This window comes from Engystomops pustulosus, chromosome 2, assembly GCF_040894005.1.
Source record: "Engystomops pustulosus chromosome 2, aEngPut4.maternal, whole genome shotgun sequence".
Lineage (NCBI taxonomy): Eukaryota > Metazoa > Chordata > Amphibia > Anura > Leptodactylidae > Engystomops > Engystomops pustulosus.
In genome coordinates this window covers 2,961,490-3,105,668 of record NC_092412.1, presented here as the reverse complement: position 1 = coordinate 3,105,668, position 144,179 = coordinate 2,961,490, and the positions used below count along the sequence as shown (strand labels likewise).

At 50.6% G+C, this 144,179-nt stretch overlaps 1 protein-coding gene and 1 long non-coding RNA gene across 3 annotated transcripts in view; both read left to right on the top strand.

The window, feature by feature from the left end:
* Positions 1–6,105, top strand: part of CCKBR (cholecystokinin B receptor) — a 62,121-nt gene extending 56,016 nt beyond the window's left edge. For both annotated transcript variants that reach the window (XM_072133591.1, XM_072133592.1), the window contains exons 4-5: positions 3,386–3,513; positions 5,203–6,105. In XM_072133591.1, coding sequence (XP_071989692.1) covers positions 3,386–3,513; positions 5,203–5,735 — 661 coding nt within the window. In that variant the 3' untranslated portion in view covers positions 5,736–6,105. The remainder of the gene's footprint in view (positions 1–3,385; positions 3,514–5,202) is intronic.
* A 30,112-nt stretch (positions 6,106–36,217) lies between these two features.
* LOC140116379 (uncharacterized) lies at positions 36,218–119,310 on the top strand. The gene is made up of 4 exons (XR_011852744.1): positions 36,218–36,546; positions 59,241–59,364; positions 118,676–118,722; positions 119,113–119,310. It is a non-coding gene; the product is annotated as an uncharacterized lncRNA (long non-coding RNA).
* The last annotated feature ends 24,869 nt before the right edge of the window (positions 119,311–144,179 follow it).

The window sequence follows — 144,179 nt, the reverse complement described above, 5'->3', positions numbered from 1 at the left end:
CCTCCTCCTCCTCCAGATTCCTCTGTCCTCCTCCTCCTCCAGATTCCTCTGTCCTCCTCCTCCAGACTCCTCTGTCCTCCTCTTCCTCCAGACTCCTCTGTCCTCCTCTTCCTCCAGACTCCTCTGTCCTCCTCCAGACTCCTCTGTCCTCCTCCTCCAGACTCCTCTGTCCTCCTCCTCCAGACTCCTCTGTCCTCCTCCTCCAGACTCCTCTGTCCTCCTCCTCCAGAATCCTCTGTCCTCCTCCTCCTCCAGTCTCCTCTGTCCTCCTCCTCCAGACTCCTCTGTCCTCCTTCTCCAGATTCCTCTGTCCTCCTCCTCCTCCAGATTCCTCTGTCCTCCTCCTCGTCCAGATTCCTCTGTCCTCCTCCTCGTCCAGACTCCTCTGTCCTCCTCTCCAGACTCCTCTGTCCTCCTCCTCCTCCTCCAGACTCCTCTGTCCTCCTCCTCCTCCAGACTCCTCTGTCCTCCTCCTCCTCCAGACTCCTCTGTCCTCCTCCTCCTCCAGACTCCTCTGTCCTCCTCCTCCCTCCAGACCCCTCTGTCCTCCTCCTCCTCCAGACTCCTCTGTCCTCCTCCTCCTCCAGACTCCTCTGTCCTCCTCCTCCAGACTCCTCCTCCTCCAGATTTCTCTGTCCTCCTCCTCCAGATTCCTCTGCCCTCCTCCTCCTCCAGATTCCTCTGTCCTCCTCCTCCTCCAGATTCCTCTGTCCTCCTCCTCCTCCTCCAGATTCCTCTGTCCTCCTCCTCCAGACTCCTCTGTCCTCCTCCTCCAGACTCCTCTGTCCTCCTCCTCCAGACTCCTCTGTCCTCCTCCTCCAGACTCCTCTGTCCTCCTCCTCCTCCAGTCTTCTCTGTCCTCCTCCTCCTCCAGTCTCCTCTGTCCTCCTCCTCCAGATTCCTCTGTCCTCCTCCTCCTCCAGATTCCTCTGTCCTCCTCCTCCTCCAGATTCCTCTGTCCTCCTCCTCCAGACTCCTCTGTCCTCCTCCTCCTCCAGATTCCTCTGTCCTCCTCCTCCTCCATACCCCTCTGTCCTTCTCCTCCTCCAGACTCCTCTGTTCTCCTTCTCCAGACTCCTCTGTCCTCTTCTTCCTCCAGACTCCTCTGTCCTCTTCTTCCTCCAGACTCCTCTGTCCTCTTCTTCCTCCAGACTCCTCTGTCCTCTTCTTCCTCCAGACTCCTCTGTCCTCTTCTTCCTCCAGACTCCTCTGTCCTCTTCTTCCTCCAGACTCCTCTGTCCTCTTCTTCCTCCAGACTCCTCTGTCCTCTTCTTCCTCCAGACTCCTCTGTCCTCTTCTTCCTCCAGACTCCTCTGTCCTCTTCTTCCTCCAGTCTCCTCTGTCCTCTTCCTCCTCCTCCAGGCTCCTCTGTCCTCCTCCTTCTCCTCCAGGCTCCTCTGTCCTCCTCCTTCTCCTCCAGGCTCCTCTGTCCTCCTCCTTCTCCTCCAGACTCCTCTGTCCTCCTCCTCTTCCAGACTCCTCTGTCCTCCTCCTCTTCCAGACTCCTCTGTCCTCCTCCTCCTCCAGTCTACTCTGTCCTCCTCCAGATTCCTATGTCCTCCTCTTCCTCCAGACTCCCCTGTCCTCCTCCTCCTTCAGACTCCCCTGTCCTCCTCCTCCTTCAGACTCCTCTGTCCTCCTCCTCCTTCAGACTCCTCTGTCCTCCTCCTCCTCCAGACTCCTCTGTCCTCCTCCTCCTCCAGACTCCTCTGTCCTCCTCCTCCTCCAGACTCCTCTGTCCTCCTCCTCCTCCAGACTCCTCTGTCCTCCTCCTCCTCCAGACTCCTCTGTCCTCCTCCTCCTCCAGACTCCTCTGTCCTCCTCCTCCTCCAGACTCCTCTGTCCTCCTCCTCCTCCAGACTCCTCTGTCCTCCTCCTCCTCCAGACTCCTCTGTCCTCCTCCTCCTCCAGACTCCTCTGTCCTCCTCCTCCAGACTCCTCTGTCCTCCTCCTCCTCCAGACTCCTCTGTCCTCCTCCAGACTCCTCTGTCCTCCTCCAGACTCCTCTGTCCTCCTCCTCCAGACTCCTCTGTCCTCCTCCTCCAGACTCCTCTGTCCTCCTCCTCCTCCAGACTCCTCTGTCCTCCTATACAGTGTTGGCCTGTATCATATGAGAACAATCGAGCAGATCTCCTCTGTGTGGTCTCTTTGTTCATCTCTTCTTCTCTGTCAGAGTTGATGTTTCCATCCTATTCCCCTCCTCCGGATTATCTTGATGTGATCTGATGCTCTTATATTACACTCCTGGGGGGAAGTTACATGTATTCGGCCGTGCACCAGGCGTGGGAGATCTCTCGGGTCTTCTGGAGGAGGTGTGACCTTCACAGCTTCTTCCTGATAGAAATATTGTAATATCTCGGTTTCTATAAACTGATTTTCTTAACATGACTGTGAAGTAGGAGCAGCGACCTGGTGTGGCCGGAGATGGGACAACACTGTGCAGGAGCACCGGCCTGAGAAGGTCGTGGAGCTCCACAAGGGCGTTGTATCTGCTGTTTACTTCCAGATTACAGGCACTTAGTAAACACTCGGAGGAATGGCAGCAATGTTACTGGCAGCGTATGGGGGGGGGACTCTATGGGCATGGATCCTGGACGAGGTCTCCTTATCTCCAGAAACCATCTCAGGATAGAGTATGAAGGGAACCACACCTTTATAAGGAAACACAGAAAGTAGAGGTCATGACTGCAGAAGTCATCTCCATGTACGTCCTCCAGGAGTTGAGGGCCTCGTCTGTAGGGTGAGAAGAGCCATTGCTTCCACCATACATAGACCATGGTGCTCTCAGACTCCTCGGACCACTTTGGTGACTTCAGGCTTTTCCAGACCCCTCTGTCCCATCTTCCAGGCTTCTCTGTCCCACTCCAGACCCCCATGTCTTCTCTTGACACTTCTGTCCTCCTCCAGCCCCTCTTTAAGACTCCTCCATTCTCCAGACCCATCCAGATGCATTCTCTGTCCTCCTCTAGACTCCAATGTCAAGATTCATCTTTCTTTTCTCAGACTTCTCTGTCCTCATCCAGATCTCTGTGTCCTCCTACATCACCATCATTGACCTGATGAGCCTCGCTCTTCTTATCTCGTCTGAGATGTAAACGTGCCATAAGTCCTACAGTGATTGCGTTGTCCTCCACCGTGGGTTTAGTTCTTTTCCGGGAAGTTTTTAGCTATAGAAGATGTAGTCAGGTCTGATACCCAACGGGTCTATCAAAAAATTAAGTAATTAGGTCGGACAGAACCAACCGTGAGGTCGGTTTCAGGACAGCGAAGGATCCGTAGAGGAGCACTCCCGACACCTGACCACCAGTGTCTGAAGACCTAGAACAACCTGTGGTCCTATGTGAGGCCTGTAACTCTGCAGTGATGTTCTGTCTCTTGTGTCCAGGTACGTCATCCTGCTCACGGTGCTTTTCTTCATCCCCGGCGTGGTGATGATTGTGGCGTATGGGCTCATATCGCATGAGCTCTACAGAGGCATTCAGTTTGAAATGGACTTAAACAAAGAGGCTAAAGGTAAGAAGTATCTCACAATCCCAACCACATTCATGAATTTCCGAGATATTTCTACAGTAACATCTCCTTGGGTCTCATAGGGACAGCCTCTTCATACTTGATTGACAGATGATGACTAGCTGTTCCCAGGTGATCGAGATTTATACTGGGATATCTGGTAGTTTGAAGGATGACCCATTGTCTCATGACACTCCAATGAGGACACAACAGTATCACCAGTGTAGACTCACCAACTGCACCAGTGTGAACATACACGATCCATCAGTGTGAATACATCAGATCCCCTTATGAAGCTACAACAGATCCTCCACCAAATCCTCCAGTGTGAACACACCAGGTCCATCGGTGTGGCTGCATCACATCCAACCATGTATCTGTAGCAGATCCTACATAGTGAACATACCTGATTCACCAGTATAGATGCACTGGATCCACCAGTATGAAAAAAACAAGGTCCACCAGTGTAGATGTACTGGATCCACCAGAGCACCAGACCCAACAGTGTGAAGACACCTGGTCCAACAATATAGATACACTGCATCCACTAGTGTAGATGTACTAGTCCCACCAGAGCACTAGACCCAACAGTGTGAAGATGCCAGGTCCACCAGTGTAGATGTACTGGATCCACCAGAGCACCAGACCCAACAGTGTGAAGACACCTGGTCCAACAATATAGATACACTGCATCCACTAGTGTAGATGTACTAGTCCCACCAGAGCACTAGACCCAACAGTGTGAAGATGCCAGGTCCACCAGTGTAGATGTACTGGATCCACCAGTATAGATACACTGCATCCACCAGTGTAGATGTACTAGTCCCACCAGAGCACTAGACCCAACACTGTGAAGACACCAGGTCCACCAGTGTAGATGTACTAGTCCCACCAGAACACTAGACCCAACAGTGTGAAGACACCTGGTCCACCATTGTAGATGTACTGGATCCACCAGTATAGATGTACTTGACCCACCAGAGCACCAGACCCAACAGTGTGAAGACACCAGGTCCACCAGTGTAGATGTACTGGATCCACCAGTATAGATACACTGCATCCACCAGTGTAGATGTACTAGACCCACCAGAGCACTAGACCCAACAGTGTGAAGACACCTGGTCCACCAGTGTAGATGTACTGGATCCACCAGTATAGATGTACTTGACCCACCAGAGCACCAGACCCAACACTGTGAAGACACCAGTTCCACCAGTGTAGATGTACTGGATCCACCAGTATAGATACACTGCATCCACCAGTGTAGATGTACTAGTCCCACCAGAGCACTAGACCCAACAGTGTGAAGACACCTGGTCCACCAGTGTAGATGTACTGGATCCACCAGTGTAGATGTACTAGACCCAGCAGAGCACTAGACCCAACACTGTGAAGACACCAGGTCCACCAGTGTAGATGCCCTAGATCCCCCAGTGTGAATGTGTTAGTTCCAGCAGCATGGACACGAGAGCCTTCAAGCAAATCCCCCAGTGTGCAGGCAACCAAATCTCCATTGTGGGCCCCCATGATCCTGACACAGGTTGAAGGCACCACGAGGGCTCCTAAGCGACAGAGCAGCCATAGTCTTGTAGCGACTAGAAGAAGCCTTTTCCACTTCTTCTGCTTTGTGTCCATTACCTAACTATTTGTTACCACTAGTCAGCTCTAAATCCTTTGGTTTTTTTGTTTCAGCCAATAAGAATGGTGTTGGCGTGGCCATATCAGCATCTGCTGCCAACTGTGATGAGAATGATGGCTGCTACATTCAGGTCAACAAGCGACGTAACACCATGGAGATGTCCACTCTGACTCCAGGCGCCTGCTCCAAGATGGACCGCGCCCGGATTAACAACTCAGAAGCTAAGCTGATGGCCAAGAAGCGCGTCATCCGCATGCTGATCGTCATCGTAGCCATGTTCTTCATCTGCTGGATGCCCATCTATGTTGCCAACACCTGGAAAGCCTTTGATGAGAAATCTGCCTTCAAACTGCTCTCCGGAGCCCCCATATCCTTCATCCACCTGCTGTCCTACACGTCCGCTTGTGTCAACCCCATCATCTACTGTTTCATGAATAAGCGCTTTCGGAAGGCATTTCTATCTACATTTGCAGGGTGCATCAAGCCTTGTAGACGTTTTCGTGAACCAGAGGAGGACATAGGCAACACAGGAGCCTCTCTGTCAAAGTTCAGCTACACTACGGTCAGCAGCTTAGGACCCTCCTGAGTGCAACTTCTCTCATGGAAGGATTGTGCATCCCATCTCAGGACCAGCACTCTAGTATAGACCAAGGCCGTGCATCCACCCATCATGGCCTCACAACACAGATGTAACATTCTATGTATCTAATGTATGGCCCGTGGGCACAGAACGCCTTCAACAGCCACGCTGATGGACTCCACAGCTGGTTCCTTTTGTCCGTCTGGTGCCGTCTTGTTATGTTTTCACTGGAACCAGTATCACAGACACATGAACTCAGAACATCGGGAGGGTCTGAGGACCCACGAGACAATTGTAAATAGTGTACCTCTTTGTTGTAATATAGTGTAATTTATGAAGGGTGGGTCCAGCTGGACATGAAGCCACTTATTTTGGACGCTAATTGTCATGTACCATTTGGTTTATCAGTCCAATCAGAACTGAGTTTGTGAAATAGCTGGCCCTCGGGATCCTTGCTGGCTCTGGACATTACCCAACCGAAAGCCATGTCTATGTTCTCCCATGTTCTCTGGACTTTCCACCACACTATATACCGATAAGGTGATTGATCCCTGGAGTGGTGTAAAGAGGTTATATTGTGTAGTGCGAGGCTGGAGGTCAGTTCTGTGACCCTAGTGGCCATTGCCAGGGTGCAACAAGGATGGATGACATTGAAGGGGTGGAGAGTTCGGGGTGACAGATGGTCATTGTGGATGATGCAGCTGAAGTCCAGTCAGTGTTGATTCTGCAGTGCGGACGCTGGTCCGGGGAATGGTGTGGCTCTGTAGTGGTCTCTTGGGTGGGTGCTGTAGTCCAGCTGGATGTTGTGGGTCTGCAGTGGGTTTCAGTGGTCTGGGTGTATAGTGATGCTCTGTGGTGGGTTTGGATGGTCAGGGTGGATGATGCAGCTGAAGTCCTTCCAAATAGTTAGTGTTGATTCTTCAGTGTGGCCACTGGGCTGGATGGATGGTGCAGCTGTGCGGTGGGTTTGCTTGTAAGGGTGGATGGTGAGGCTGTGTGGTGGGCTCAGTGGTCAGGGTATGGTGAGTCTGTGCAGTGGGCTTGGTGCTCATGGTGGATGGTGTGGCTGTGCCATGTGCTTGGTGATCAGAGTGGATGGTGCGGGTTTGCGGTGGGCTCGGTGGTCAGGGTGGATGGTGAGGCTATGCACAGGGCTTGGCATTCAGAGTGGATGGTGAGGCTGTGTGGTAGTCAGGATGGATGGTGCGGCAGTCCGGTGGGCTCGGTGGTCCAGGGAATGGTGCGGCTCTGTGTGGAGCTTGGTGGCCCAGGGGATGGTGCAGCTCTGCAGTGGGCTCAGTGGTCTGGGTGCATGGTGCGGCTCTGGGGTGGGTCCGGTATTTCCAGCTGTATGGTGCGGCTCTGCGGTAGGTTTTAGTAGTCTGGGTGGATTGTGCGGCACTGTGGTGGGTTTTGTTGGTCTGGGTGGATGGTGCGGTTCTGCGTTTGGCTTGGTGGTCCAGGGAGGATGCTGAGGCTACGCAGTGTGTTCGGTGGTCAGGGTGGATGGAGCAGCTGTGTGGTGGGCTTGGTGGTCAGGGTGGATGGTGTGGCTGTGCGGTGGGCTCAGTGGTCCGGGAAATGGTGCGGCCCTGGGGTGGTCATGGTGGATGCTGAGGCTACACGGTGTACTCAGTGGTCAGGGTGGATGGTGAGGCTGTGTGGTGGACTCGGTGGTCAGGGTGGATGGTCAGGCCATGTGGTGGGCTCGGTGGTCATGGTGGATGGTGAGGCCGTGTGGTGGGCTCGGTGGTCAGGGTGGATGGTGAGGCTGTGTGGTGGGCTTGAGGTCAGGGTGGATGGTGCAGCTGTTTGGTGGGCTCGGTGGTCAGGGTGGATTGTGAGGCTATGCGGTGAACTTGGGGTCAAGGTGGATGGTGCGGATGTGTAGTGGGCTTGGTGGTCCAGGGAATGAAGCGGCTCTGTGTTGAGCTTGGTGGTCCGGGGGATGGTGCGGTTCTGCAGTGGGATAAGTGGTCCGTGGCGCCGCAGTATGCTATGGGGTGGGTCCAGTAGTCTGGCTGGATGGTGTAGCTCTGTGGTGGGTTTCAGTGGTTACGGCGGATGGTGTGGTTCTGGCGGGGTCACAGTGAATGGTGGGCACGGATGGTCTGGGTGGATGGTGAGGCTGTGCAGTGGGCTCGGTGGTCCAGGTGGATGGTGCGGCTGTGCAGTGGGCTTGGTGGTCTGGGTGGATGGTGGGGCTCTGTGGTGGGCGCGGATGGTCAGGGAGGATGGTGAGGCTGTGCAGTGGGCTTGGTGGTCCGGGTGGATGGTGAGGCTGTGCAGTGGGCTCGGTGGTCTGGATGGTGGGGCTCTGTGGTGGGCGCGGATGGTCAGGGAGGATGGCGAGGCTGTGCAGTGGGCTTGGTGGTCCGGGTGGATGGCGAGGCTGTGCAGTGGGCTCGGTGGTCTGGATGGATGGTGGGGCTCTATGGTGGGCGCGGATGGTCAGGGTGGATGGTGAGGCTGTGCAGTGGGCTTGGTGGTCCGGGTGGATGGTGAGGCTGTGCAGTGGGCTCGGTGGTCTAAATGGATGATGGGGCTCTGTGGTGGGTGCGGATGGTCAGGGAGGATGGTGAGGCTGTGCAGTGGGCTTGGTGGTCCAGGTGGATGGTGGGGCTCTGTGGTGGGCTCACAGCTGGGTTTCTGGGTTGCTCTTCACTTTGCAATGAATATTTCACCAGCGAGAATGAATAATGCAGGAGCATGGAGAGGAGATATCCCCCTGATATCCCAGCACCGGGCAGGAATCCGGGCGCATCACACGCATGGACGGGCGACTCAGGAAATACATTAATTCCTCATCTGATGCGGCAGCGCAGCGCGGGGTGAGCCGCCTGTGTGCCAGCACTGATGTAACCTGGAGGGACAGGCAGGACCACATACATGCAGATGAGGCAGAGCCGAGGGCGTCGCCCGTTTCCTATATGATAAGACTCCATCCTATTCATGGTTGCCTGTAGTGTCTGTATGAGTTCCTCCTTCAACTGACAAATAGTACTGAGACTCCACCCCTTAACTTAGGAAAGTCGTCACAAGGAAGGTAATTTATCCATTTTGGAGCTTTAGGTCCTAATCTTCTCTTCTATATATCGTAATGGATCCTCTGTTTAAGACGTTATTCCACCCCTTTAATATTTTAAAACCTTGGTCCGAATCCGAATTGTTCCTTAAATTATCACCTCAGTGCACCTTGGGTGTGGCTGTGGCGGTCTGGCACCCAATGGGCGTGGCCGCACAATCTGGCACACAATGGGCGTGGTCCCTAAATCTGGTGCACAATGGGAGTGGCCGCAAAATGTGGTGCACAATGGCTGTGGCTGTATACTCTGGGGTACAGTGGGCGTGGCCGCACAGTCTGGTGCACAATGGGCGTGGCCGCACAGTCTGGCACACAACGGGTGTGGCCGCTAAATTTGGCGCACAATGGGCGTGGCCGCTAAATCTGGCGCACAGTGGGTGCGGCCGCTAAATCTGGCGCACAGTGGGTGCGGCTGTATACTCTGGGGCACAGCGGGTGCGGCTGTATACTCTTGGGCACAGTGGGCGCGGCTGAATACTCTGGGGCACAGTGGGAGCAGCTGTATAGTCTGGGGCACAGTGGGCGCGGCTGAATACTCTGGGGCACAGTGGGCGCGGCTGTAAACTCTGGGGCACAGTGGGCGCGGCTGTAAACTCTGGGGCACAGTGGGCGCGGCTGAATACTTTGGGGCACAGTGGGAGCAGCTGTATAGTCTGGGGCACAGTGGGCGCGGCTGAATACTCTGGGGCACAGTGGGCGTGGCTGAATACTCTGGGGCACAGTGGGCGCGGCTGTAAACTCTGGGGCACAGTATGGGCCTATTCTGGGGTTATGGTATCTACCTGACTGTACGTTTGGTTTCTATGTCTCCCTGTAAGCCCCCTGTGCCGGGATGTCCTTGGCGCGTGGATTAAGTGCTCCGAGCGGCTGCCAAGTCCGAGGTCACTGATATCCCCAGCGCCGCCATGCAACACCCACGAAACGCTCAGGGACCCGCCTGCTGCGGCCTTGGAGGGAAAGGTCCTGTTACACACCCTTTACAGCAGCTCAGGCCGCACCAGGCACTCACTAGTTAATGAGAAGCTGCATTTCAGGCCTTGGGAGACATGGCAGCTGCTCAGGAGATCCCTACAGACCTCTGCCCACAGTGCATCAATCATCAGACCTCACATTGTCCTGATATAGATCCCTACTGTAACATCAGTCCTGACATAGATCCCTACTGTATCGTCAGTCCTCTCATAGATCCCTACTGTATCATGAGTCCTCACATAGATCCCTACTGTATCATCAGTCCTCACATAGATCCCTACTGTATCATGAGTGGGGATATTATGGGTTGAGTGTTAGTGTGTATCCTATGGTTGATATCACATGATGCCGGTGTGTGTCTCTCTGTGTATAGGGGCTCCATATATTGTATATAAGAGTTTGATGTCTGCAGGGGGCACCGAGCGCTGACTGGGTCGGACCCTTTTCCCCACACATCGTTATCCCATAATCGGTCACTTTAAGCAAATACTGGATGTTATACATAGAATATGGAATTATCCTTGTGTCTGCAGTAGCCAGGACATCGGAGGCACCACTGAAACATCTGTACAAATCAGGACTAGGCCTCAGGCGCCTTCAGGACCAGCATCTCCATGTTAGGACTAGGCCTCAGCCTCAGGCGCCTTCAGGACCAGCATCTCCATGTTAGGACTAGGCCTCAGCCTCAGGCGCCTTCAGGACCAGCATCTCCATGTTAGGACTAGGCCTCAGCCTCAGGCGCCTCCAGGACCAGCATCTCCATGTTAGGACTAGGCCTCAGCCTCAGGCGCCTTCAGGACCAGCATCTCCATGTTAGGACTAGGCCTCAGCCTCAGGCGCCTTCAGGACCAGCATCTCCATGTTAGGACTAGGCCTCAGCCTCAGGCGCCTTCAGGACCAGCATCTCCATGTTAGGACTAGGCCTCAGCCTCAGGCGCCTTCAGGACCAGCATCTCCATGTTAGGACTAGGCCTCAGCCTCAGGCGCCTTCAGGACCAGCATCTCCATGTTAGGACTAGGCCTCAGCCTCAGGCGCCTTCAGGACCAGCATCTCCATGTTAGGACTAGGCCTCAGCCTCAGGCGCCTTCAGGACCAGCATCTCCATGTTAGGACTAGGCCTCAGCCTCAGGCGCCTTCAGGACCAGCATCTCCATGTTAGGACTAGGCCTCAGCCTCAGGCGCCTTCAGGACCAGCATCTCCATGTTAGGACTAGGCCTCAGCCTCAGGCGCCTTCAGGACCAGCATCTCCATGTTAGGACTAGGCCTCAGCCTCAGGCGCCTTCAGGACCAGCATCTCCATGTTAGGACTAGGCCTCAGCCTCAGGCGCCTTCAGGACCAGCATCTCCATGTTAGGACTAGGCCTCAGCCTCAGGCGCCTTCAGGACCAGCATCTCCATGTTAGGAGTAGGCCTCAGCCTCAGGCGCCTTCAGGACCAGCATCTACAAATCAGGACAAGGCCTGAGCCTCAAGCGCCCTCTGGACCAACATCTACTTTTAGGATAAGACCTGAACCCATAGCTCCCAACCGTCCCGCTTTTGACGGGACAGTCACGGTTTTTCAGACCAGCCCCGCTGCCCCGGATAGAGAAGAAAATGTCCCGATAAGTTCTGCATTGTCCCGGACCAATTGGCTTGTGGTTCCGACACAATGCAGAGCGGAGAACACGAGGCAGGAGCTGCAGGGTGTACTACCTGGCAGAGCGGAGTCTTCTGCCTCCTCAGTGCAGGCTCCGCCCCCAGTGTCAGTCTCTGCCGGGGGATGACAGAGACACAATCTCCCGGGTCACAGCAGCAGGAGATGAGCTGATATGGGGCACAGTGTGAGACGTCTCCTCTGCAGCTCCGTTCAGTTGTCGGGTCACAGAGAGGACAGAGGGAGAGATGCCTGACACCAAGGCTGCAGGTGGGAGCAGCCTCACAAGTAAGAAGTAATCTGCTCCGTGCTGTGTCCTCTCTTCCCCCACATTTAACCCTTTGCTGACTGAGGGCTCCACAGGAGACACCAATAAATAACTGAATAGGTGACTGCCACTTATGTCATAGTGTAACATGTCAGTGTATGGTGGAGTACATGTGTCTATGTGTGACTAGAGTGTATTTATATGTGTAGGTATGTGTAACCTGAAGGGGTTGTTTTGTAGATCAGCTATTAACCCATTGCCACTGACTGGAGTAACAGTACGTCAGCAGGAGGCAAGGGGGGTATGGAGAGGGGTCACAGACAGAGCGTTCTCCATACCGCAGGGGTAAGTATTGCAGCTAACACCCCAAATTGGTGCGGCCAAGGAGGAGTAAATGTGTAAAGGACTATAGGAGGAGGTGGGAGGACAGGAGGAGGCAAGAGGTTAGGAGGATGAGGCTGGGGGACAATAGGAGGAGGCTGGGGGACAATAGGATGAGGCTGGAGGATGCTGGGGGACAATAGGATGAGGCTGGAGGATGCTGGGGGACAATAGGTTGAGGCTGGAGGATGCTGGGGGACAATAGGATGAGGCTGGAGGATGCTGGGGGACAATAGGATGAGGCTGGAGGATGCTGGGGGACAATAGGATGAGGCTGGAGGATGCTGGGGGACAATAGGATGAGGCTGGAGGATGCTGGGGGACAATAGGATGAGGCTGGAGGATGCTGGGGGACAATAGGATGAGGCTGGAGGATGCTGGGGGACAATAGGATGAGGCTGGAGGATGCTGGGGGACAATAGGATGAGGCTGGAGGATGCTGGGGGACAATAGGATGAGGCTGGAGGATGCTGGGGGACAATAGGATGAGGCTGGAGGACAGGAGGAGGAGGGATGGAGGATAGGAGGATGCTGGGTGACAGGAGGATGAGGTTGTGTGACAGGAGGATGAGGCTTCGGACAGGAGCAGGCTGGATGACAGGATGAGGATAGACGACGGAGGGGCTGGAGGACAGGAGCAGGATGCTGGAGGACGGGAGAAGGAGGCTGGAGGACAGGATGCTGGGGGGCAGGAGAAGGATAGATGACAGAGGGGCTGGGGACGGGAGCAGGAGGCTGGAGGACAGGAGGCCACAGGATGAGGAGGCTGGAGGACAGGAGGAGGCAGGAGGGCACAGGGTGAGAAGGCTGGGGGACAGGAGGGCACAGGGTGAGGAGGCTGGGGGACAGGAGGCCACAGGGTGAAGAGGCTGGAGGACAGGGGGCCACAAGCTGAGGAGGCTGGAGGACAAGGGGCTACAGGATGAAGAGGCTGGAGGACAGGGGGCTACAGGAGGAGGCTGTGGGACAGGAGAAGGATAGAGGACAGGGGGGCTGGTGGAAAGAAGGGAGCACAGGAGGAGGATGCTGGAGGTGGAGGCTGGGGAACAGGATGAGGTCGCTGAAGGAGGAGGAGGATAGAGGACAGTGTGGGCTGGAGGATAAGAGGAAGCTCAGGGACAGCAGGAGGAGACTGGAGAACAGGAGGAGAATAAAGTGCAGAGGGGCTGGAGAACAGGAGGAGGCTGGAGGATGGGAGGAGGTGGCTGGGGGAAGGGAGAAGGAGGCTGGAGGACAGGAGGCCACAGGATAAGGAGGCTGGAGGACAGGAGGCCACAGGATAAGGAGGCTGGAGGACAGGAGGTCACAGGATAAGGAGGCTGGAGGACAGGAGGAGGCTGGAGGACAGGAGGCCACAGGATAAGGAGGCTGGTGGGCAGGGTGCTACAGGAGGGTCTGGAGGATAGGAGACCACAGGAGGAGGCTGGATGACAGGAGACTACAGGAGGAAGCTGGAGATCAGGGGGCTACAGCAGGAGCTGGAGGACAGGAGACCACAGGAGGAGGCTGGGGGGGGGGGGTTGCCAAAGTTAGGGGCATCGTACTATGGACTATGCTTGTGGCTGGGGCAATGGGTGTGGTTTAGAAAAAGGGGGAGGGGCTTTTGTCCCTCTTTCTCTCGCCCAAAAGTTGGGAGGTATGCTGAACCTCAGGCGCCTTCAGGACCAGCATCTATATGTTAGGACTAGGCCTCAGCCTCAGGCGCCTTCAGGACCAGCATCTACATGTTAGGACTAGGCCTGAACCTCAGATATCTTCAGGTCCCCTTGTACATGTCAGGATTTTAGGCCTAGCTTGAGGAAGCTTCATATATCAGGACTAGGCCCGAGCCTCAGGTAGCTTCAGGACCTACTGTACATAACAGAACAGCCTGAGGCAACTATATATATCAGGACTAGAACCAAGCCTGAGGCAACATCATGGTGACTGTATATATCAGGACTAAGCATGAGGTGCCTTCAAGCCCTGCTGTACACATCAGAATCCTGGGCCAAGTCTAAGGCACCATCGAGGTGGCTATACATATCAGATCTAGGCCTGTAATCTGTGCCACCATTGAGGCAGCTGTACATATGAGAATTAGTCCTGAGGCATGATGGGTATGGCTGCACGTACCCAAACGAGGTCTGAGGGCCCATCAAAGGATCTTTACACACAATGTTTTAGGCCTGAGCCTTAGGCATCTGTACATGTCAGAACTAGGCCAGAATCTGTGGAACCAACGAGGCAGCCGGTCAGAACCGGTTTGAAGCCTGAGGCACCATTACCTGTCCATATCACTAGGCCGGAGGCGCCATTACCTGTACATATCACCAGGCCTGAGGTACCATTACCTGTACATATCACCAGGCCTGAGGTACCATTACCTGTACATATCACTAGGCCGGAGGCGCCATTACCTGTACATATCACCAGGCCTGAGGTACCATTACCTGTACATATCACTAGGCCTGAGGTGCCATTACCTGTACATATCACTAGGCCGGAGGCGCCATTACCTGTACATATCACTAGGCCGGAGGCGCCATTACCTGTACATATCACTAGGCCGGAGGCGCCATTACCTGTACATATCACTAGGCCGGAGGCGCCATTACCTGTACATATCACCAGGCCTGAGGTACCATTACCTGTACATATCACCAGGCCTGAGGTACCATTACCTGTACATATCACTAGGCCGGAGGCGCCATTACCTGTCCATATCACCAGGCCTGAGGTACCATTACCTGTACATATCACTAGGCCGGAGGCGCCATTACCTGTACATATCACCAGGCCTGAGGTACCATTACCTGTACATATCACTAGGCCGGAGGCGCCATTACCTGTACATATCACTAGGCCGGAGGCGCCATTACCTGTACATATCACTAGGCCGGAGGCGCCATTACCTGTACATATCACTAGGCCGGAGGCGCCATTACCTGTACATATCACCAGGCCTGAGGTACCAGGGAGGCAGCTGTACATTTCGGGTCTGAGTTCTGAGGTACCAGGGAGGCAGCTGTACATTTCGGGTCTGAGTTCTGAGGCGCCAGGGAGGCAGCTGTACATTTCGGGTCTGGGTTCTGAGGCGCCAGGGAGGCAGCTGTACATTTCGGGTCTGGGTTCTGAGGCACCAGGGAGGCAGCTGTACATTTCGGGTCTGAGCTCTGAGGTACCAGGGAGGCAGCTGTACATTTCGGGTCTGGGTTCTGAGGCGCCAGGGAGGCAGCTGTACATTTCGGGTCTGGGTTCTGAGGCACCAGGGAGGCAGCTGTACATTTCGGGTCTGAGCTCTGAGGTACCAGGGAGGCAGCTGTACATTTCGGGTCTGAGTTCTGAGGTACCAGGGAGGCAGCTGTACATTTCGGGTCTGAGTTCTGAGGCGCCAGGGAGGCAGCTGTACATTTCGGGTCTGGGTTCTGAGGCGCCAGGGAGGCAGCTGTACATTTCGGGTCTGGGTTCTGAGGCGCCAGGGAGGCAGCTATACATTTCGGGTCTGGGTTCTGAGGTACCAGGGAGGCAGCTGTACATTTCGGGTCTGGGTTCTGAGGCCTCCACAATTTGCTATAATTGTAAGAGGATGAAGCTGTAGATGATGTGATCTCTGTCTGTGATCGTTCTTGTGCCAGAATAAAATAATTCTCTACAGAGTTTGTGCTGAATCCATGAGATGATCAGACTCCTCTCTGGTCCTGTCCATGGGGGGACCACCAATAGGCCCAATCACTCATGACCTGCCCTGGTGTTAGATCGGTTCCTGTGATGAGGGGGATGAGGACGAGGCTGAGGAGAAAAGCCTCATCCCACTTGGACTTCCCTCAGATTCTGCAGGTCTCGTGTCGTGTAGGACACTTTCCAGGAGATGATCTGATGCCTTCAAGCCTTGTTGACATTGAGGTCTTCATGTTCCGTCTCCTCTCTCTGCGGAGCCTGGGGCTGGAGTTACATTGATGTTCTGTGATGGTTGAGGAGAAGGCGATGATTTCATGTGACAGTCTCTGTGACGCCTTGTCTCGGTGTCTGTTATAGGGACTTGGTGTAGGTCCCCGGGGCCCTCTGTACAGGTGTTAGGACTTCATGGAACTGGAAAGGGATACAAGATGTGATGTCCCAACCACGAGATGGAAACAGAGGTTGTACGATGCGTCCTCCATCCATCACACATACCTCAGCCCTGGGCACCGAGCCACCACCAGCTCCGAGGATCGTTAACATATAAGGGCACGGAATGAGAAGAGGCTCCTGTCTGACCCAACGCTAGATCCAGACTCCTGATGGGGCGGTCACCCTGCCGTCTATTAGTCTCATGTAGTAAGTCCACAAGGACAGTATCGGTGACCTGCAGTAGGTTCTGGTGGGCCTCATCTTCCATCAGCCGGATCCTGGGCTAAATCTCCGGATTTTCCATGGTTTGTTCCTAAGGATTTTCAATAAATGGTTCTGTATTTACTGACGGAAGTGCTTGGAGCTGAGCACACACCGCGGCGAGTCCCTGTAAACACCATCAGATGTTATCAGCCGAGCAAACAGCGGCCATCAGCCTAATACAGTGCACATCCGCTGGCTATGAAGAGCCCCGGTCCTCTCACACATCGTATAGTCCCGCACCTAGGACGGTCCCTCTGACCTCGCACGGTCCCTCTGCCCTCAAACCTCGGACGGTCCCTCACACCTCGTATAATCCCACACACCCTCGGCCCTCGCACCCTGGACGCACCCTCGTCCCTTACATCTCGTATTGTCCATGAAGAGATGTGTAATCAGACCTCACACTGCTGAGCTCTGTGCTCTCTGCAGCCAGTGTTATGTACTGTCCCTGGAGAGATGTGTAATCAGACCTCACACTGCTGTGCTCTGTGCTCTCTGCAGCCAGTGTTATGTATTGTCCCTGGAGAGATGTGTAATCAGACCTCACACTGCTGTGCTCTGTGCTCTCTGCAGCCAGTGTTATGTATTGTCCCTGGAGAGATGTGTAATCAGACATCACACTGCTGTGCTCTGTGCTCTCTGCAGCCAGTGTTATGTACTGTCCCTGGAGAGATGTGTAATCAGACCTCACACTGCTGTGCTCTGTGCTCTCTGCAGCCAGTGTTATGTATTGTCCCTGGAGAGATGTGTAATCAGACCTCACACTGCTGTGCTCTGTGCTCTCTGCAGCCAGTGTTATGTATTGTCCCTGGAGAGATGTGTAATCAGACCTCACACTGCTGTGCTCTGTGCTCTCTGCAGCCAGTGTTATGTATTGTCCCTGGAGAGATGTGTAATCAGACCTCACACTGCTGTGCTCTATGCTCTCTGCAGCCAGTGTTATGTATTGTCCCTGGAGAGATGTGTAATCAGACCTCACACTGCTGTGCTCTGTGCTCTCTGCAGCCAGTGTTATGTACTGTCCCTGGAGAGATGTGTAATCAGACCTCACACTGCTGTGCTCTGTGCTCTCTGCAGCCAGTGTTATATATGTCCCTGGTGAGATGTGTAATCAGACCTCACACTGCTGTGCTCTGTGCTCTCTGCAGCCAGTGTTATGTACTGTCCCTGGAGAGATGTGTAATCAGACCTCACACTGCTGTGCTCTGTGCTCTCTGCAGCCAGTGTTATGTATTGTCTCTGGAGAGATGTGTAATCAGACCTCACACTGCTGTGCTCTGTGCTCTCTGCAGCCAGTGTTATGTATTGTCCATGAAGAGATGTGTAATCAGACCTCACACTGCTGTGCTCTCTGCAGCCAGTGTTATGTATTGTCCCTGGAGAGATGTGTAATCAGACCTCACACTGCTGTGCTCTGTGCTCTCTGCAGCCAGTGTTATGTATTGTCCCTGGAGAGATGTGTAATCAGACCTCACACTGCTGTGCTCTGTGCTCTCTGCAGCCAGTGTTATGTATTGTCCCTGGAGAGATGTGTAATCAGACCTCACACTGCTGTGCTCTGTGCTCTCTGCAGCCAGTGTTAGGACAGATGTGTAATCAGACCTCACGCTGCTGTGCTCTGTGCTCTCTGCAGCCAGTGTTAGGACAGATGTGTAATCAGACCTCACACTGCTGTGCTCTCATAGTGGTTCCTTGTCTTCCTGCTGACAGGTCCCCTTTCTTGTAGGCTTGTGTTTTACTTGTGGATAGAACCTTCCCTGTAGTGAATGTTTTTTTGCCTGCACTAGTACATTGTACCGCAATCTCAGCTGTGCACAGTCTCAGGTAATTGGAGCCTTCATGGGGTTTCTCTGGGTGATCTGGGATTTTGCCCCCCCCTCCCTCTACTGGAGAATTTGCTGCCGCTCCTGAGTCTATCAATTTCAAGGGTAATCGCAGATAAAGTGGCGGCTAATTCCTTATCACGAATCAATAAGCGGCGCAGTCCTGCGGGTGACATCATGGGGGGGGGGGCACGGGTGCTGAGCTGCAGCGGGAGATAAGAGCTGCTCCCCCTCCCCCCTCCCGCAGCGCAGCAGCAGCTGCCAATCTCTCCATTAAGCAGTAATGTGTTTGCTGAGCCGAGGACTCCACGCCTGAGCGCCCCCTATGGAGGCCCCTAAAACTCACTATCACTCCCATCAGACACACAGCGACATCACTGCTGGGAAGCTCCAGCTCATGTGACCACATCACGTCCCGACCTGCCTGGATCGTCATTATGTCCCACCTTAAGGAGAAGGTAGAATAGACTTGACTTGGCCTCACCATGTCCCACCAACAGGAGGAGACGGAGAAGACCTGACCTTCCTCATTATGCCCCACCATAAGGAGAAGGAAGAGTAGACCTGACTTGGCCTCACCATGTCCCAACATTAGGAGGAGTCGGAGAAGACCTGAACTTCCTCACCATGTCCCACCATCAGGAAGCGGTGGGGAAGACCTGACCTTCCTCATTATGCCCCACCGTAAGGAGAAGGAAGAGTAGACCTAGCTTGGCCTCACCATGTCCCACCATCAGGAGGCGGCGGAGAAGACCTGAACTTCCTCATTATGCCCCACCGTAAGGAGAAGGAAGAGTAGACCTGGCTTGACCTCACCATGTCCCACCATCAGGAGGCGGCGGAGAAGACCTGACCTTCCTCATTATGCCCCACCATAAGGAGAAGGAAGAGTAGACCTGACTTGGCCTCACCATGTCCCACCATCAGGAGGAGGCAGAGAGGACCTGAACTTCCTCATTATGCCCCACCATAAGGTGAAGGGAGAGTAGACCTGACTTGGCCTCACCATGTCCCACCATCAGGAGGCGGTGGGGAAGATCTGAACTTCCTTATTATGCCCTAATGTAAGGAGAAGGAAGAGTAGACCTGACTTGGCCTCACCATGTCCCACCATCAGGAGGCGGTGGGGAAACCTGACCTACCTCATTATGCCCCACCATAAGTAGAAGGAAGAGTAGACCTGACTTGGCCTCACCACGTCCCACCATCAGGCGGAGGTGGATAAGACCTGAAATTCCTCATTATGTCCCACCCTAAGGAGAAGGAAAAGTAGACCTGACATGGCCTCACCACGTCCCACTGTCAGAAGGAGGTGGAGAAGACCTGACCTTCCTCATTATGTTACACTGTAAGGAGAAGGAAGAGTAGACCTGACCTGGCCTCACCATGTCCCAACATTAGGAGGAGTCGGAGAAGACCTGAACTTCCTCACCATGTCCCACCATCAGGAAGCGGTGGGGAAGACCTGACATTCCTCATTATGCCCCACCGTAAGGAGAAGGAAGAGTAGACCTAGCTTGGCCTCACCATGTCCCACCATCAGGAGGCGGCGGAGAAGACCTGAACTTCCTCATTATGCCCCACCGTAAGGAGAAGGAAGAGTAGACCTGGCTTGACCTCACCATGTCCCACCATCAGGAGGCGGCGGAGAAGACCTGACCTTCCTCATTATGCCCCACCATAAGGAGAAGGAAGAGTAGACCTGACTTGGCCTCACCATGTCCCACCATCAGGAGGAGGCAGAGAGGACCTGAACTTCCTCATTATGCCCCACCATAAGGTGAAGGGAGAGTAGACCTGACTTGGCCTCACCATGTCCCACCATCAGGAGGCGGTGGGGAAGATCTGAACTTCCTTATTATGCCCTAATGTAAGGAGAAGGAAGAGTAGACCTGACTTGGCCTCACCATGTCCCACCATCAGGAGGCGGTGGGGAAACCTGACCTACCTCATTATGCCCCACCATAAGTAGAAGGAAGAGTAGACCTGACTTGGCCTCACCACGTCCCACCATCAGGCGGAGGTGGATAAGACCTGAAATTCCTCATTATGTCCCACCCTAAGGAGAAGGAAAAGTAGACCTGACATGGCCTCACCACGTCCCACTGTCAGAAGGAGGTGGAGAAGACCTGACCTTCCTCATTATGTTACACTGTAAGGAGAAGGAAGAGTAGACCTGACCTGGCCTCACCATGTCCCAACATTAGGAGGAGTCGGAGAAGACCTGAACTTCCTCACCATGTCCCACCATCAGGAAGCGGTGGGGAAGACCTGACATTCCTCATTATGCCCCACCGTAAGGAGAAGGAAGAGTAGACCTAGCTTGGCCTCACCATGTCCCACCATCAGGAGGCGGCGGAGAAGACCTGAACTTCCTCATTATGCCCCACCGTAAGGAGAAGGAAGAGTAGACCTGGCTTGACCTCACCATGTCCCACCATCAGGAGGCGGCGGAGAAGACCTGACCTTCCTCATTATGCCCCACCATAAGGAGAAGGAAGAGTAGACCTGACTTGGCCTCACCATGTCCCACCATCAGGAGGAGGCAGAGAGGACCTGAACTTCCTCATTATGCCCCACCATAAGGTGAAGGGAGAGTAGACCTGACTTGGCCTCACCATGTCCCACCATCAGGAGGCGGTGGGGAAAATCTGAACTTCCTCCTTGTGCCCTAATGTAAGGAGAAGGAAGAGTAGACCTGACTTGGCCTCACCACGTCCCACCATCAGGAAGCGGTGCGGAAGACCTGAACTTCCTCATTATGCCCCAATGTAAGGAGAAGGAAGAGTAGACCTGACTTGGCCTTACCATGTCCCACCATCAGGAGGCGGCAGAGAAGACCTGAACTTCCTCATTATGCCCCAATGTAAGGAGAAGGAAAAATAGACCTGACTTGGCCTCACCACGTCCCACCATCTGGAAGCGGTGGGGAAGACCTGACCTTCCCCATTATGCCCCACCATAAGGAGAAGGAAGAATAGACCCGACTTGGTCTCACCACGTCCCACCATCAGGCGGAGGTAGAGAAGACCTGAAAATGCTCATTATGCCCACCGTAAGGAGAAGGAAGAGAAGACCTGTCTTGGCCTCACCATGTCCCACCATCAGGAGGAGGCGGAGAAGACCTGACCTTCCTCATTATGTCACACCGTAAGGAGAAGGAAGAGTAGACCTGACTTGGCCTCACCATGTCCCACCATCAGGAGGCGGCGGAGAAGACCTGAACTTCCTCATTATACCCCACAGTAAGTAGAAGGAAGAGTAGACCTGACTTGGCCTCACCATGTCCCACCATCAGGAGGCGGCAGAGAAGACCTGAACTTCCTCATTATGCCCCAATGTAAGGAGAAGGAAGAGTAGACCTGACTTGGCCTCACCACATCCCACCATCAGGAAGCGGTGGGGAAGACCTGACCTTCATCATTCTGCCCCAATGTAAGGAAAAGGAAGAGTAGACCTGACTTGGCCTCACCATGTCCCACCATCAGGAGGAGGCAGAGAGGACCTGAACTTCCTCATTATGCCCCACCATAAGGTGAAGGGAGAGTAGACCTGACTTGGCCTCACCATGTCCCACCATCAGGAGGCGGTGGGGAAAATCTGAACTTCCTCCTTGTGCCCTAATGTAAGGAGAAGGAAGAGTAGACCTGACTTGGCCTCACCACGTCCCACCATCAGGAAGCGGTGCGGAAGACCTGAACTTCCTCATTATGCCCCAATGTAAGGAGAAGGAAGAGTAGACCTGACTTGGCCTTACCATGTCCCACCATCAGGAGGCGGCAGAGAAGACCTGAACTTCCTCATTATGCCCCAATGTAAGGAGAAGGAAAAATAGACCTGACTTGGCCTCACCACGTCCCACCATCTGGAAGCGGTGGGGAAGACCTGACCTTCCCCATTATGCCCCACCATAAGGAGAAGGAAGAATAGACCCGACTTGGTCTCACCACGTCCCACCATCAGGCGGAGGTAGAGAAGACCTGAAAATGCTCATTATGCCCACCGTAAGGAGAAGGAAGAGAAGACCTGTCTTGGCCTCACCATGTCCCACCATCAGGAGGAGGCGGAGAAGACCTGACCTTCCTCATTATGTCACACCGTAAGGAGAAGGAAGAGTAGACCTGACTTGGCCTCACCATGTCCCACCATCAGGAGGCGGCGGAGAAGACCTGAACTTCCTCATTATACCCCACAGTAAGTAGAAGGAAGAGTAGACCTGACTTGGCCTCACCATGTCCCACCATCAGGAGGCGGCAGAGAAGACCTGAACTTCCTCATTATGCCCCAATGTAAGGAGAAGGAAGAGTAGACCTCACCACATCCCACCATCAGGAAGCGGTGGGGAAGACCTGACCTTCATCATTCTGCCCCAATGTAAGGAAAAGGAAGAGTAGACCTGACTTGGACTCACCACGTCCCACCATCAGGAAGCGGTGGGGAAGACCTGACCTTCCTCATTATGCCCCACCGTAAGGAGGAGGAAGAGTAGACCTGACTTGGCCTCACCATGTCCCACCATCAGGAGGCGGCGGAGAAGACCTGAACTTCCTCATTATGTCCCACCGTAAGGAGAAGGAAGAGTAGACCTGACTTGGCCTCACCATGACCCACCATCAGGAGGCGGCAGAGAAGACCTGAACTTCCTCATTATGCCCCAATGTAAGTAGAAGGAAGAGAAGACCTGACTTGGCCTCACCACATCCCACCATCAGGAAGCGGTGGGGAAGACCTGACCTTCCTCATTATGCCCCACCGTAAGGAGAAGGAAGAGTAGACCCGACTTGGCCTCACCACGTCCCACCATCAGGCGGAGGTAGAGAAGACCTGAAATTGCTCATTATGCCCACAGTAAGGAGAAGGAAGAGTAGACCTGACATGGCCTCACCATGTCCCACCATCAGGAGGCGGCGGAGAAGACCTGAACTTCCTCACCATGTCCCACCATCAGGAAGCGGTGGGGAAGACCTGACCTTCCTCATTATGCCCAACCGTAAGGAGAAGGAAGAGTAGACCTAGCTTGGCCTCACCATGTCCCACCATCAGGAGGCGGCGGAGAAGACCTGAACTTCGTCATTATGCCCCACCGTAAAGAGAAGGAAGAGTAGACCTGGCTTGACCTCACCATGTCCCACCATCAGGAGGAGGCGGAGAGGACCTGAACTTTCTCATTATGCCCTACCATAAGGAGAAGGGAGAGTAGACCTGACTTGGCCTCACCATGTCCCACCATCAGGAGGCGGTGGGGAAGATCTGAACTTCCTCATTATGCCCTAATGTAAGGAGAAGGAAGAGTAGACCTGACTTGGCCTCACTATGTCCCACCATCAGGAGGCGGCGGAGAAGACCTGAACTTCCTCATTATGCCCCAATGTAAGGAGAAGGAAGAGTAGACCTGACTTGGCCTCACCACGTCCCACCATCAGGAAGCGGTGGGGAAGACCTGACCTTCCTCATTATGCCCCACCGTAAGGAGAAGGAAGAGTAGACCTGGCTTGGCCTCACCATGTCCCACCATCAGGAGGCGGCGGAGAAGACCTGAACTTCCTCATTATGCCCCAATGTAAGGAGAAGGAAGAGTAGACCTGACTTGGCCTCACCATGCCCCACCATTAGGAGGCGGCGAAGAAGACCTGAACTTCCTCACCATGTCCCACCATCAGGAAGCGGTGGGGAAGACCTGACCTTCCTCATTATGCCCCACTGTAAGGAGAAGGAAGAGTAGACCTGGCTTGGCCTCACCATGTCCCACCATCAGGAGGCGGCGGTGAAGACCTGAACTTCCTCATTATGCCCCACCATAAGGAGAAGGAAGAGTAGACCTGACTTGGCCTCACCATGTCCCACCATCAGGAGGAGGCAGAGAGGACCTGAACTTCCTCATTATGCCCCACCATAAGGTGAAGGGAGAGTAGACCTGACTTGGCCTCACCATGTCCCACCATCAGGAGGCGGTGGGGAAGATCTGAACTTCCTTATTATGCCCTAATGTAAGGAGAAGGAAGAGTAGACCTGACTTGGCCTCACCATGTCCCACCATCAGGAGGCGGTGGGGAAAATCTGAACTTCCTCCTTGTGCCCTAATGTAAGGAGAAGGAAGAGTAGACCTGACTTGGCCTCACCACGTCCCACCATCAGGAAGCGGTGGGGAAGACCTGAACTTCCTCATTATGCCCCAATGTAAGGAGAAGGAAGAGTAGACCTGACTTGGCCTTACCATGTCCCACCATCAGTCGGAGGTAGAGAAGACCTGAAATTGCTCATTATGCCCCAATGTAAGGAGAAGGAAAAATAGACCTGACTTGGCCTCACCACGTCCCACCATCAGGAAGCGGTGGGGAAGACCTGACCTTCCCCATTATGCCCCACCATAAGGAGAAGGAAGAGTAGACCCGACTTGGCCTCACCACGTCCCACCATCAGTCGGAGGTAGAGAAGACCTGAAATTGCTCATTATGCCCACCGTAAGGAGAAGGAAGAGAAGACCTGACTTGGCCTCACCATGTCCCACCATCAGGAGGAGGCGGAGAAGACCTGACCTTCCTCATTATGCCCCACCGTAAGGAGAAGGGAGAGTAGAACTGACTTGGCCTCACCATGTCCCACCATCAGGAGAAGGCGGAGAATAACTGAACTTCCTCATTATGTCCCACTGTATGGAGAAGTTAGAGTAGACTTCACTTGGCCTCACCATGTTCCACCATCAGGAGGCGGTGGGGAAACCTGACCTACCTCATTATGCCCCACCATAAGTAGAAGGAAGAGTAGACCTGACTTGGCCTCACCACGTCCCACCATCAGGCGGAGGTGGATAAGACCTGAAATTCCTCATTATGTCCCACCCTAAGGAGAATGAAAAGTAGACCTGACATGGCCTAACCACGTCCCACTGTCAGAAGGAGGTGGAGAAGACCTGACCTTCCTCATTATGTTACACTGTAAGGAGAAGGAAGAGTAGACCTGACCTGGCCTCACCATGTCCCAACATTAGGAGGAGTCGAAGAAGACCTGAACTTCCTCATTATGTCCCACCGTAAGGAGAAGGAAGACTAGACCAAGGAGAAGGAAGTGTAGACCTGACTTGGCCTCACCATGTCCCACCATCAGGAGAAGGCGGAGAAGACCTGACCTTCCTCATTATGCCCCACCATAAGGAGAAGGAAGAGTAGACCTGACTTGGCCTCACCATGTCCCAACATTAGGAGGAGTCGGAGAAGACCTGATCTTCCTCACCATGTCCCACCATCAGGAATCATTATGCCCCAATGTAAGGAGAAGGTAGAGTAGAACTGACTTGGCCTCAGCACATCCCACCATCAGGCGGAGTTAGAGAAGACCTGACCTTCCTCATTATGTCCCACCATAAGGAGAAGGTAGAGTGGACCTGACTTGGCCTCACCACATCCCACCATCAGGAGGCGGTAGAGAAGACCTGACCTTCCTCATTATGCCCTAATGTAAGGAGAAGGTAGAGTAGACCTGACTTGGCCTCACCATGTCCCACCATCAGGAGGAGGTAGAGAAGACCTGACCTTCCTCATTATGTCCCACCATAAGGAGAAGGTAGAGTGGACCTGACTTGGCCTCACCACATCCCACCATCAGGCGGAGGTAGAGAAGACCTGACCTTCCTCATTATGCCCTAATATAAGGAGAAGGTAGAGTAGACCTGACTTGGCCTCACCATGTCCCACCATCAGGAGGTGGCGGAGAAGACCTGACCTTCCTCATTATGTCCCACCATAAGGAAAAGGTAGAGTAGACCTGACTTAGCCTAACCATGTCCCCATGTCCCACCATCAGAAGGAGGTGAAGAAGACCTGACCTTCCTCATTATGTCGCACCGTAAGGAGAAGGTAGAGTAAAGCTGACTTAGCCTAACCATGTCCCCATGTCCTACCATCAGAAGGAGGTGAAGAAGACCTGACCTTCCTCATTATGTCGCACCGTAAGGAGAAGGTAGAGTAAAGCTGACTTAGCCTAACCATGTCCCCATGTCCTACCATCAGAAGGAGGTGGAGAAGACCTGACCTTCCTCATTATGTCGCACCGTAAGGACAAGGAAGAGTAGACCTGACTTGGCCTCACCACGTCCCACCATCAGGCAGAGGTAGAGAAGACCTGAACTTCCTCATTATGTCCCACCATAAGGAGAAGGTAGAGTAGACCTGACTTAGCTTCACCATGTCCCACCATCTACTAGCTCTAAGTAAATCAAGGTCCTCGTCAAACTTGTTTAGACCAGGTTTGATTATATTGAGATTGTAGCTGTAGGAACTATAGTAAATACGATGACCTGCAGTAATCACACCACGCACCCCACTCCCCAACATGCGCCAGAAAGCAGGTTGATAAATTTCCCCTAGTATGTCCCACCATAAGGAGCAGGTGTAGTAGACCTAGTTTTAGTAAATCCCCACAGAAGGAGTTGGAGAAGATTTTGCTTCAGTACAGTATGTCCAGGCCATCGGTAGTTGGTGCAGTAGATCTGTCCTGCTCAGAATGTCCCACCACCAGGAGGAGGTACAGTGGATCTGTCCTTAGTATGTCCCACCACCAGGAGGAGGTACAGTGGATCTCTCCGTAGTATGTCCCACCACCAGGAGGAGGTACTGTGGATCTGTCCTTAGTATGTCCCACCACCAGGAGGAGGTACAGTGGGTCTGTCCTTAGTATGTCCCACCACCAGGAGGAGGTACTGTGGGTCTGTCCTTAGTATGCCCCACCACCAGGAGGAGGTACTGTGGATCTGTCCTTAGTATGTTCCACCACCAGGAGGAGGTACAGTGGATCTCTCCGTAGTATGTCCCACCACCGGGAGGAGGTACAGTGGATCTGTCCTTAGTATGTCCCACCACCGGGAGGAGGTACAGTGGATCTGTCCTTAGTATGTCCCACCACCAGGAGGAGGTACAGTGGATCTCTCCTTAGTATGTCCCACCACCAGGAGGAGGTACAGTGGGTCTGTCCTTAGTATGTCCCACCACCAGGAGGAGGTACTGTGGGTCTGTCCTTAGTATGCCCCACCACCAGGAGGAGGTACAGTGGATCTGTCCTTAGTATGTCCCACCACCAGGAGGAGGTACAGTGGATCTCTCCGTAGTATGTCCCACCACCAGGAGGAGGTACTGTGGATCTGTCCTTAGTATGTTCCACCACCAGGAGGAGGTACAGTGGATCTCTCCTTAGTATGTCCCACCACCAGGAGGAGGTTCTGTGGATCTGTCCTTAGTATGTCCCACCACCAGGAGGATGTACAGTGGATCTCTCCATAGTATGTTCCACCACCAGGAGGAGGTACAGTGGATCTATCCTTAGTATGTCCCACCACCAGGAGGAGGTACAGTGGATCTGTCCTTAGTATGTGCCACCACCAGGAGGAGGTACAGTGGATCTGTCCTTAGTATGTCCCACCACCAGGAGGAGGTACAGTGGATCTGTCCTTAGTATGTTCCACCACCAGGAGGAGGTACAGTGGATCTCTCCATAGTATGTTCCACCACCAGGAGGAGGTACAGTGGATCTATCCTTAGTATGTCCCACCACCAGGAGGAGGTACAGTGGATCTGTCCTTAGTATGTGCCACCACCAGGAGGAGGTACAGTGGATCTGTCCTTAGTATGTCCCACCACCAGGAGGAGGTACAGTGGATCTGTCCTTAGTATGTCCCACCACCAGGAGGAGGTACAGTGGATCTGTCCTTAGTATGTTCCACCACCAGGAGGAGATACAGTGGATCTGTCCTTATTATGTTCCACCACCAGGAGGAGGTACAGTGGATCTGTCCTTAGTATGTCCCACCACCAGGAGGAGGTACAGTGGATCTGTCCTTATTATGTCCCACCACCAGGAGGAGGTACAGTGGATCTGTCCTTAGTATGTCCCACCACCAGGAGGAGGTACAGTGGATCTCTCCTTAGTATGTCCCACCACCAGGAGGAGGTACAGTGGATCTCTCCTTAGTATGTCCCACCACCAGGAGGAGGTACAGTGGATCTGTCCTAAGTACGTCCCACCACCAGTAGGAGGTACAGTGGATTTGTCCTTAGTATGTCCCACCACCAGGAGGAGGTACAGTGGATCTGTCCTTAGTATGTCCCACCACCAGGAGGAGGTACAGTGGATCTGTCCTTAGTATGTCCCACCACCAGGAGGAGGTACAAAGGATCTGTCCTTAGTATGTCCCACCACCAAGAGGAGGTACAGTGGATTTGTCCTTAGTATGTCCCACCACCAGGAGGAGGTACAGTGGGTCTGTCCTTAGTATGTCCCACCACCAGGAGGAGGTACAGTGGATCTCTCCTTAGTATGTCCCACCACCAGGAGGAGGTACAGTGGATCTGTCCTTAGTATGTTCCACCACCAGGAGGAGGTACAGTGGATCTGTCCTTAGTATGTCCCACCACCAGGAGGAGGTACAGTGGATCTGTCCTTAGTATGTCCCACCACCAGGAGGAGGTACAGTGGATCTGTCCTTAGTATGTCCCACCACCAGGAGGAGGTACAGTGGATCTGTCCTAAGTATGTCCCACCACCAGGAGGAGGTACAGTGGATCTGTCCTTAGTATGTCCCACCACCAGGAGGAGGTACAGTGGATCTGTCCTTAGTATGTCCCACCACCAGGAGGAGGTACAGTGGATCTGTCCTTTGTATGTCCCACCACCAGGAGGAGGTACAGTGGATCTGTCCTTAGTATGTCCCACCACCAGGAGGAGGTACAGTGGATCTGTCCTAAGTATGTCCCACCACCAGGAGGAGGTACAGTGGATCTCTCCTTAGTATGTCCCACCACCAGGAGGAGGTCCAGTGGGTCTGTCCTTAGTATGTCCCACCACCAGGAGGAGGTACAGTGGATCTGTCCTTAGTATGTCCCACCACCAGGAGGAGTTACAGTGGATCTGTCCTTAGTATGTTCCACCACCAGGAGGAGGTACAATGGGTCTGTCCTTAGTATGTCCCACCACCAGGAGGAGGTACAACAGATCTTTCCTCCACATTACCGGTATATGACACGTCCCCTCAGACATTACCGGTATATGACACATCCCCTCAGACATTACCGGTATATGACACCTCCCCCCTCAGACATTACCGGTATATGACACGCCCCCTCAGACATTACCGGTATATGACATGTCCCCTCAGACATTACCGGTATATGACACGTCCCCTCAGACATTACCGGTATATGACACGTCCCCTCAGACATTACCGGTATATGACACGCCCCCTCAGACATTACCGGTATATGACACGTCCCCTCAGACATTACCGGTATATGACACCTCCCCCCTCAGACATTACCGGTATATGACACGTCCCCCTCAGACATTACCGGTATGTGACACGTCCCCTCAGACATTACCGGTATGTGACACGTCCCCTCAGGCATTACCGGTATGTGACACGTCTCCTCAGACATTACCGGTATATGACACGTCCCCTCAGACATTACCGGTATATGACACGCCCCCTCAGACATTACCGGTATATGACACCTCCCCCCTCAGACATTACCGGTATATGACACGTCCCCTCAGACATTACCGGTATATGACACGTCCCCCCTCTGACATTACCGGTATATGACACGTCCCCCCTCTGACATTACCGGTATATGACACGTCCCCCCTCTGACATTACCGGTATATGACACGTCCCCCCTCTGACATTACCGGTATATGACACGTCCCCCTCAGACATTACCGGTATGTGACACGTCCCCTCAGACATTACCGGTATGTGACACGTCCCCTCAGGCATTACCGGTATGTGACACGTCTCCTCAGACATTACCGGTATATGACACGTCCCCTCAGACATTACCGGTATATGACACGCCCCCTCAGACATTACCGGTATATGACACCTCCCCCCTCAGACATTACCGGTATATGACACGTCCCCTCAGACATTACCGGTATATGACACGTCCCCCCTCTGACATTACCGGTATATGACACGTCCCCCCTCTGACATTACCGGTATATGACACGTCCCACAGACATTACCGGTATATGACACCTCCCCCCTCAGACATTACCGGTATATGACACGTCCCTCAGACATTACCGGTATATGACACCTCCCCCCTCAGACATTACCGGTATATGACACATCCCCCCTCAGACATTACCGGTATATGACACGTCCCCTCAGACATTACCGGTATATGACACGCCCCCTCAGACATTACCGGTATATGACACGCCCCCTCAGACATTACCGGTATATGACACCTCCCCCCTCAGACATTATCGGTATATGACACGCCCCCTCAGACATTATCGGTATATGACACGCCCCCTCAGACATTACCGGTATATGACACCTCCCCTCAGACATTACCGGTATATGACACCTCCCCTCAGACATTACCGGTATATGACACGTCTCCTCAGACATTACCGGTATATGACACGTCCCCCATCAGACATTACCGGTATATGACACGTCTCCCCTCAGACATTACCGGTATATGACACGCCCCCTCAGACATTACCGGTATATGACACCTCCCCCCTCAGACATTACCGGTATATGACACGTCCCCCCTCAGACATTACCGGTATATGACACGTCCCCTCAGACATTACCGGTATATGACACGTCCCCTCAGACATTACCGGTATATGACACGCCCCCTCAGACATTACCGGTATATGACACATCCCCTCAGACATTACCGGTATATGACACGTCCCCCCTCAGACATTACCGGTATATGACACGTCCCCTCAGACATTACCGGTATATGACACGTCCCCCCTCAGACATTACCGGTATATGACACATCCCCCCTCAGACATTACCGGTATATGACACGTCCCCTCAGACATTACCGGTATATGACACCTCCCCCCTCAGACATTACCGGTATATGACACGTCCCCTCAGACATTACCGGTATATGACACGTCCCCTCAGACATTACCGGTATATGACACCTCCCCCCTCAGACATTACCGGTATATGACACGCCCCCTCAGACATTACCGGTATATGACACGTCCCCTCAGACATTACCGGTATATGACACCTCCCCCCTCAGACATTACCGGTATATGACACGTCCCCTCAGACATTACCGGTATATGACACGCCCCCTCAGACATTACCGGTATATGACACCTCCCCCCTCAGACATTACCGGTATATGACACGCCCCCTCAGACATTACCGGTATATGACACGTCCCCTCAGACATTACCGGTATATGACACGTCCCCCCTCAGACATTACCGGTATATGACACCTCCCCCCTCAGACATTACCGGTATATGACACATCCCCCCTCAGACATTACCGGTATATGACACGTCCCCTCAGACATTACCGGTATATGACACGCCCCCTCAGACATTACCGGTATATGACACGCCCCCTCAGACATTACCGGTATATGACACCTCCCCCCTCAGACATTATCGGTATATGACACGCCCCCTCAGACATTACCGGTATATGACACCTCCCCTCAGACATTACCGGTATATGACACGTCCCCTCAGACATTACCGGTATATGACACGCCCCCTCAGACATTACCGGTATATGACACATCCCCCCTCAGACATTACCGGTATATGACACGTCCCCTCAGACATTACCGGTATATGACACCTCCCCCCTCAGACATTACCGGTATATGACACGTCCCCTCAGACATTACCGGTATATGACACGTCCCCTCAGACATTACCGGTATATGACACCTCCCCCCTCAGACATTACCGGTATATGACACGCCCCCTCAGACATTACCGGTATATGACACGTCCCCTCAGACATTACCGGTATATGACACCTCCCCCCTCAGACATTACCGGTATATGACACGTCCCCTCAGACATTACCGGTATATGACACGCCCCCTCAGACATTACCGGTATATGACACCTCCCCCCTCAGACATTACCGGTATATGACACGCCCCCTCAGACATTACCGGTATATGACACGTCCCCTCAGACATTACCGGTATATGACACGTCCCCCCTCAGACATTACCGGTATATGACACCTCCCCCCTCAGACATTACCGGTATATGACACATCCCCCCTCAGACATTACCGGTATATGACACGTCCCCTCAGACATTACCGGTATATGACACGCCCCCTCAGACATTACCGGTATATGACACGCCCCCTCAGACATTACCGGTATATGACACCTCCCCCCTCAGACATTATCGGTATATGACACGCCCCCTCAGACATTACCGGTATATGACACCTCCCCTCAGACATTACCGGTATATGACACGTCCCCCCTCAGACATTACCGGTATATGACACGTCCCCTCAGACATTACCGGTATATGACACCTCCCCTCAGACATTACCGGTATATGACACGTCTCCTCAGACATTACCGGTATATGACACGTCCCCCATCAGACATTACCGGTATATGACACGTCCCCCCTCAGACATTACCGGTATATGACACGCCCCCTCAGACATTACCGGTATATGACACGCCCCCTCAGACATTACCGGTATATGACACCTCCCCCCTCAGACATTATCGGTATATGACACGCCCCCTCAGACATTACCGGTATATGACACCTCCCCTCAGACATTACCGGTATATGACACGTCCCCCCTCAGACATTACCGGTATATGACACGTCCCCTCAGACATTACCGGTATATGACACCTCCCCTCAGACATTACCGGTATATGACACGTCTCCTCAGACATTACCGGTATATGACACGTCCCCCATCAGACATTACCGGTATATGACACGTCCCCCCTCAGACATTACCGGTATATGACACGTCCCCCCTCAGACATTACCGGTATATGACACGTCCCCCCTCAGACATTACCGGTATATGACACGTCCCCTCAGACATTACCGGTATATGACACCTCCCCTCAGACATTACCGGTATATGACACGTCCCCCCTCAGACATTACCGGTATATGACACGTCCCCCCTCAGACATTACCGGTATATGACACATCCCCTCAGACATTACCGGTATATATGACACCTCCCCCCTCAGACATTACCGGTATGACACCTCCCCCCTCAGACATTACCGGTATATGACACCTCCCCCCTCAGACATTACCGGTATATGACACCTCCCCCCTCAGACATTACCGTTATAAGACACGTCCCCCCTCAGACATTATCGGTATATGACACGCCCCCTCAGACATTACCGGTATATGACACGTCCCCCCTCAGACATTACCGGTATATGACACGTCCCCCCTCAGACATTACCGGTATATGACACGTCCCCTCAGACATTACCGGTATATGACACGTCCCCCCTCAGACATTACCGGTATATGACACGCCCCCTCAGACATTACCGGTATATGACACGCCCCCTCAGACATTACCGGTATATGACACGCCCCCTCAGACATTACCGGTATATGACACGTCCCCTCAGACATTACCGGTATATGACACGCCCCCTCAGACATTACCGGTATATGACACGCCCCCTCAGACATTACCGGTATATGACACGCCCCCTCAGACATTACCGGTATATGACACGCCCCCTCAGACATTACCGGTATATGACACGTCCCCTCAGACATTACCGGTATATGACACGCCCCCTCAGACATTACCGGTATATGACACGTCCCCTCAGACATTACTGGTATATGACACCTCCCCCCTCAGACATTACCGGTATATGACACCTCCCCTCAGACATTACCGGTATATGACACGTCCCCCCAGACATTACCGGTATATGACACCTCCCCCCTCAGACATTACCGGTATATGACACCTCCCCCCTCAGACATTACCGGTATATGACACCTCCCCCCTCAGACATTACCGGTATATGACACGCCCCCTCAGACATTACCGGTATATGACACGTCTCCTCAGACATTACCGGTATATGACACGTCCCCCCTCAGACATTACCGGTATATGACACGTCCCCTCAGACATTACCGGTATATGACACGTCTCCTCAGACATTACCGGTATATGACACGTCCCCCCTCAGACATTACCGGTATATGACACGCCCCCTCAGACATTACCGGTATATGACACGTCCCCTCAGACATTACCGGTATATGACACGTCCCCCCTCAGACATTACCGGTATATGACACGCCCCCTCAGACATTACCGGTATATGACACGTCCCCTCAGACATTACCGGTATATGACACCTCCCCTCAGACATTACCGGTATATGACACGCCCCCTCAGACATTATCGGTATATGACACCTCCCCTCAGACATTACCGGTATATGACACCTCCCCCCTCAGACATTACCGGTATATGACACGCCCCCTCAGACATTACCGGTATATGACACGTCCCCTCAGACATTACCGGTATATGACACGCCCCCTCAGACATTACCGGTATATGACACGTCCCCTCAGACATTACCGGTATATGACACCTCCCCCCTCAGACATTACCGGTATATGACACCTCCCCTCAGACATTACCGGTATATGACACGCCCCCTCAGACATTACCGGTATATGACACCTCCCCCCTCAGACATTACCGGTATATGACACCTCCCCTCAGACATTACCGGTATATGACACGCCCCCTCAGACATTACCGGTATATGACACGTCCCCCCTCAGACATTACCGGTATATGACACCTCCCCTCAGACATTACCGGTATATGACACGTCCCCCCAGACATTACCGGTATATGACACCTCCCCCCTCAGACATTACCGGTATATGACACCTCCCCCCTCAGACATTACCGGTATATGACACCTCCCCCCTCAGACATTACCGGTATATGACACGCCCCCTCAGACATTACCGGTATATGACACCTCCCCCCTCAGACATTACCGGTATATGACACCTCCCCCCTCAGACATTACCGGTATATGACACGTCCCCTCAGACATTACCGGTATATGACACGTCCCCTCAGACATTACCGGTATGTGACACGTCCCCCCTCAGACATTACCGGTATATGACACCTCCCCCCTCAGACATTACCGGTATATGACACGTCCCCTCAGACATTACCGGTATATGACACGTCTCCTCAGACATTACCGGTATATGACACGTCCCCCCTCAGACATTACCGGTATATGACACGCCCCCTCAGACATTACCGGTATATGACACGTCCCCTCAGACATTACCGGTATATGACACGTCCCCCCTCAGACATTACCGGTATATGACACGCCCCCTCAGACATTACCGGTATATGACACGTCCCCTCAGACATTACCGGTATATGACACCTCCCCTCAGACATTACCGGTATATGACACGCCCCCTCAGACATTATCGGTATATGACACGCCCCCTCAGACATTACCGGTATATGACACCTCCCCCCTCAGACATTACCGGTATATGACACCTCCCCCCTCAGACATTACCGGTATATGACACGCCCCCTCAGACATTACCGGTATATGACACGTCCCCTCAGACATTACCGGTATATGACACGCCCCCTCAGACATTACCGGTATATGACACGTCCCCTCAGACATTACCGGTATATGACACCTCCCCCCTCAGACATTACCGGTATATGACACCTCCCCTCAGACATTACCGGTATATGACACCTCCCCCCTCAGACATTACCGGTATATGACACCTCCCCCCTCAGACATTACCGGTATATGACACCTCCCCTCAGACATTACCGGTATATGACACCTCCCCCCTCAGACATTACCGGTATATGACACCTCCCCCCACAGACATTACCGGTATATGACACCTCCCTCCTCAGACATTACCGGTATATGACACCTCCCCTCAGACATTACCGGTATATGACACGCCCCCTCAGACATTACCGGTATATGACACCTCCCCCCTCAGACATTACCGGTATGTGACTTGTCACACTTTGCTGTAGCTGTATGATACCAATCAGGTGATTTGTTCAGTCTGGATCCACCCCATTTCTGTCACATGACATAGATCACATGATTTGGGTCACATGATTCGGGTCACATGATTCGGGTCACATGATGGTTTCGGCTTGTGATTGGGCGTTTTTCAGGAAATGATGTCACTAGATTTTGGCCACTTCAGGTGTTTTATATAAATATGTGAAGCAGAGGGCAGGGAGGCCACGTCCCCGGCCACGTTAGGAGGTTTCACATGTTTTATGCTACATCTGGCTTAGACTGAATGGAGGATCCAGGATTTTATCTTTGTGTCCTGAGGAGCGCGTCCCTTCCCTTGGACCATGTTCACACCAGCGCACCGTGCAGTCTCCTCTCTCCCGGACGCCTCCGCTGCTCCAGCGCATCATAAGGTGAGAGCAAAGTATTCCCATGTAAATACATAACTGTAACTGCACAGAGCACAGAGCACAGCAGTGTGAGGTGTAACTACATGTCTCTCCAGAGAGCACAGAGCACAGCAGTGTGAGGTATGACTACATGTCTCTCCAGAGAGCACAGAGCACAGAGCACAGCAGTGTGAGGTGCGGCTACATGTCTCTCCAGAGAGCACAGAGCACAGCAGTGTGAGGTGTGACTACATGTCTCTCCAGAGAGCACAGAGCACAGCAGTGTGAGGTGTGACTACATGTCTCTCCAGAGAGCACAGAGCACAGCAGTGTGAGGTGTGACTACATGTCTCTCCAGAGAGCGCAGAGCACAGCAGTGTGAGGTGTGACTACATGTCTCTCCAGAGAGCACAGAGCACAGCAGTGTGAGGTGTGACTACATGTCTCTCCAGAGAGCGCAGAGCACAGCAGTGTGAGGTGTGACTACATGTCTCTCCAGAGAGCACAGAGCACAGCAGTGTGAGGTGTGACTACATGTCTCTCCAGAGAGCACAGAGCACAGCAGTGTGAGGTGTGACTACATGTCTCTCCAGAGAGCACAGAGCACAGCAGTGTGAGGTGTGACTACATGTCTCTCCAGAGAGCACAGAGCACAGCAGTGTGAGGTGTGACTACATGTCTCTCCAGAGAGCGCAGAGCACAGCAGTGTGAGGTGTGACTACATGTCTCTCCAGAGAGCACAGCAGTGTGAGGTGTGACTACATGTCTCTCCAGAGAGCACAGAGCACAGCAGTGTGAGGTGTGACTACATGTCTCTCCAGAGAGCACAGAGCACAGCAGTGTGAGGTATGGCTACATGTCTCTCCAGAGAGCGCAGAGCACAGCAGTGTGAGGTGTGGCTAAATGTCTCTCCAGAGAGCGCAGAGCACAGCAGTGTGAGGTGTGACTACATGTCTCTCCAGAGAGTGCAGAGCACAGAAGTGTGAGGTGTGACTACATGTCTCTCCAGAGAGCGCAGAGCACAGCAGTGTGAGGTGTGACTACATGTCTCTCCAGAGAGCGCAGGAGTGTGAGGTGTGACTACATGTCTCTCCAGAGAGCGCAGAGCACAGCAGTGTGAGGTGTGACTACATGTCTCTCCAGAGAGCGCAGAGCACAGCAGTGTGAGGTGTGACTACATGTCTCTCCAGAGAGCGCAGGAGTGTGAGGTGTGACTACATGTCTCTCCAGAGAGCGCAGAGCACAGCAGTGTGAGGTGTGACTACATGTCTCTCCAGAGAGCGCAGAGCACAGCAGTGTGAGGTGTGACTACATGTCTCTCCAGAGAGCGCAGGAGTGTGAGGTGTGACTACATGTCTCTCCAGAGAGCGCAGAGCACAGCAGTGTGAGGTGTGACTACATGTCTCTCCAGAGAGCGCAGAGCACAGCAGTGTGAGGTGTGACTACATGTCTCTCCAGAGAGCGCAGAGCACAGCAGTGTGAGGTGTGACTACATGTCTCTCCAGAGAGCGCAGAGCACAGCAGTGTGAGGTGTGACTACATGTCTCTCCAGAGAGCGCAGAGCACAGCAGTGTGAGGTGTGACTACATGTCTCTCCAGAGAGCGCAGAGCACAGCAGTGTGAGGTGTGACTACATGTCTCTCCAGAGAGCGCAGAGCACAGCAGTGTGAGGTGTGACTACATGTCTCTCCAGAGAGCACAGAGCACAGCAGTGTGAGGTATGACTACATGTCTCTCCAGAGAGCGCAGGAGTGTGAGGTGTGACTACATGTCTCTCCAGAGAGCGCAGAGCACAGCAGTGTGAGGTATGACTACATGTCTCTCCAGAGAGCACAGAGCACAGCAGTGTGAGGTGTGACTACATGTCTCTCCAAAGAGCACAGAGCACAGCAGTGTGAGGTATGACTACATGTCTCTCCAGAGAGCGCAGAGCACAGCAGTGTGAGGTGTGACTACATGTCTCTCCAGAGAGCGCAGAGCACAGCAGTGTGAGGTGTGACTACATGTCTCTCCAGAGGGCGCAGAGCACAGCAGTGTGAGGTGTGACTACATGTCTCTCCAGAGAGCACAGCAGTGTGAGGTGTGACTACATGTCTCTCCAGAGAGCGCAGAGCACAGCAGTGTGAGGTGTGACTACATGTCTCTCCAGAGAGCGCAGAGCACAGCAGTGTGAGGTGTGACTACATGTCTCTCCAGAGAGCGCAGAGCACAGCAGTGTGAGGTGTGACTACATGTTTCTCCAGAGAGCACAGAGCACAGCAGTGTGAGGTGTGACTACATGTCTCTCCAGAGAGCACAGAGCACAGCAGTGTGAGGTGTGACTACATGTCTCTCCAGAGAGCACAGAGCACAGCAGTGTGAGGTGTGACTACATGTCTCTCCAGAGAGCACAGAGCACAGCAGTGTGAGGTATGACTACATGTCTCTCCAGAGAGCACAGAGCACAGCAGTGGGAGGTGTGACTACATGTCTCTCCAGAGAGCGCAGAGCACAGCAGTGTGAGGTGTGGCTACATGTCTCTCCAGAGAGCGCAGAGCACAGCAGTGTGAGGTATGACTACATGTCTCTCCAGAGAGCGCAGAGCACAGCAGTGTGAGGTGTGACTACATGTCCCTCCAGAGAGCGCAGAGCACAGCAGTGTGAGGTGTGACTACATGTCTCTCCAGAGAGCGCAGAGCACAGCAGTGTGAGGTGTGACTACATGTCTCTCCAGAGAGCACAGAGCACAGCAGTGTGAGGTGTGACTACATGTCTCTCCAGAGACCGCAGAGCACAGCAGTGTGAGGTGTGACTACATGTCTCTCCAGAGAGCACAGAGCACAGCAGTGTGAGGTGTGACTACATGTCTCTCCAGAGAGCGCAGAGCACAGCAGTGTGAGGTGTGACTACATGTCTCTCCAGAGAGCACAGAGCACAGCAGTGTGAGGTATGGCTACATGTCTCTCCAGAGAGCACAGAGCACAGCAGTGTGAGGTGTGACTACATGTCTCTCCAGAGCGGCGCTGCTCTCAGGATAAGGGGGATCAGCCCTTTGGGGGGGCCCCTGTCTCCGATATGTAAAATGAGATCCAGTCCCTGCGCTGTGCTCCGGGGGTGCGGATGATGTGTAATGGAGCGGAGATTATAACCAGATAATATATAACGACTCGGAGGAATAAATCCTGTAATTTCTAGAACGGATGAAATTATCTAGATAAACATTTATACTCCAGTCACATCCAGAGCTGCAATCACCCACAATGCACTGATAATGCATTGTATACGGGGCTTTCCCTGCAGCCTCCTGGCACTGGGTGGATTATTAGATCGCCCCTCCTCCCCCCCTCGTGTTGCGCTGATTGTTATCGGCTGATATATTCATATTATTATATACTTGACCTTAAAATATAATAAGGTCATTCCACCGTCCAATAATCTCTGGGATATAATCTACATCTGATTCCATAGTCTGGTAATAATGTTACTATATAGAAGAGAGCACAACACTGCCCCCTATGCCCCCCACCAGTAATTACCATGTAACACTGCCCCCTATGCCCCCCACCAGTAATTACCATGTAATACTGCCCCCTATGCCCATCACCAGTAATTACCATGTAATACTGCCCCCTATGCCCCCCACCAGTAATTACCATGTAATACTGCCCCCTATGCCCCTCACCAGTAATTACCATGTAATACTGCCCCCTATGCCCCCCACCAGTAATTACCATGTAATACTGCCCCCTATGCCCCTCACCAGTAATTACCATGTAATACTGCCCCCTATGCCCCCCACCAGTAATTACCATGTAATACTGCCCCCTATGCTCCCCACCAGTAATTACCATGTAATACTGCCCCCTATGCTCCCCACCAGTAATTACCATGTAATACTGCCCCCTATGCCCCCCACCAGTAATTACCATGTAATACTGCCCCCAATGCCCCCCACCAGTAATTACCATGTAATACTGCCCCCTATGCCCCCCACCAGTAATTACCATGTAATACTGCCCCCAATGCCCCCCACCAGTAATTACCATGTAATACTGCCCCCTATGCCCATCACCAGTAATTACCATGTAATACCGCCCCCTATGCCCCCCACCAGTAATTACCATGTAATACTGCCCCCTATGCCCCTCACCAGTAATTACCATGTAATACTGCCCCCTATGCCCATCACCAGTAATTACCATGTAATACTGCCCCCTATGCTCCCCACCAGTAATTACCATGTAACACTGCCCCCTATGCCCCTCACCAGTAATTACCATGTAACACTGCCCCCTATGCCCCCCACCAGTAATTACCATGTAATACCGCCCCCTATGCCCCCCACCAGTAATTACCATGTAATACTGCCCCCTATGCCCCCCACCAGTAATTACCATGTAACACTGCCCCCTATGCCCCCCACCAGTAATTACCATGTAATACTGCCCCCTATGCCCCCCACCAGTAATTACCATGTAATACTGCCCCCTATGCCCCCCACCAGTAATTACCATGTAACACTGCCCCCTATGCCCCCCACCAGTAATTACCATGTAATACTGCCCCCTATGCTCCTCACCAGTAATTACCATGTAATACTGCCCCCTACGCCCCCCACCAGTAATTACCATGTAATACTGCCCCCTATGCCCATCACCAGTAATTACCATGTAATACTGCCCCCTATGCCCCCCACCAGTAATTACCATGTAATACTGCCCCCTATGCCCCCCACCAGTAATTACCATGTAATACTGCCCCCTATGCCCCCCACCAGTAATTACCATGTAATACTGCCCCCTATGCCCCCCACCAGTAATTACCATGTAATACTGCCCCCTATGCTCCTCACCAGTAATTACCATGTAACACTGCCCCCTATGCCCCCCACCAGTAATTACCATGTAATACTGCCCCCTATGCCCCCCACCAGTAATTACCATGTAATACTGCCCCCTATGCCCCTCACCAGTAATTACCATGTAACACTGCCCCCTATGCCCCCCACCAGTAATTACCATGTAATACTGCCCCCTATGCCCCCCACCAGTAATTACCATGTAACACTGCCCCCTATGCCCCCCACCAGTAATTACCATGTAATACTGCCCCCTATGCCCCCCACCAGTAATTACCATGTAACACTGCCCCCTATGCCCCCCACCAGTAATTACCATGTAATACTGCCCCCTATGCTCCCCACCAGTAATTACCATGTAATACTGCCCCCTATGCCCCCCACCAGTAATTACCATGTAATACTGCCCCCTATGCCCCCCACCAGTAATTACCATGTAATACTGCCCCCTATGCCCCCCACCAGTAATTACCATGTAATACTGCCCCCTATGCCCCTCACCAGTAATTACCATGTAATACTGCCCCCTATGCCTCCCACCAGTAATTACCATGTAACACTGCCCCCTATGCCCCCCACCAGTAATTACCATGTAATACCGCCCCCTATGCCCCCCACCAGTAATTACCATGTAATACCGCCCCCTATGCCCCCCACCAGTAATTACCATGTAATACTGCCCCCTATGCCCCCCACCAGTAATTACCATGTAATACTGCCCCCTATGCCCCTCACCAGTAATTACCATGTAATACTGCCCCCTATGCCCCCCACCAGTAATTACCATGTAATACTGCCCCCTATGCCCCCCACCAGTAATTACCATGTAATACTGCCCCCTATGCCCCCCACCAGTAATTACCATGTAACACTGCCCCCTATGCCCCCCACCAGTAATTACCATGTAATACTGCCCCCTATGCCCCCCACCAGTAATTACCATGTAATACTGCCCCCTATGCCCCCCACCAGTAATTACCATGTAATACTGCCCCCTATGCCCCCCACCAGTAATTACCATGTAATACTGCCCCCTATGCTCCCCACCAGTAATTACCATGTAACACTGCCCCCTATGCCCCTCACCAGTAATTACCATGTAACACTGCCCCCTATGCCCCCCACCAGTAATTACCATGTAATACTGCCCCCTATGCCCATCACCAGTAATTACCATGTAATACTGCCCCCTATGCCCCCCACCAGTAATTACCATGTAATACTGCCCCCTATGCCCCCCACCAGTAATTACCATGTAATACTGCCCCCTATGCTCCCCACCAGTAATTACCATGTAACACTGCCCCCTATGCCCCCCACCAGTAATTACCATGTAATACTGCCCCCTATGCTCCCCACCAGTAATTACCATGTAATACTGCCCCCTATGCCCCCCACCAGTAATTACCATGTAATACTGCCCCCTATGCCCCCCACCAGTAATTACCATGTAACACTGCCCCCTATGCCTCCCACCAGTAATTATCATGTAATACTGCCCCCTATGCCCCCCACCAGTAATTACCATGTAATACTGCCCCCTATGCCCCCCACCAGTAATTACCATGTAATACTGCCCCCTATGCCCCCCACCAGTAATTACCATGTAATACTGCCCCCTATGCTCCTCACCAGTAATTACCATGTAACACTGCCCCCTATGCTCCTCACCAGTAATTACCATGTAATACTGCCCCCTATGCCTCCCACCAGTAATTACCATGTAATACTGCCCCCTATGCCCCCCACCAGTAATTACCATGTAATACTGCCCCCTATGCCCCTCACCAGTAATTACCATGTAATACTGCCCCCTATGCCCCCCACCAGTAATTACCATGTAATACTGCCCCCTATGCCCCCCACCAGTAATTACCATGTAATACCGCCCCCTATGCCCCCCCACCAGTAATTACCATGTAATACTGCCCCCTATGCCCCCCACCAGTAATTACCATGTAATACTGCCCCCTATGCCCCTCACCAGTAATTACCATGTAATACTGCCCCCTATGCCCCCCACCAGTAATTACCATGTAATACTGCCCCCTATGCCCCCCACCAGTAATTACCATGTAATACTGCCCCCTATGCCCCCCACCCGTAATTACCATGTAATACTGCCCCCTATGCCCCCCACCAGTAATTACCATGTAATACTGCCCCCTATGCCCCCCACCAGTAATTACCATGTAACACTGCCCCCTATGCCCCCCACCAGTAATTACCATGTAACACTGCCCCCTATGCCCCCCACCAGTAATTACCATGTAATACTGCCCCCTATGCCCCCCACCAGTAATTACCATGTAACACTGCCCCCTATGCCCCCCACCAGTAATTATCATGTAACACTGCCCCCTATGCCCCCCACCAGTAATTACCATGTAATACTGCCCCCTATGCCCCCCACCAGTAATTACCATGTAACACTGCCCCCTATGCCCCCCACCAGTAATTACCATGTAATACTGCCCCCTATGCCCCCCACCAGTAATTACCATGTAACACTGCCCCCTATGCCCCCCACCAGTAATTACCATGTAATACTGCCCCCTATGCTCCCCACCAGTAATTACCATGTAATACTGCCCCCTATGCCCCCCACCAGTAATTACCATGTAATACTGCCCCCTATGCCCCTCACCAGTAATTACCATGTAATACTGCCCCCTATGCCCCCCACCAGTAATTACCATGTAACACTGCCCCCTATGCTCCCCACCAGTAATTACCATGTAATACTGCCCCCTATGCCCCTCACCAGTAATTACCATGTAATACTGCCCCCTATGCCCCCCACCAGTAATTACCATGTAATACTGCCCCCTATGCCCCCCACCAGTAATTACCATGTAATACTGCCCCCTATGCCCCCCACCAGTAATTACCATGTAATACTGCCCCCTATGCCCCCCACCAGTAATTACCATGTAATACTGCCCCCTATGCCCCCCACCAGTAATTACCATGTAACACTGCCCCCTACGCCCCTCACCAGTAATTACCATGTAATACTGCCCCCTATGCCCCCCACCAGTAATTACCATGTAACACTGCCCCCTATGGCCCCCACCAGTAATTACCATGTAATACTGCCCCCTATGGCCCCCACCAGTAATTACCATGTAATACTGCCCCCTATGCTCCTCACCAGTAATTACCATGTAATACTGCCCCCTATGCCCCCCACCAGTAATTACCATGTAATACTGCCCCCTATGCCCCCCACCAGTAATTACCATGTAATACTGCCCCCTATGCCCCCCACCAGTAATTACCATGTAATACTGCCCCCTATGCCCCCCACCAGTAATTACCATGTAATACTGCCCCCTATGCCCCCCACCAGTAATTACCATGTAACACTGCCCCCTATGCCCCCCACCAGTAATTACCATGTAATACTGCCCCCTATGCTCCCCACCAGTAATTACCATGTAATACTGCCCCCTATGCCCCTCACCAGTAATTACCATGTAATACTGCCCCCTATGCCCCTCACCAGTAATTACCATGTAATACTGCCCCCTATGCCCCCCACCAGTAATTACCATGTAACACCGCCCCCTATGCCCCCCACCAGTAATTACCATGTAATACCGCCCCCTATGCCCCCCACCAGTAATTACCATGTAATACCGCCCCCTATGCTCCCCACCAGTAATTACCATGTAATACTGCCCCCTATGCCCCCCACCAGTAATTACCATGTAATACTGCCCCCTATGCCCCCCACCAGTAATTACCATGTAATACTGCCCCCTATGCCCCCCACCAGTAATTACCATGTAACACTGCCCCCTATGCTCCCCACCAGTAATTACCATGTAATACTGCCCCCTATGCCCCCCACCAGTAATTACCATGTAATACTGCCCCCTATGCCCCCCACCAGTAATTACCATGTAATACTGCCCCCTATGCCCCCCACCAGTAATTACCATGTAACACTGCCCCCTATGCCCCCCACCAGTAATTACCATGTAATACTGCCCCCTATGCCCCCCACCAGTAATTACCATGTAATACTGCCCCCTATGCCCCCCACCAGTAATTACCATGTAACACTGCCCCCTATGCTCCCCACCAGTAATTACCATGTAACACTGCCCCCTATGCCCCTCACCAGTAATTACCATGTAACACTGCCCCCTATGCCCCCCACCAGTAATTACCATGTAATACCGCCCCCTATGCCCCCACCAGTAATTACCATGTAATACCGCCCCCTATGCCCCCACCAGTAATTACCATGTAATACTGCCCCCTATGCCCCCCACCAGTAATTACCATGTAATACTGCCCCCTATGCCCCCCACCAGTAATTACCATGTAATACTGCCCCCTATGCCCCCCACCAGTAATTACCATGTAATACTGCCCCCTATGCCCCCCCACCAGTAATTACCATGTAATACTGCCCCCTATGCCCCCCACCAGTAATTACCATGTAATACTGCCCCCTATGCCCCCCACCAGTAATTACCATGTAATACCGCCCCCTATGCCCCCCACCAGTAATTACCATGTAACACTGCCCCCTATGCCCCCCCACCAGTAATTACCATGTAATACTGCCCCCTATGCCCCCCACCAGTAATTACCATGTAATACTGCCCCCTATGCCCCCCACCAGTAATTACCATGTAATACTGCCCCCTATGCCCCCCACCAGTAATTACCATGTAATACTGCCCCCTATGCCCCTCACCAGTAATTACCATGTAATACTGCCCCCTATGCCCCCCACCAGTAATTACCATGTAATACTGCCCCCTATGCCCCCCACCAGTAATTACCATGTAATACTGCCCCCTATGCCCCCCACCCGTAATTACCATGTAATACTGCCCCCTATGCCCCCCACCAGTAATTACCATGTAATACTGCCCCCTATGCCCCCCACCAGTAATTACCATGTAACACTGCCCCCTATGCCCCCCACCAGTAATTACCATGTAACACTGCCCCCTATGCCCCCCACCAGTAATTACCATGTAATACTGCCCCCTATGCCCCCCACCAGTAATTACCATGTAACACTGCCCCCTATGCCCCCCCCCACCAGTAATTACCATGTAATACTGCCCCCTATGCCCCCCACCAGTAATTACCATGTAACACTGCCCCCTATGCCCCCCACCAGTAATTACCATGTAATACTGCCCCCTATGCCCCTCACCAGTAATTACCATGTAATACTGCCCCCTATGCCCCTCACCAGTAATTACCATGTAATACTGCCCCCTATGCCCCCCACCAGTAATTACCATGTAATACTGCCCCCTATGCCCCCCACCAGTAATTACCATGTAATACTGCCCCCTATGCCCCCCACCAGTAATTACCATGTAATACTGCCCCCTATGCCCCCCACCAGTAATTACCATGTAATACTGCCCCCTATGCCCCCCACCAGTAATTACCATGTAATACTGCCCCCTATGCCCCCCACCAGTAATTACCATGTAATACTGCCCCCTATGCCCCCCACCAGTAATTACCATGTAATACTGCCCCCTATGCCCCCCACCAGTAATTACCATGTAATACTGCCCCCTATGCCCCCCACCAGTAATTACCATGTAACACTGCCCCCTATGCCCCCCACCAGTAATTACCATGTAACACTGCCCCCTATGCCCCCCACCAGTAATTACCATGTAATACTGCCCCCTATGCCCCCCACCAGTAATTACCATGTAATACTGCCCCCTATGCCCCCCACCAGTAATTACCATGTAACACTGCCCCCTATGCCCCCCACCAGTAATTACCATGTAATACTGCCCCCTATGCCCCCCACCAGTAATTACCATGTAATACTGCCCCCTATGCCCCCCACCAGTAATTACCATGTAATACTGCCCCCTATGCCCCCCACCAGTAATTACCATGTAACACTGCCCCCTATGCCCCCCACCAGTAATTACCATGTAATACTGCCCCCTATGCCCCCCACCAGTAATTACCATGTAATACTGCCCCCTATGCCCCCCACCCGTAATTACCATGTAACACTGCCCCCTATGCCCCCCACCAGTAATTACCATGTAATACCGCCCCCTATGCCCCCCACCAGTAATTACCATGTAATACTGCCCCCTATGCCCCCCACCAGTAATTACCATGTAATACTGCCCCCTATGCCCCCACCAGTAACTACCATGTAATACTGCCCCCTATGCTCCTCACCAGTAATTACCATGTAATACTGCCACCTATGCCCCCCACCAGTAATTACCATGTAATACTGCCCCCTATGCCCCCCACCAGTAATTACCATGTAATACTGCCCCCTATGCCCCCACCAGTAATTACCATGTAATACTGCCCCCTATGCCCCCCACCAGTAATTACCATGTAATACTGCCCCCTATGCCCCCCACCAGTAATTACCATGTAATACTGCCCCCTATGCCCCCCACCAGTAATTACCATGTAACACTGCCCCCTATGCCCCTCACCAGTAATTACCATGTAATACTGCCCCCTATGCCCCCCACCAGTAATTACCATGTAATACTGCCCCCTATGCCCCCCACCAGTAATTACCATGTAATACTGCTCCCTATGCCCCCCACCAGTAATTACCATGTAATACTGCCCCCTATGCCCCCCACCAGTAATTACCATGTAATACTGCCCCCTATGCCCCCACCAGTAATTACCATGTAATACTGCCCCCTATGCCCCCCACCAGTAATTACCATGTAATACTGCCCCCTATGCCCCCCACCAGTAATTACCATGTAATACTGCCCCCTATGCCCCCCACCAGTAATTACCATGTAATACTGCCCCCTATGCCCCCCACCAGTAATTACCATGTAATACTGCCCCCTATGCCCATCACCAGTAATTACCATGTAATACTGCCCCCTATGCCCCCCACCAGTAATTACCATGTAATACTGCCCCCTATGCCCCCCACCAGTAATTACCATGTAATACTGCCCCCTATGCCCCCCACCAGTAATTACCATGTAATACTGCCCCCTATGCCCCCCACCAGTAATTACCATGTAATACTGCCCCCTATGCCCCCCACCAGTAATTACCATGTAATACTGCCCCCTATGCCCATCACCAGTAATTACCATGTAACACTGCCCCCTATGCCCCCCACCAGTAATTACCATGTAATACTGCCCCCTATGCCCCCCACCAGTAATTACCATGTAATACTGCCCCCTATGCCCCCCACCAGTAATTACCATGTAATACTGCCCCCTATGCTCCCCACCAGTAATTACCATGTAATACTGCCCCCTATGCCCCCCACCAGTAATTACCATGTAATACTGCCCCCTATGCCCCCCACCAGTAATTACCATGTAATACTGCCCCCTATGCCCCCCACCAGTAATTACCATGTAATACTGCCCCCTATGCCCCCCACCAGTAATTACCATGTAATACTGCCCCCTATGCCCCCCACCAGTAATTACCATGTAATACTGCCCCCTATGCCCCCCACCAGTAATTACCATGTAATACTGCCCCCTATGCTCCTCACCAGTAATTACCATGTAACACTGCCCCCTATGCCCCCCACCAGTAATTACCATGTAACACTGCCCCCTATGCCCCCCACCAGTAATTACCATGTAATACTGCCCCCTATGCCCCCCACCAGTAATTACCATGTAATACTGCCCCCTATGCCCCCCCACCAGTAATTACCATGTAATACTGCCCCCTATGCTCCTCACCAGTAATTACCATGTAATACCGCCCCCTATGCCCCCCACCAGTAATTACCATGTAATACCGCCCCCTATGCCCCCCACCAGTAATTACCATGTAATACTGCCCCCTATGCCCCTCACCAGTAATTACCATGTAATACTGCCCCCTATGCCCCCCACCAGTAATTACCATGTAATACTGCCCCCTATGCCCCCCACCAGTAATTACCATGTAACACTGCCCCCTATGCCCCTCACCAGTAATTACCATGTAATACTGCCCCCTATGCCCCCCACCAGTAATTATCATGTAATACTGCCCCCTATGCTCCCCCCCACCAGTAATTACCATGTAATACTGCCCCCTATGCCCCCCACCAGTAATTACCATGTAATACTGCCCCCTATGGCCCCCACCAGTAATTACCATGTAATACTGCCCCCTATGCCCCCCACCAGTAATTACCATGTAATACTGCCCCCTATGCCCCCCACCAGTAATTACCATGTAATACTGCCCCCTATGCCCCCCACCAGTAATTACCATGTAATACTGCCACCTATGCCCCCCACCAGTAATTACCATGTAATACTGCCCCCTATGCCCCCCACCAGTAATTACCATGTAATACTGCCCCCTATGCCCCCCACCAGTAATTATCATGTAACACTGCCCCCTATGCCCCCCACCAGTAATTACCATGTAATACCGCCCCCTATGCTCCTCACCAGTAATTACCATGTAATACTGCCCCCTATGCCCCCCACCAGTAACCGCGGTCTCCATGGCAGTCTGGCGTCTCGTAATAGTCTCGTCTCCAGGGATCAGCGCTGACCCCCCACATACTATGACAGCAGGACAGTGAGTGCAGCTCTGGGTGTGACTGGAGTATAATACATACTATGGCATCAGTCCCTGCTCAGTGCAGCTCTGGGTGTGACTGGAGTATAATACATACTATGGCATCAGTCCCTGCTCAGTGCAGCTCTGGGTGTGACTGGAGTATAATACATACTATGACAGCGGGACTGTGAGTGCAGCTCTGGGTGTGACTGGAGTATAACACATACTATAGCATCAGTCCCTGCTCAGTGCAGCTCTGGGTGTGACTGGAGTATAATATATACTATAGCATCAGTCCCTGCTCAGTGCAGCTCTGGGTGTGACTGGAGTATAATACATACTATGACAGCGGGACTGTGAGTGCAGCTCTGGGTGTGACTGGAGTATAACACATACTATAGCATCAGTCCCTGCTCAGTGCAGCTCTGGGTGTGACTGGAGTATAATATATACTATAGCATCAGTCCCTGCTCAGTGCAGCTCTGGGTGTGACTGGAGTATAATACATACTATAGCATCAGTCCCTGCTGAGTGCAGCTTTGGGTGTGACTGGAGTATAACACATACTATAGCATCAGTCCCTGCTCAGTGCAGCTCTGGGTGTGACTGGAGTATAATACATACTATAGCATCAGTCCCTGCTCAGTGCAGCTCTGGGTGTGACTGGAGTATAATATATACTATAGCATCAGTCCCTGCTCAGTGCAGCTCTGGGTGTGACTGGAGTATAATACATACTATGACAGCGGGACTGTGAGTGCAGCTCTGGGTGTGACTGGAGTATAACACATACTATAGCATCAGTCCCTGCTCAGTGCAGCTCTGGGTGTGACTGGAGTATAATATATACTATAGCATCAGTCCCTGCTCAGTGCAGCTCTGGGTGTGACTGGAGTATAATACATACTATAGCATCAGTCCCTGCTCAGTGCAGCTCTGGGTGTGACTGGAGTATAATATATACTATAGCATCAGTCCCTGCTCAGTGCAGCTCTGGGTGTGACTGGAGTATAATACATACTATGACAGCGGGACTGTGAGTGCAGCTCTGGGTGTGACTGGAGTATAACACATACTATAGCATCAGTCCCTGCTCAGTGCAGCTCTGGGTGTGACTGGAGTATAATATATACTATAGCATCAGTCCCTGCTCAGTGCAGCTCTGGGTGTGACTGGAGTATAATACATACTATGACAGCGGGACTGTGAGTGCAGCTCTGGGTGTGACTGGAGTATAACACATACTATAGCATCAGTCCCTGCTCAGTGCAGCTCTGGGTGTGACTGGAGTATAATATATACTATAGCATCAGTCCCTGCTCAGTGCAGCTCTGGGTGTGACTGGAGTATAATACATACTATAGCATCAGTCCCTGCTCAGTGCAGCTCTGGGTGTGACTGGAGTATAATATATACTATAGCATCAGTCCCTGCTCAGTGCAGCTCTGGGTGTGACTGGAGTATAATACATACTATGACAGCGGGACTGTGAGTGCAGCTCTGGGTGTGACTGGAGTATAACACATACTATAGCATCAGTCCCTGCTCAGTGCAGCTCTGGGTGTGACTGGAGTATAATACATACTATAGCATCAGTCCCTGCTCAGTGCAGCTCTGGGTGTGACTGGAGTATAATACATACTATAGCATCAGTCCCTGCTCAGTGCAGCTCTGGGTGTGACTGGAGTATAACACATACTATAGCATCAGTCCCTGCTCAGTGCAGCTCTGGGTGTGACTGGAGTATAACACATACTATGGCATCAGTCCCTGCTCAGTGCAGCTCTGGGTGTGACTGGAGTATAATACATACTATGACAGCAGGACTGTGAGTGCAGCTCTGGGTGTGACTGGAGTATAACACATACTATAGCATCAGTCCCTGCTCAGTGCAGCTCTGGGTGTGACTGGAGTATAATACATACTATAGCATCAGTCCCTGCTCAGTGCAGCTCTGGGTGTGACTGGAGTATAATACATACTATAGCATCAGTCCCTGCTCAGTGCAGCTCTGGGTGTGACTGGAGTATAATACATACTATGACAGCGGGACTGTGAGTGCAGCTCTGGGTGTGACTGGAGTATAACACATACTATAGCATCAGTCCCTGCTCAGTGCAGCTCTGGGTGTGACTGGAGTATAATATATACTATAGCATCAGTCCCTGCTCAGTGCAGCTCTGGGTGTGACTGGAGTATAATACATACTATAGCATCAGTCCCTGCTCAGTGCAGCTCTGGGTGTGACTGGAGTATAATATATACTATAGCATCAGTCCCTGCTCAGTGCAGCTCTGGGTGTGACTGGAGTATAATACATACTATAGCATCAGTCCCTGCTCAGTGCAGCTCTGGGTGTGACTGGAGTATAACACATACTATGGCATCAGTCCCTGCTCAGTGCAGCTCTGGGTGTGACTGGAGTATAATACATACTATGGCATCAGTCCCTGCTCAGTGCAGCTCTGGGTGTGACTGGAGTATAACACATACTATGGCATCAGTCCCTGCTCAGTGCAGCTCTGGGTGTGACTGGAGTATAATATATACTATAGCATCAGTCCCTGCTCAGTGCAGCTCTGGGTGTGACTGGAGTATAATACATACTATAGCATCAGTCCCTGCTCAGTGCAGCTCTGGGTGTGACTGGAGTATAATACATACTATAGCATAAGTCCCTGCACAGTGCAGCTCTGGGTGTGACTGGAGTATAACACATACTATAGCATCAGTCCCTGCTCAGTGCAGCTCTGGGTGTGACTGGAGTATAACACATACTATGGCATCAGTCCCTGCTCAGTGCAGCTCTGGGTGTGACTGGAGTATAATATATACTATAGCATCAGTCCCTGCTCAGTGCAGCTCTGGGTGTGACTGGAGTATAATACATACTATAGCATCAGTCCCTGCTCAGTGCAGCTCTGGGTGTGACTGGAGTATAATACATACTATGACAGCGGGACTGTGAGTGCAACTCTGGGTGTGACTGGAGTATAACACATACTATAGCATCAGTCCCTGCTCAGTGCAGCTCTGGGTGTGACTGGAGTATAATATATACTATAGCATCAGTCCTTGCTCAGTGCAGCTCTGGGTGTGACTGGAGTATAATACATACTATAGCATCAGTCCCTGCTCAGTGCAGCTCTGGGTGTGACTGGAGTATAACACATACTATGGCATCAGTCCCTGCTCAGTGCAGCTCTGGGTGTGACTGGAGTATAATACATACTATGGCATCAGTCCCTGCTCAGTGCAGCTCTGGGTGTGACTGGAGTATAACACATACTATGGCATCAGTCCCTGCTCAGTGCAGCTCTGGGTGTGACTGGAGTATAACACATACTATAGCATCAGTCCCTGCTCAGTGCAGCTCTGGGTGTGACTGGAGTATAATACATACTATAGCATCAGTCCCTGCTCAGTGCAGCTCTGGGTGTGACTGGATTATAACACATACTATGGCATCAGTCCCTGCTGAGTGCAGCTTTGGGTGTGACTGGAGTATAACACATACTATGGCATCAGTCCCTGCTCAGTGCAGCTCTGGGTGTGACTGGAGTATAATACATACTATAGCATCAGTCCCTGCTCAGTGCAGCTCTGGGTGTGACTGGAGTATAACACATACTATGGCATCAGTCCCTGCTGAGTGCAGCTCTGGGTGTGACTGTAGTATAACACATACTATAGCATCAGTCCCTGCTCAGTGCAGCTCTGGGTGTGACTGGAGTATAATACATACTATAGCATCAGTCCCTGCTGAGTGCAGCTCTGGGTGTGACTGGAGTATAACACATACTATAGCATCAGTCCCTGCTCAGTGCAGCTCTGGGTGTGACTGGAGTATAATACATACTATAGCATCAGTCCCTGCTGAGTGCAGCTTTGGGTGTGACTGGAGTATAACACATACTATGGCATCAGTCCCTGCTCAGTGCAGCTCTGGGTGTGACTGGAGTATAATACATACTATAGCATCAGTCCCTGCTCAGTGCAGCTCTGGGTGTGACTGGAGTATAACACATACTATAGCATCAGTCCCTGCTCAGTGCAGCTCTGGGTGTGACTGGAGTATAATACATACTATAGCATCAGTCCCTGCTCAGTGCAGCTCTGGGTGTGACTGGAGTATAACACATACTATAGCATAAGTCCCTGCACAGTGCAGCTCTGGGTGTGACTGGAGTATAACACATACTATGACAGTGGGACTGTGAGTGCAGCTCTGGGTGTGACTGGAGTATAACACATACTATAACAGCAGGATTGTGAGTGCAGCTCTGGGTGTGACTGGAGTATAACACATACTATGACAGTGGGACTGTCAGTGCAGCTCTGGGTATGACTGGAGTATAACACATACTATAGCATCAGTCCCTGCTCAGTGCAGCTCTGGGTGTGACTGGAGTATAATACATACTATGACAGTGGGACTGTCAGTGCAGCTCTGGGTGTGACTGGAGTATAATACATACTATGACAGTGGGACTGTCAGTGCAGCTCTGGGTGTGACTGGAGTATAATACATACTATAACAGTGGGACTGTCAGTGCAGCTCTGGGTGTGACTGGAGTATAATACATACTATGACAGTGGGACTGTCAGTGCAGCTCTGGGTGTGACTGGAGTATAATACATACTATGACAGTGGGACTGTCAGTGCAGCTCTGGGTGTGACTGGAGTATAATACATACTATGACAGTGGGACTGTCAGTGCAGCTCTGGGTGTGACTGGAGTATAACACATACTATGACAGTGGGACTGTCAGTGCAGCTCTGGGTGTGACTGGAGTATAACACATACTATGACATCAGTCCCTGCTCAGTGCAGCTCTGGGTGTGACTGGAGTATAACACATACTATAGCATCAGTCCCTGCTCAGTGCAGCTTTGGGTGTGACTGGAGTATAACACATACTATAGCATCAGTCCCTGCTCAGTGCAGCTTGGGGTGTGACTGGAGTATAACACATACTATAGCATCAGTCCCTGCTCAGTGCAGCTCTGGGTGTGACTGGAGTATAACACATACTACGGCATCAGTCCCTGCTGATTGCAGCTCTGGGTGTGACTGGAGTATAACACATACTATAGCATCAGTCCCTGCTCAGTGCAGCTCTGGGTGTGACTGGAGTATAACACATACTATGTCATTAGTCCCTGCTCAGTGCAGCTCTGGGTGTGACTGGAGTATAACACATACTATAGCATCAGTCCCTGCTCAGTGCAGCTCTGGGTGTGACTGGAGTATAACACATACTATGTCATTAGTCCCTGCTCAGTGCAGCTCTGGGTGTGACTGGAGTATAACACATACTATAGCATCAGTCCCTGCTCAGTGCAGCTCTGGGTGTGACTGGAGTATAATACATACTATAGCATCAGTCCCTGCTCAGTGCAGCTCTGGGTGTGACTGGAGTATAACACATACTATGGCATCAGTCCCTGCTCAGTGCAGCTCTGGGTGTGACTGGAGTATAACACATACTATGTCATTAGTCCCTGCTCAGTGCAGCTCTGGGTGTGACTGGAGTATAACACATACTATAGCATCAGTCCCTGCTCAGTGCAGCTCTGGGTGTGACTGGAGTATAACACATACTATAGCATCAGTCCCTGCTGATTGCAGCTTTGGGTGTGACTGGAGTATGGATTATTGTTTGGAATGTTATAAAAGAATATGTTTTAATGATTGGTCTCGTTAGGGTCCTAATTATCTGAGACCTCGTTATGTGGAGACGTGTTCCAGTCCTGCAGGGGCCGCACCTCGGGACCCTGATAAATGAGCGGCTCCTGGCCCGCGGTCATGTGACCTAATTACATCTCCGCTCTGTAGGAGGAGGATCCGGGGCCCCGGGGGCAGTGCGGGGGCCTCGCATCACCATCACATGGAGGCAGTAAGACAACATGGGGGCGCTCTGCCCGGTGTACAGCACTCCACTATATGTGGGTGATATACAGGGACCTGGATGGCCCCAAACCGGGCAATAACCACTAATACCGACCCCACACCAGGGAATAACCACTAATACCGACCCCACACCAGGGAATAACCACTAATACTGACCCCACACTGGCCAATAACCTCTAATACTGACCCCACACCGGCCAATAACCACTAATACCGACCCCACACCGGCCAATAACCACTAATACTGACCCCACACCGGGGAATAACCACTAATACTGAACCCCACACCGGCCAATAACCTCTAATACTGACCCCACACCGGCCAATAACCACTAATACCGACCCCACACCGGGGAATAACCACTAATACTGACCCCCACACCGGGGAATAACCACTAATACTGACCCCACACCGGCCAATAACCACTAATACTGACCCCCACACCGGCCAATAACCACCAATACTGACCCCACACCGGCCAATAACCACTAATACCGACCCCACACCGGCCAATAACCACTAATACTGACCCCCACACCGGGGAATAACCACTAATACTGACCCCCACACCGGGGAATAACCACTAATACTGACCCCACACCGGCCAATAACCACTAATACTGACCCCCACACCGGCCAATAACCACCAATACTGACCCCACACCGGCCAATAACCACTAATACCGACCCCACACCGGGGAATAACCACTAATACCGACCCCACACCGGCCAATAACCACTAATACCGACCCCACACCGGGGAATAACCACTAATACTGACCCCCACACCGGGGAATAACCACTAATACTGACCCCACACCGGCCAATAACCACTAATACTGACCCCCACACCGGCCAATAACCACCAATACTGACCCCACACCGGCCAATAACCACTAATACCGACCCCACACCGGCCAATAACCACTAATACCGACCCCACACCGGCCAATAACCACTAATACTGACCCCACACCGGCCAATAACCACTAATACTGACCCCACACCGGCCAATAACCACTAATACTGACCCCCACACCGGCCAATAACCACTAATACCGACCCCACACCGGCCAATAACCACTAATACTGACCCCACACCGGCCAATAACCACTAATACCGACCCCACACCGGCCAATAACCACTAATACTGACCCCACACCGGCCAATAACCACTAATACTGACCCCACACCGGCCAATAACCACTAATACCGACCCCACACCGGCCAATAACCTCTAATACTGACCCCACACCGGCCAATAACCACCAATACTGACCCCACACCGGCCAATAACCACTAATACTGACTCCCACACCGGCCAATAACCACTAATACTGACCCCCACACCGGGGAATAACCACTAATACCGACCCCACACCGGCCAATAACCACTAATACTGACCCCACACCGGCCAATAACCACTAATACTGACCCCCACACCGGCCAATAACCACTAATACTGACCCCACACCGGCCAATAACCACTAATACCGACCCCACACTGGCCAATAACCACTAATACTGACCCCCACACCGGCCAATAACCACTAATACTGACCCCCACACCGGCCAATAACCACTAATACTGACCCCACACCGGCCAATAACCACTAATACTGACCCCCACACCGGCCAATAACCACTAATACCGACCCCACACCGGCCAATAACCACTAATACCGACCCCACACCGGCCAATAACCACTTATACTGACCCCCACACCGGCCAATAACCACTAATACTGACCCCCACACCGGCCAATAACCACTAATACCGACCCCACACCGGCCAATAACCACTAATACTGACCCCACACCGGCCAATAACCACTAATACTGACCCCACACCGGCCAATAACCACTAATACTGACCCCCACACCGGCCAATAACCACTAATACTGACCCCACACCGGCCAATAACCACTAATACTGACCCCCACACCGGCCAATAACCACTAATACTGACCCCCACACCGGCCAATAACCACTAATACTGACCCCCACACCGGCCAATAACCACTAATACTGACCCCCACACCGGCCAATAACCACTAATACTGACCCCCACACCGGCCAATAACCACTAATACTGACCCCCACACCGGCCAATAACCACTAATACTGACCCCACACCGGCCAATAACCACTAATACTGACCCCACACCGGCCAATAACCACTAATACTGACCCCACACCGGCCAATAACCTTAGACTTGTCAGTCTATGAGGATGAGGGGTGACACAAGAGCTTACAGTCTATGAGGATGAGGGGGTGACACAAGAGCTTACAGTCTATGAGGATGAGGGGGACACAAGAGCTTACAGTCTATGAGGATGAGGGGAGGACACAAGAGCTTACAATCTATGAGGATGAGGGGAGGACACAAGAGCTTACAATCTATGAGGATGAGGGGGTGACACAAGAGCTTACAGTCTATGAGGATGAGGGGGACACAAGAGCTTACAGTCTATGAGGATGAGGGGTGACACAAGAGCTTACAGTCTATGAGGATGAGGGGGTGACACAAGAGCTTACAGTCTATGAGGATGAGGGGCTGACACAAGAGCTTACAGTCTATGAGGATGAAGGGGTGACACAAGAGCTTACAGTCTATGAGGATGAGGGGGTGACACAAGAGCTTACAGTCTATGAGGATGAGGGGGTGACACAAGAGCTTACAGTCTTTGAGGATGAGGGGGTGACACAAGAGCTTACAGTCTATGAGGATGAAGGGGTGACACAAGAGCTTACAGTCTATGATGATGAGGGGAGACACAAGAGCTTACAGTCTATGAGGATGAGGGGGTGACACAAGAGCTTACAGTCTATGAGGATGAGGGGGTGATACAAGAGCTTACAGTCTATAAGGATGAGGGGGGACACAAGAGCTTACAGTCTATGAGGATGAGGGGGGACACAAGAGCTTACAGTCTATGAGGATGAGGGAGGACACAAGAGCTTACAGTCTATGAGAATGAGGGGGTGACACAAGAGCTTACAGTCTATGAGGATGAGGGGGTGACACAAGAGCTTACAGTCTATGAGGATGAGGGGGTGACACAAGAGCTTACAGTCTATGAGGATGAGGGGGGACACAAGAGCTTACAGTCTATGAGGATGAGGGGGTGACACAAGAGCTTACAGTCTATGAGGATGAGGGGGTGACACAAGAGCTTACAGTCTATGAGGATGAGGGGGTGACACAAGAGCTTACAGTCTATGAGGATGAGGGGGGACACAAGAGCTTACAGTCTATGAGGATGAGGGGGTGACACAAGAGCTTACAGTCTATGAGGATGAGGGGTGATACAAGATGTTGTATAATGGTCCAGCCATTCTTTATAAGGGAACATTATTAAATCATTTAATAAATAAAGATGTTGCAGCTTGCACCAGCCATCACCCGCATCTTATTTACAGGATCTAAGGTGAAAGTGACTGCGGAGAAGCCGGGAGCTTGTATAGATCTGCTGTTTGCCGGATAACAGACGGGAGATAGGACACAGGATGGATCAGTAAAGGGAGAGGTGACATCATGCAGTTAGTGAGTTATACATCTGCCTAAGAGATGGGATATAAGAGCAGGTCTGAAACATTGGAGGGTGAGGATTAGTCTGAGAATCCGGGGAAGGGCATTCCAGAGAATTGGTGCAGCTCGGGAGAAGTCCTGGAGACGTGCATAAGAGGTTAGAATTATGGTAGAGATGAATCTAATGTCACTGGCAGATGGAAGAGCACGGGAAGGGAGATAGAAGAGAGATAGGGAGGAGCAGCACTGTGCAGAGCTGTGTGGATGAGGGTGATTATTTTATAGGAGACGGGCAGCCAGTGCAGTGACCGGCACAGACTGGAGGCATCTGTGTAGTGTTTGGTGTGATAGACGAGCCCGGCTGCTGCATTACGTATACATTGTAGAGGAGAGGGATTGGTAACTAGAAGATGACCAGTAGGGAGTTACTGGGAGTTGTGGGCGGCTCTTTCAATCACCAAGGGGGTATGCAACACCCCTGCCAATGCATAAGCAGCTGGGATGTTGCTCATAGCGCCCTCTCTTGGTCAGGGGCTGTTAGGGAGACCGTAGACATCATGTAATTGCAGCTGTAAATTCTGTCTGGAAAGGCAACAGTTAACTGGTGTGTAATTAGCCAATAATCTGTCTGCTATGTTAGCTGGAGTGTGATTGGAGAGGGGTGACCACCTGACCAGGGGCAGTATAAATACCCCTGCTGGGGGAAAGCACATGGTCAGATCTCCTGGTGTGTCAGTCAGAGACGCACGCCAGCGCTGCCGCACATACTAATCCCAGGGACTACTAGAGCCGCAGGCCTACCGTCCCCCCCCCAGGCCAGAGTCTGTGACACACGAGACCCCCCCCCCCCAGGCCAGAGTCTGTGATACACGAGATCCCCCCCCCCCCCCCAGGCCAGAGTCTGTGATACACGAGACCCCCCCCAGGCCAGAGTCTGTGATACACGAGACCCCCCCCAGGCCAGAGTCTGTGATACACGAGACCCCCCCCAGGCCAGAGTCTGTGATACACGAGACCCCCCCCAGGCCAGAGTCTGTGATACACGAGACCCCCCCCAGGCCAGAGTCTGTGATACACGAGACCCCCCCCAGGCCAGAGTCTGTGATACACGAGACCCCCCCCAGGCCAGAGTCTGTGATACACGAGACCCCCCCCAGGCCAGAGTCTGTGATACACGAGACCCCCCCCCCCCGCCAGAGCAGAGTCTGTGATACACGAGACCCCCCCCCCCGCCAGAGCAGAGTCTGTGATACACGAGACCCCCCCCCCCGCCAGAGCAGAGTCTGTGCTCTGGCGGGGGGGGGGGGGTCTCCTGTATCACAGACTCTGCTCTGGCGGGGGGGGGGTCTCGTGTATCACAGACTCTGCTCTGGCGGGGGGGGGGTCTCGTGTATCAGAGTCTGTGATACACGAGACCCCCCCCCCCCCCCCCCAAGGCCAGAGTCTGTGATACACGAGACCCCCCCCCCCCCCCAGGCCAGAGTCTGTGATACAGGAGACCCCCCCCCCAGGCCAGAGTCTGTGATACACGAAACCACTTCAATCAGCGCGTAGTAATCCCGGATAACACTGACATTGAGGCTCATGTTGTGGAAAACCGGTCAAATAATTTATTAACAATTATTCTTTAACAATGTCCAACATTAGTGAAAACATTAGGCACTTTCAGTGCAGGAAATCTCCATCCAACAGTAACGGCTCGGGACTGCACTATGGACTCCCAGATGGCAAGTCGGCCAGACGAGCAAAGTGCACATCACACATCTCCACGTTCCGCCTGCTGGGACTTCAGAACTAAAGAAAAACACAAAATATACAAAACAGTAAAACAGAACAACCAATAAATTAGGGAGGGAGGGGGGGAGGGGCTGCTGCTATCAAGAGAGGAAGGGGGAGGAGACTCGCTCCCCTTATATACAGAAAACAAGAGGGGAGGAGGGAAGTGCTCTGCAGCAAACCTCCTCCCCCTAAAGTGCACTTATAATTATTAACCCCTTACACCTCCACAACATCCTCCACCAGTCCAGGTGTACCCTCCGTAACCCGCCGGGCGTACACCGCAGGAGGAGGAGGCTGTAATATGTATCTCCCGTTCTCCCTTGGATACACTGGATTCAATCTCCTTTCGTTGACCCTGTAAACACCCCGGAGATACGAGCGGCGCCTCTGTGGAGCCTCCGGTGCTGATAGCTCCGGGACGTGTTTGTTCAGCAGGTGCTGGTCCCACTCTCTGCTCCCGGCTCCAGAAATATTCTACAGGACCGGAAACCTGACAATTACCCAGAAACGAGCCGGGGACATCAGTGACACATGGAGACATGGCCACCACTGGCCCAGAGGAAGACGCTCCTCATCCCCGCTAAACCGAGCAGAACTCTCCTGGACCTCATCATACCTCTCCAACCAAACGTGTCCATCGCTCTCACACCTCCTCACCTCCCCCTCTGTCCTGGGACCCCTGATCTCCCCCTATACACCTCTGTCCTGGGACCCCTGATCCTCACCCCCTCTGTCCTGGGACCCCTGATCTCCCTGCTCTACACCTCTGTCCCGGGACCCCTGCTCTTCTCCCTCTACACCTCTGTCCTGGGACCCCTGATCTCCCTGCTCTACACCTCTGTCCCGGGACCCCTGCTCTTCTCCCTCTACACCTCTGTCCTGGGACCCCTGCTCTTCTCCCTCTACACCTCTGTCCTGGGACCCCTGCTCTTCTCCCTCTACACCTCTGTCCTGGGACCCCTGCTCTTCACCATCTACACCTCTGTCCTGGGACCCCTGCTCTTCTCCCTCTACACCTCTGTCCTGGGACCCCTGCTCTTCTCCATCTACACCTCTGTCCTGGGACCCCTGCTCTTCTCCATCTACACCTCTGTCCTGGGACCCCTGCTCTTCTCCCTCTACACCTCTGTCCTGGGACCCCTGCTCTTCTCCCTCTACACCTCTGTCCTGGGACCCCTGCTCTTCTCCCTCTACACCTCTGTCCTGGGACCCCTGCTCTTCTCCCTCTACACCTCTGGCCTGGGACCCCTGCTCTTCCCCATCTACACCTCTGTCCTGGGACCCCTGCTCTCCTCCCTCTACACCTCTGTCCTGGGACCCCTGCTCCTCCCCCTCTACACCTCTGTCCTGGGACCCCTGCTCTTCACCCTCTACACCTCTGTCCTGGGACCCCTGCTCTTCTCCCTCTACACCTCTGTCCTGGGAGCCCTGCTCTTCTCCCTCTACACCTCTGTCCTGGGACCCCTGCTCTTCTCCCTCTACACCTCTGTCCTGGGACCCCTGCTCCTCACCCTCTACACCTCTGTCCTGGGACCCCTGCTCTTCTCCCCCTACACCTCTGTCCTGGGACCCCCGCTCTTCTCCCTCTACACCTCTGTCCTGGGACCCCTGCTCTTCTCCATCTACACCTCTGTCCTGGGACCCCTGCTCTTCTCCCTCTACACCTCTGTCCTGGGACCCCTGCTCTTCTCCCTCTACACCTCTGTCCTGGGACCCCTGCTCTTCTCCCTCTACACCTCTGTCCTGGGACCCCTGCTCTTCTCCCTCTACACCTCTGTCCTGGGACCCCTGCTCTTCTCCCTCTACACCTCTGTCCTGGGACCCCTGCTCTTCTCCATCTACACCTCTGTCCTGGGAGCCCTGCTCTTCTCCATCTACACCTCTGTCCTGGGACCCCTGCTCTTCTCCATCTACACTCCTGGCCTAGGACCCCTGCTCTTCTCCCTCTACACCTCTGTCCTGGGACCCCTGCTCTTCTCCCTCTACACCTCTGTCCTGGGACCCCTGCTCTTCTCCCTCTACACCTCTGTCCTGGGACCCCTGCTCTTCTCCATCTACACCTCTGTCCTGGGACCCCTGCTCCTCCCCCTCTACACCTCTGTCCTGGGACCCCTGCTCTTCTCCCTCTACACCTCTGGCCTGGGACCTCTGCTCTTCTCCCTCTACACCTCTGTCCTGGGACCCCTGCTCTTCTCCATCTACACCTCTGTCCTGGGACCCCTGCTCTTCTCCCTCTACACCTCTGTCCTGGGACCCCTGCTCTTCTCCCTCTACACCTCTGTCCTGGGACCCCTGCTCTTCTCCCTCTACACCTCTGTCCTGGGACCCCTGCTCTTCTCCCTCTACACCTCTGTCCTGGGACCCCTGCTCTTCTCCCTCTACACCTCTGTCCTGGGACCCCTGCTCCTCTCCATCTACACCTCTGTCCTGGGACCCCTGCTCTTCTCCCTCTACACCTCTGTCCTGGGACCCCTGCTCTTCACCCTCTACACCTCTGTCCTGGGACCCCTGCTCTTCTCCATCTACACCTCTGGCCTGGGACCCCTACTCTTCACCCTCTACACCTCTGTCCTGGGACCCCTGCTCCTCCCCCTCTACACCTCTGTCCTGGGACCCCTGCTCTTCTCCATCTACACCTCTGTCCTGGGACCCCTGCTCTTCTCCATCTACACCTCTGTCCTGGGACCCCTGCTCTTCTCCCTCTACACCTCTGTCCTGGGACCCCTGCTCTTCTCCATCTACACCTCTGTCCTGGGACCCCTGCTCTTCACCCTCTACACCTCTGTCCTAGGACCCCTGCTCTTCTCCATCTACACCTCTGTCCTGGGACCCCTGCTCTTCCCCCTCTACACCTCTGTCCTGGGACCCCTGCTCTTCTCCATCTACACCTCTGTCCTGGGACCCCTGCTCCTCACCCTCTACACCTCTGTCCTGGGACCCCTGCTCTTCTCCATCTACACCTCTGTCCTGGGACCCCTGCTCTTCTCCATCTACACCTCTGTCCTGGGACCCCTGCTCTTCTCCATCTACACCTCTGTCCTGGGACCCCTGCTCTTCTCCCTCTACACCTCTGTCCTGGGACCCCTGCTCTTCACCATCTACACCTCTGTCCTGGGACCCCTGCTCTTCTCCATCTACACCTCTGTCCTGGGACCCCTGCTCTTCTCCATCTACACCTCTGTCCTGGGACCCCTGCTCTTCTCCATCTACACCTCTGTCCTGGGACCCCTGCTCTTCTCCATCTACACCTCTGTCCTGGGACCCCTGCTCTCCCCCTCTACACCTCTGTCCTGGGACCCCTGCTCTTCTCCCTCTACACCTCTGTCCTGGGACCCCTGCTCTTCTCCCTCTACACCTCTGTCCTGGGACCCCTGCTCCTCTCCATCTACACCTCTGTCCTGGGACCCCTGCTCTTCTCCATCTACACCTCTGTCCTGGGACCCCTGCTCTTCTCCATCTACACCTCTGTCCTGGGACCCCTGCTCTTCTCCATCTACACTCCTGGCCTAGGACCCCTGCTCTTCTCCCTCTACACCTCTGTCCTGGGACCCCTGCTCTTCTCCCTCTACACCTCTGTCCTGGGACCCCCGCTCTTCTCCATCTACACCTCTGTCCTGGGACCCCTGCTCCTCCCCCTCTACACCTCTGTCCTGGGACCCCTGCTCTTCTCCCTCTACACCTCTGTCCTGGGACTCCTGCTCTTCTCCCTCTACACCTCTGTCCTGGGACCCCTGCTCTTCACCCTCTACACCTCTGTCCTGGGACCCCTGCTCTTCTCCCTCTACACCTCTGTCCTGGGACCCCTGCTCTTCTCCATCTACACCTCTGTCCTGGGACCCCTGCTCTTCACCCTCTACACCTCTGTCCTGGGACCCCTGCTCTTCTCCATCTACACCTCTGTCCTGGGACCCCTGCTCTTCTCCATCTACACCTCTGTCCTGGGACCCCTGCTCTTCTCCCTCTACACCTCTGTCCTGGGACCCCTGCTCTTCTCCCTCTACACCTCTGTCCTGGGACCCTTGCTCTTCTCCATCTACACCTCTGTCCTGGGACCCCTGCTCTTCTCCATCTACACCTCTGTCCTGGGACCCCTGCTCTTCTCCATCTACACCTCTGTCCTGGGACCCCTGCTCTTCTCCATCTACACCTCTGTCCTGGGACCCCTGCTCTTCTCCCTCTACACCTCTGTCCTGGGACCCCTGCTCTTCATCCTCTACACCTCTGTCCTGGGACCCCTGCTCCTCACCCTCTACACCTCTGTCCTGGGACCCCTGCTCTTCTCCCTCTACACCTCTGTCCTGGGACCCCTGCTCTTCTTTCTCTACACCTCTGTCCTGGGACCCCTGCTCTTCTCCATCTACACCTCTGTCCTGGGACCCCTGCTCTTCTCCCTCTACACCTCTGTCCTGGGACCCCTGCTCTTCTCCCTCTACACCTCTGTCCTGGGACCCCTGCTCTTCTCCATCTACACCTCTGTCCTGGGACCCCTGCTCTTCACCCTCTACACCTCTGTCCTGGGACCCCTGCTCTTCTCCATCTACACCTCTGTCCTGGGACCCCTGCTCTTCTCCCTCTACACCTCTGTCCTGGGACCCCTGCTCTTCACCATCTACACCTCTGTCCTGGGACCCCTGCTCTTCTCCCTCTACACCTCTGTCCTGGGACCCCTGCTCTTCTCCATCTACACCTCTGTCCTGGGACCCCCGCTCTTCTCCATCTACACCTCTGTCCTGGGACCCCTGCTCCTCCCCCTCTACACCTCTGTCCTGGGACCCCTGCTCTTCTCCCTCTACACCTCTGTCCTGGGACCCCTGCTCTTCACCATCTACACCTCTGTCCTGGGACCCCTGCTCTTCTCCCTCTACACCTCTGTCCTGGGACCCCTGCTCCTCTCCCTCTACACCTCTGTCCTGGGACCCCTGCTCTTCTCCCTCTACACCTCTGTCCTGGGACCCCTGCTCCTCCCCCTCTACACCTCTGTCCTGGGACCCCTGCTCTTCTCCATCTACACCTCTGTCTGGGACCCCTGCTCTTCTCCCTCTACACCTCTGTCCTGGGACCCCTGCTCCTCACCCTCTACACCTCTGTCCTGGGACCCCTGCTCTTCCCCCTCTACACCTCTGTCCTGGGACCCCTACTCTTCACCCTCTACACCTCTGTCCTGGGACCCCTGCTCCTCTCCCTCTACACCTCTGTCCTGGGACCCCTGCTCTTCTCCCTCTACACCTCTGTCCTGGGACCCCTGCTCCTCCCCCTCTACACCTCTGTCCTGGGACCCCTGCTCTTCTCCCTCTACACCCCTGTCCTGGGACCCCTGCTCCTCACCCTCTACACCTCTGTCCTGGGACCCCTGCTCCTCACCCTCTACACCTCTGTCCTGGGACCCCTGCTCTACCCCCTCTACACCTCTGTCCCGGGACCCCTGCTCTTCACCCTCTACACCTCTGTCCTGGGACCCCTGCTCTACCCCCTCTACACGTCAGTCCTGGGACCCCTGCTCTTCTCCATCTACACCTTTACTATTCCTTGCCCTCATCATCACCTTGACCTACAAAGCTATCCACACCCTGTCCCCTCCATATATCCCTGACCTCATACCTCCCCACACGTATCTCCATTCCTCCCCTGGATATGGGGAGCAGGCAGGTCCTATGGCCCAGTGATTGTACAGACTTTCTCTCCTTCTCACACATCACTAAAGTCTCCAAATCCTTCAGTATATTCTGCTCCTCAGAGGTCCTCGCGGTGGAGATCGCTCCCTATACTTCTTCCATATGAAGGGTTCAGTCCTGGCTTTCCGGAACTCAAGAGTGAACACCTAGAAATGAGGCTTCGCGTAACTGAGGACCTCACAGGTTTCCCTCCCCCAAGAGTGCGATTTAAATATCTCTTGTGGCCTGATGAAGGTTAATGAACGAGCTAATTACCTGACGCAGAACATTCACTCCTGCAGATATAATGAGGCTTATCCTAACGATGCAACCCTGCAGGGACCAAAGAATCACAGCTTCACCCTCCAGAAACATGATTGACATGGTCATCCAGAACCAGACAGAACCAGCACAGCAGTGAGCTCTGAGAAACCCATAACCACCAAGAGACCCATAACCATCTAGGTTCTGAAAAAGTGACACAACCAGAACCAACAACAAGCCCAACACCATCACAGATTTACTATCACCAGCACCATCAAATCTCCGTGTCAATGACAGAGCCACAAGCACCAACCACTTTAGCCCATAACCAATAACTAACCCACGGTCACCACCAAGAGACCCATAACCATCTCCGCTCTGAAGAACAGAAGCAGCACCACCAACCGGCCCAGAGCCATTGAATTCCAACATCTTTAGGAGATTTATCGTCAACAGCAGGACCCACATCATCAAAACTCTGTGCCAACGAAAATACCACAACAAGCATTGATAACCGTCCACCAAAAACCCACCAAGGGTCATCTCCAGGCATCACCATTAATAGATTCATATTCACTATAATTCGTAGGGACCCCTGCATGGCGACCCAGTGTAACTGACAGATCCAATGTCACCCTAATGACTGCCATCATCAATGTCACCATCAGTACCTCCACCATCAGAGCCCTGCACCAATGATAGACCCGGGGTCACCATCACTACCTCCACCATCAGAGCCCTGCACCAATGATAGACCCGGGGTCACCATCACTACCTCCACCATCAGAGCCCTGCACCAATGATAGACCCGGGGTCACCATCACTACCTCCACCATCAGAGCCCTGCACCAATGATAGACCCGGGGTCACCATCACTACCTCCACCATCATAGCCCTGCACCAATGATACACCCGGGGTCACCATCACTACCTCCACCATCAGAGCCCCGCACCAATGATAGACCCGGGGTCACCATCGCTACCTCCACCATCAGAGCCCTGCACCAATGATAGACCCGGGGTCACCATCACTACCTCCACCATCAGAGCCCCGCACCAATGATAGACCCGGGGTCACCATCACTACCTCCACCATCAGAGCCCCGCACCAATGATACACCCGGGGTCACCATCACTACCTCCACCATCAGAGCCCCGCACCAATGATAGACCCGGGGTCACCATCACTACCTCCACCATCAGAGCCCCGCACCAATGATACACCCGGGGTCACCATCACTACCTCCACCATCAGAGCCCTGCACCAATGATAGACCCGGGGTCACCATCACTACCTCCACCATCAGAGCCCTGCACCAATGATAGACCCGGGGTCACCATCACTACCTCCACCATCAGAGCCCTGCACCAATGATACACCCGGGGTCACCATCACTACCTCCACCATCAGAGCCCCGCACCAATGATAGACCCGGGGTCACTATCACTACCTCCACCATCAGAGCCCTGCACCAATGATAGACCCGGGGTCACCATCACTACCTCCACCATCAGAGCCCTGCACCAATGATACACCCGGGGTCACCATCGCTACCTCCACCATCAGAGCCCTGCACCAATGATACACCCGGGGTCACCATCACTACCTCCACCATCACAGCCCCGCACCAATGATAGACCCGGGGTCACCATCACTACCTCCACCATCAGAGCCCTGCACCAATGATACACCCGGGGTCACCATCACTACCTCCACCATCAGAGCCCTGCACCAATGATAGACCCGGGGTCACCATCACTACCTCCACCATCAGAGCCCTGCACCAATGATAGACCCGGGGTCACCATCACTACCTCCACCATCAGAGCCCTGCACCAATGATAGACCCGGGGTCACCATCACTACCTCCACCATCAGAGCCCTGCACCAATGATAGACCCGGGGTCACCATCACTACCTCCACCATCAGAGCCCTGCACCAATGATAGACCCGGGGTCACCATCACTACCTCCACCATCAGAGCCCCGCACCAATGATACACCCGGGGTCACCATCACTACCTCCACCATCAGAGCCCTGCACCAATGATAGACCCGGGGTCACCATCACTACCTCCACCATCAGAGCCCTGCACCAATGATAGACCCGGGGTCACCATCACTACCTCCACCATCAGAGCCCTGCACCAATGATACACCCGGGGTCACCATCACTACCTCCACCATCAGAGCCCTGCACCAATGATAGACCCGGGGTCACCATCACTACCTCCACCATCAGAGCCCTGCACCAATGATAGACCCGGGGTCACCATCACTACCTCCACCATCAGAGCCCTGCACCAATGATAGACCCGGGGTCACCATCACTACCTCCACCATCAGAGCCCTGCACCAATGATAGACCCGGGGTCACCATCACTACCTCCACCATCAGAGCCCTGCACCAATGATAGACCCGGGGTCACCATCACTACCTCCACCATCAGAGCCCCGCACCAATGATACACCCGGGGTCACCATCACTACCTCCACCATCAGAGCCCTGCACCAATGATAGACCCGGGGTCACCATCACTACCTCCACCATCAGAGCCCTGCACCAATGATAGACCCGGGGTCACCATCACTACCTCCACCATCAGAGCCCTGCACCAATGATAGACCCGGGGTCACCATCACTACCTCCACCATCAGAGCCCTGCACCAATGATAGACCCGGGGTCACCATCACTACCTCCACCATCAGAGCCCTGCACCAATGATAGACCCGGGGTCACCATCACTACCTCCACCATCAGAGCCCTGCACCAATGATAGACCCGGGGTCACCATCACTACCTCCACCATCAGAGCCCCGCACCAATGATACACCCGGGGTCACCATCACTACCTCCACCATCAGAGCCCTGCACCAATGATAGACCCGGGGTCACCATCACTACCTCCACCATCAGAGCCCTGCACCAATGATAGACCCGGGGTCACCATCACTACCTCCACCATCAGAGCCCTGCACCAATGATACACCCGGGGTCACCATCACTACCTCCACCATCAGAGCCCTGCACCAATGATAGACCCGGGGTCACCATCACTACCTCCACCATCAGAGCCCTGCACCAATGATAGACCCGGGGTCACCATCATTACCTCCACCATCAGAGCCCAGCACCAATGATAGACCCGGGGTCACCATCACTACCTCCACCATCAGAGCCCTGCACCAATGATAGACCCGGGGTCACCATCACTACCTCCACCATCAGAGCCCTGCACCAATGATACACCCGGGGTCACCATCACTACCTCCACCATCAGAGCCCTGCACCAATGATAGACCCGGGGTCACCATCACTACCTCCACCATCATAGCCCTGCACCAATGATAGACCCGGGGTCACCATCACTACCTCCACCATCAGAGCCCTGCACCAATGATACACCCGGGGTCACCATCACTACCTCCACCATCCTCCATTATCAGCCTATGCATCTATATTGGGGGTGGCAGTGATTGTTGGGGCTGTGGGTGAGGGTCTCTCATGGATAAAGCGGGGGCAGTGAGGAGGGGGCACAGCGATGGGCACGGCGCTCGCCCCAGGACCCAGGGAGCAGTTACAGACTCGTTATCACATCCGGGGCTCCGGCCCCTGGGACATAATTAACCCTTCTGGATACTCGGAGGCGGCGGGGGAATGGGAACTGCTCTCCCTAATCAGCGGGAGCCCAGATCTGACAGAGAGCCATTAATTAGGGAGTGACATGTGACCCGGGAGGGTTCACATACTTTCCTCATTAGCTTTCACTTATTGATGCTTATTAATAGATTGTTATAATGACTCCGGTCATGTGACTTATTATAATACTGAGAAGGAATCGGGAGGAGATGTGACCCAGCACAAAGCTGTGACTGTAATACATGAGCGCTGTATGACGGTATTACATGAGCGCTGTATGACGGTATTACATGAGCGCTGTATGACGGTATTACATGAGCACTGTATGACGGTATTACATGAGCACTGTATGACGGTATTACATGAGCACTGTATGACGGTATTACATGAGCGCTGTATGACGGTATTACATGAGCACTGTATGACGGTATTACATGAGCACTGTATGACGGTATTACATGAGCGCTGTTTGACGGTATTACATGAGCGCCGTATGGCGGTATTACATGAGCGCTGTATGACTGTAATACATGAGCGCTGTATGACGGTATTACATGAGCGCTGTATGACGGTATTACATGAGCACTGTATGACGGTATTACATGAGCACTGTATGACGGTATTACATGAGCGCTGTATGACGGTATTACATGAGCGCTGTATGACGGTATTACATGAGCGCTGTATGACGGTATTACATGAGCGCCGTATGACGGTATTACATGAGCACTGTATGGCGGCATTACATGAGCGCCGTATGACGGTATTACATGAGCGCCGTATGGCGGTATTACATGAGCGCCGTATGACGGTATTACATGAGCGCTGTATGACTGTATTACATGAGCGCCGTATGACTGTATTACATGAGCGCCGTATGACGGTATTACATGAGCGCCGTATGACGGTATTACATGAGCGCCGTATGACGGTATTACATGAGCGCCGTATGACGGTATTACATGAGCGCTGTATGACGGTATTACATGAGCGCTGTATGGCGGTATTACATGAGCGCTGTATGGCGGTATTACATGAGCGCTGTATGGCGGTATTACATGAGCGCTGTATGACGGTATTACATGAGCGCTGTATGACGGTATTACATGAGCGCTGTATGACGGTATTACATGAGCGCTGTATGACGGTATTACATGAGCGCTGTATGACTGTAATACATGAGCGCTATATGACTGTATTACATGAGCGCTGTATGACTGTATTACATGAGCACTGAATGGCGGTATTACATGAGCACTGAATGGCGGTATTACATGAGCACTGAATGGCGGTATTACATGAGCACTGTATGGCGGTATTACATGAGCACTGTATGGCGGTATTACATGAGAGCTGTATGACGGTATTACATGAGCGCTGAATGGCGGTATTACATGAGCGCTGAATGGCGGTATTACATGAGCGCTGAATGGCGGTATTACATGAGAGCTGTATGACGGTATTACATGAGAGCTGTATGACGGTATTACATGAGCGCTGTATGACGGTATTACATGAGCGCTGTATGGCGGTATTACATGAGCGCTGTATGACGGTATTACATGAGCGCTGTATGACGGTATTACATGAGCGCTGTATGACGGTATTACATGAGCGCTGTATGACGGTATTACATGAGTGCAGTTTGGCGGTATTACATGAGTGCAGTTTGGCGGTATTACATGAGCGCCGTATGACTGTAATACATGAGCGCCGTATGACGGTATTACATGAGTGCAGTTTGGCGGTATTACATGAGTGCAGTTTGGCGGTATTACATGAGCGCTGTATGACGGTATTACATGAGCGCTGTATGATGGTATTACATGAGCGCTGTATGACGGTATTACATGAGCGCTGTATGACGGTATTACTTGAGCGCTGTATGACGGTATTACATGAGCGCCGTATGACGGTATTACATGAGCGCCGTATGATGGTATTACATGAGCACTGTATGACGGTATTACATGAGCACTGAATGGCGGTATTACATGAGCACTGTATGGCGGCATTACATGAGCGCCGTATGACGGATTACATGAGCGCCGTATGACGGTATTACATGAGCGCCGTATGACGGTATTACATGAGCGCCGTATGACGGCATTACATGAGCGCCGTATGACGGATTACATGAGCGCCATATGACGGATTACATGAGCGCCGTATGACGGTATTACATGAGCGCTGTATGGCGGTATTACATGAGCGCTGTAATACATGAGCCCTGTATGGCGGTATTACATGAGCGCCGTATGGCGGTATTACATGAGCGCTGTATGGCGGTATTACATGAGCGCTGTAATACATGAGCGCCGTATGGCGGTATTACATGAGCGCCGTATGGCGGTATTACATGAGCGCCGTATGGCGGTATTACATGAGCGCCGTATGGCGGTATTACATGAGCGCCGTATGGCGGTATTACATGAGCGCCGTATGGCGGTATTACATGAGCGCTGTATGACCCGGACGCTGTGGGGACCTCTGACCCCTCAGGACGTTCTTTGGCCTTTCCCCGGTGTAATGTAATGAATCTCTTGCAGTTTCCTATTTCCCTGTAATGTGATTGGCTCGTGGTATAATCTGCCCGTCTCCATGGTAACGGGTTATTATATAAAACATAACAATAACAAGTAACATAAACACAAGATATTAGATACAATTGGATACATCTCCCGGGATGTAACGTTATATGCGGCGGCTCCTGTTATTATTCCCGGCACAATCTCAGCGCAGTCACGGATCGGGATGATGGCGGCGCTGAGCCCGGACAATGCAGGAGGATGCTGGGAAATAGGGGACTATAATAACACCCGGGAGAGCGACCAGCACAACTCCCATCATCCACTGAGCAACGAGAATGGAAATTACGGATGTGGAGACCACGGAGAGGGATCAGTGCTGGTCCTGTATACTGGGAGAGGGATCAGTGCTGGTCCTGTATACTGGGAGAGGGATCAGTGCTGGTCCTGTATACTGGGAGAGGGATCAGTGCTGGTCCTGTATACTGGGAGAGGGATCAGTGCTGGTCCTGTATACTGGGAGAGGGATCAGTGCTGGTCCTGTATACTGGGAGAGGGATCAGTGCTGGTCCTGTATACTGGGAGAGGGATCAGTGCTGGTCCTGTATACTGGGGGAGGGATCAGTGCTGGTCCTGTATACTGGGAGGGGGATCAGTGCTGGTCCTGTATACTGGGAGGGGGATCAGTGCTGGTCCTGTATACTGGGAGAGGGATCAGTGCTGGTCCTGTATACTGGGAGAGGGATCAGTGCTGGTCCTGTATACTGGGAGAGGGATCAGTGCTGGTCCTGTATACTGGGAGAGGGATCAGTGCTGGTCCTGTATACTGGGAGAGGGATCAGTGCTGGTCCTGTATACTGGGAGAGGGATCAGTGCTGGTCCTGTATACTGGGAGAGGGATCAGTGCTGGTCCTGTATACTGGGAGAGGGATCAGTGCTGGTCCTGTATACTGGGAGAGGGATCAGTGCTGGTCCTGTATACTGGGAGAGGGATCAGTGCTGGTTCTGTATACTGGGAGAGGGATCAGTGCTGGTCCTGTATACTGGGAGAGGGATCAGTGCTGGTCCTGTATACTGGGAGGGGGATCAGTGCTGGTCCTGTATACTGGGAGGGGGATCAGTGCTGGTCCTGTATACTGGGAGGGGGATCAGTGCTGGTCCTGTATACTGGGAGGGGGATCAGTGCTGGTCCTGTATACTGGGAGGGGGATCAGTGCTGGTCCTGTATACTGGGAGGGGGATCAGTGCTGGTCCTGTATACTGGGAGGGGGATCAGTGCTGGTCCTGTATACTGGGAGAGGGATCAGTGCGGGTCATGTATACTGTGAGTACACAAGTACAGCAGAGTAATCCCCGGGCCCAGGGGACAGTACAGACACAAGTACAGCAGAGTAATCCCCGGGCCCAGGGGACAGTACAGACACAAGTACAGCAGAGTAATCCCCGGGCCCAGGGGACAGTACAGACACAAGTACAGCAGACTAATCCCCGGGCACAGGGGACAGTACAGACACAAGTACAGCAGAGTAATCCCCGGGCCCAGGGGACAGTACAGACACAAGTACAGCAGAGTAATCCCCGGGCACAGGGGACAGTACAGACACAAGTACAGCAGAGTAATCCCCGGGCCCAGGGGACAGTACAGACACAAGTACAGCAGAGTAATCCCCGGGCCCAGGGGACAGTACAGACACAAGTACAGCAGACTAATCCCCGGGCCCAGGGGACAGTACAGACACAAGTACAGCAGACTAATCCCCGGGCACAGGGGACAGTACAGACACAAGTACAGCAGAGTAATCCCCGGGCACAGGGGACAGTACAGACACAAGTACAGCAGAGTGATCCCCGGGCCCAGGGGACAGTACAGACACAAGTACAGCAGAGTGATCCCCGGGCCCAGGAGACAGGACAGACAAAAGTACAGCAGAGTAATCCCCGGGCCCAGGGGACAGTACAGACACAAGTACAGCAGAGTAATCCCCGGGGACAGGGGACAGTACAGACACAAGTACAGCAGAGTAATCCCCGGGCACAGGGGACAGTACAGACACAAGTACAGCAGAGTAATCCCCGGGCCCAGGGGACAGTACAGACACAAGTACAGCAGAGTAATCCCCGGGGACAGGGGACAGTACAGACACAAGTACAGCAGAGTGATCCCCGGGCCCAGGGGACAGTACAGACACAAGTACAGCAGAGTGATCCCCGGGGACAGGGGACAGTACAGACACAAGTACAGCAGAGTAATCCCCGGGCCCTGGGGACAGTACAGACACAAGTACAGCAGAGTAATCCCCGGGGACAGGGGACAGTACAGACACAAGTACAGCAGAGTAATCCCCGGGCCCGGGGGACAGTACAGACACAAGTACAGCAGAGTAATCCCCGGGCCCAGGGGACAGTACAGACACAAGTACAGCAGAGTAATCCCCGGGCCCAGGGGACAGTACAGACACAAGTACAGCAGAGTAATCCCCGGGGACAGTACAGACACAAGTACAGCAGAGTAATCTCCGGGCCCAGGGGACAGTACAGACACAAGTACAGCAGAGTAATCCCTGGGCCCAGGGGACAGTACAGACACAAGTACAGCAGAGTAATCCCCGGGCACAGGGGACAGTACAGACACAAGTACAGCAGAGTAATCCCCGGGCCCAGGGGACAGTACAGACACAAGTACAGCAGAGTAATCCCCGGGACCAGGGGACAGTACAGACACAAGTACAGCAGAGTAATCCCCGGGCACAGGGGACAGTACAGACACAAGTACAGCAGAGTAATCCCCGGGCCCAGGGGACAGTACAGACACAAGTACAGCAGAGTAATCCCCGGGACCAGGGGACAGTACAGACACAAGTACAGCAGAGTAATCCCCGGGCCCAGGGGACAGTACAGACACAAGTACAGCAGAGTAATCCCCGGGCCCAGGGGGCAGTACAGACACAAGTACAGCAGAGTAATCCCCGGGGACAGTACAGACACAAGTACAGCAGATTAATCCCTGGGCCTGAGCTGGAGAGGTGGAGCAGTAGCTCCGGCAGATAAATCCCACCTATTCTCTGCACTCCATTAATTCTTCTCTAATCCCAGTCTCATGAGAGGCGTCCACCCCCAGAAATCCTGCCAGATGAGGATTCCCCTGCCCTGGGCGGCATCCTGACTGCCAAATGTCACCTAATCCAAAGAACGCCTGACAGCTGGAGCCGTGACTTACCCAACTGCCCCCTGCTGATACCTCCACACACTACCACCAACAACCAGCACCGCTCAAATCCTCTGTGCTGCCTGAGAGATATATTCTGCTATGTAACTCTGAGATCTCCCACGAGATCTGCCAATTCCTCTCCATAATCCTTCTGCTGTGTCGCCTCATTCTGTGACTCCCATATACAAATGACCACAAATCCACCAATTTCAGTGGAACAAGGAGCTTCTTCAAGAGACCAAGACACTTCGAAATACACTGCACACTTATTGGGAATACCTGGAACTTCCTGTGTACGAGTCCGGAATGTCTAAGATGAGGATAACCCCCGCTTATAGCACAGAAACAACAGGCGTAAACCCTAAGTCACCTCTGAAGAAGACATCTTATCATCAAGAAGATGCCCCAGTAACAAACAAATCTGAGAATCTGGAAAACTTGGCCTCCTTGATCCTCTTATGATCCTCAAGTGTCAAACTTCTAACCAAAGCGTCATTAGAAGAAGGTGAAGCCTGACGCTCTCCGATCTCTGACTAGTTATAGCGTCTCACTTTCCATCTTCTGTTTCTTAAAGGATTGAGGGGATTTGTGCTGCTCTCAGATATCCTGCTCCCTGCTGGGATCTTTGTCTTGGACTGTTTGAGGCTTTGACCGTTGGGGACTTGTTCTTTACATGACATCAAAGGAGTTAAGAAGCTTAAGGCTCCATCTTCTAAGGAGTCGTCATGCTGGACCTGTGTGATGGACATGTGAACCTCATCTACTCTACAGGCATCTACCACCAGAAGACATTATTGACAGAAACTCTAAGCATCATGAGGACCCTCACCAAGTACATCAGTGTGAAAATACTGCCCTATGTACAGCCTCCTCCATGGACCAAGCTCCATGACCATGTCCGTGGGGAATACAATGGTGGCCACTTACGAAACTGGTGACCTGTGTAGAAGACCAATGTTTCCGAAAAATGATCAGACTCCCTAAGATACCATTTCCTGAAATAATTGTAAAAAAAAAGATGGAAAAATAAAAGACTGGAAAGGATGGGAGTCTATAAGTGACACTGGTGGCGCTCGAAGGGACTTCTCTCAAATTCCCCGTCCACTAATATCACTGAAGAGCAGATGTGATTGTAGGAGACAGGCGGATGGAGCCGAGCTGTAAAGAGCCTTCGCAAAATGTTTAATTTATCAAGTCCTAATAAATTTCTGTTTAAAAGCTTCAGTAAATAATTTAGGATTACAATCCCTTAAAAAAAATCTCAGAATATTTCCCAGAAATGAAAAAAAAAACATCCTGAAAAGGAAAGACCTTCAGGACTCATAACTCATTACAAGTTTATCTCATGGATTGAGTAAAAAATCCTGAGAGGAACAGAGGAGAGGGAGGAGGGAGCAGAGCTCAGGTACATAAGAGAGGGAGGAGGGATCAGAGCTCAGGTACAGAGGAGAGGGAGGAGGGAGCAGAGCTCAGGTACAGAGGAGAGGGAGGAGGGAGCAGAGGTACAGAGGAGAGGGAGGAGGGAGCAGAGCTCAGGTACAGAAGAGAGGGAGGAGAAAGCAGAGCTCAGGTACAGAGGAAAGGGAGGAGGGAGCAGAGCTCAGGTACAGAGGAGAGGGAGGAGGGAGCAGAGTTCAGGTACAGAGGAGAGGGAGAAGGAAGCAGAGCTCAGGTACAGAGGAGAGGGAGGAGGGAGCAGAGCTCAGGTACAGAGGAGTGGGAGGAGGGAGCAGAGGTACAGAGAAGAGGGAGGAGGGGGCAGAGCTCAGGTTCAAAGGAGAGGGAGCAGAGAGCAGGTACAGAGGAGAGGGAGGAGGGAGCAGAGCTCAATTACAGAGGAGAGGGAGGAGGGAGCAGAGGTACAGAAGAGAGGGAGGAGGGAGCAGAGGTACAGAGGAGAGGGAGGAGGGAGCAGAGGTACAGAGGAGAGGGAGGAGGGAGCAGAGCTCAGGTACAGAGGAGAAGGAGGAGGGACCGTAGCAGAGCTCAGGTACAGAGAAGAGGGAGGAGGTAGCAGAGCTCAGGTACAGAGGAGAGGGAGGAGGGAGCAGAGCTCAGGTGCAAAGGAGAGGGAGGAGGAAGCAGAGCTAACGTGCAAAGGAGTGGGAGGAGGGAACAGAGGTACAGAGGAAAGGGAGGTGGGAGCAGAGGTACAGAGGAGAGGGAGGAGGGAGCAGAGTGCTGGTACAGATGAGAGGGAGGAGGCAGCAAAGCTCAAGTACAGAAGAGAGGGAGGAGGAAGCAGAGCTCAGGTACAGAAGAGAGGGAGGAGGAAGCAGAGCTCAGGTACAGAAGAGAGGGAGGAGGAAGCAGAGCTCAGGTACAGAAGAGAGGGAGGAAGGAACGGAGCAGAGCTTAGGTACAGAGGAGAGGGAGGAGGAAGCAGAGCTCAGGTGCAAAGGAGTGGAAGGAGGGAACATAGGTACAGAGGAGAGGGAGGAGGAAGTAGAGGTACAGTGGAGAGGGAGGAGGGAGCCGAGTGCAGGTACAGATGAGAGGGAGGAGGCAGCAAAACTCAAGTACAGAGGAGAGGGAGGAGGGAGCAGAGTGCAGATACAGAGGAGAGGGAGGAGGAAGCAGAGCTCAGGTACAGAAGAGAGGGAGGAGGAAGCAGAGGTCAGGTACAGAGGAGAGGGAGGAGGGAGCAGAGTGCAGGTACAGAGGAGATGTAGGAGGAAGCAGAGCTCATGTACAGAGGAGAGGGAGAAGGGAGCAGTGGTACAGAGGAGAGAGAGGAGGGAGCAGAGTGCAGGTACACAGGAGAGGGAGGAGGTAGCAGAGTGTCAGTACAGAGGAGAGGGAGGAGGGAGCAGAGGTACAGAGTAGAGGGAGGAGGGAGCAGAGTGCAGGTACAGAGGAGAGGGAGGGGGAGCAGAGCTCAATTACAGAGGAGAGGGAGGAGGGAGCAGAGTGCAGGTACAGAGGAGAGGGAGGAGGGAGCAGAGTGTAGGTACAGAGGAGAGAGAGGAGGGAGCAGAGGTACAGAGGAGAGGGAGGAGGTAGCAGAGTGCAGGTACAGAGGAGATGAGAGCAGAGTGCAGGTACAGAGGAGAGGGAGGAGGGAGCAGAGCTGAGGTACAGAGGAGAGGTAGGAGGAAGCAGAGCTCATGTACAGAGGAGAGGGAGGAGGGAGCAGAGGTACAGAGGAGAGGGAGGAGGGAGCAGAGCTCAATTACAGATAATAGGGAGGAGGGAGCAGAGTGCAGGTACACTGGAGAGGGAGGAGGGAGCAGAGTGCAGGTACAGAGGAGAGGGAGGGGGAGCAGAGCTCAATTACAGAGAGGGAGGAGGGAGCAGAGTGCAGGTACAGAGGAGAGGGAGGAGGTAGCAGAGTGTAGGTACAGAGGAGAGGGAGGAGGGAACAGAGGTACAGAGGAGAGGGAGGAGGTAGAGCGCAGGTACAGAGGAGATGGAGATGAGAGCAGAGTGCAGGTACAGAGGAGAGGGAGCAGAGCTCAATTACAAAGGAGTGGGAGGAGGGAGCAGAGGTCAAGTATAGAGGAGAGGGAGATGGGCGCAAAGTGCAGGTACAGAGGAGATGGAGATGGGAGCAGAGTGCAGGTATAGAGGAGCAGGAGAAGGAGGGAGCAGAGTGCAGGTACAGAGGAGATGGGAGCAGAGTGCAGGCATAGAGGAGAGGGAGCAGAGTGCAGGTACAGAGGAGCAGGAGGAGGAGGGAGCAGAGTGCAGATACAGAGGAGCAGGAGAAGGAGGGAGCAGAGTGCAGGTATAGAGGAGAGGGAGCAGAGTGCAGGTACAGAGGAGCAGGAGAAGGAGGGAGCAGAGTGCAGGTACAGAGGAGATGGGAGCAGAGTGCAGGTAAAGAGGAGAGGGAGCAGAGTGCAGGTAAAGAGGAGAGGGAGCAGAGTGCAGGTACAGAGGAGCAGGAGAAGGAGGGAGCAGAGTGCAGGTACAGAGGAGATGGGAGCAGAGTGCAGGTATAGAGGAGAGGGAGCAGAGTGCTGGTACAGAGGAGCAGGAGAAGGAGGGAGCAGAGTGCAGGTACAGAGGAGATGGGAGCAGAGTGCAGGTATAGAGGAGAGGGAGCAGAGTGCAGGTACAGAGGAGCAGGAGAAGGAGGGAGCAGAGTGCAGGTATAGAGGAGAGGGAGCAGAGTGCAGGTACAGAGGAGCAGGAGAGGGAGGGAGCAAAGTGCAGGTACAGAGGAGAGGGAGGAGGGAGCAGAGGGCAGGTAAAAAGGAGAGGGAAGAGGGAGCAGAGTGCAGGTATAGAGGAAAGGGAGGAGGAAGGAGCAGATTTACAGCGGAGGAGGGAGCAGAGGTACAGAAGAGAGGGAGGAGGGATCAAAGGTACAGAGGAGAGGGAGGAGGAAGCAGAGCTCAAGTACAGAGGAGAGGGAGGAGGGAGCAGAGTGCAGGTACAGAGGAGAGGGAGGAGGGAGCAGAGCTCAATTACAGAGGAGGGAGCCGAGGTAAAGTATAGAGGAGAGGGAGATGGGAGCAGAGTGCAGGTATAGAGGAGAGAGAGCAGAGTGCAGGTACAGAGGAGCAGGAGAAGGAGGTATCAGAGTTCAGTTACAGAGGAGAGGGAGGAGGGAGCAGAGGGCAGGTAAAGAGGAGAGGGAGCAGAGTGCAAGAATAGAGGAGAGGGAGGAGGAAGGAGCAGATGTACAGAGGAGCAGGAGGAGGAGGGAGCAGAGTGCAGGTACAGAGAAGCAGGAAGAGGAGGGAGCAGAGTGCAAGTACAGAGGAGCAGGAGAAGGAGGGAGCAGAGTGCAGGTACAGAGGAGATTGAGGACGAAGCATAGCTCTGGTATTGAGGAGAAGAAGGAGGGAGCAGAGTTCTGGTACAGAGGAGAGGGAGGAGGGAGCAGAGGTACAGAGGAGTGGGAGGAGGTAGCAGAGTGCAGGTACAGAGGAGAGGGAGGAGGGAGCAGAGCTCAGGTACAGAAGAGAGGGAGGAGGGAGCAGAGCTCAGGTACAGAAGAGAGGGAGGAGGGAGCAGAGCTCAGGTACAGAAGAGAGGGAGGAGGGAGCAGAGCTCAGGTACAGAAGAGAGGGAGGAGGGAGCAGAGCTCAGGTACAGGGGAGAGGGAGGAGGGAGCAGAGCTCTGGTACAGAGGAGAGGGAGGAGGGAGCAGAGGTACAGAGGAGAGGGAGGAGGTAGCAGAGCTCAGGTACAGAGGAGAGGGAGGAGCGAGCAGAGCTCAGGTACAGAGGAGAGTGAGCAGAGGTACAGAGGAGAGGGAGGAGGGAGCAGAGTGCAGGTACAGAGGAGAGGGAGGAGGGAGCAGAGGTACAGAGGAGAGGGAGGAGGGAGCAGAGCTCAGGTACAGAGGAGAGGGAGGAGGGAGCAGAGGTACAGAGGAGAGGGAGGAGGTAGCAGAGTGCAGGTACAGAGGAGAGGGAGGAGGTAGCAGAGTGCTGGTACAGAGGAGAGGGAGGAGGGAGCAGAGGTACAGAGGAGAGGGAGGAGTTAGCAGAGCTCAGGTACAGAGGAGTGGGAGGAGGGAGCAGAGGTACAGAGGAGAGGGAGGAGGGAGCAGAGCTCAGGTGCAGAGGAGAGGGAGGAGGGAGCAGAGGTACAGAGGAGAGGGAGGAGGTAGCAGAGTGCAGGTACAGAGGAGAGGGAGGAGGTAGCAGAGGTACAGAGAGGAGGGAGGAGGTAGCAGAGTGCAGGTACAGAGGAGAGGGAGGAGGTAGCAGAGTGCTGGTACAGAGGAGAGGGAGGAGGGAGCAGAGCTCTGGAATGGAGGAGAGGGAGTAGGGAGTAGCGCTCTGGTCCAGAGGAGAGGGAGGAGGGAGCAGAGTGCAGGTACAGAGGAGAGGGAGGAGGGAGCAGAGGTACAGAGGGGAGGGAGGAGGTAGCAGAGTGCAGGTACAGAGGAGAGGGAGGAGGTAGCAGAGTGCTGGTACAGAGGAGAGGGAGGAGGGAGCAGAGCTCTGGAATGGAGGAGAGGGAGTAGGGAGTAGCGCTCTGGTCCAGAGGAGAGGGAGGAGGGAGCAGAGCTCGGGTACAGAGGAGAGGGAGGAGGGAGCAGAGGTACAGAGGAGAGGGAGGAGGGAGCAGAGCTCAGGTACAGAGGAGAGAGAGGAGGGAGCAGAGCTCAGGTACAGAGGAGAGGGAGGAGGGAGCAGAGCTCAGGTACAGAGAAGAGGGAGACATGGAAAGATAAAAACTAGACACAAAAACTCGAAAGTTCTGTGTCTGGGCCACAATATGAGGAGAAGATGAGAGGTTACAAATGAGGAGGAGATGAGAGGGGCAACAACATGAGGGGGAGATGAGAGGTCACAATATGAGGAGAAGATGAGAGGCCACAATATGAGGAGGAGGTGAGAGGTCACAATATGAGGAGGAGATGAGAGACCACAATATGAGGAGGAGATGAGAGGTCACAATATGAGGAGAAGATGAGAGGCCACAAATGAGGAGGAGATGAGAGGGGCCACAATATGAGGAGGAGATGAGAGGGGCAACAACATGAGGGGGAGATGAGAGGTCACAATATGAGGAGCAGATGAGAGGCCACAATATGAGGAGGAGATGAGAGGCCACAATATGAGGAGAAGATGAGAGGGGCCACAATATGAGGAGGAGATGAGAGGCCACAATATGAGGAGGAGATGAGAGGGGACACAATATGAAGGGGAGATGAGAGGCCACAATATGAGGAGGAGATGAGAGGGGACACAATATGAAGGGGAGATGAGAGGTCACAATATGAGGAGGAGATGAGAGGTCACAATATGAGGAGGAGATGAGAGGGGACACAATATGAGGGGGAGATGAGAGGTCACAATATGAGGAGGAGATGAGAGGTCACAATATGAGGAGGAGATGAGAGGGGACACAATATGAAGGGGAGATGAGAGGTCACAATATGAGGAGGAGATGAGAGGTCACAATATGAGGAGGAGATGAGAGGGGACACAATATGAGGGGGAGATGAGAGGTCACAATATGAGGAGGAGATGAGAGGGGACACAATATGAGGAGGAGATGAGAGGGGCCACAATATGAGGAGGAGATGAGAGGGGCAACAACATGAGGGGGAGATGAGAGGCCACAATATGAGGAGAAGATGAGAGGCCACAATATGAGGAGGAGATGAGAGGCCACAATATGAGGAGAAGATGAGAGGGGATACAATATGAGGAGGAGATGAGAGAGGCCACAATATGAGGGGGAGATGAGAGGCCACAATATGAGGAGGAGATGAGAGGACACAATATGAGGAGGAGATGAGAGGGAATACAATATGAGGAGGAGATGAGAGAGGCCACAATATGAGGGGGAGATGAGAGGTCACAATATGAGGGGGAGATGAGAGGCCACAATATGAGGAGAAGATGAGAGGCCACAATATGAAGAGGAGATGAGAGGCCACAATATGAGGAGGAGATGAGAGGCCACAATATGAGGAGGAGATGAGAGGCCACAATATGAGGGGGAGATGAGAGGCCACAATATGAGGAGGAGATGAGAGGGGATACAATATGAGGAGGAGATGAGAGGCCACAATATGAGGAGGAGATGAGAGGCCACAATATGAGGGGGAGATGAGAGACCACAATATGAGGGGGAGATGAGGGGCCACAATATGAGGAGGAGATGAGAGGTCACAATATGAGGAAGAGATGAGAGGTCACAATATGAGGAGGAGATGAGAGGTCACAATATGAGGAGGAGATGAGAGGTCACAATATGAGGAGGAGATGAGGGTCCACAATATGAGGAGGAGATGAGAGGCCACAATATGAGGAGGAGATGAGAGGTCACAATATGAGGAGGAGATGAGAGGTCACAATATGAGGAGGAGAAGAGGGTCCACAATATGAGGAGGAGATGAGAGGCCACAATATGAGGGGGAGATGAGGGGGCACAATATGAGGAGGAGATGAGAGGCCACAATATGAGGGGGAGATGAGAGGGGCCACAATATGAGGGGGAGATGAGAGGTCACAATATCAAGGGGAGATGAGGGGTCACAATGTGAGGAGGAATGAGAGAGGCCACAATATGAGGAGGAGATGAGAGGCCACAATATGAGAAGGAGATGAGAGGTCACAATATGAGGAGGAGATGAGAGGTCACAATATGAGGAGGAGATGAGAGGACACAATATGAGGGGGAGATGAGAGGTCACAATATGAGGAGGAGATGAGAGGACACAATATGAGGGGGAGATGAGAAGCCACAATATGAGGAGGAGATGAGAGGCCACAATATTAGGGGGAGATGAGAGGTCACAATATGAGGAGGAGATGAGAGGCCACAATATGAGGAGGAGATGAGAGGCCACAATATGAGGGGGAGATGAGAGGTCACAATATGAGGAGGAGATGAGAGGCCACAATATGAGGGGGAGATAAGAGGCCACAATATGAGGGGGAGATGAGAGGCCACAATACGAGGGGGAGATAAGAGGCCACAATATGAGGAGGAGATGAGAGGTCACAATATGAGGAGGAGATGAGAGGTCACAATATGAGGGGGAGATAAAAGGTCACAATATGAGGGGGAGATGAGAAGTCACAATATGAGGAGGAGATGATAGGACACAATATGAGGAGGAGATGAGAGGCCACAATATGAGGGGGAGATGAGAGGTCACAATATGAGGAGGAGATGAGAGGGGCCACAATATGAGGAGGAGATGAGAGGACACAATATGCGGAGGAGATGAGAGGACACAATATGAGGGGGAGATGAGAGGCCACAATATGAGGGGGAGATGAGAGGCCACAATATGAGGAGGAGATGAGAGGTCACAATATGAGGGGGAGATGAGAGGCCACAATATGAGGGGGAGATGGGGGGCCACAATATGAGGGGGAGATGAGAGGACACAATATGAGGGGGAGATGAGAGGCCACAATATGAGGAGGAAATGAGAGGTCACAATATGAGGGGGAGATGAGGAGTCACAATATGAGGGGGAGATGGGGGGCCACAATATGAGGGGGAGATGAGAGGCCACAATATGAGGAGGAGATGAGAGGTCACAATATGAGGGGGAGATGAGAGGCCACAATATAAGGGGGAGATGGGGGGCCACAATATGAGGGGGAGATGAGAGGACACAATATGAGGGGGAGATGAGAGGCCACAATATGAGGAGGAGATGAGAGGTCACAATATGAGGGGGAGATGAGGGGTCACAATATGAGGAAGAGATGAGAGGACACAATATGAGGGGGAGATGAGAGGTCACAATATGAGGAAGAGATGAGAGGACACAATATGAGGAGGAGATGAGAGGACACAATATGAGGGGGAGATGAGAGGCCACAATATGAGGAGGAGATGAGAGGCCACAATATGAGGAGGAGATGAGAGGTCACAATATGAGGAGGAGATGAGAGGCCACAATATGAGGAGGAGATAAGAGGCCACAATATGAGGGGGAGATGAGGGGCCACAATATGAGGAGGAGATGAGAGGTCACAATATGAGGAGGAGATGAGAGGTCACAATATGAGGGGGAGATGAGAGGTCACAATATGAGGAAGAGATGAGAGGACACAATATGAGGAGGAGATGAGAGGACACAATATGAGGGGGAGATGAGAGGCCACAATATGAGGGGGAGATAAGAGGCCACAATATGAGGAGGAGATGAGAGGTCACAATATGAGGAGGAGATGAGAGGTCACAATATGAGGGGGAGATGAGAGGCCACAATATGAGGGGGAGATGGGGGGCCACAATATGAGGAGGAGATGAGAGGTCACAATATGAGGAGGAGATGAGAGGGGCCACAATATGAGGAGGAGATGAGAGGTCACAATATGAGGAGGAGATGAGAGACCACAATATGAGGAGGAGATGAGAGGTCACAATATGAGGAGGAGATGAGAGGTCACAATATGAGGGGGAGATGAGAGGTCACAATATGAGGGGGAGATGAGAGGCCACAATATGAGGAGGAGATGAGAGGTCACAATATGAGGGGGTAGATGAGATGTCACAATATGAGGAAGAGATGAGAGGTCACAATATGAGGAGGAGATGAGAGGCCACAATATGAGGAGGAGATGAGAGGTCACAATATGAGGGGGAGATGAGAGGCCACAATATGAGGGGGAGATGAGAGGTCACAATATGAGGAGGAGATGAGAGGTCACAATATGAGGGGGAGATGAGAGGCCACAATATGAGGGGGAGATGGGGGGCCACAATATGAGGAGGAGATGAGAGGCCACAATATGAGGGGGAGATGAAAGGACACAATATGAGGGGGAGATGAGAGGCCACAATATGAGGGGGAGATGAGAGGTCACAATATGAGGAAGAGATGAGAGGACACAATATGAGGAGGAGATGAGGGACCACAATATGAGGGGGAGAGGAGAGGCCACAATGTGAGGAGGAGATGAGAGGCCACAATATGAGGAGGAGATGAGAGGCCACAATATGAGGAGGAGATGAGAGGGGACACAATATGAGGAGGAGGTGAGAGGTCACAATATGAGGGGGAGATGAGAGGTCACAATATGAGGAAGAGATGAGAGGACACAATATGAGGAGGAGATGAGGGACCACAATATGAGGGGGAGAGGAGAGGCCACAATGTGAGGAGGAGATGAGAGGCCACAATATGAGGAGGAGATGAGAGGCCACAATATGAGGAGGAGATGAGAGGGGACACAATATGAGGAGGAGGTGAGAGGTCACAATATGAGGGGGAGATGAGAGGTCACAATATGAGGAAGAGATGAGAGGACACAATATGAGGAGATGAGAGGCCACAATATGAGGAGGAGATGAGAGGCCACAATATGAGGAGGAGATGAGAGAGGCCACAATATGAGGAGGAGATGAGAGGCCACAATATGAGGGGGAGATGAGAGGTCACAATATGAGGAAGAGATGAGAGGCCACAATATGAGGAGGAGATGGGAGGTCACAATATGAGGAGGAGATGAGAGGTCACAATATGAGGGGGAGATGAGAGGGGACACAATATGAGGAGATGAGAGGTCACAATATGAGGGGGAGATGAGAGGCCACAATATGAGGAGGAGATGAGAGGTCACAATATGAGGAGGAGATGAGAGGTCACAATATGAGGAGGAGATGAGAGGACACAATATGAGGAGGAGATGAGAGGGGCCACAATATGAGGAGGAGATGAGGGACCACAATATGAGGGGGAGATGAGAGGTCACAATATGAGGGGGAGATGAGAGGAGGCCACAATATGAGGGGGAGATGAGAGGGGCCACAATATGAGGGGGAGATGAGAGGCCACAATATGAGGAGATGAGAGGTCACAATATGAGGAGGAGATGAGAGGTCACAATATGAGGAGGAGATGAGAGGCCACAATATGAGGAGGAGATGAGAGGACACAATATGAGGGGGAGATGAGAGGAGGCCACAATATGACGGGGAGATGAGAGGTCACAATATGAGGAGAAGATGAGAGGCCACAATATGAGGAGGAGATGAGAGGCCACAATATGAGGAGGAGATGAGAGGTCACAATATGAGGGGAAGATGAGAGGTCACAATATGAGGAGAAGATGAGAGGCCACAATATGAGGAGGAGATGAGAGGCCACAATATGAGGGGAAGATGAGAGGTCACAATATGAGGGGAAGATGAGAGGTCACAATATGAGGAGGAGATGTGGGGCCACAATATGAGGAGGAGATTAGAGGCCACAATATGAGGGGGTAGATGAGAGGCCACAATATGTGGAGGAGATGAGAGGCCACAATATGACGGGGAGATGAGAGGTCACAATATGAGGAGATGAGAGGACACAATATGAGGAGGAGATGAGAGGACACAATATGAGGAGATGAGAGGACACAATATGAGGGGGAGAGGAGAGGTCACAATATGAGGAGGAGATGAGAGGTCACAATATGAGGAGGAGATGAGAGGGGACACAATATGAGGAGGAGATGAGAGGTCACAATATGAGGAGGAGATGAGAGGCCACAATATGAGGAGGAGGTGAGAGGGGATACAATATGAGGAGGAGATAAGAGTCTGCAATATGAGGAGGAGATGTGAGGCCACAATATGAGGAGTAGATGAGAGGCCACAATATGAGGGGGAGATGAGAGGTCACAATATGAGGGGGAGATGAGAGGACACAATATGAGGAGGAGATGAGAGGTCACAATATGAGGGGGAGATGAGAGGCCACAATATGAGGAGGAGATGAGAGGAGCCACAATATGAGGGGGAGATGAGAGGTCACAATATGAGGGGGAGATGAGAGGACACAATATGAGGAGGAGATGAGAGGTCACAATATGAGGAGGAGATGAGAGGGGCCACAATATGAGGGGGAGATGAGAGGCCACAATATGAGGAGGAGATGAGAGGTCACAATATGAGGGGGAGATGAGAGGCCACAATATGAGGAGGAGATGAGAGGTCACAATATGAGGAGGAGATGAGAGGACACAATATGAGGAAGAGATGAGAGGTCACAATATGAGGGGGAGATGAGAGGCCACAATATGAGGAAGAGATGAGAGGTCACAATATGAGGGGGAGATGAGAGGCCACAATATGAGGAGGAGATGAGAGGTCACAATATGAGGAGGAGATGAGAGGACACAATATGAGGAGGAGGTGAGAGGCCACAATATGAGGGGGAGATGAGAGGCCACAATATGAGGGGGAGATGAGAGGCCACAATATGAGGGGGAGATGAGAGGTCACAATATGAGGGGGAGATGAGAGGACACAATATGAGGAGGAGATGAGAGGTCACAATATGAGGAGGAGATGAGAGGACACAATATGAGGAGGAGATGAGAGGACACAATATGAGGAGGAGATGAGAGGTCACAATATGAGGAGGAGATGAGAGGGGCCACAATATGAGGGGGAGATGAGAGGTCACAATATGAGGAGGAGATGAGAGGTCACAATATGAGGAGGAGATGAGAGGCCACAATATGAGGGGGAGATGAGAGGACACAATATGAGGGGGAGATGAGAGGACACAATATGAGGAGGAGATGAGAGGCCACAATATGAGGGGGAGATGAGAGGCCACAATATGACGGGGAGATGAGAGGTCACAATATGAGGAGGAGATGAGAGGTCACAATATGAGGAGGAGATGAGAGGAGCCACAATATGAGGAGGAGATGAGAGAGGCCACAATATGAGGAGGAGATGAGAGACCACAATATTAGGAGGAGATGAGAGAGGTCACAATATGAGGAGGAGATGAGAGGTCACAATATGAGGAGGAGATGAGAGGACACAATATGAGGAGGAGATGAGAGGTCACAATATGAGGAGGAGATGAGAGGTCACAATATGAGGAGGAGATGAGAGGTCACAATATGAGGAGGAGATGAGAGGACACAATATGAGGGGGAGATGAGGGGCCACAATATGAGGAGGAGATGAGAGGTCACAATATGAGGAGGAGATGAGAGGTCACAATATGAGGAGGAGATGAGAGGTCACAATATGAGGAGGAGATGAGAGGTCACAAGATGAGGGGGAGATGAGAGGGGCCACAATATGAGGAGGAGATGAGAGGACACAAGATGAGGGGCCACAATATGTGTCCTCTCTGGTAGGATCTTGTATACGGGGCATTCTCTGGTAGTGTTGTTCATATAAGGGCACTCTCCGGTAGGGTCTTGTACATAGGGGTATGCTTTGGTCGGGTCTTTTACTGTATATGGGGCCACTATCAAGTAGGGTCTTGTATTGGGGGGCGCTCTCTGGTAGAGTTTTGTGAATGGGGTTAATCTTTGGTAGGGTCTTGTATATAGGGGCATACTTCGGTAATATCTTACATATAAAGGCACACTTTGTTCAGGTCTAGTATATGGGGCCACTCTCTGGTTGGGTCGTGTATATGGGGCCACTCTTTGAAAGGGTCCAGTATATGGGGGCACTCTCTGTTAAGGTCTAGTATATGGGGGCACTCTCTGGTAGGGTCTAGTATATGGGTGCACTCTCTGGTAGGGTCTAGTATATGGGGGCACTCACTGTTAGGGTCTAGTATATGGGGGCACTCTCTGGTTGGGTCTGGTATATGGGGGCACTCTCTGTTTGAGTCTAATATATGGGGGCACTCTCTGTTAGGGTCTAGTATATGGGGGCACTCTCTTGTCAGGTCTAGTATATGGGGCCACTCTCTGGTAGGGTCTAGTATATGGGGGCACTCTCTGTTAGGGTCTAGTATATGGGGGCACTCTCTGGTTGGGTCTGTTATATGGGGGCACTCTCTGTTAGAGTCTAATATATGGGGGCACTCTCTGTTAGGGTCTAGTATATGGGGGCACTCTCTTGTCGGGTCTAGTATATGGGGCACTCTCTGGTAGAGTCTAGTATATGGGGGCACTCTCTGGTAGGGTCTAGTATATGGGGGCACTCTCTGGTTGGGTCTTGTATATGGGGCCACTCTCTGGTAGGGTCTAGTATATGAGGGCACTCTCTGTTAGGGTCTAGTATATGGGGGCACTCTCTGGTTGGGTCTGGTATATGGGGGCACTCTCTATTAGAGTCTAATATATGGGGGCACTCTCTGTTAGGGTCTAGTATATGGGGGCACTCTCTTGTCGGGTCTAGTATATGGGGCACTCTCTGGTAGAGTCTAGTATATGGGGGCACTCTCTGGTAGGGTCTAGTATATGGGGGTACTCTCTGGTAGAGTCTAGTAGATGGGGGCACTCTCTGGTAGGGTCTAGTATATGGAGGCACTCTCTGGTTGGGTCTAGTATATGGGGGCTCTCTCTGGTTGGGTCTAGTATATGGGGCCACTCTCTGGTCGGGTCTCGTATATAGGGGCACTCTCTGTTAGGGTCTAGTATATGAGGGCACTCCCTGGTAGGGTCTAGTATATAGGGCCACTCTCTGTTAGGGTCTAGTATGTAGAGCCACTCTCTGGTCGGGTCTACTATATAGGGGCACTCTCTGGTTGGGTCTGGTATATGGGGGCACTCTCTGGTAGAGTCTAGTATATGGGGGCACTCTATGGTAGGGTCTAGTATATGGGGCCACTGTCTGGTAAAGTCTAGTATATAGGGCCTCTCTCTGTTAGGGTCCAGTATGTAGGGCCACTCTCTGGTAGGGTCTAGTATATGGGGGCACTCTCCGGACGAGTCTAGTATATGGGGGCACTCTCTGGTAGGGTCTAGTATATGGGGGCACTCTCCGGACGAGTCTAGTATATGGGGGCACTCTCTGGTAGGGTCTAGTATATGGGGCCACTCTCTGGTAGGGTCTAGTATATGGGGGCACTCTCTGGTAGGGTCTAGTATATGGGGGCACTCTCTATTAGGGTCTAGTATATTAGGGCACTCTCTGGTCATGTCTAGTATATGGGGGCACTCCCTGGTAGGGTCTAGTATATAGGGCCACTCTCTGTTAGGGTCTAGTATGTAGGGCCACTCTCTGGTCTGGTCTACTATATGGGAGCACTCTCTGGTAGAGTCTAATTTATGGGGGCACTCTCTGGTAGAGTCTAGTATATGAGGGCACTCTTTGGTAGGGTCTAGTATATGGGGCCACTCTCTGGTAAAGTCTAGTATATAGGGCCACTCTCTGGTATGGTCTAGTATATGGGGGCGCTCTCCGGACGAGTCTAGTATATGGGGGCACTCTCCGGATGAGTCTAGTATATGGGGCACTCTTTGGTAGGGTCTAGTATATAGGGCCACTCTCTGGTAGGGTCTAGTATATGGGGGCACTCTCCGGACGAGTCTAGTATATGGGAGCACTCTCTGGTAGAGTCTAATATATGGGGGCACTCTCTGGTAGGGTCTAGTATATGGGGGCACTCTCCGGATGAGTCTAGTATATGGGGGCACTCTCTGGTAGGGTCTAGTATATGGGACACTCTCTGGTAGAGTCTAGTATATAGGGGCACTCTCTGGTAGAGGCTAGTATATAGGGGCACTCTCTAGTAGAGTCGTAGAGTCTAGTATTTAGGGGCACTCTCTGGTAGAGTCTAGTATATGGGTGCACTCTCTTGTAGAGTCTAATATATGGGGCCACTCTCTGATAGGGTCTAGTATATAGGGGCACTCTCTGGTAGAGTCTAGTATATATGGGCACTCTCTGGTAGAGTCGTAGAGTCTAGTATATGGGGGCACTCTCTGGTAGGGTCTAGTATATGGGTGCACTCTCTTGTAGAGTCTAATATATGGGGCCACTCTCTGATAGGGTCTAGTATATAGGGGCACTCTCTGGTAGAGTCGTAGAGTCTAGAATATGGGGGCACTCTCTGTTAGAGTGTAGTATATGAGGGCACTCTCTGGTAGAGTCTAGTATATGGGGGCACTCTCTGGTAGAGTCTAGTATATGGGGCACCTTCTGGTAGAGTCTAGTATATGAGGGCACTCTCTGGTAGAGTCTAGTATATGAGGGCACTCTCTGGTAGAGTCTAGTATATGGGGCACCTTCAGGTAGAGTCTAGTATATGAGGGCACTCTCTGGTAGAGTCTAATGTATGAGGGCACTCTCTGGTAGAGTCTAGTATATGAGGGCACTCTCTGGTAGAGTCTAGTATATGGGGGCACTCTCTGGTCAGGTCTAGTATATGGAGCACCTTCTGGTAGAGTCTAGTATATGGGGCACCTTCTGGTAGAGTCTAGTATATGAGGTCACTCTCTGGTAGAGTCTAGTATATGAGGGCACTCTCTGGTAGAGTCTAGTATATGGGGCACCTTCTGGTAGAGTCTAGTATATGAGGGCACTCTCTGGTAGAGTCTAGTATATGAGGGCACTCTCTGGTAGAGTCTAGTATATGGGGCACCTACAGGTAGAGTCTAGTATATGAGGGCACTCTCTGGTAGAGTCTAATGTATGAGGGCACTCTCTGGTAGAGTCTAGTATTCGAGGGCACTCTCTGGTAGAGTCTAGTATATGGGGGCACTCTCTGGTCAGGTCTAGTATATGGAGCACTCTCTGGTAGAGTCTAGTATATGGGGCACCTTCTGGTAGAGTCTAGTATATGGGGGCACTCCGTGGTCGGATCTAGTATATGGGGGTACTATCTGGTAGAGTCTGGTATATGGGGGCACTCTCTGGTCAGGTCTAGTATATGGGGCACTCTCTGGTAGAGTCTAGTATATGGGGCACCTTCTGGTAGAGTCTAGTATATGAGGGCACTCTCTGGTAGAGTCTAGTATATGAGGGCACTCTCTGGTAGAGTCTGGTATATGAGGGCACTCTCTGGTCAGGTCTAGTATATGGGGCACTCTCTTGAAGAGTCTAGTATATGGGGCACCTTCTGGTAGAGTCTAGTATATGGGGGCACTCTGTGGTCGCATCTAGTATATGGGGGTACTATCTGGTAGAGTCTAGTACATGAGGGCACTCTCTGGTAGAGTCTGGTATATGAGGGCACTCTCTGGTCAGGTCTAGTATATGGGGCACTCTCTGGAAGAGTCTAGTATATGGGGCACCTTCTGGTAGAGTCTAGTATATGGGGGCACTCTGTGGTCGCATCTAGTATATGGGGGTACTATCTGGTAGAGTCTGGTATATGGGGGCACTCTGGTAGAGTCTAGTATATGAGGGCACTCTCTGGTAGAGTCTAGTATATGGGGGCACTCTCTGGTCAGGTCTAGTATATGGGGCACTCTCTGGTAGAGTCTAGTATATGGGGCACCTTCTGGTAGAGTCTAGTATATGAGGGCACTCTCTGGTAGAGTCTAGTATATGAGGGCACTCTCTGGTAGAGTCTAGTATATGGGGGCACTCTCTGGTCAGGTCTAGTATATGGAGCACTTTCTGGTAGAGTCTAGTATATGGGGCACCTTCTGGTAGAGTCTAGTATATGGGGGCACTCTCTGGTAGAGTCGTAGAGTCTAGTATTTAGGGGCGCTCTCTGGTAGAGTCTAGTATATGGGGGCACTCTCTGATAGGGTCTAGTATATGGGGGCACTCTCTTGTAGAGTCTAGTATATGGGGCCACTCTCTGACCGGGTCTAGAAAATGAGGGCACTCTCTGGTAGGGTCTAGTATATAGGGGCAATCTCTGGTAGAGTCGTAGAGTCTAGTATATGAGGGCACTCTGGTAGAGTCTAGTATATGAGGGCACTCTCTGGTAGAGTCTAGTATATGAGGGCACTCTCTGGTCAGGTCTAGTATACGGGGCACTCTCTGGTAGAGTCTAGTATATGAGGGCACTCTCTGGTCAGGTCTAGTATGTGGGGCACTCTCTGGTAGAGTCTAGTATATGGGGCACTCTCTGGTAGAGTCTAGTATATGGGGCACCTTCTGGTAGAGTCTAGTATATGGGGCCACTCTCTGGTCAGGTCTAGTATACAGGGCACTCTCTGGTAGAGTCTAGTATATGGGGCACCTTCTGGTAGAGTCTAGTATATGAGGGCACTCTCTGGTAGAGTCTAGTATATGAGGGCACTCTCTGGTAGAGTCTAGTATATGGGGCACCTTCTGGTAGAGTCTAGTATATGAGGGCACTCTCTGGTAGAGTCTAGTATATGAGGGCACTCTCTGGTAGAGTCTAGTATATGGGGCACCTTCAGGTAGAGTCTAGTATATGAGGGCACTCTCTGGTAGAGTCTAATGTATGAGGGCACTCTCTGGTAGAGTCTAGTATATGAGGGCACTCTCTGGTAGAGTCTAGTATATGGGGGCACTCTCTGGTCAGGTCTAGTATATGGAGCACTCTCTGGTAGAGTCTAGTATATGGGGCACCTTCTGGTAGAGTCTAGTATATGGGGGCACTCCGTGGTCGGATCTAGTATATGGGGGTACTATCTGGTAGAGTCTGGTATATGGGGGCACTCTCTGGTCAGTTCTAGTATATGGGGCACTCTCTGGTAGAGTCTAGTATATGGGGCACCTTCTGGTAGAGTCTAGTATATGAGGGCACTCTCTGGTAGAGTCTAGTATATGAGGGCACTCTCTGGTAGAGTCTGGTATATGAGGGCACTCTCTGGTCAGGTCTAGTATATGGGGCACTCTCTTGAAGAGTCTAGTATATGGGGCACCTTCTGGTAGAGTCTAGTATATGGGGGCACTCTGTGGTCGCATCTAGTATATGGGGGTACTATCTGGTAGAGTCTAGTACATGAGGGCACTCTCTGGTAGAGTCTGGTATATGAGGGCACTCTCTGGTCAGGTCTAGTATATGGGGCACTCTCTGGAAGAGTCTAGTATATGGGGCACCTTCTGGTAGAGTCTAGTATATGGGGGCACTCTGTGGTCGCATCTAGTATATGGGGGTACTATCTGGTAGAGTCTGGTATATGGGGGCACTCTGGTAGAGTCTAGTATATGAGGGCACTCTCTGGTAGAGTCTAGTATATGGGGGCACTCTCTGGTCAGGTCTAGTATATGGGGCACTCTCTGGTAGAGTGTAGTATATGGGGCACCTTCTGGTAGAGTCTATTATATGAGGGCACTCTCTGGTAGAGTCTAGTATATGAGGGCACTCTCTGGTAGAGTCTAGTATATGGGGGCACTCTCTGGTCAGGTCTAGTATATGGAGCACTCTCTGGTAGAGTCTAGTATATGGGGCACCTTCTGGTAGAGTCTAGTATATGGGGGCACTCCGTGGTCGGATCTAGTATATGGGGGTACTATCTGGTAGAGTCTGGTATATGGGGGCACTCTCTGGTCAGTTCTAGTATATGGGGCACTCTCTGGTAGAGTCTAGTATATGGGGCACCTTCTGGTAGAGTCTAGTATATGAGGGCACTCTCTGGTAGAGTCTAGTATATGAGGGCACTCTCTGGTAGAGTCTGGTATATGAGGGCACTCTCTGGTCAGGTCTAGTATATGGGGCACTCTCTTGAAGAGTCTAGTATATGGGGCACCTTCTGGTAGAGTCTAGTATATGGGGGCACTCTGTGGTCGCATCTAGTATATGGGGGTACTATCTGGTAGAGTCTAGTACATGAGGGCACTCTCTGGTAGAGTCTGGTATATGAGGGCACTCTCTGGTCAGTTCTAGTATATGGGGCACTCTCTGGTAGAGTCTAGTATATGGGGCACCTTCTGGTAGAGTCTAGTATATGAGGGCACTCTCTGGTAGAGTCTAGTATATGAGGGCACTCTCTGGTAGAGTCTGGTATATGAGGGCACTCTCTGGTCAGGTCTAGTATATGGGGCACTCTCTTGAAGAGTCTAGTATATGGGGCACCTTCTGGTAGAGTCTAGTATATGGGGGCACTCTGTGGTCGCATCTAGTATATGGGGGTACTATCTGGTAGAGTCTAGTACATGAGGGCACTCTCTGGTAGAGTCTGGTATATGAGGGCACTCTCTGGTCAGGTCTAGTATATGGGGCACTCTCTGGAAGAGTCTAGTATATGGGGCACCTTCTGGTAGAGTCTAGTATATGGGGGCACTCTGTGGTCGCATCTAGTATATGGGGGTACTATCTGGTAGAGTCTGGTATATGGGGGCACTCTGGTAGAGTCTAGTATATGAGGGCACTCTCTGGTAGAGTCTAGTATATGGGGGCACTCTCTGGTCAGGTCTAGTATATGGGGCACTCTCTGGTAGAGTCTAGTATATGGGGCACCTTCTGGTAGAGTCTAGTATATGAGGGCACTCTCTGGTAGAGTCTAGTATATGAGGGCACTCTCTGGTAGAGTCTAGTATATGGGGGCACTCTCTGGTCAGGTCTAGTATATGGAGCACTCTCTGGTAGAGTCTAGTATATGGGGCACCTTCTGGTAGAGTCTAGTATATGGGGGCACTCCGTGGTCGGATCTAGTATATGGGGGTACTATCTGGTAGAGTCTGGTATATGGGGGCACTCTCTGGTCAGTTCTAGTATATGGGGCACTCTCTGGTAGAGTCTAGTATATGGGGCACCTTCTGGTAGAGTCTAGTATATGAGGGCACTCTCTGGTAGAGTCTAGTATATGAGGGCACTCTCTGGTAGAGTCTGGTATATGAGGGCACTCTCTGGTCAGGTCTAGTATATGGGGCACTCTCTTGAAGAGTCTAGTATATGGGGCACCTTCTGGTAGAGTCTAGTATATGGGGGCACTCTGTGGTCGCATCTAGTATATGGGGGTACTATCTGGTAGAGTCTAGTACATGAGGGCACTCTCTGGTAGAGTCTGGTATATGAGGGCACTCTCTGGTCAGGTCTAGTATATGGGGCACTCTCTGGAAGAGTCTAGTATATGGGGCACCTTCTGGTAGAGTCTAGTATATGGGGGCACTCTGTGGTCGCATCTAGTATATGGGGGTACTATCTGGTAGAGTCTGGTATATGGGGGCACTCTGGTAGAGTCTAGTATATGAGGGCACTCTCTGGTAGAGTCTAGTATATGGGGGCACTCTCTGGTCAGGTCTAGTATATGGGGCACTCTCTGGTAGAGTCTAGTATATGGGGCACCTTCTGGTAGAGTCTAGTATATGAGGGCACTCTCTGGTAGAGTCTAGTATATGAGGGCACTCTCTGGTAGAGTCTAGTATATGGGGGCACTCTCTGGTCAGGTCTAGTATATGGAGCACTTTCTGGTAGAGTCTAGTATATGGGGCACCTTCTGGTAGAGTCTAGTATATGGGGGCACTCTGTGGTCGGATCTAGTATATGGGGGTACTATCTGGTAGAGTCTGGTATATGGGGGCACTCTCTGGTCAGGTCTAGTATATGGGGCACTCTCTGGTAGAGTCTAGTATATGGGGCACCTTCTGGTAGAGTCTAGTATATGAGGGCACTCTCTGGTAGAGTCTAGTACATGAGGGCACTCTCTGGTAGAGTCTGGTATATGAGGGCACTCTCTGGTCAGGTCTAGTATATGGGGCACTCTCTGGAAGAGTCTAGTATATGGGGCACCTTCTGGTAGAGTCTAGTATATGGGGGCACTCTGTGGTCGCATCTAGTATATGGGGGTACTATCTGGTAGAGTCTGGTATATGGGGGCACTCTGGTAGAGTCTAGTATATGAGGGCACTCTCTGGTAGAGTCTAGTATATGAGGGCACTCTCTGGTCAGGTCTAGTATATGGGGCACTCTCTGGTAGAGTCTAGTATATGGGGCACCTTCTGGTAGAGTCTAGTATATGAGGGCACTCTCTGGTAGAGTCTAGTATATGAGGGCACTCTCTGGTAGAGTCTAGTATATGGGGGCACTCTCTGGTCAGGTCTAGTATATGGAGCACTCTCTGGTAGAGTCTAGTATATGGGGCACCTTCTGGTAGAGTCTAGTATATGGGGGCACTCTGTGGTCGGATCTAGTATATGGGGGTACTATCTGGTAGAGTCTGGTATATGGGGGCACTCTCTGGTCAGGTCTAGTATATGGGGCACTCTCTGGTAGAGTCTAGTATATGGGGAACCTTCTTGTAGAGTCTAGTATATGGGGCACCTTCTTGTAGAGTCTAGTATATGGGGCACTCTGTGGTGGGATCTAGTATATGGGGGTACTATCTGGTAGAGTCTAGTATATGGGGCACCTTCTGGTAGAGTCTAGTATATGGGGCACTCTGTGGTCGGATCTAGTATATGGGGGTACTATCTGGTAGAGTCTAGTATATGGGGCACCTTCTGGTAGAGTCTAGTATATGGGGGCACTCTGTGGTCGGATCTAGTATATGGGGGTACTATCTGGTAGAGTCTAGTATATGGGGCACCTTCTGGTAGAGTCTAGTATATGGGGGCACTCTGTGGTGGGATCTAGTATATGGGGGCACTCTGTGGTGGGATCTAGTATATGGGGGTACTATCTGGTAGAGTCTGGTATATGGGGGCACTCTCTGGTCAGGTCTAGTATATGGGGCACTCTCTGGTAGAGTCTAGTATATGGGGCACCTTCTGGTAGAGTCTAGTATATGAGGGCACTCTCTGGTAGAGTCTAGTATATGAGGGCACTCTCTGGTAGAGTCTAGTATATGGGGCACTCTCTGGTCAGGTCTTGTATATGGGGAACCTTCTGGTAGAGTCTAGTATATGGGGGCACTCTGTGGTGGGATCTAGTATATGGGGGTACTATCTGGTAGAGTCTGGTATATGGGGGCACTCTGTGGTGGGATCTAGTATATGGGGGTACTTTCTGGTAGAGTCTAGTATATGGGGGCACTCTGTGGTGGGATCTAGTATATGGGGGTACTATCTGGTAGATTCTGGTATATGGGGGCACTCTCTGGTAGAGTCTAGTATATGGGGGCACTCTCTGTTATGGTCTAGTATATGGGGCACTCTCTGGTAGGGTCTAGTATATGGGGGTACTATCTGGTAGAGTCTGGTATATGGGGGCACTCTGTGGTATATATACTCTTTGGTGGGGCTTTGTATATTGGCTGAGGTGTAGTGAGCTCCTTAGATGAGGTCCGTCTACTTTCCTCCGAATTTCCTTTCCATTCATCCACAATGTGGCTTTTCTGCAGATCATTAGGAGGACACATGTTGACGACACTAAAATCCATGAATTATTGCACAATTCATCACGGAGCAGCCGTACAGATGTAAGAACACAACATAAAATATAGATTAGAGCCGATCCGCCACACGTCAGTAAATCTTTAATCACTTCATCATGTGCAAGGACTGAGGGATACGGATTAATAATTCATCCCTTGTAGTTTGTAAATTCTCTTGATGGAACTTTGTCTATGCAAGGAATGAAGCATGCCTGGAGGATGATGAAGAGGAAGATGATGAGTAGGAGCCTGATCATGAGAAGATGATGAGGAGGGTGAGAAGGTTGGTCATGAGAATATGGGTGGTGTAGAGGAGAATGGAATGGACAAGATACATGATGAGGAGAAGGAAGATCACGAAGAGGACAATAATAATGAGAAGGAGGATCACGAGAAGATGGATGAAGAAGATGATGATTGGGAGGAGGAGAATCATGAGAAGATGGGCGAAGAGGATGATGATTGGAAGGAGGATGATGATGAGAAAATGGATGAAGAGGATGATGATTGGGAGGAGGATAATCATGAGAAGATGGATGAAGAAGATGATGATTGGGAGGAGGAGAATCATGAGAAGATGGGCGAAGAGGATGATGATTGGAAGGAGGATGATGATGAGAAAATGGATGAAGAGGATGATGATTGGAAGGAGGATGATGATGAGAAAATGGATGAAGAGGATGATGATTGGGAGGTGGATGATCACGAGAAGATGGATGAAGAGGATGATGATTGGAAGGAGGATGATGATGAGAAAATGGGTGAAGGGGATGATGATTGGAAGGAGGAGGATCACGAGAAGATGGATGAAGAGGATAATGATTGGGAGAAGGATGTTCATAAGAAGACGGATGAAGAAGATGATGATGGGGAGGAGGATAATCATGAGAAGACGGATGAAGAGGAAGATGATTGGAAGGAGGAGGATCACGAGAAGATGGATGAAGAGGATGATGATTGGGAGTAGGAGGATCATGAGAAGACGGATGAAGAGGATGATGATTGGAAGGAGGATGATGATGAGAAAATGGGTGAAGAGGACGATGATTGGGAGGAGGAGGATCACGAGAAGATGGATGAAGAGGATAATGATTGGGAGAAGGATGTTCATAAGAAGACGGATGAAGAAGATGATGATGGGGAGGAGGATAATCATGAGAAGACGGATGAAGAGGAAGATGATTGGAAGGAGGAGGATCACGAGAAGATGGGTGAAGAGGATGATGATTGGGGGTTGATGATGATGAGAAGATGGATGAAGAGGATGATGATTGGGAGAAGGATGTTCATGAGAAGACGGATGAAGAAGATGATGATTGGGGGTGGATAATGATGAGAAAATGGGTGAAGAGGATGATGATTGGGAGGTGGATGATCATGAGAAGATGGATGAAGAGGAAGATGATTGGAAGGAGGAGGATCACGAGAAGATGGGTGAAGAGGATGATGATTGGGGGTTGATGATCATGAGAAGATGGGTGAAGTGGATGATGATTGGGAGGAGGAGGATCATGAGAAAACGGATGAAGAGGATGATGATTGGGGGTTGATGATGATGAGAAAATGGGTGAAGAGGATGATGATTGGGGGTGGATGATCACGAGAAGATGGATGAAGAGGATGATGATTGGGAGCTGGATGATCATGAGAAGAAGGACGAAGAGGATGATGATTGGAAGGAGGATGATCATGAGAAGATGGGTGAAGAGGATGATGACTGGGAGGAAGAGCATCATGAGAAGATGGATGAAGAAGATGATGATTGGGAGGAGGAGGATCATGAGAAGACGGACGAAGAGGATGATGATTGGAAGGAGAAGGATCACGAGAAGATGGATGAAGACGGATGATGATTGGGGGTCGATGATGATGAGAAAATGGGTGAAGAGGATGATGATTGGGGGTGGATGATCACGAGAAGATGGATGAAGAGGATGATGATTGGAAGGAGGATGATCATGAGAAGATGGGTGAAGAAGATGATGATTGGGAGGAGGAGGATCGTGAGAAAATGGGTGAAGAGGATGAGGATTGGGAGGAGGATAATCATGAGAAGACGGATGAAGAGGATGATGATTGGGAGGTGGATGATCATGAGAAGATGGATGAAGAGGATGATGATTGGGAGGAAGAGGATCATGAGAAGATGGATGAAGAGGATGATGATTGGGAGGAGGGGGATCATGAGAAGACGGATGAAGAGGATGATGATTGGAAGGAGGATGATCATGAGAAGATGGATGAAGAGGATGATGATTGGGAGGAGGAGGATCACGAGAAGACGGATGAAGAAGATGATGATGGGGAGGAGGAGGATCATGAGAAGACCGATGAAGAGGATGATGATTGGGAGGAGGAGGATCATGAGAAGATGGATGAAGAGGATGATGATTGGGAGGAAGAGGATCATGAGAAGACGGATGAAGAGGATGATGATTGGGAGGAGGGGGATCATGAGAAGATGGGTGAAGAGGATGATGATTGGGAGGAGGAGGATCATGAGAAGATGGGTGAAGAGGATGATGATTGGGAGGAGGATAATCATGAGAAGACGGATGAAGAGGATGATGATTGGGAGGTGGATGATCATGAGAAGATGGATGAAGAGGATGATGATTAGGAGGTGGATGATCATGAGAAGACAGATGAAGAGGATGATGATTGGGAGGAGGATCATGAGAAAACGGATGAAGACGGAGACGATGGGTGATGAGGATTATTGCGGGAAAACAAATTATGATATGAAATACTGAAATGAGTAAAAAATGGTGGATCATAAAATTGATGATGAAGAGAATAAAGATGGATAATTAGAAGGAGGTGAAGGATAATGAAAAGAAGAAAGAATATGATGTTGAAGTGGATGATAAGGAGGTTGAGGATGATGAAGAACATCATTTATGGTGGTTTCCAGGAGACTGTGGGACACTAGTGAACTACTGGGCTCTGTGAGGAATGAGAACTGTCAGAAACTCTGACATTTATAGACATTTATTGGCATGACCATCATGGGGTGCACCCATTGGTGGGTAGTCTCCACACAAAATAAAAAGAGATGAAAATTGTTCCCATATTTCCAAAATGGTGGACACTGCCTGACACATGTGCCTCAGCTTGGTACCAGACATTTCTTTCCTTATTCAGGTTACGACTTTGGTGTCTGAACCTTTCAATGACCCAAGACTCACAGTATAAGAATATCTGTAATAATTTAGTGTCATTGATCCCCTAGGGTAGGTCTTGAAAAGTAACAAAGCAATCATCTGCAGGAAGCTAAATCTTGTCTTATGGATAGTCCCAGATCCATAAAAACAGATCCAGAAGACATGTCCTTTGTTTCCATCATGGTTCTTCATGGACCTTCTTTCTTTACCTTCTATAAGAGTCTATAGATTGTCTGTCACCTGTGTTATGGTCACAGTATAACCTACAGTTATCTCTCAAAAATACAAAAGAGTAGTAAATGGAATCCGGTGGACTAACCCATGGGTGTCCCAGGTCCCAAAAGGGGGTATTGATGTCCAGTAGGGCCTCATGAAATTTGGAAAACATAACTCGGACTTCGAGGCTCCACTTCCACATAGGCAGAATAATGTATTTATTAATATGATGATGATGCGTTTCGAGAATTTCACAAACCTGTTCTTGACCAATGCAGCCCTGAACGTTGATGCAGAACTTATGAGCGAGGAAATAGATCCATGTCCTTGTATATGAGAGTAGAGTTCAGGCTTCTCAGAATTTGCTTCATATGAACTAAAATGAACTCGAAGGAAAAAATATGATAAAAGAAAATCAGCGATAGATGGAGAACCCCCCCCCCCATCCCTGCTCCTGATAATTATCCCCTGCCGCACGCTCTGAAGACATCTTCCATTACTTTCATGCGGGAGAAGTGGAAATGAAAAATAAGGAAATTAAAAATAACAGATAACATCTCTCCATCCTCTCTTCTTAGGAGAAATCTCTGGTGCAGCTTCTTCCCGACAAAGTGTTCATCGGACCCGCAAAAAGTTGCAGAAGTCGCGGCCGGAGTAATGTGTGATCCCTGTGACCGCAGGGGGGACCTCGGTCTACAAGTCATTGGCCCTCAATTACAAGCTTTATTTACCCAGAGATCATCAATGGTGTCTGTCTAGTTGGGCCTGGTACCGACACCAGCCTTGACCCAGGTTCACAATCTCGTCATCCTAAGAATTAACACCAAAACAGCTGTGGAAGACGAAAGGTGACTGGAGGAAACAGCCTTCTGGTGGAGATAATTGGACATCTTAGCAGTAGGTCACAATATGGAGGCTCAGGACCCAAAAGTTATTGCCATGAAATTTGGCCAGGGGAATTCCAACAGCTGGTTTAAGACCAACGCTCAGAAGGTGGGCCAGTGGAAGGGTCCTTGGAAAAGGGTGAACCTGCTCCCGCTGCTGATATATGTGGGCAGTGTGTTCATATTGCCAGAACCCCTCTGGACTTGGGTCTACAGTCTGTTCTCCCAGGCTGAACCTAATCAAGATGGAGGCAATTTACGGCACAAGGAGACAAGGAGGGTTGTGTATGGTCAACCCTTTGGTATTCCTTTCTTAAGATTAATGTTGCAAACCTCTGGAAATAAAGAGCTTCTCCATTGATGTTTCCAATTAAAAGGGAAGGATCCCTACACACTGTATAGACATCTTCTGGCTTTCACTACCCCAGTTCTGAAGGTGCTTAGTCAGAGGAATTTGGGAGATCAGGGCAAGATAGTTCTGATGGTCCAAAAGCCTCTGGCCCTCAGGGATTGCCCAAGTCAGGATCTGAGGGTGGGTTTGAGTTTGTTTAATTCCATCAGGATCCCCTTGAAGTTTTGGGATGTGACTTGGAGCTGCTTCCATGGAAAGCTGTGTGTGAGGGACAATCTGAAGTGTAGGAGCTCTGAGGAAAGGGGTTGTCCACGTAAAGAGAGAGAACTTCAACCATTTGGCCCGGATTGGCCAGTCTCTCCTATGCGGAGAGGGCCTATGGAGCATTCAGAGGCTTTGGTGCCCGGGACCGCTGCACGATATTCCTAGTTTGCCTAGTCGTCAGGTACAACATGTGGAACATTCATATCGACACAACAGAAAATCCTCCCGGGGGATGAAGTGCTCAGGAGCATGATTATTTTTTTACCAAGTGTTTACGCGTGTAGCTCCGGCGGCTTCAGCCTGAGCAGCCGGAAATCTTTAGTTCATGTTGTTTTTGTTATAGTCCAGGTCTTCGTGCATCTATATGACGTTCAGGTGAATGTATGGAACGTCATAGATGATGGAGATGCTAGTGCAGATTATGAGGCCTCCAGAATCCATGCTGTCTTCTCACATGACAGATTGTACCCTTCCCTCTGCAACAACTTGGCAGAGAGGTCAGAAGACGAATGACTCGGAAGAAGTGGTTGGGTCATTAAATAAAGATGACAGTAAATGGCTTGTTGGCAGTGAGTACTCCTGCCATCTCCCATGTGGGCACCGAAGCCTGGCCCCAATACCGGGAAATGTCAGATCTGTCCTGGATTAGGACGAGAAGCTAAAAGCACGACCACTGAAACATTAACCAAACATGAAGGAGGAACCGATCCAAGTCCTCCACGTGGGACAAGGAGGGAGATGGAGCGCTCACAGTGTATGTGAAGACATTCTCTATCCATCTCATCCTCAAGAAACAATCAGGAAAGATCCCAGGAATCCAGACAAGACGTAACATCATACAGTACCTGATGCCGGAAATGAAAGACACGACGTGACCGGACTCTGAGGAGACAAAGCTCATCGACTCTGACTGATTACATTATCAGGGCTTCAACATTCGTGAAGCCTTCAGGATATTCATCATTGATGCCCAGTCTCACCTACAGCTACATGACAAAGTCCTAAAAGTAGATAAATTCTACAGGAAAAGTGTGCAGGAGTGTATAATGTCCCTCACGAGGGTCATCACTAAATCAGGCACCTTTAAGAGTGGCTGTGATTGGTTTGAAGGCTCGGAATATTCCAGAACTGTCTAGACAGAGTAAGTCTTTGTGCTCTGTCTAGACTGTGCCCTGAGTCAGGTTCTCTCATGAGATCTCAGTTGTCTGCATCTCTTCGTCCAGATCTCTGTCCAAGCAGCAGAGCCAATCTGGCTCATATTTCCAACGCTCTGACATTAAGGTCAAGGCTAAGGTATTACTATATTCCTACATCATCAGCACAGCCAACCAATCCACCGCTTCGTGTGTGCCTGCAGGAAGGAACATTTACCTGCTGATGTTCAGGACTCTCTCCATTAAAGATACTTTATTTGATTCAATATTTCTGTCTCCATTGTGACACCTGGGTGCTGACACTAACACCACGGGCTTCCTCTTCGTCATCTGCCCAGGGATCCACTCACAGGGGGATCCCTCAGCCACACTCGCTGGTCCGGCCTGGCATGGGAGAGGCCTGTTTATCTCTAAAAGAAAAAAAGTCTAGCTCACCTCTACAGCCAGGAATCCCTAGGGCCGGGAAAACGGCGACACCTCTATGACTACAACATCATACAATGTAAAGAATACCCCGGCACGTCCACACGAGTCATCATTTATTGGTTCCATTTTAAAATGGACACAGCAAACCAACGCGTTTCGCCCAAAAGGACTTAGTCACGGTGTGAACACAAACGTAGGAAAGCTCAATACTAAACGTTACTAATCACACAAACAGTTGGGAGAACTACCCCACCCATGTCACGTCATGAGTCCACAATCTCCGCCCTCTATAGTACTGGCAATGTTAGCGTTACAAATCATAAAACACATTTATAGACATAAAGGAAACATAAGATAAAAACCGGCATAAATCTGGAGACGAATCTGGGGAATATTCCATTGGTGGGGACAACATAAGTACCTGAAAAGAGCAAGTCCCACATTATTATTGATTCATTGTCAATGCAGTCTCAGGGCGAGGAGAAGAATGAAAACGTTCCACAATCGGATCATGGATCAGGGTGCCCATGTGAGACCTGTCCCTCAGGTACCTGCATCATTGCTTATAACAGTCCAGGAACTTCTCCATCCCATGTATCCAGAGGTCCCTCCATCAAAGATATCAAAGAGACACCCTGGAAAGGTAAACCCAGCAGGTAGTGACCAAGAGGACAACCCTGGACTATCCAGGAGCAGATCAAAGAATCTACACAACACCAGCAATGGCCATCACAACAGCCAAGTGCAGGAGCTTCCCGGAGAAGTCCTGGAGTGAGGCAGCTCATCACATCTCCATAACCTGCAGTGTTCTTCATAATTGTAGTGTTTTCCATGGTTTCTAGTGTTCTCCATAGTTTGTAAGGTTCTCCATAGTTTGTAAGGTTCTCCATAGTTTGTAAGGTTCTCCATAGTTTGTAAGGTTCTGCATAGTTTTCAAATGTAGCTCATAGTTTCTAGTGTTCTCTATGGTGTTTGTGGTGTTGTTGATAGTTTGTAGTTTCCAAAATAGTTTATGTTATTTGTGGTTTGTTTCTGTTTGTAGTTTGTGGTGTTCTCCATTATTTGTAAGGTTCTGCATAGTTTGTAGTTTCCGCAATAGTTTATGTTATTTGTATTTTATGTTATTTGTAGTTTGTGGTGTTCTCCATAGCTTCTGCGGTTTTGCATTGTTTCTCGTGTTATCCATATATTCTATTTTTCTCTATAGTTTGTCTTGTTCTTCATAACTTTTAGTCTTCACTCTAGACTCTGATGTTTCCCCTTCCACAGTTGTTGGTTATTATTGGGGGACGTTGTGTGATTTCTGGGTCTAAGGTCTTCTACAGGATGGACATGAAGCGCTGAGCTTCTCATGAGGAGGGAGAGGAGTCTGGGAGGAGGTGGAGGACGCTGGAGTCTCCCGTCCATCACTCAGAAGCTCCTTCGAGCATTTAATCTTCGCTGCAGGGGAAACCACAGAAGCCGCTGACAACACAAGCAATTAAACTGGATCCTTCCCTGGGAGACTTCCATCATCTCATCTCATGGGTGACTGGCAGCCACCGCCTGGACCCGCTGACCGCAGGCGCCTTGTCACCGAGCCATCAGCCGCTCCTGACTGGTCACCGATATCATTACAATCACACTAAACGTTTCTCAAATTCTTGTTATGTGAGAAGAGATTGGGGGTGATCCTTTAACTCTCCGCTGCCGGGGGCCCCCCCTCTGCCCTATCCAATAGTAATGTATCGGGTTATTTTTTAAAAAGTGGGTTCTCCATGGAGCATCTTCCATGAGGACATCAGGTATGAAGAGACACTAATGAGAGATAACTGCAACTCTGAAGCTGCCCCTGATCCTGCTGCAGGTGGCGCTGCCTGAGGCAAGTGTCGAGACTCGCCTCATGGCTGCCGCACCTTGGGGCATAATGAAATCATATAAGGCCTGTGGGCTAGTTGCGCTTCTTCTCAGACTTTTCATTTGGCCACGAAGGGTTGGCAGGTGAACCACAAGGACCGGGTGCCTCACTTATTTAACTGCTGTGACTCCTCTCCCCTCTCCATAGGCTTCTATGTAATCTTCACTGTCCTGCTGCTGGGAGGAGACCTAACTGCTGTGACTCCTCACCCTTCTCCATAGGCTTCTATGTAATCTCCACTGTCCTGCTGCTGGGAGGAGACCTAACTGCTGTGACTCCTCTCCCTTCTCCATAGGCTTCTATGTAATCTCCACTGTCCTGCTGCTGGGAGGAGAACTAACTGCTGTGACTCCTCTCCCTTCTCCATAGGCTTCTATGTAATCTCCACTGTCCTGCTGCTGGGAGGAGACCTAACTGCTGTGACTCCTCTCCCCTCTCCTTAGGCTTCTATGTAATCTCCACTGTCCTGCTGCTGGGAGGAGACCTAGCTGCTGTGACTCCTCTCCCTTCTCCATAGGCTTCTATGTAATCTTTTCTGTCCTGCTGCTAGGAGGAGACCTAACTGCTGTGACTCCTCTCCATATGCTTCTATGTAATCTTAACTGTCCTGCTGCTGGGATGAGACCTAACTGCTGCGACTCCTCTCCCTTCTACATCGGCTTCTATGTAATCTCCACTGTCCTGCTGCTGGGAGGAGACCTAACTGCTGTGACTCCTCTCCCTTCTCCATAGGCTTCTATGTAATCTTCACTGTCCTGCTGCTGGGAGGAGAACTAACTGCTGTGACTCCTCTCCATATGCTTCTATGTAATCTTCACTGTCCTGCTGCTGGGATGAGACCTAACTGCTGTGACTCATCTCCCCTCTCCTTAGGCTTCTATGTAAACTCCACTGTCCTGCTGCTGGGAGGAGACCTAACTGCTGTGACTCCTCTCCCTTCTCCATAGGCTTCTATGTAATCTCCACTGTCCTGCTGCTGGGATGAGACCTAACTGCTGTGACTCCTCTCCATATGCTTCTATGTAATCTTAACTGTCCTGCTGCTGGGAGGAGACCTAACTGCTGTGACTCATCTCCCTTCTCCATAGGCTTCTATGTAAACTCCACTGTCCTGCTGCTGAGAGGAGACCTAACTGCTGTGACTACTCTCCATAGGATGGAATTCAGTAGATGATGATGATGAGAAGGAGTAAGATCTTTGTTCTGATGAGATATTACACTGGTTCTTGTGTTTCCTTCCTCCGTCCCTATGATAAACCTTCCGGGCCCAGGCTGTGCCATCTGGTGGGGGTTTATAGTCGGTGGTAGTGACTGACCCCCATAATATAATTATTGCCCCCGGTGACCCCTCGGGGAGGTGACGCCTCCGGTTACAGCCGCGCAGTCATTAGTCGTTACTTCGCGCCTTGTTATTGCATTAATGATGAGAAGTGACGAGATAATCAGCCGTGGCCTTTACATCAAGACATCGACAGATAATTACCAGGAAGATAATTACCGGAGAGTCATGTGACTGAGTAACGAGGAGGAGGGGAGGGGATATAGTGCACCAGAGATGAAGTAACACAGAGGACTGAAGACCAAAATCTCAGAGTTATTACTAGTCCTGTCTCTGTGATGGATATTATTACTAGTCCTGTCTCTGTGATGTGTATTATTACTAGTCCTATCTCTGTGATGAGTATTATTACTAGTCCTGTCTCTGTGATGAGTATTATTACCAGTCCTCTCTCTGTGATGAGTATTATTACTAGTCCTATCTCTGTGATGAGTATTATTACTAGTCCTATCTCTGTGATGAGTATTATTACTAGTCCTAACTCTGTGATGAGTGTTATTACTAGTCCTATCTCTGTGATGAGTATTATTACTAGTCCTAACTCTGTGATGAGTGTTATTACTAGTCCTATCTCTGTGATGTGTATTATTACTAGTCCTATCTCTGTGATGTGTATTATTACTAGTCCTGTCTCTGTGATGGGTATTATTACTAGTCCTGTCTCTGTGATGTGTATTATTATTAGTCCTATCTCTGTGATGAGTATTATTACTAGTCCTATCTCTGTGATGAGTATTATTACTAGTCCTGTCTCTGTGGTGAGTATTATTACCAGTCCTCTCTCTGTGATGAGTATTATTACTAGTCCTATCTCTGTGATGAGTATTATTACTAGTCCTATCTCTGTGATGAGTATTATTACTAGTCCTAACTCTGTGATGAGTGTTATTACTAGTTCTATCTCTGTGATGAGTATTATTACTAGTCCTAACTCTGTGATGAGTGTTATTACTAGTCCTATCTCTGTGATGAGTATTATTACTAGTCCTGTCTCTGTGATGAGTATTATTACTAGTCCTATCTCTGTGATGAGTATTATTACTAGTCCTGTCTCTGTGATGAGTATTATTACCAGTCCTCTCTCTGTGATGAGTATTATTATCAATCCTATCTCAGTGATGAGTATTATTACTAGTCCTGTCTCTGTGATGAGTATAATTACTAGTCCTAACTCTGTGATGAGTGTTATTACTTGTCCTAACTCTGTGATGAGTATTATTACTAGTCCTATCTCTGTGTTGAGTATTATTACTAGTCCTGTCTCTGTGATGAGTATTATTACCAGTCCTCTCTCTGTGATGAGTATTATTACTAGTCCTATCTCTGTGATGAGTATTATTACTTGTCATATCTCTGTGATGAGTATTATTACTAGTCCTATCTCTGTGATGGGTATTATTACTAGTCCTATCTCTGTTATGGGTATTATTACTAGTCCTATCTCTGTGATGAGTATTATTACTAGTCCTGTCTCTGTGATGAGTATTATTACTAGTCCTGTCTCTGTGATGAGTATTATTACTAGTCCTGTCTCTGTGATGAGTATTATTACTAGTTCTAATTCTGTGATGAGTGTTATTACTTGTCCTAACTCTGTCATGAGTATTATTACTAGTCCTATCTCTGTGTTGAGTATTATTACTAGTCCTGTCTCTGTGATGAGTATTATTACCAGTCCTCTCTCTGTGATGAGTATTATTACTAGTCCTATCTCTGTGGTGAGTATTATTACTAGTGCTCTCTCTGTGATGAGTATTATTACTAGTCCCATCTCTGTGATGAGTATTATTATCAGTCCTATTTCTGTGATGAGTATTATTATCAGTCCTCTCTCTGTGATGAGTATTATTACTAGCCCTGTCTCTGTGATGAGTATTATTACTAGTCCTGTCTCTGTGATGAGTATTATTACTAGTCCTAACTCTGTGATGAGTGTTATTACTTGTCCTAACTCTGTGATGAGTATAATTACTAGTCCTATCTCTGTGTTGAGTATTATTACTAGTTCTGTCTCTGTGATGAGTATTATTACCAGTCCTCTCTCTGTGATGAGTATTATTACTTGTCCTATCTCTGTGATGAGTATTATTACTAGTCCTATCTCTGTGATCAGTATTATTACTATTCCTATCTCTGTGATGGGTATTATTACTAGTCCTATCTCTGTGATGAGTATTATTACTAGTCCTATCTCTGTGATCAGTTTTATTACAATTCCTATCTCTGTGATGAGTATTATTACTAGTCCTATCTCTGTGATGAGTATTATTACTAGTCCTATCTCTGGGATCAGTATTATTACTAGTCCTATCTCTGTGATGGGTATTATTACTAGTCCTATCTCTGTGATGTGTATTATTACTAGTCCTATCTCTGGGATGAGTATTATTACTAGTCCTATCTCTGTGATGGGTATTATTACTAGTCCTATCTCTGTGATGAGTATTATTACTTGTCATATCTCTGGGATGAGTATTATTACTAGTCCTATCTCTGTGATGGGTATTATTACTAGTCCTATCTCTGTGATGGGTATTATTACTAGTCCTATCTCTGTGATGAGTATTATTACTAGTCCTCTCTCTGTGATGAGTATTATTACTAGAGCTATCTCTGTGATGAGTATTATTACTAGTCCTGTCTCTGTGATGAGTATTATTACTAGTTCTGTTTCTGTGATGAGTATTATTACTAGTCATGTCTCTGTGATTTTCATTATTATTACTAGTCCTATCTCTGTGATGAGTATTATTACTAGTCCTATCTCTGTGATGAGTATTATTACTTGTCATATCTCTGTGATGAGTATTATTACTAGTCCTATCTCTATGATGGGTATTATTACTAGTCCTATCTCTGTGATGAGTATTATTACTAGTCCTGTCTCTGTGATGAGTATTATTACTAGTCCTATCTCTGTGATGAGTATTATTACTAGTCCTATCTCTGTGTTGAGTATTATTACTAGTCCTGTCTCTGTGATGAGTATTATTACTAGTCCTGTCTCTGTGATGGGTATTATTACTAGTCCTATCTCTGTGATGAGTATTATTACCAGTTCTCTCTCTGTGATGAGTATTATTACTAGTCCTGTCTCTGTGATCAGTATTATTACTAGTCCTGTCTCTGTGATGAGTATTATTACTAGTCCTCTCTCTGTGATGGGTATTATTACTAGTCCTAACTCTGTGATCAGTATTATTACTAGTCCTATCTCTGTGATGAGTATTATTACTAGTCCTATCTCTGTGATCAGTATTAATACTATTCCTATCTCTGTGATGGATATTATTACAATTGCTATCTCTGTGATGAGTATTATTACTAGTCCTATCAATGGGATCAGTATTATTACTAGTTCTATCTCTCTGATGGGTATTATTACTAGTCCTATCTCTGTGATGTGTATTATTACTAGTCCTATCTCTGGGATGAGTATTATTACTAGTCCTATCTCTGTGATGGGTATTATTACTAGTCCTATCTCTGTGATGAGTATTATTACTTGTCATATCTCTGGGATGAGTATTATTACTAGTCCTATCTCTGTGATGGGTATTATTACTAGTCCTATCTCTGTGATGGGTATTATTACTAGTCCTATCTCTGTGATGAGTATTATTACTAGTCCTCTCTCTGTGATGAGTATTATTACTAGAGCTATCTCTGTGATGAGTATTATTACTAGTCCTGTCTCTGTGATGAGTATTATTACTAGTTCTTTCTCTATGATGAGTATTATTACTAGTCCTGTCTCTGTGATTTTCATTATTATTACTAGTCCTATCTCTGTGATGAGTATTATTACTAGTCCTATCTCTGTGATGAGTATTATTACTAGTTCTATCTCTGTGATGAGTATTTTTACCAGTCCTCTCTCTATGATGAGTATTATTACTAGTCCTGTCTCTGTGATGAGTATTATTACTAGTCCTATCTCTGTGATGGGTATTATTACTAGTTCTATCTCTGTGGTGAGTATTATTACTAGTCCTGTCTCTGTGATGAGTATTATTACTAGTCCTATCTCTGATGAGTATTATTACTAGTTCTATCTCTGTGATGAGTATTATTACTAGTCCTATCTCTGTGATCAATAGTATTACTAGTCCTGTCTCTGTGATGAGTATTATTACTAGTCCTGTCTCTGTGATGAGTATTTTTACCAGTCCTCTCTCTATGATGAGTATTATTACTAGTCCTCTCTCTGTGATGAGTATTATTACTAGTCCTGTCTCTGTGATGAGTATTATTACTAGTCCTCTCTCTGTGATGGGTATTATTACTAGTCCTGTCTCTGTGATGAGTATTATTACTAGTCCTCTCTCTGTGATGGGTATTATTACTAGTTCTATCTCTGTGCTGAGTATTATTACTAGTCCTATCTCTGATGAGTATTATTACTAGTTCTATCTCTGTGATGAGTATTATTACTAGTCCTATCTCTGTGATCAATATTATTACTAGTCCTGTCTCTGTGATGAGTATTATTACTAGTCCTGTCTCTGTGATGAGTATTATTACTAGTCCTCTCTCTGTGATCAGTTTTATTACTAGTCCTGTCTCTGTGATGAGTATTATTACTAGTCCTATCTCTGTGATCAATATTATTACTAGTCCTGTGTCTGTGATGAGTATTATTACTAGTCCTCTCTCTGTGATGAGTATTATTACTAGTCCTATCTCTGTGATGAGTATTATTACTAGTTCTATCTCTGTGATGAGTATTTTTACTAGTCCTATCTCTGTGATGAGTATTATTACTAGTCCTAACTCTGTGATCAGTATTATTACTAGTCCTATATCTGCGGTGAGTATTATTACTAGTCCTATCTCTGTGATGGGTATTATTACTAGTCCTCTCTTTGTGATCAGTATTATTACTAGTCCTGTCTCTGTGATCAGTATTATTACTAGTCCTATCTCTGTGATGAGTGTTATTACTAGTCCTGTCTCTGTGATGAGTATTATTACTAGTCCTCTCTCTGTGATCAGTATTATTACTAGTCCTATCTCTGTGATGAGTATTATTACTAGTTCTATCTCTGTGATGAGTATTATTACTAGTCCTATCTCTGTGATGAGTATTATTACTAGTCCTAACTCTGTGATCAGTATTATTACTAGTCCTATATCTGCGATCAGTATTATTACTAGTCCTATCTCTGTGATGAGTATTATTACTAGTCCTCTCTCTGTGATCAGTATTATTACTAGTCCTGTCTCTGTGATCAGTATTATTACTAGTCCTATCTCTGTGATGAGTGTTATTACTAGTCCTGTCTCTGTGATCAGTATTATTACTAGTCCTCTCTCTGTGATCAGTATTATTACTAGTCCTATCTCTGTGATGAGTATTATTACTAGTCCTAACTCTGTGATCAGTATTATTACTAGTCCTGTCTCTGTGATCAGTATTATTACTAGTCCTCTCTCTGTGATGAGTATTATTACTAGTCCTGTCTCTGTGATGAGTATTATTACTAGTCCTGTCTCTGTGATCAGTATTATTACTAGTCCTCTCTCTGTGATGAGTATTATTACTAGTCCTGTCTCTGTGATGAGTATTATTACTAGTCCTGTCTCTGTGATGAGTATTATTACTAGTCCTCTCTCTGTGATGAGTGTTATTACTAGTCCTATCTCTGTGATGAGTATTATTACTAGTCCTGTCTCTGTGATCAGTATTATTACTAGTCCTCTCTCTGGGATGAGTATTATTACCAGTCCTATCTCTGGGATGAGTATTATTACCAGTCCTGTCTCTGTGATGAGTATTATTACTAGTCCTATCTCTGTGATGAGTATTATTACTATTCCTAACTCTGTGATGAGTATTATTGCTAGTCCTATCTCAGTGATGAGTATTATTACTAGTCCTATCTCTGTGATGAGTATTATTACTAGTCCTATCTCTGTGATGAGTATTATTGCTAGTCCTCTCTCTGTGATGAGTGTTATTACTAGTCCTCTCTCTGTGATGAGTATTATTACTAGTCCTATCTCTGTGATGAGTATTATTACTAGTCCTATCCTTGTTCTTCGTCCTCTCGCTCTCCTATTCTTCCATTTATCTACAATCCATTATAGTGATTAAAGCGCGGAGGAAGCGAGAGGAGAGCGGAACGTGGAGACGTCATTAATCCCGACTCATTTCCTTCTGCAGTTTTCATCTTTTTTGAATCAAACAATAATAATAAGAATGAGAATAATATCTCTGCCGAGTCCTACAGAAACATCTGATGTGATGGATGGAGGGAAGCGGGGATGAACCTGCTGAACATTCTGCTCCCAATAACCAGGACAGAAGAGAAAGTACAGGATGTATACAGAGAGCGCACAGGACGTATACAGAGAGCGCACAGGAGGTATACAGAGAGCGCACAGGACGTATACAGAGAGCGCACAGGAGGTATACAGAGAGCGCACAGGAGGTATACAGAGAGCGCACAGGAGGTATACAGAGAGCGCACAGGAGGTATACAGAGAGCGCACAGGACGTATACAGAGAGCGCACAGGACGTATACAGAGAGCGCACAGGACGTATACAGAGAGCGCACAGGACGTATACAGAGAGCGCACAGGAGGTATACAGAGAGCGCACAGGAGGTATACAGAGAGCGCACAGGACGTATACAGAGAGCGCACAGGAAGTATACAGAGAGCGCACAGGAAGTATACAGAGAGCGCACAGGAAGTATACAGAGAGCGCACAGGAGGTATACAGGGAGCGCACAGGAGGTATACAGAGAGCGCACAGGACGTATACAGAGAGCGCACAGGAAATACACAGAGTGCACAGGACGTATACAGAGAGCGCACAGGATGTATACAGAGAGCGCACAGGAAATACACAGAGTGCAGAGGACGTATACAGAGAGCGCACAGGATGTATACAGAGAGCGCACAGGAAATACACAGAGTGCAGAGGACGTATACAGAGAGCTCACAGGACGTATACAGAGAGCGCACAGGATGTATACAGAGAGCGCACAGGAGGTATACAGAGAGCGCACAGGACGTATACAGAGAGCGCACAGGACATATACAGAAAACGCACAGGAGGTATACAGAAAGCACACAGGACGTATACAGAGAGCGCACAGGACGTATACAGAGAACGCACAGGACGTATACAGAGAGCGCACAGGACGTATACAGAGAGCGCACAGGACGTATACAGAGAGCGCACAGGACGTATACAGAGAATGCACAGGAGGTATACAGAGAGCGCACAGGACATATACAGAGAGTGCACAGGACGTATACATAGAGTGCACAGGACATATACAGAGAGCAAAGAGGAAGTGTGAGCAGAGTCTACAGGACGTATACAGAGAGTGCAGAGGAAGTGTGAGCAGAGTGTATAGGACGTATACAGAGAGCGAAGAGGAAGTGTGAGCAGAGTCTACAGGACGTATACAAAGAGCGCAGAGGAAATGTATAGAGAGTGCAGAGGAAGTGTGAGCAGAGTGTACAGGATGTATACAGAGAGCGCAGAGGAAGTGTATAGAGAGTGTACAGGATGTATACAGAGAGCAAAAAGGAAGTGTGAGCAGAGTGTACAGGACGTATACAGAGAGTGCAGAGGAAGTGTATAGAGAGTGTACAGGAAGTCTATAGAGAGTGCGGAGGAAGTGTATAGAGAGTGTACAGAAGGTATATAGAGAGTGCGGAGGAAGTGTATAGAGAGTGCAGAGGAAGTCTGTAGAGAGTGCAGAGGAAGTGTGAGCAGAGTGTACAGGAGGTATACAGAGAGCAAAGAGGAAGTGTGAGCAGAGTCTACAGGACGTATACAGAGAGCGCAGAGGAAGTGTATAGAGAGTGCAGAGGAAGTGTGAGCAGAGTGTACAGGATGTATACAGAGAGCGCAGAGGAAGTGCATAGAGAGTGTACAGGAAATCTATAGAGAGTGCGGAGGAAGTGTGAGCAGAGTGTACAGGACGTATACAGAGAGCAAAGAGTAAGTGTATAGAGAGTGTACAGGAAGTCTATAGAGAGTGCAGAGGAAGTGTATAGAGAGTGCAGAGGAAGTGTGAGCAGAGTGTACAGGATGTATACAGAGAGTGCAGAGGAAGTGTATAGATAGTGCGGAGGAAGTGTGTAGAGAGTGCAGAGGAAGTGTGAGCAGAGTGTACAGGATGTATACAGAGAGTGCAGAGGAAGTGTATAGAGAGTGTACAGGAAGTCTATAGAGAATGTGGAGGAAGTGTATAGAGAGTGTACAGAAGGTATATAGAGAGTGCGGAGGAAGTGTATAGAGAGTGCAGAGGAAGTCTGTAGAGAGTGCAGAGGAAGTGTGAGCAGAGTGTACAGGATGTATACAGAGAGTGCAGAGGAAGTGTATAGAGAGTGTACAGGAAGTCTATAGAGAATGTGGAGGAAGTGTACAGAGAGCGCAGAGGAAGTGTGAGCAGAGTGTACAGGATGTATACAGAGAGTGCAGAGGAAGTGTATAGATAGTGCGGAGGAAGTGTGTAGAGAGTGCAGAGGAAGTGTATAGAGAGTGTACAGGATGTATACAGAGAGTGCAGAGGAAGTGTATAGAGAGTGTACAGGAAGTCTATAGAGAATGTGGAGGAAGTGTACAGAGAGCGCAGAGGAAGTGTGAGCAGCGCTTAACGGGGGCGTCCACTGCTCCGATCGCAGCTCCAGGGTCTATCAGTGCACTGGGGCTGCACAATCCTTCCAGCAGGTTCCAAAAACTGATTTAAAAAAAGTTGTGCCAAAATGTTACCACTGAGGGTGCGGTCACACGTTGCAGTTAAAACTGCATCACAATCAGCTGTGAGGAGGCTTTAGGGGCAGTTTTGTCAATTGAACAGGTGAAAGACATGAACTGAACGGGTGAATTTGATGTTGAAGGGGAAACCTGCTCCACAAATGTCTTTCACCTGTTCAATTGACAAAACTGCCCCTAAAGCCTCCTCACAGCTGATTGTGATGCAGTTTTAACTGCAACGTGTGACCGTACCCTGAAAAGGACAACTCAACACGTAAAGAAATAAGCCCTAAACCAGCTCCGTCACCCAAAATATAGAAAAGCTAAGTCTCAGAAAAGATGGCGATACCAAAAAAAACAAATGAAATTTTCTTTATATTCGCTTTTTCCAGTAAAATTGTAAAAACATATAAAAAAACTCTAGAAATGAGGTGTCACCGTAATCGTATTTTTATGGTACGGTTAATACAAGAAGAAAGGAAAATAAAATTGTCGATTTTCGTTTCCTCCATACATTCAGGGCGCATTCACACCTTGCGTTTTGGTCGCGTTTTCAGCTGATGAGAGGTAATTTGCCTGATTACATTACCGTTTACATTTGTTAATGCAATGTTAACGCTCTCTTTTACAGAGAGTTATACATAGAGACACAACATGGAAATCTTTTTGTCAACATTTTTTGCAAGCATTCTTTACAGCCTGATCGGGTCGCCCCCGGACCAGAACATGTTAGATCCCCAGATCAGAGACTAATGACAATCACTATAATAGCCAAAAAAAAAACCCAACAATTCCATGTCAGCAATTAGACCCTTATGGTTACAAATATGTTTTCAGGAATGTTTACAAAAATGTTGACAAAAAGCTTTCCATATCTGCACTTACACTTATTGCTAAAGTGGTTTTATGTCATTATTGTGTTTTTATTGGGAAATTTGTCGTTTTCTGTTGGATAAGACGACACCAGAACAGACCCGAGAATCCAGTCCAGATTTTCACCGCCTCCCGGATAAGTCCAGCGCAGGTTTCTGTTGTGACATAAAATGGAATAAATGGACCGGAACATCAGACGCCACAAGTTACTGAGGAAGAAGCGGGAAATCTACTTCCTATATAGTAATGGGATCGGCAGCTCCGCTAATCTGTACACACGGAGGTGCGGTGAGTGCAGCTTTTATACTCACAATTACATTCACTACAACAACACGTGCACCGCTAACTGCGCTACAACAACACGTGCACCACTAACCGCGCTACAACAACACGTGCACCGCTAACCGCGCTACAACAACACGTGCACCGCTAACCGCGCCACAACAACACGTGCACCGCTAACCGCGCTACAACAACATGTGCACCGCTAACCGTGCTACAACAACATGTGCACCGCTAACCGCGCTACAACAACACGTGCACCGCTAACCGCGCCACAACAACACGTGCACCGCTAACCGCGCTACAACAACACGTGCACCGCTAACCGCGCCACAACAACACGTGCACCGCTAACCGCGCTACAACAACACGTACACCGCTAACCGCGCCACAACAACACGTGCACCGCTAACCGCGCCACAACAACACGTGCACCGCTAACCGCGCTACAACAACACGTGCACCGCTAACCGCACTACAACAACACGTGCACCGCTAACCGCACTACAACAACACGTGCACCGCTAACCGCGCTACAACAACACGTGCACCGCTAACCGCGCAACAACAACATGTGCGCCACAACAACACGTGCACCGCTAACCGGGCCACGACAACACGTGCCCCGCTAACCGCGCTACAACAACACGTGCACCGCTAACCGCGCCACAACAACACGTGCACCGCTAACCGCGCTACAACAACACGTGCACCGCTAACCGCGCCACAACAACACGTGCACCGCTAACCGCGCTACAACAACACGTGCACCGCTAACCGCGCCACAACAACACGTGCACCGCTAACCGCGCCACAACAACACGTGCACCGCTAACCGCGCTACAACAACACGTGCACCGCTAACCGCACTACAACAACACGTGCACCGCTAACCGCACTACAACAACACGTGCACCGCTAACCGCGCCACAACAACACGTGCACCGCTAACCGCCCTACAACAACACGTGCACCGCTAACCGCGCTACAGCAACACGTGCACCGCTAACCGCACTACAACAACACGTGCACCGCTAACCGCGCTACAACAACACGTGCACCGCTAACCGCGCTACAGCAACACGTGCACCACTAACCGCGCCACAACAACACGTGCCTCGCTAACCGCGCCACAACAACACGTGCACCGCTAACCGCGCCACAACAACACGTGCACCGCTAACCACGCCACAACAACACGTGCACCGCAGACTAGTGACCTACCTGCTGGAGGATTCTTGTGCTCTCAGTCTCCTGTCACTGGAGGATCATGGGAGGTCGTACATAACATGTTCTTGTGAGTTTTAACTAGAGATGAGCGAACATGCTCGTCCGAGCTTGATGCTCGGTCGAGCATTAGGGTACTCGAAACTGCTCGTTGCTCGGACGAATACTTCGCCCGCTCGAGAAAATGGCAGCTCCCGCCGTTTTGCTTTTTGGCGGCCAGAAACAGAGCCAATCACAAGCCAGGAGACTCTGCACTCCACCCAGCATGACGTGGTACCCTTACACGTAGATAGCAGTGGTTGGCTGGCCAGATCAGGTGACCCTGGGATAGACTAGCCGCTGCCCGCGCTGCTCGGATCATTCTGTGTCTGGATGCCGCTAGGGAGAGAGCTGCTGCTGCTCAGGGAAAGCGTTAGGGTGTTCTATTAGCTTACTGTTAGGCAGGAGTGATTCTACAAGAACCCAACAGCCCTTCTTAGGGCTACAATAACGTTCTACTTTTTTTATTTTAATTTGCATCTAGTACCATTTTGTGAGGAATTAGCAGGGGGACTTGCTACCGTTGTGTTTAGCTCTTAGTGGCACACATATCCATAGCAAAGACCGAAGTGGGAAAATTCAGTAGGGGTTGGATTTCAATTAGGCACTAACTCAGTGTCATCTCATCTGGCATAGTAGTGTGCTTCCTTTGATACTTGGCTAGAAAATAGCCATAGGAGAATACAAAGAGCTTACTTACGCATACAGTAGCGTTCTATATATTTGATTTCTGGTTGATCTGCTGGTGGCTGTACTTTCTGCAGTGCATGTACTTGCCAATTCTGAGCAATTTGTAGTGAGACTTGCGACCGCTGTGTTCTGCGCTTAGTGGCGCACATATCCATAGCAAAGACCGAAGTGGGAAAATTCAGTAGGGGTTGGATTTCAATTAGGCACTAACTCAGTGTCATCTCATCTGGCATAGTAGTGTGCTTCCTTTGATACTTGGCTAGAAAATAGCCATAGCAATAGGATAGCATTGTTTGGTTTTAAAAACTCAAAAAAAAACAAAAAACACAAAAAAAAAAAAACACACAAAAAAAAACAAAAAAAAGTAAAAAAAAAAATAAAGTTATAACTCTCATTTTAAAAATGTTTAACCCGAGGGCTAGGGGTAGAGGACGAGGGCGGGGACGTGGGCGTCCAACTACTGCAGGGGTCAGAGGCCGTGGTCCTGGGCGGGGTGAGACACCACCTGCTGATGAGGGAGCAGGGGAACGCCGCAGAGCTACACTCCCTAGGTTCATGTCTGAAGTTACTGGGACTCGTGGTAGAGCACTGTTGAGGCCAGAACAGTGCGAACAGGTGATGTCGTGGATTGCTGACAATGCTTCTAGCAATTTGTCCACCACCAGTCAGTCTTCCACGCAGTCCACCCATGTCACCGAAATCGCCACTCCTCCAGCTCCTGCACCTCAGCCTCCTCCCCCCCAGTCTGCCCCCTCCCAGGAAAATTTGGCATTTGAACCGGCATACTCTGAGGAACTGTTTTCTGGACCCTTCCCACAGTCACAAACCACTTGTCCGGTTGCTGCTGAGCAATTTTCCGATGCCCAGGTTTTCCACCAGTCACAGTCTGTGGGTGATGATGACCTTCTTGACGTAGTGGAAGTGTGTAAAGAGGTGTCCGACGATGAGGAGACACGGTTGTCAGACAGTGGGGAAGTTGTTGTCAGGGCAGGAAGTCCGAGGGGGGAGCAGACTGAGGGATCGGAGGATGATGAGGTGACAGACCCAAGCTGGGTTGAGAGGCCGGGTGAACACAGTGCTTCTGAGACGGAGGAGAGTCCTCGACCAGAACAGGTTGGAAGAGGCAGTGGTGGGGCCAGACGGAGAGGCAGGGCCAGAGCTGGTGCATCAGCGCCAAATGTGTCAACTAGTGAAGCTCCTGCGGCGAGGGCTCCTGCGGCGAGGGCTAGATCTTCAGAAGTCTGGAGGTTCTTTAAGGAAACACCGGATGACCGACGGACTGTGGTGTGCAACATTTGCCAAACCAGGCTCAGCAGGGGTTCCACCACTACTAGCTTAACTACCACCAGTATGCGCAGGCATATGAATGCTAAACACCCCACTCAGTGGCAACAAGCCCGTTCACCTCCGGCCGTGCACACCACTGCTCCTTCCCCTGTGTCAGCTGCTAGTCAGCCCCCTGCCCAGGACCCTGCCACAAAAACCCCATCGTCGCCTCCACGATCCTCCACAGCATCCACCAGCGTTCAGCTCTCCATACCCCAGACGCTGGAGCGGAAACGCAAATATAGTGCAACCCACCCGCACGCCCAAGCCCTTAATGTGCACATCTCCAGATTGCTTAGCCTGGAGATGCTGCCCTATAGGCTAGTAGAGACCGAGGCCTTTCGCAACCTCATGGCGGCGGCCGCCCCTCGGTATTCGGTCCCCAGCCGCCACTACTTTTCCCGATGTGCCGTCCCAGCCCTGCACCAGCACGTGTCAGACAACATCATCCGTGCCCTGACCAACGCCGTTTCTGACAAGGTCCACCTGACCACGGACACGTGGACGAGTGCTGCCGGGCAGGGCCACTATATATCGCTGACGGCACATTGGGTTAACTTGGTGGAGGCTGGGACCGAGTCTGACACTGGGGCTGCTCATATACTGCCGACGCCGAGGATTGCGGGGCCTACCTCGGTCCAGGTGTTTCAGGCCTACTATGCCTCCTCCTCCTCCCACCCCTCCTCCACCTCCTCCTCCGAACTACCATCCGTGGGCATGGCGCCATCAGTCGGTAGCTCTAGGCACAGCAGCAGTGCCGTCTCTAAGCGACAGCAGGCGGTGCTCAAACTGCTGAGCCTAGGCGACAAAAGGCACACCGCCCAAGAGCTATTACAGGGCATCACGGCGCAGACTGATCTGTGGCTGGCACCGCTGAACCTCAAGCCGGGAATGGTTGTGTGTGACAACGGCCGTAACCTGGTGGCGGCTCTGCAACTCGGCAGACTGACACATGTGCCATGCCTGGCCCATGTGTTAAATCTGATAGTTCAGCGTTTCCTCAAGACATACCCCAATCTGTCTGATTTGCTCACGAAGGTGCGCCGCATCTGTGCGCATTTCAGGAAGTCCAGCACAGATGCTGCCACTCTCAGGGCAGCGCAGCGCCACCTCCAACTGCCTGCTCACCGACTGTTGTGCGACGTGCCCACGAGGTGGAATTCAACATTAACCATGTTATCCAGAGTTTACCAGCAGCGCAGAGCGATTGTAGACTGCCAGATGTCAACTTCCACCAGAACTGGTAGTCAGGTCAGTCAGCTTCCTCAAGTCTACAATGAGGAGTGGACGTGGATGTCTGATATCTGTCAGGTGCTGAGTAACTTTGAGGAGTCAACACAGATGGTCAGTGGCGATGCCGCCATCATCAGCCTCACCATCCCGCTGCTTGGCCTGTTGAAAAACTCTCTGATCAGCATGAAGTCGGAAGCTTTGCGCTCGTCACAAGAGACAGGGGAAGAATATTCCCTTGTTGATAGCCAAAGCACCCTCAGGTCTGTTTCTCAGCGCATATCGGAGGAGGTGGAGGTGGAGGAGGATGAGGAGGAAGAGGAGGAGAATGTTGGCGAGACACAAGAGGGGACCATTGTTCAGTCCTTCACTGTTCAGCGTGTATGGGCAGAAGAAGAGGAGTTGGAGGAGTTGGAGGAGAAGGAAATGGACAGTCAGGCCAGTGAGGGGAGTGAATTCTTACGCGTTGGTACTCTGGCGCATATGGCAGATTTCATGCCAGGCTGCCTATCCCGTGACCCTCGCGTTCAAAGAATTTATTCCAGCACCGATTACTGGGTATTCACTCTCCTGGACCCACGGTACAAGCAAAATCTTTCCACTCTCATCCCTGCAGAGGAAAGGAGTGTGAGAATGCATGAATACCAGCAGGCCCTGGTGCACAAGCTGAAACAGTATTTCCCTTCTGACAGCGCTAGCGGCAGAGGACGTACTTCTGCGGGACAAGTAGCGAGGGAGAGTAGGCGAGCAGGCAGCTTGTCCAGCACTGGCAGGGGTACGCTTTACAAGGCTTTTGCCAGCTTTATGTCACCCCAGCAAGACACTGTCACCTGTCCCCAGTCTCGGCAGAGTAGGGCTGATCTTTACAGAAAGATGGTGAGGGAGTACGTAGCTGACCATACCATCGTCCTAAATGATCACACAGCTCCCTACAACTACTGGGTTTCAAAGCTGGACATGTGGCACGAACTGGCGCTGTACGCCTTGGAGGTTCTTGCCTGCCCTGCCGCTAGCGTCTTGTCCGAGCGGGTTTTCAGTGCAGCTGGTGGCATCATCACCGATAAGCGTACACGCCTGTCGACTGACAGCGCTGACAGGCTGACGCTTATTAAAATGAATAAAGGCTGGATTTCTCAGAATTTCCAATCTCCACCAGGTGAAGGAAGCTCAACCTGAATAATTGATCCACTCCTCCTCCTCCTCATTTTCCTCCTTCTCCTCCTCTTTGTACAGTAAAGCAGAGGAAAATGGCTATTTTTTGACAGGGCCCACTGGCTCTTGCTATAGTACTTCATGCATTTAATTTTACTGGAGGGCCACCTACCCGGTCCTCTGTTTGAAACAATTTTTGTGAGTGCCACATACAGGCACTCAATCTATTCCATTTTACTGCAGGGCCACCTACCTGCTCCTCTGGTTTGAAACATTTTTGGGACTGCCACATACAGGCACTCAATCTATCCCATTTTACTGGAGGGCCACCTACCTGCTCCTCTGGTTTGAAAAATGTTTGGGACTGCCACATACAGGCACTATCCAAATTAAATTGTCTCCATAGCAGCCTCCACACGTTGTCTCCATTGCTACCTCCAAAAGTCGTCCATATAGCTGCCTCCATACATCGTCCCTTTATCGAACGAGCTGTGTCAGGCAGAATTTTGGGTTGTTTTCATGGCTTCCATGTTAACTTTGTCGCCACCCTGCTGTGTAATCCACAAAATATACTGGCAAACTTTTACCATTTAGGGATATTATTTCAGCGCTTCTTGCGCATCTGTTTACATTCCCCTCACCCGCCATATCCTAAACTTATAAGAACGCTACTACACTTGATCTTATACAAAAGGTTCTTAGAAGTGCTGTTTGGGGAGTAGCCTATAGACAGGGGCTTGGATTGGCGAAAGCTCGCCTGGCAGCGGAGCGCCAGCTCCATCCCAAGATCCAACTAACATAGTTGCAGCACCTTTAATCTACTACTAGTTCACTGCCTCCATAATAATAATAATAATAATCTTTATTTATATAGCGCCATCATATTCCGTAGCGCTTTACAAATCATAGGAAACAAATACAAATGTAATGTAACAGAGCACAACATTTGTATGGAACAACAGGAGTGAGGTCCCTGCTCGCCAGAGCTTACGGTTTATGAAGATGATGGGGTAACACGGGGTAAAAGAATATTTAACGGTCAAGCCATTCTTCTTAGGGAATAGAACAAAATATAATAAATGGAATTGCTGTCGCTTGAACCACTCAGCCGTCATCTTATATACCAGGTCCAGGGTGAATGGGACTGCAGAGAAGTCTGGTGCCTGTTGGTTGCTGGATAACAGATGGGAGGACGACACAGGACGGGTTAGTAGAAGAGTTAAAACTTCATGCAGTTAATGAGTGTTATAGGCTTGCCTAAAGAAATGGGTTTTAAGAGCACGTTTGAAACTTTGGAGGTTAGGTATTAGTCTGATAGTCCAGGGCAGAGCATTCCATAGAATTGGTGCAGCTCTAGAGAAGTCTTGGAGACGCGAGTGGGAGGTCCGCACTAGGGTAGAGGTTAATCTAAGATCACTGGCGGATCTAAGAGCACGGGTTGGGCGATAGACTGAGATAAGAGAGGAGAGGTAGGGGGGTGCAGCATTATACAGAGCTTTATGGATGAGGGTTATTATTATTTTAAACTGTATTCGAAAGGAGACTGGCAGCCAGGGCAGCGACTGGCATGAACTGTAAGCATACATGGTCCCCTTATCAAACGAGCTGTGTCAGGCAGAATTTTGGGTTGTTTTCATGGCTTCCATGTTAACTTTGTCGCCACCCTGCTGTGTAATCCACAAAATATACTGGCAAACTTTTATCATGTACCGATATTATTTGAGCGCTTCTTGCTCACCTCCTTTGGTTCCTCTCTGACACCCATTGGTTTGAAGCCTGAGTCCATTTAGGGTATGTCGCCATGACACTCTCTAGCCTGCCGCTGCCTCTGCATGCCGTCCCCTATAGTGTCAGGGTCAATTATTGGATGTTTTACATGCTATCTAGCTTCATTCTGTCACTCTGTCATGGCCATGCTGTTGCCCATAATTTTGGCATAATGGTGCGATTAAGCAGCCTCAGAGGCATCCATGCATGCTGCCCCTGCTGTTTCCTGTCCATTTCCGTGGTGTTTCCATCCTTTTCTTAGGTTCCCAGGTGTTTGGCCAAGCTTCCCTGTGCAGAGCCTTGGTCCCCTTGAAAAATGCTCGAGTCTCCCATTGACTTCAATGGGGCTCGTTATTCGAGACGAGCACTCGAGCATCGGGAAAAGTTCGTCTCGAATAACGAGTACCCGAGCATTTTAGTGTTCGCTCATCTCTAGTTTTAACCTTTTTATATCGGAGTTTCGGTTATCGCACATTTTACCGTTTTACCGCTTCTGGGCATTTTTGAGAATCATTTTTCGGTCTTTTACCTGATATAGAGGCTGCCGGGTAATATAACATGTCTCCATCTATAATGTCCATCGTCTGTTTATTATCAGTAAAGTACAATTTATTTTATGTTTTATAACAATGTGACGGAATATTCCGTGTTTTCTGGTGTCACACTTGTATAGTTTTACCTTCTTCAGTGTTTTGTAGTTTGAGCTCAAGTCTAAAGCGCAGCAAATAGAGAGGAGCCTCTGCCTGAGCCACCAGAGGAAGTGCAGAGCGTACAGGAGGTATACAGAGAGTAAAGTGGGAGGAGATATATGGGGAATGTAGAGGAAGTGGGAGGAGCATTTCCAGGAAGTCTACAGTGAGCGACGAGGAAGAAGGAGGGGCATTTCCAGGAAGTCTACAGTGAGTGACGAGGAAGTGGGAGGAGCGTTTCCAGGAGTCTATGGTGAGTGACGAGGAAGTGGGAGGAGCATTTCCAGGAAGTCTATGGTGAGTGACGAGGAAGTGGGAGGAGCGTTTCCAGGAGCCTCTGCTGCCCCTGCTGTGCTCTGCTCCTGAGCTCTCTGCTGCCCCTGCTGTGCTCTGCTCCTGAGCTCTCTGCTGCCCCTGCTGTGCTCTGCTCCTGAGCTCTCTACTGTCCCTGCTGTGCTCTGCTCCTGAGCTCTCTGCTGTCCCTGCTGTGACCTGCGCCTGAGCTCTCTGCTGTCCCTGCTGTGCTCTGCTCCTGAGCTCTCTGCTGTCCCTGCTGTGACCAGCGCCTGAGCTCTCTGCTGCCCCTGCTGTGCTCTGCTCCTGAGCTCTCTGCTGTCCCTGCTGTGACTAGCGCCTGAGCTCTCTGCTGTCCCTGCTGTGACCAGTGCCTGAGCTCTCTGCTGTCCCTGCTGTGCTCTGCGCCTGAGCTCTCTGCTGTCCCTGCTGTGCTCTGCTCCTGAGCTCTCTGCTGTCCCTGCTGTGACTAGCGCCTGAACTCTCTGCTGTCCCTGCTGTGCTCTGCTCCTGAGCTCTCTGCTGCCCCTGCTGTGCTCTGCTCCTGAGCTCTCTGCTGCCCCTGCTGTGCTCTGCTCCTGAGCTCTCTACTGTCCCTGCTGTGCTCTGCTCCTGAGCTCTCTGCTGCCCCTGCTGTGCTCTGCTCCTGAGCTCTCTGCTGCCCCTGCTGTGCTGTGCTCCTGGGTTCTCTGCTGCCCCTGCTGTGCTCTGCTCCTGAGCTCTCTGCTGTCCCTGCTGTGACCAGTGCCTGAGCTCTCTGCTGTCCCTGCTGTGCTCTGCGCCTGAGCTCTCTGCTGTCCCTGCTGTGCTGTGCTCCTGGGTTCTCTGCTGTCCCTGCTGTGACCAGCTCCTGAGCTCTCTGCTCTCCCTGCTGTGACCAGCGCCTGAACTCTCTGCGGTCCCTGCTGTGACCAGCGCCTGAGGTCTCTGCTGTCCCTGCTGTGCTCTGCTCCTGGGTTCTCTGCTGCCCCTGCTGTGCTCTGCTCCTGAGCTCTCTGCTGCCCCTGCTGTGCTCTGCTCCTGAGCTCTCTGCTGCCCCTGCTGTGCTCTGCTCCTGAGCTCTCTGCTGTCCCTGCTGTGCTCTGCTCCTGAGCTCTCTGCTGTCCCTGCTGTGCTCTGCTCCTGAGCTCTCTGCTGTCCCTGCTGTGCTTTGCTCCTGAGCTCTCTACTGTCCCTGCTGTGCTCTGCTCCTGAGCTCTCTGCTGCCCCTGCTGTGCTCTGCTCCTGAGCTCTCTGCTGTCCCTGCTGTGCTCTGCTCCTGAGCTCTCTGCTGTCCCTGCTTTGCTCTGCTCCTGAGCTCTCTGCTGTCCCTGCTGTGACCAGCGCCTGAACTCTCTGCTGTCCCTGCTGTGACCAGCACCTGAGCTCTCTGCTGTCCATGCTGTGACTAGCGCCTGAACTCTCTGCTGTCCCTGCTGTGACTAGCGCCTGAGCTCTCTGCTGTCCCTGCTGTGACCAGTGCCTGAGCTCTCTGCTGCCCCTGCTGTGCTCCTGGGTTCTCTGCTGCCCCTGCTGTGCTCTGCTCCTGAGCTCTCTGCTGTCCCTGCTGTGCTCTGCTCCTGAGCTCTCTGCTGTCCCTGCTGTGCTCTGCTCCTGAGCTCTCTGCTGTCCCTGCTGTGCTCTGCTCCTGAGCTCTCTGCTGTCCCTGCTGTGCTCTGCTCCTGAGCTCTCTGCTGTCCCTGCTGAGACCAGCGCCTGAGCTCTCTGCTGTCCCTGCTGTGACCAGTGCCTGAGCTCTCTGCTGTCCCTGCTGTGACCAGCACCTGAGCTCTCTGCTGCCCTGCTGTGACTAGCGCCTGAACTCTCTGCTGTCCCTGCTGTGACTAGCGCCTGAGCTCTCTGCTGTCCCTGCTGTGACCAGTGCCTGAGCACTCTGCTGCCCCTGCTGTGCTCCTGGGTTCTCTGCTGCCCCTGCTGTGCTCTGCTCCTGAGCTCTCTGCTGTCCCTGCTTTGCTCTGCTACTGAGCTCTCTGCTGTCCCTGCTTTGACCAGCACCTGTGCTCTCTGCTGTCCCTGCTGTGCTGTGCTCCTGGGTTCTTTGCTGTCCCTGCTGTGACCAGGCCCTGAGCTCTCTGCTCTCCCTGCTGTGACCAGTGCCTGAGCTCTCTGCTGTCCCTGCTGTGGCCAGCGCCTGAGGTCTCTGCTGTCCCTGCTGTGCTCTGCTCCTGGGTTCTCTGCTGCCCCTGCTGTGCTCTGATCCTGAGCTCTCTGCTGTCCCTGCTGTGCTGTGATCCTGAGCTCTCTGCTGTCCCTGCTGTGCTCTGTTCCTGAGCTCTCTGCTGTCCCTGCTGTGCTCTGCTCCTGAGCTCTCTGCTGTCCCTGCTGTGCTCTGCTACTGAGCTCTCTGCTGTCCCTGCTGTGCTCTGCTCCTGAGCTCTCTGCTGCCCCTGCTGTGCTCTGCTCCTGAGCTCTCTGCTGCCCCTGCTGTGCTCTGCTCCTGAGCTCTCTGCTGCCCCTGCTGTGCTCTGCTCCTGAGCCCTCTGCTGCCCCTGCTGTGCTGTGCTCCTGAGCTCTCTGCTGCCCCTGCTGTGACTAGCGCCTGAGCTCTCTGCTGTCCCTGCTGTGCTCTGCTCCTGAGCTCTGTGCTGTCCCTGCTGAGACCCTCCATATAAATAACTGAGACCCTCCATATATATAACTGAGACCCTCCATACCCCATAGTTGTGGCTCATTGTTGTCCCTTCTCCAGCTCCAGGGCCTCCTTTGTATGGACCGGAGCTCATTGAGCCACTATTGTGTGTAGAGTTGCGGCTGATCTAGTTTGCTGGTGGTTGCGGGTTAAGGTTAGATCCTTATGGTCAGGACGATGGTGAAGCCTTCATCTTCATTGACCTTCAGGAGAACATCAGGGGGTCTTCCGGCTTTAGGGGGGGGTCTTCTGCTCTATGATCTGGAGACTGAGGGAATTCTTGGGGCGCTCCCACCCGCACTGCACCAGCTCACCATTAACCTCACCTCCTGTAATGTGTTTGTCATGACTGAGCATCGGTCTCTCCAGGCCGGTGGCTTTACGTAACCATGTGCAGAAGCTGCTGCGGTCCCCATGGAGATGATTAGCACCAGCGCTGCCCGGAGTTGCCGGTAATTGAGAGGAAGACAAGTAGCTTTCCTGTGTGATTGTGTTTGTGGAGAAGGGTTTGTCCTGTTCCCTGCTCTCCGCCAGTGGCAGACGCTCCTGACCCTGCCGCCACGCGCTATTTTTATGTCTCTTCTCGGAGCGATCATGGAGTTCTGTACCCGACTCCTCCGGGCACAAAGTGACTTCACCAATTACCTCTCCGCGTGCTGAGGTCTGGTCCTGCCGAGTCACCACTACACGGGGGCTCCATGACTTCCGGGTCACGTGTTTTCTAGGTCACACACGTTATTTACAGCCGAAGCCCTCAGAGAAACCAAAGAAAGACCCTCATCAGCTCCTACATGACCAGAAGACCCTCATCAGCTCCTACATAACCAGAAGACCCTCATGAGATCCTACATAACCAAAGAAAGACCCTCATCAGCTCCTACATAACCAGAAGACCCTCATCAGAGCCTACATAACCAGAAGACCCTCATCAGCTCCTACATGACCAGAAGACCCTCATCAGAGCCTACATAACCAGAAGACTCTCATCAGAGCCTACATAACCAGAAGACCCTCATGAGATCCTACATCACCAGAAGACCCTCATGAGATCCTACATCACCAGAAGACCCTCATGAGATCCTACATAACCAGAAGACCCTCATGAGATCCTACATAACCAGAAGACCCTCATCAGCTCCTACATGACCAGAAGACCCTCATCAGCTCCTACATAACCAGAAGACCCTCATCAGCTCCTACATGACCAGAAGACCCTCATCAGAGCCTACATAACCAGAAGACTCTCATCAGAGCCTACATAACCAGAAGACCCTCATGAGATCCTACATGACCAGAAGACCCTCATCAGCTCCTACATCACCAGAAGACCCTCATCAGATCCTACATAACCAGAAGACCCTCATGAGATCCTACATAACCAAAGAAAGACCCTCATCAGCTCCTACATAACCAGAAGACCCTCATGAGATCCTACATAACCAGAAGACCCTCATCAGCTCCTACATGACCAGAAGACCCTCATCAGCTCCTACATAACCAGAAGACTCTCATCAGAGCCTACATAACCAGAAGACCCTCATGAGATCCTACATGACCAGAAGACCCTCATCAGCTCCTACATCACCAGAAGACCCTCATCAGATCCTACATAACCAGAAGACCCTCATGAGATCCTACATAACCAAAGAAAGACCCTCATCAGCTCCTACATAACCAGAAGACCCTCATCAGAGCCTACATAACCAGAAGACCCTCATCAGAGCCTACATAACCAGAAGACCCTCATGAGATCCTACATCACCAGAAGACCCTCATGAGATCCTACATCACCAGAAGACCCTCATGAGATCCTACATCACCAGAAGACCCTCATGAGATCCTACATAACCAGAAGACCCTCATGAGATCCTACATAACCAGAAGACCCTCATCAGCTCCTACATGACCAGAAGACCCTCATCAGCTCCTACATAACCAGAAGACCCTCATCAGCTCCTACATAACCAGAAGACCCTCATCAGAGGCTACATAACCAGAAGACCCTCATCAGCTCCTACATAACCAGAAGACCCTCATCAGCTCCTACATAACCAGAAGACCCTCATCAGAGCCTACATAACCAGAAGACCCTCATCAGCTCCTACATAACCAGAAGATCCTCATGAGATCCTACATAACCAAAGAAAGACCCTCATCAGCTCCTACATAACCAGAAGACCCTCATCAGCTCCTACATAACCAGAAGACCCTCATGAGATCCTACATAACCAGAAGACCCTCATCAGCTCCTACATGACCAGAAGACCCTCATGAGATCCTACATAACCAGAAGACCCTCATCAGATCCTACATCACCAGAAGACCCTCATGGAATCCTACGTAACCAGAAGACCCTCATGAGATCCTACATAATTAGATGACCCTCATCAGCTCCTACATAATTAGATGACCCTCATCAGCTCCTACATAACCAGAAGACCCTCATCAGATCCTACATGACCAGAAGACCCTCATGAGATCCTACGTAACCAGAAGACCCTCATCAGCTCCTACGTAACCAGAAGACCCTCATGAGATCCTACGTAACCAGAAGACCCTCATGAGATCCTACGTAACCAGATGACCCTCATCAGCTCCTACATAACAAGAAGACCCTCATCAGCTCCTACATAACCAGAAGACCCTCATCAGCTCCTACATAACCAGAAGACCCTCATGGGATCCTACATGACCAGAAGACCCTCATGGGATCCTACATGACCAGAAGACCCTCATGGGATCCTACATGGCCAGAAGACCCTCATCAGCTCCTACATGACCAGAAGACCCTCATGGGATCCTACATGACCAGAAGACCCTCATGGGATCCTACATGACCAGAAGACCCTCATGGGATCCTACATGACCAGAAGACCCTCATGATATCCTACATGACCAGAAGACCCTCATGGGATCCTACATGACCAGAAGACCCTCATGGGATCCTACATGACCAGAAGACCCTCATGGGATCCTACATGACCAGAAGACCCTCATGGGATCCTACATGACCAGAAGACCCTCATGGGAGCCTACAGGACCAGAAGACCCTCATGGGAGCCTACAGGACCAGAAGACCCTCATGGGAGCCTACAGGACCAGAAGACCCTCATGGGAGCCTACAGGACCAGAAGACCCTCATGGGAGCCTACAGGACCAGAAGACCCTCATGGGATCCTACATGACCAGAAGACCCTCATGGGATCCTACATGACCAGAAGACCCTCCTCCTCTAGACCTGAGGCCATGACGGACTCTGTGGTCACTGAAGCTCTGAGTGATGTCATCACGAGCCAATGATGTCACCGCACCTGGTAATGGAGAAGACCCAAAATTCAGGGTGTGCTACTAACCTCAACGCAGTCCCACCAATTTTTCCTAGCGCCACCTTCATGTTTGTCTACGTTCTGCTGCTCTGGTTGGGTTTCTGGCCCTGGAGGATCCATGCGTTGCTCATGTTTGGAGATGCAAGGATCCGTAGTATCATTTCTAGCCCTTCTGATGGGACAGAACAAAAGGTCCAGTCTGGTTCTCCACATCTTCATAAGTTGTAAAGAGACTCATGTCCATCAAGTGCAACCAAGGAAGGGACCGTGCATACGGCTTGTATGTACTTCCATCCAGTATGGCGTCTCTCGATCGCCGCCCTTGTGTCTGGTTCTGTGGATTACACCGTGCACTATTCTATTTATTCTATGTTTCTATTCTATTTCGTTCTTGTAGTTTTTCGGGAGCCTCAGTCTCATTAGACCATCCTAGACCACCAGGGATGTTACTATAAACCCCATCATCATCCTAGACCACCAGGGATGTTACTATAAACCCCATCATCATCCTAGACCACCAGGGATGTTACTATAAACCCCATCATCATCCTAGACCACCAGGGATGTTACTATAAACCCCATGACCATCCTAGACCACCAGGGATGTTACTATAAACCCCATCATCATCCTAGACCACCAGGGATGTTACTATAAACCCCATCATCATCCCATACCACCAGGGATGTTACTATAAACCCCATCATCATCCTAGACCACCAGGGATGTTACTATAAACCCCATCATCATCCTAGACCACCAGGGATGTTACTATAAACCCCATCATCATCCTAGACCACCAGGGATGTTACTATAAACCCCATGACCATCCTAGACCACCAGGGATGTTACTATAAACCCCATCATCATCCTAGACCACCAGGGATGTTACTAAAAACCCCATCATCCTAGACCACCAGGGATGGTACTATAACCCATCATAACCCTAGACCACCAGGGATGTTACTATAAACTCCATCATCATCCTAGACCACTAGGGATGTTGCTATAAACCCCATCATCATCCTAGACCACCAGGGATGTTACTATAAACCCCATCATCATCCTAGACCACCAGGGATGTTACTATAACCCATCATAATCCTAGACCACCAGGGATGTTATTATAATCCTACATCATCCTAGACCACCAGGGATGTTACTATAATCCTACATCATCCTAGACCACCAGGGATGTTACTATAAACCCCATCCCATAATGTGTATGTAGTGATCTCCCCCTAGTGGTGGTGTATGATATGTATGTAGTGATCTCCTCCTAGTGGTGGTGTATAATCTGTATGTAGTGATCTCCCCCTAGTGGTGATGTATAATCTGTATGTAGTGATCTCCCCCTAGTGGTGGTGTATAATGTGTATGTAGTGATCTCCCCCTAGTGGTGGTGTATAATCTGTATGTAGTGATCTCCCCCTAGTGGTGGTGTATAATGTGTATGTAGTGATCTCCCCCTAGTGGTGGTGTATAATGTGTATGTAGTGATCTCCTCCTAGTGGTGGTGTATAATGTGTATGTAGTGATCTCCCCCTAGTGGTGGTGTATAATGTGTATGTAGTGATCTCCCCCTAGTGGTGGTGTATAATCTGTATGTAGTGATCTCCCCCTAGTGGTGATGTATAATCTGTATGTAGTGATCTCCCCCTAGTGGTGGTGTATAATGTGTATGTAGTGATCTCCTCCTAGTGGTGGTGTATAATGTGTATGTAGTGTTCTCCCCCTAGTGGTGGTGTATAATGTGTATGTAGTGATCTCCTCCTAGTGGTGGTGTATAATGTGTATGTAGTGATCTCCCCCTAGTGGTGGTGTATAATGTGTATGTAGTGATCTCCCCCTAGTGGTGGTGTATAATCTGTATGTAGTAATCTCCTCCTAGTGGTGGTGTATAATGTGTATGTAGTGATCTCCCCCTAGTGGTGGTGTATAATGTGTATGTAGTGAGCTCCTGCTAGTGGTGGTGTATAATCTGTATGTAGTGATCTCCTCCTAGTGGTGGTGTATAATGTGTATGTAGTGATCTCCCCCTAGTGGTGGTGTATAATCTGTATGTAGTGATCTCCTCCAAGTGGTGGTGTATAATGTGTATGTAGTGAGCTCCCCCTAGTGGTGGTGTATAATCTGTATGTAGTGATCTCCCCCTAGTGGTGGTGTATAATCTGTATGTAGTGATCTCCCCCTAGTGGTGGTGTATAATATGTATGTAGTGATCTCCCCCTAGTGGTGGTGTATAATCTGTATGTAGTGATCTCCCCCTAGTAATGGTGTATAATCTGTATGTAGTGATCTCCTCCTAGTGGTGGTGTATAATCTGTATGTAGTGATCTCCCCCTAGTAATGGTGTATAATCTGTATGTAGTGATCTCCCCCTAGTGGTGGTGTATAATGTGTATGTAGTGTTCTCCCCCTAGTGGTGGTGTATAATGTGTATGTAGTGATCTCCTCCTAGTGGTGGTGTATAATGTGTATGTAGTGTTCTCCTCCTAGTGGTGGTGTATAATGTGTATGTAGTGATCTCCCCCTAGTGGTGGTGTATAATGTGTATGTAGTGATCTCCCCCTAGTGGTGATGTATAATGTGTATGTAGTGATTTCCCCCTAGTGGTGGTGTATAATGTGTATGTAGTGATCTCCCCCTAGTGGTGGTGTATAATCTGTATGTAGTGATCTCCTCCTAGTGGTGGTGTATAATCTGTATGTAGTGATCTCCCCCTAGTGGTGGTGTATAATGTGTATGTAGTGAGCTCCTGCTAGTGGTGGTGTATAATCTGTATGTAGTGATCTCCCCCTAGTAATGGTGTATAATCTGTATGTAGTGATCTCCCCCTAGTGGTGGTGTATAATCTGTATGTAGTGATCTCCTCCAAGTGGTGGTGTATAATGTGTATGTAGTGAGCTCCCCCTAGTGGTGCTGTATAATCTGTATGTAGTGATCTCCCCCTAGTGGTGGTGTATAATCTGTATGTAGTGATCTCCCCCTAGTGGTGGTGTATAATATGTATGTAGTGATCTCCCCCTAGTGGTGGTGTATAATCTGTATGTAGTGATCTCCCCCTAGTAATGGTGTATAATCTGTATGTAGTGATCTCCTCCTAGTGGTGGTGTATAATCTGTATGTAGTGATCTCCCCCTAGTGGTGGTGTATAATCTGTATGTAGTGACCTCCCCCTAGTGGTGGTGTATAATCTGTATGTAGTGATCTCCCCCTAGTAATGGTGTATAATCTGTATGTAGTGATCTCCCCCTAGTGGTGGTGTATAATCTGTATGTAGTGACCTCCCCCTAGTGGTGGTGTATAATCTGTATGTAGTGATCTCCCCCTAGTAATGGTGTATAATCTGTATGTAGTGATCTCCCCCTAGTGGTGGTGTATAATCTGTATGTAGTGATCTCCTCCTAGTGGTGGTGTATAATCTGTATGTAGTGATCTCCCCCTAGTGGTGGTGTATAATCTGTATGTAGTGATCTCCTCCTAGTGGTGGTGTATAATCTGTATGTAGTGATCTCCTCCTAGTGGTGGTGTATAATCTGTATGTAGTGATCTCCCCCTAGTGGTGGTGTATAATGTGTATGTAGTGATCTCCCCCTAGTGGTGGTGTATAATGTGTATGTAGTGATCTCCTCCTAGTGGTGGTGTATAATGTGTATGTAGTGATCTCCCCCTAGTGGTGGTGTATAATCTGTATGTAGTGATCTCCTCCTAGTGGTGGTGTATAATCTGTATGTAGTGATCTCCCCCTAGTGGTGGTGTATAATCTGTATGTAGTGAGCTCCCCCTAGTGGTGGTGTATAATCTGTATGTAGTGATCTCCCCCTAGTGGTGGTGTATAATCTGTATGTAGTGATCTCCCCCTAGTGGTGGTGTATAATCTGTATGTAGTGATCTCCCCCTAGTGGTGGTGTATAATCTGTATGTAGTGATCTCCCCCTAGTGGTGGTGTATAATCTGTATGTAGTGATCTCCCCCTAGTGGTGGTGTATAATCTGTATGTAGTGATCTCCTCCTAGTGGTGGTGTATAATATGTATGTAGTGATCTCCTCCTAGTGGTGGTGTATAATCTGTATGTAGTGACCCCCCCCTAGTGGTGGTGTATAATCTGTATGTAGTGATCTCCCCCTAGTGGTGGTGTATAATGTGTATGTAGTGATCTCCTCCTAGTGGTGATGTATAATGTGTATGTAGTGATCTCCTCCTAGTGGTGATGTATAATGTGTATGTAGTGATCTCCCCCTAGTGGTGATGTATAATGTGTATGTAGTGATCTCCCCCTAGTGGTGGTGTATAATCTGTATGTAGTGATCTCCTCCTAGTGGTGATGTATAATGTGTATGTAGTGATCTCCTCCTAGTGGTGATGTATAATGTGTATGTAGTGATCTCCTCCTAGTGGTGGTGTATAATGTGTATGTAGTGAGCTCCCCTTAGTGGTGGTGTATAATCTGTATGTAGTGATCTCCCCCTAGTGGTGGTGCATAATGTGTATGTAGTGATCTCCTCCTAGTGGTGGTGTATAATGTGTATGTAGTGATCTCCCCCTAGTGGTGGTGTATAATGTGTATGTAGTGAGCTCCCCCTAGTGGTGGTGTATAATCTGTATGTAGTGATCTCCCCCTAGTGGTGGTGTATAATCTGTATGTAGTGAGCTCCCCCTAGTGGTGGTGTATAATGTGTATGTAGTGATCTCCTCCTAGTGGTGGTGTATAATGTGTATGTAGTGATCTCCCACTAGTGGTGATGTATAATGTGTATGTAGTGATCTCCTCCTAGTGGTGGTGTATAATGTGTATGTAGTGATCTCCTCCTAGTGGTGGTGTATAATCTGTATGTAGTGATCTCCCCCTTGTGGTGGTGTATAATGTGTATGTAGTGATTTCCCCCTAGTGGTGGTGTATAATGTGTATGTAGTGATCTCCTCCTAGTGGTGGTGTATAATGTGTATGTAGTGATCTCCCCCTAGTGGTGGTGTATAATCTGTATGTAGTGAGCTCCCCCTAGTGGTGGTGTATAATCTGTATGTAGTGATCTCCCCCTAGTGGTGGTGTATAATGTGTATGTAGTGATCTCCTCCTAGTGGTGGTGTATATTCTGTATGTAGTGATCTCCCCCTAGTGGTGGTGTATAATCTGTATGTAGTGACCTCCCCCTAGTGGTGGTGTATAATCTGTATGTAGTGATCTCCTCCTAGTGGTGGTGTATAATGTGTATGTAGTGATCTCCCCCTAGTGGTGGTGTATAATCTGTATGTAGTGACCTCCCCCTAGTGGTGGTGTATAATCTGTATGTAGTGATCTCCTCCTAGTGGTGGTGTATAATGTGTATGTAGTGATCTCCTCCTAGTGGTGGTGTATAATGTGTATGTAGTGATCTCCTCCTAGTGGTGGTGTATATTCTGTATGTAGTGATCTCCCCCTAGTGGTGGTGTATAATGTGTATGTAGTGATCTCCTCCTAGTGGTGGTGTATAATGTGTATGTAGTGATCTCCCCCTAGTGGTGGTGTATAATGTGTATGTAGTGATCTCCTCCTAGTGGTGGTGTATAATGTGTATGTAGTGATCTCCCCCTAGTGGTGGTGTATAATGTGTATGTAGTGATCTCCCCCTAGTGGTGGTGTATAATGTGTATGTAGTGATCTCCTCCTAGTGGTGGTGTATAATGTGTATGTAGTGATCTCCCCCTAGTGGTGGTGTATAATCTGTATGCAGTGATCTCCTCCTAGTGGTGGTGTATAATCTGTATGTAGTGATCTCCCCCTAGTGGTGGTGTATAATCTGTATGTAGTGATCTCCTCCTAGTGGTGGTGTATAATGTGTATGTAGTGATCTCCCCCTAGTGGTGATGTATAATGTGTATGTAGTGATCTCCTCCTAGTGGTGGTGTATAATCTGTTTGTAGTGATCTCCCCCTAGTGGTGGTGTATAATGTGTATGTAGTGATCTCCTCCTAGTGGTGGTGTATAATGTGTATGTAGTGATCTCCTCCTAGTGGTGGTGTATAATCTGTATGTAGTGATCTCCTCCTAGTGGTGGTGTATAATGTGTATGTAGTGATCTCCCACTAGTGGTGATGTATAATGTGTATGTAGTGATCTCCTCCTAGTGGTGGTGTATAATGTGTATGTAGTGATCTCCTCCTAGTGGTGGTGTATAATCTGTATGTAGTGATCTCCCCCTTGTGGTGGTGTATAATGTGTATGTAGTGATTTCCCCCTAGTGGTGGTGTATAATGTGTATGTAGTGATCTCCTCCTAGTGGTGGTGTATAATGTGTATGTAGTGATCTCCTCCTAGTGGTGGTGTATATTCTGTATGTAGTGATCTCCCCCTAGTGGTGGTGTATAATCTGTATGTAGTGATCTCCCCCTAGTGGTGGTGTATAATGTGTATGTAGTGATCTCCCCCTAGTGGTGGTGTATAATGTGTATGTAGTGATCTCCTCCTAGTGGTGGTGTATATTCTGTATGTAGTGATCTCCCCCTAGTGGTGGTGTATAATCTGTATGTAGTGATCTCCCCCTAGTGGTGGTGTATAATGTGTATGTAGTGATCTCCCCCTAGTGGTGGTGTATAATCTGTATGTAGTGATCTCCTCCTAGTGGTGGTGTATAATGTGTATGTAGTGATCTCCTCCTAGTGGTGGTGTATATTCTGTATGTAGTGATCTCCCCCTAGTGGTGGTGTATAATGTGTATGTAGTGATCTCCTCCTAGTGGTGGTGTATAATGTGTATGTAGTGATCTCCCCCTAGTGGTGGTGTATAATGTGTATGTAGTGATCTCCTCCTAGTGGTGGTGTATAATGTGTATGTAGTGATCTCCCCCTAGTGGTGGTGTATAATGTGTATGTAGTGATCTCCCCCTAGTGGTGGTGTATAATGTGTATGTAGTGATCTCCTCCTAGTGGTGGTGTATAATGTGTATGTAGTGATCTCCCCCTAGTGGTGGTGTATAATCTGTATGCAGTGATCTCCTCCTAGTGGTGGTGTATAATCTGTATGTAGTGATCTCCCCCTAGTGGTGGTGTATAATCTGTATGTAGTGATCTCCTCCTAGTGGTGGTGTATAATGTGTATGTAGTGATCTCCCCCTAGTGGTGATGTATAATGTGTATGTAGTGATCTCCTCCTAGTGGTGGTGTATAATCTGTTTGTAGTGATCTCCCCCTAGTGGTGGTGTATAATCTGTATGTAGTGATCTCCCCCTAGTGGTGGTGTATAATGTGTATGTAGTGATCTCCCCCTAGTGGTGGTGTATAATGTGTATGTAGTGATCTCCTCCTAGTGGTGGTGTATAATGTGTATGTAGTGATCTCCTCCTAGTGGTGGTGTATAATGTGTATGTAGTGATCTCCCCCTAGTGGTGGTGTATAATCTGTTTGTAGTGATCTCCTAGTGGTGGTGTATAATGTGTATGTAGTGAGCTCCCCCTAGTGGTGGTGTATAATCTGTATGTAGTGAGCTCCCCCTAGTGGTGATGTATAATCTGTATGCAGTGATCTCCCCCTAGTGGTGGTGTATAATCTGTATGTAGTGATCTCCCCCTAGTGGTGGTGTATAATGTGTATGTAGTGATCTCCCCCTAGTGGTGGTGTATAATGTGTATGTAGTGAGCTCCCCCTAGTGGTGATGTATAATGTGTATGTAGTGATCTCCCCCTAGTGGTGGTGTATAATCTGTATGTAGTGAGCTCCCCCTAGTGGTGGTGTATAATCTGTATGCAGTGATCTCCCCCTAGTGGTGGTGTATAATCTGTATGCAGTGATCTCCCCCTAGTGGTGGTGTATAATCTGTATGTAGTGAGCTCCCCCTAGTGGTGATGTATAATCTGTATGCAGTGAGCTCCCCCTAGTGGTGGTGTATAATCTGTATGTAGTGATCTCCTCCTAGTGGTGTATAATCTGTATGCAGTGAGCTCCCCCTAGTGGTGGTGTATAATGTGTATGTAGTGATCTCCCCCTAGTGGTGGTCTATAATGTGTATGTAGTGAGCTCCCCCTAGTGGTGGTGTATAATGTGTATGTAGTGAGCTCCCCCTAGTGGTGGTGTATAATGTGTATGTAGTGATCTCCCCCTAGTGGTGGTGTATAATGTGTATGTAGTGATCTCCCCCTAGTGGTGGTGTATAATGTGTATGTAGTGAGCTCCTCCTAGTGGTGGTGTATAATGTGTATGTAGTGATCTCCCCCTAGTGGTGGTGTATAATGTGTATGTAGTGATCTCCTCCTAGTGGTGATGTATAATCTGTATGTAGTGATCTCCTCCTAGTGGTGGTGTATAATGTGTATGTAGTGAGCTCCCCCTAGTGGTGGTGTATAATGTGTATGTAGTGAGCTCCCCCTAGTGGTGGTGTATAATGTGTATGTAGTGATCTCCCCCTAGTGGTGGTGTATAATGTGTATGTAGTGATCTCCTCCTAGTGGTGATGTATAATGTGTATGTAGTGATCTCCTCCTAGTGGTGGTGTATAATGTGTATGTAGTGATCTCCCCCTAGTGGTGGTGTATAATGTGTATGCAGTGAGCTCCCCCTAGTGGTGGTGTATAATGTGTATGTAGTGATCTCCTCCTAGTGGTGGTGTATAATGTGTATGTAGTGATCTCCTCCTAGTGGTGGTGTATATTCTGTATGTAGTGATCTCCCCCTAGTGGTGGTGTATAATCTGTATGCAGTGAGCTCCCCCTAGTGGTGGTGTATAATCTGTATGTAGTGATCTCCCCCTAGTGGTGGTGTATAATCTGTATGCAGTGAGCTCCCCCTAGTGGTGGTGTATAATGTGTATGTAGTGATCTCCCCCTAGTGGTGGTGTATAATGTGTATGTAGTGATCTCCTCCTAGTGGTGGTGTATAATGGGTATGTAGTGATCTCCTCCTAGTGGTGGTGTATAATGTGTATGTAGTGAGCTCCTCCTAGTGGTGGTGTATAATGTGTATGTAGTGATCTCCTCCTAGTGGTGGTGTATAATGTGTATGTAGTGATCTCCCCCTAGTGGTGGTGTATAATGTGTATGTAGTGATCTCCCCCTAGTGGTGGTGTATAATGTGTATGTAGTGAGCTCCCCCTAGTGGTGATGTATAATGTGTATGTAGTGATCTCCCCCTAGTGGTGGTGTATAATCTGTATGTAGTGAGCTCCCCCTAGTGGTGGTGTATAATCTGTATGCAGTGATCTCCCCCTAGTGGTGGTGTATAATCTGTATGCAGTGATCTCCCCCTAGTGGTGGTGTATAATCTGTATGTAGTGAGCTCCCCCTAGTGGTGATGTATAATCTGTATGCAGTGAGCTCCCCCTAGTGGTGGTGTATAATCTGTATGTAGTGATCTCCTCCTAGTGGTGTATAATCTGTATGCAGTGAGCTCCCCCTAGTGGTGGTGTATAATGTGTATGTAGTGATCTCCCCCTAGTGGTGGTCTATAATGTGTATGTAGTGAGCTCCCCCTAGTGGTGGTGTATAATGTGTATGTAGTGAGCTCCCCCTAGTGGTGGTGTATAATGTGTATGTAGTGATCTCCCCCTAGTGGTGGTGTATAATGTGTATGTAGTGATCTCCCCCTAGTGGTGGTGTATAATGTGTATATAGTGAGCTCCTCCTAGTGGTGGTGTATAATGTGTATGTAGTGATCTCCCCCTAGTGGTGGTGTATAATGTGTATGTAGTGATCTCCTCCTAGTGGTGGTGTATAATGGGTATGTAGTGATCTCCTCCTAGTGGTGGTGTATAATGTGTATGTAGTGATCTCCCCCTAGTGGTGGTGTATAATGTGTATGTAGTGATCTCCCCCTAGTGGTGGTGTATAATGTGTATGTAGTGAGCTCCCCCTAGTGGTGATGTATAATGTGTATGTAGTGATCTCCCCCTAGTGGTGGTGTATAATCTGTATGTAGTGAGCTCCCCCTAGTGGTGGTGTATAATCTGTATGCAGTGATCTCCCCCTAGTGGTGGTGTATAATCTGTATGCAGTGATCTCCCCCTAGTGGTGGTGTATAATCTGTATGTAGTGAGCTCCCCCTAGTGGTGATGTATAATCTGTATGCAGTGAGCTCCCCCTAGTGGTGGTGTATAATCTGTATGTAGTGATCTCCTCCTAGTGGTGTATAATCTGTATGCAGTGAGCTCCCCCTAGTGGTGGTGTATAATGTGTATGTAGTGATCTCCCCCTAGTGGTGGTCTATAATGTGTATGTAGTGAGCTCCCCCTAGTGGTGGTGTATAATGTGTATGTAGTGAGCTCCCCCTAGTGGTGGTGTATAATGTGTATGTAGTGATCTCCCCCTAGTGGTGGTGTATAATGTGTATGTAGTGATCTCCCCCTAGTGGTGGTGTATAATGTGTATGTAGTGAGCTCCTCCTAGTGGTGGTGTATAATGTGTATGTAGTGATCTCCCCCTAGTGGTGGTGTATAATGTGTATGTAGTGATCTCCTCCTAGTGGTGATGTATAATCTGTATGTAGTGATCTCCTCCTAGTGGTGGTGTATAATGTGTATGTAGTGAGCTCCCCC